Source organism: Lepisma saccharinum, chromosome 23 (genome assembly GCF_977018435.1).
Source record: "Lepisma saccharinum chromosome 23, izLepSacc3.1, whole genome shotgun sequence".
NCBI lineage: Eukaryota > Metazoa > Arthropoda > Insecta > Zygentoma > Lepismatidae > Lepisma > Lepisma saccharinum.
In genome coordinates, this window is record NC_139251.1 from 54,312,951 (window position 1) to 54,457,129 (window position 144,179).

Here is a 144,179-nt window from a genome sequence, read left to right on the forward strand (position 1 = left end):
TCTGACTCTAACTCGAGAACGACAAGTCCGTGAACCTCCAAATTTGGTCCCCGATTTGATCGTAGATCACTCACCACCACTGTCCCGAAAGGATTTTCTGTTATCGCAGTCAAACTTGAAACCAAAATTAATACACCATTCCAGGTGGTTTCCAGCTCGATATGCAAGTCACAAACTTCAGGAGAACCTCTCACAGCCAGGTATAATTCATGCCAGGGCCTGGCAGTTGAAAAACACTGCTCTACAACAATTACAATAACATGAAATTACCCCTAAATCTAATTGAAAGGATATTCAATACAAAAGTGGAAAAACTGATTAGTCAGATGATCATGGACTTGGTAAATTAAAAGGGAGAACAAACTATGTCAATTACAGTGGTCGGAAGTAGCATGCTACTGTAGCTAGCTACAAAATTTGTAGCTGTAGCGGTGCTACATTTTGAGAATTGTAGCTGTAGCAGTAGCGAAAATTTCACTACAGCTACATTTCTTCTCAGCATTCTGAGGTAAATTTTGAATGTAACAAGAGCGTAAAAAAATCTACAATAACACTGATTATAGCCATCCATGTACCTGAATAATTCTAATATCCAGATAACTAACTAGCATATTATATGAATATATTCCGGCTAACAGCTATGTTTTTTTGAGCTGCATTGCTATTTTGAGGAAAAATGTGCCTTGTTTGCACCACCCCCGAAGCAAATCCTATGGATATCAATGGTGCAAGAGGCTGCAAAATGTTATTAATTACTGTGTAAAACCACTTGCAGTACAAAAACGAACAATCCTTTTCCACTACAATGGCAAAGCAGTAGTGCCAGCAATGGTTCAGTAAGTTGACAGCATTGATCATTGTCAGTATCTCGTATGTAGGATCTCACCAGCAAGATATTATTGTTATAAGAACGATAGACATACACTTTCTGGAATTACAATTATTTTCGTCATACTATTTGTTCAGAAATTTTAAAATTACAATATGTTTAGAACACTCGGGTTTACATATCAGTTTCGTCAATACATTTTATGATATTGTAAAAAAGTATGTTTGAGTTATTGACATTTCTGCAGAAACGACAATTTTCTTTTAGTTAATATACAGTTTATGTATTTTTCCTACTTTTATGTCACTCTCCTGTAAGTTTCACTCATCATGACAATGAAGATGAATGGTTCATTTTTTAATTCTCTCTATCTATAGTCACTTTCTGCCATGTTTGGCTTGTGAGAATGAGGATGAATGAAGATGAGCAGTTTGGGGAATTGAAGAGCAGGAGGATTCTATCCTCCCAACTACGCATCTTGCCTAGTTTTTGTTTTGAGTCTACTTTATTCACATATAAGTTAATCAAGACTGGATCCGAACCAGTATGTGCCTCCGTTGGGTATCGAACCTGGTCCCTTTCATTACAAGGTGACAAAAGTTTCCACTGTGTCTTCAGGGAAGCATTCCCAACATGAAGCATTGCTTCACCTGTTTTGCACCACATAAAGCATTGCTTCACCTGTTTTGCATTTATACCATAGAAGAATACCCCAGCTATTGCCAAGGTTCAAGCAAACATCTTCCCCCAAACAATTCATTTTGTTTAAAGGATAAGAAGATAAAACTGATAAATATCAATTTTTTTATTTTTTCCTCATTTTGCACAACACATTATAGTTAATTTCAATACATATGATAAGTTCCAATTAATTTTTAAAAAGTAATCAATGAAAAATATTTTTGTTAAGCTTCTTGAGTGGCCGCGGTGGCTCAGTCGGTAACATGTCTGACTACCATGCTCAAGGTCCGATCCCCGGCCGGTTCAAATCCGGGAACTTTTGTAACGATGGAAGCGGTCCCGGCGCCCACCCAGCATCGAATAACATGGGTACCTGGGGGGTAAAGGCGGTCAGGGGCGTGATGCTGATCACATCACCCCCATTCACGACCGGATCAAGAAAGTGTGGGGCGTTACCCCCACACCCCCTATACGCCTTCATGTCGTGGTGCTATGCACAGGGGAGCACTTTACCTTTACCTTTTTCTTGAGAACATGCACATGTGTAAGACCTCGTTTCATTAATCTTCTATGTGGACAGCAGGAATATTTAATAAGAGAAATGATCGATCATTACAGAGCATAGTTTACCCTCCAATTATTGTTCCTTAATATTCTCAAGAAAAATATGTTGATATGTAAACATAAATAATCCTACCAAAATTTATTTGTGTATAGCTGTAATCATTAATTTCGGTAACACTGTAATTGCAATGCTCATATATCAAAATTGAAATTATATACCACTTACATAGGTGTGATATTCTCAAACATTATAGTAAAAATAAGTAGCTGAAGTAACACTGCTATGAAAGTTATCGAATGATGGTAATCATGATGATAAATAACAATCTATTTTCCAGTAAGTACAACTATCATACTATGGGCTTCTCTTGAATATTCATATGGTAGTTTAATTTTTTTATGCAGGAGTAGCGCAAAAGTAGCGAGCTACTTTTGGGTAAATGTAGGTGTAGCAAAACTACATTTTGGAAGAGTAGCTGTAGTGAAGCTACTTTTAAAATGTAGCATTCTGATTACTGCTTAAAACTACCTTTCACATGTTTGTGTCTCAATTTAAATGTTGATGTCGTGAAATATGAAACAAATGTTAATATCAAAATATTTGATGTTTCGGAACTGTTTAACTGTTCACAACACATATGCAGGAGTATACGTATTGTGTAAATGTGTGTATATATCTTGTTTAACAGAGCTTTGAGATGGAAGCGACTCGTGGCTCCTGCAAACCAACCTTTAGAAGTAAATGCAGCATTTTGAACCGAAGGATCATTCCATGTCAAATCATCCACAATTTTGTAAAAATGTCACCCACCATCCCCGATTTTGATGAAATTAGGTATATTTATAGCATTTTTAATGCTAATTACACAAATGACAACTATTTTTTAGATTGGTCAAGGGGTTCAGAAGTTACGTGCTCTTTAAAATCTCTGTGTACACCACTTGCGGCTCCACCTTGAATGACACACAATAGGTTATAAATGATGGTATTTTCCCTCAGGTTTTTTTATCACCCTGTCTCTGAACCGCCCATGCCAATTCTTCCATCAGGCATTAGTACACACTCCGAGCTACCCACATATAAAATTGGTGGGAAATTGAAAGGGGGGGGGGGGGTATTGCACGAAATTCGCTATTGAGTAAGTAATTTAGGTAAATGTTTACTATCCTTCGGACACCTGTGGGGCTATGCGAGAATGGTGTGTGGGGCTACGAATATTTTTTCGAAACCAATTTTTAACTATTGTAACCTATACGTGACCCTACCTAACCTAACCTTACCGGAAATAGTTTGTGGGGCTATGTACGAAATCTGTCCGAAGGATAGTAAACAAGTACCGTAATTTATTCTTCTAAAAATTACATGAAACTATACATAAAAATACATGGTTATTAATACATTCATCTGAAACCTTATTTAAATGAAAGCTTACACCATTTTTAACAAAAGAAAAGAAACTTGAAGTTTCTACGGCAAACCTGAGGAAAGGTACTATCATTTATAACCTAATGCGTGTCATTCAAAGTGGAGCCGCAAGTGGCGTACACGGAGATTTTAGAAAGTGCGTTAACTTCTGAACCCCTTGACCAATCTAAAAAATATTGTCGTTTTTGTAATCAGCATAAAAATTGTATAAGTATACTGAATTTAGTCAAAATCGGGGATGGTGGGTGACATAACCTGGATGAATTGACATCGAATGACCCGGAAGCAAGTGTCACTTGTTACTTGGCCTGTACTATTTTCTCAGGGAACTTTCAGACCGAAGCAACAAGTGACATGTGTCACTTGAAAGCAGACTCTCAGTAAACCATTCAACCTTTTGAAACAAAGTGCGACAACGAGCTAAACATGTCACTTGCATGTTGCTCAGACTACACTGTTTTCTCAATGGCATGCATCATCCCGCTTTGGTCTGTTGTTCTTACATGCACGGTGAATGTTTTGCTTTATACTGAAGGAGACTGTGTCGCTCGTCATCTGTGACTTCAGTCTGAAAGCTCCTTCAATGGCACACATCATTTCACCTCGGTCTTGCTTGTGCATACATGGTGGATGCTTGCATATAGACTGAAGGGGCCCATGTCAGTTGTCATGGCCCCCCACTGTCATGTGTTGCTTTGGTCTGAATATTCTCTAAACTTAACAAGATTGTTAGCTACTTCATCAGACATTAAGATTTAATTTAGCCTGTAAATCACAGAGAACAAATTGCTAGTACTATTGTTGTAAAAAGGCCGGCTTTTTGATAGAAGTTTCCTTTTATAATCACGAATGGGCCTCTGGAGTGGAATAAATTATTAATGTTGCCTTGTAACAAGAAGGTTGAACCTCAGTGGTCAGAGTGCTTCGGATCTCATTTCAATCTGTAGGTCCAGTCCAGAGTTCTAAAATAGGATTTTTTTGCTTGACATTTGCGACCAGTCTTATTTGCTTCTGCTTCAGTTTTAGTGCCAGTGTTTTTCAACTGCTGGGCTGCAAAAATCCATTGCACCCAGGGATTGACGACAAATTTAAATTAATTTTATATTCGACAGCAAGTCTATACATAATTGAACCATGATTATGCCAGAGTTGATATATAAATATTAATTAAGGGTGCATATTAATTTCCATATAAACTTTAAAGATCAGAAATGTATTTATCAGTGAAATTGTTGGGATCAGGGCATCGACTTGTAAGAAATAAATTTACTGGGCTGAGGTCTCACAAATGTTGAGAATTTTGCAACAAGCCGCGAAAATACACCACTAGTTGCTGTGTGACCAGGGTTAGCAGCCATTTATCCAAATTATACATGATGTACTGGAAAGCCAGAATACAAATATACATATTTTACTGAACACAAAATTTAATGTAAAGAGATTTGATACTAGACTTTCTAAAGGTAGAGCAGTATTTTCTTTTTTGCTTCATGTACGTGTTCGTATAACAAATTCAAACATTGTAAATAGTATCTTACTGATCATACTATTAGGTTATATTAAAAAAACATACAAAACTACTCTAATTATGTGAATATGTTTATACTACATAGATTTATTTAATAAGCCAACCAAAATATGAAGATAACACTCGGTAGAAACCGTTTCAACAATGTTTATGTCTAGCTACGAATTTCATATTTAAATTGTATTTTATATTTTGAAATGAGTGTCCACTTTACAGTAGGAAGCTAAACGAAAACAATGAAACAGGAAAAATACTGCCAACTCCTGTATTTTCATTGATTTGACACACTTTTTGTGAAAAAAGCCGCAGAAAAAACATCAGGTTTCTTTTTTCAAGAAAGTCATTTTTTCCCGACCATTTCCAATTCTAATTCTGCATCGATTTTTCTCTGTGCACGTGAAAATAGCAACTTTTGTGAATCAAAATTCCATTGAATTTATACATGTCTATAAATTCACTGAGGCACGTTTTTCACAGTTCAGCTTTATTTTTATCAAAGAAGGAAAAGAAAGCTGCGTGGAAAATACGTAGAACAGAATTCTCTCAATCCGTTTACTTTGTTAGTATCCTTTGCAGAACAATCTATCTGACAGATGGAAGATTATTGCAAGAGAAAATATCTCGAAGTTGATGTTAAACTGAGTTTGAAATTTTTATACAATTAACAATTTTTCATAGATTAGTATACGCCATAACATTTGTGATTTATGTTTGTAGATGCATTTCGAGTCTTAGTATGTTAAATGGCAAATGTAAACTCTGCACCCTAAATTAAATATTTTTTAAGTATGTACACCATTTAATTGAATTAGAATTTTTGGATACATTGGAATGACTAAGTTGCCACCCTGCAAGATCACTTAAACAAAAAAACAAATGTATTTTTGTTATTTAGTATCACTTTTCTGTCACTTTTGTCTATTCATGATGAAGAGAATGAGTGATGATATGGTGACGAGACAGTCATAAAGAACACCCATGTCCAGCCTGGGATTCGAAACCTGGGACACCCACCATCGTAGCACACTGTGGTCACCCGCTGCCACAGAGGTCAACTAAACAAATAATGAATACTATTTAGGAACAACACAGCAATAGAATTATGCAAAGGCACCCAGAAAATTCAATAGTGGTTCTTTGCAAACAATTTTTGTCTGGGAACAAGGAAAAGCATGTTATGGTGAATGATGCAATGGCTAAATGTAATGAAGACAACAGTATTGAGCCATGGGAGATAACACAGGTCAATACAAAAGAAGTAAAATAGAGGTTTGTGATAAGGGATGGAGTTCAATCCAAACTTAACAATTGTAATGTGGTACAAAGGTGTCCGCAGGATTTTTTCTCAGGGAGACTCAAAGTAAGATTTCATATCTTGACCCTCAGTTACAGAAGTTGTTACCTTTTCTTGTTATTATTATTTTACAAATTATAAAATTGAAATTGAGTGAAAATACCTTGGCGCTGTTGACAAATTCTGACTTGAGTCCACTATTTAAATAGAATTTGGATTCGCCTTGTTTCCTTTACATAAATATCTATCACTTTGATGATGAACAATTCTTTATCATTTTGAAATTTTTCATGATGCATTGATATCAAGCAGAGAGCACTTAATCTGCTCTCCATCGTGGCACCAATGATCAATGTGTTTATGCATCAAAGGTTACTGTATAAAAGAAAAGTAATTCAAAATGACAGCATGAGAATTGCCAACTTGGGGAAATGATTTTCGACTTTTCGAGATCCCGAGAAATCAAGAAATTCCAAAGGATTGTGTTGGGAAATGGTCATTTCTTGGTATTTTTTCTGCTAAAAGTGTCTAAATTTTTTGAAATTAATGTTTTTTTATTCCAGAAGTGCAAAAACAATCACTTAAGACTGAGGGGGATAATGTGTAGAATTCAAGATTTTCACCGTGAGATCTCTTCGTCAAGATGGGGGAGGATTTTATCTTTATCGTTAATCAAATAGACATGTGTGCCAATTGTTGCGAAAATAGTCGCATACTCACAGCCAATGACTCCAGCTCCTACAGTTCACAAATGTTGTAAGTTTCCCAAAACATGATTGGGGAGGGAAATCCTATCATACAGAACTGATAAAATTTGCCATTTATGGACCAGTTTCGGGATGGGAAACTTGCAAAATTTGTGAACATGGTGAAAATCTTGAATTTTACACATGTTCTCATCACAAATTTTTATCCTTGAACACTCCTAGTTATGGCTGTCAAATGTTCTTTCCTTACTTTGTTTGACATGGCAGTATTTGCTATAACATACAGTTTGCAAGTCACAAAAAAAATATTACTCCCTCTGTCCCATAATTATTGTCAGGTACAACTTTGTTTGTTGTCTCATAATAATTGCCCGATATTCAAACTGTGACATTGATGTAGGCAGAACATGAAACAAGAGAATGAGTCATACAACTTTACTACTCAAGGATCAGCACAAATTGTGCTTTCCATCTGCCTCTTCGGCTGTCATTCCTGTACTACCATTTTGGCATACCGGACTATAATTATGGGACAGAGAATAGTATTTATCATAAAATGTCACCACTTGAATTACATGGCATTTTCTCACATCTTAGCTTTTAACAAGTCAGAATATTTTAATATTTTAGTAAAACAACATTGCAATTATGCTATTTTAGTTATGGTAAGGGCTGGACCCCGTATAACGTGACAGGTGCAAAATAGCCTAGGTGCTGACGCACCCAAAATTTTAAGTTCAAATTCAAATAAATGTATCTCCAGAGTTTTTTACTCCTTAAACCACTCTATTCTTGTGAAAAAATTGTTGCAATTGCTGTACAGAAATCTGAACAATTTGATTGAGTTGGTGTTTTAAGTCCACTTTATGCATATTAAGGCTAATTGGGACTGGACCTGCAGTTTAAAGTGGGATCCGAACCACTGTGTGCCTCCACCGGGTATCGAACCTGGGACCCCTTGATTACAAGGTGACAATGCCATCGGGGAGGTCAGAAATCTGAACAAGAATTCATAAAAACAGTAGGACGGAGCCATGTTAGTATCGATAAGTATCTTTTGAATTTTCTCCACTGTTGCCAATGATTTTGAGTGACTAGACGAGCAGCCAAGAGAAACAACTCTTTAGTCAAGATATGTCATTTTCAAAGGTTCATTCACCTTTTTGACTTGGGGGTCCAACACAGGAAGTTCCACATAGATTTTCGAGAAATGCTGTACCCTTCTGGAAAGCAGATGACAAGTACCAAGGCAGAACTGATGTGCTGCACCCAAATGTGACATCGAAGGCATGTAACTGCCTAGTGGTCAATGCTATGTGGAAAAATGAAACAAATCATCCATTGCCAATTCTTGCTTGCAAACTCTTGGGTAAGAACTAGGGATGGCCAAACGGATCCGGATCCGAAAAATCCGGATCCGTTCGGATCCGGATCCAAAAGTTACGGATCTGGATCCGGATCCGGATCTGAAAGTTTCGGATCTGGATCCGGATCCGAAAGTTCCGGATCTGGATCCGGGTCTGAAAGTTTTGGATCTGGATCCGGGTCTGAAAGTTTCGGATCTGGATCCGGATCCGAAAGTTTCTGATCTGCATCCGGATCCGAGAGTTCCGGATCCGAAAATTTTGGATCCGGATCCGGGTCCGAAAGATTCGGATCTAGATCCGGATTCGAAAATCCGGATACGGATCCGAGAGTTTCGTATCTCAATCCCATTATAATATTACCACACCTTAAAGGGTATTATGATCTTCGATTACAAAGAAATTTTTCGTTAGTTCTACAAGAATTTTTTTCAAGTGTTGTTCCTACAATACTTTGCTACGCATCGGCTAACACACTCGTGCACACATGTCAGAGGTGATTTTGTAAATGCCATTGAAACGAATATGTATTCATTCGAATGTATTGGAAATGAAAACACACATAAATGTGAGACATTCCATTCCAGGATGAAACCTTTAACACATATAACAAGATAGAAATGTTATACAAAAATTATCCAATTGTTCTACAGTTACAGTTCTACAAATTAAAATAAAACATTATAATATATGCAGTGTTAAATAATTACAAAGTGTAAGACTAACAAGGGAGGTTATCTAAGTGTCCCCCTCCGATTTCCATGAAACTTGGCAGTATAGTGGTGCCCAAAGGAAGAATTACGTGTTTTTTTTGTTTCAGCTAAAAAACGGTTTTAGGGGGCAAAACCCCCTCAAATGTCAAGATGAAGACAAATTGAAGTGAGGATCTGACCCCTGTGTCCCCCTCCGATTTCCATGATACTTGGCAGGTGTTTAGTGGGGCCCAATGGAAGAAATACGTGTTTTTTTTGTTTCAGCTAAAAATCAGTTTTAGGGGGCAAAACCCCCTCAAATGTCAAGATGAGGACAAATTTAAGTGAGGATCTGACCCCTGTGTCCCCCTCCGATTTCCATGATACTTGGCAGGTGTGTGCATAAACGGGCCCAATGAAGAAATACGTGTTTTTATGTTTCACCTAAAAAACGGTTTTAGGGGGCAAAACCCACTCAAATATCAAGATGAGGACAAATTGAAGTGAGGATCGGACCCCTGTGTCCCCCTCCGATTTCCATAAAACTTGGCAGGTGTGTGTATAAACGGGCCCAAATGAAGAAATGCGTGTTTTTTTTGTTTCGGCTAAAAACTGTTTTAGGCGGCAACCCTCCCCCTCAAATGTCAATATGAGGACAAATTTAAGTGGGCATTTGACTTATGTGTCCCCCTCCGATTTCCATGAAACTTGGCAGGTGTATAGTGGGGCCCAAAGGAAGAAATACGTGTTTTTTTTTTGTTTCAGCTAAAAAACTGTTTTACAGGGCGAAACCCACTCAATTGTCAAGATGAGGACAAATTGAAGTGGGGATCTGACCCCTGTGTCCCCCTCCGATTTCCATGAAACTTGGAAGGTGTGTGTATAAACGGGCCCAAATGAAGAAATACGTGTTTTTTTGTTTCGGCAAAAAGTTGTTCTAGGGGGCAACCTCCTCTCAAATGTCAAGATGAGGACAAATTGAAGTGGGGATCTGACCCCTGTGTTCCCCTCCGATTTCCATGAAACGTGGCAGGTGTATAGTAGGGATGGCCAGATCCGGATCCTAGCGGATCCGAAATCCAGATCCAGAACTTTTTTATTTTAATTTGTAGAACTGTAACTGTAGAGCAATTGTATAATTTTTGTATAACATTTCTATCTTGTTATATGTGTTAAAGGTTTCATCCTGGAATGGAATGTCTCACATTTATGTGTTTTCATTCCTCCCCCCCCCCTCAAATGTCAAGATGAGGAGAAATTGAAGTGGGGATCTGACCCCGAAACCACGTAAATATGGTATAGGAAGAAACAAGGGGCATACGGCCTCTCTATACACCTATCAAATTTCATGAGAATCGGAGGGGGACACAGGGGTCAGATGATCCTCACGTCAATTTGTCCTCATCGTGACATTTGAGGCGGGTTTTGCCCCCTAAAACAGTTTTTTAGCCGAAACAAAAAAAAACACGTATTTCTTCCTTTGGGCCCCTCTATACACCTGCCAAGTTTCATGAAAATCGGAGGGGGACACAGGGGTCAGATCCTTACTTCAATTTATCCTCATCTTGACATTTAAGGGGATTTTGCCCCCTAAAACAGTTTTTAGCTGAAACAAAAAAACACGTAATTCTTCCTTTGGGCCCTTCTATACACATTTGAGAGGAGGTTGCCCTCTAGAACAAATTTTTTGCCGAAACAAGAAAATATGTATTTCTTCATTTGGGCCCTGCAAGTTTCATGGAAATCGGAGGGGAACACAGGGGTCAGATCCCCACTTCAATTTGTCCTCATCTTGACATTTGAGAGGAGGTTGCCCCCTAGAACAATTTTTTTGCCGAAACAAGAAAACACGTATTTCTTCATTTGGGCCCTGCAAGTTTCATGGAAATCGGAGGGGAACACAGGGGTCAGATCCCCACTTCAATTTGTCCTCATCTTGACATTTGAGAGGTGGTTGCCCCCTAGAACAATTTTTTTGCCGAAACAAGAAAACACGTATTTCTTCATTTGGGCCCTGCAAGTTTCATGGAAATCGGAGGGGAACACAGGGGTCAGATCCCCACTTCAATTTGTCCTCATCTTGACATTTGAGAGGTGGTTGCCCCCTAGAACAAATTTTTTGCCGAAACAAGAAAACACGTATTTCTTCATTTGGGCCCTGCAAGTTTCATGGAAATCGGAGGGGGAGACTTAGACCTCCCTTGTAAGTGTATTAATTAATTACAAATCGCGCACGCGCGCACACACACTATATATATATATGTGTATGTATATTATATATATATGTATATTAGCAGGAAACAATATGTTATAAGGACATTCTTACTTTCCAAAGAAGCGCATGTGGGATGGCAAAACGGATCCGGATCCGAAAATTCCGGATTAGGATCCAAAAGTACCGGATCCGGATCCGAAAGTTTTGGATCCGGATCCAGATTTGAAAATTCCGGATCCGCGGATCCGGATCTGAAAATTCCGGATCCGCGGATCCGGATCTGAAAATACCGGATCCACGGATCCGAAAAATTTTAGGATCCGGATCCTTAGGATCCGGAACCAACCGGATCCGGATTTCGGATCCGCCAGGATCCGGATTTCGGATCCGCCAGGATCCGGATCTGGCCATCCCTAGTAAGAACGTGGACATTTTCAAAACCACCATTATCATCATGTGGGCCGATTCCAGAGTTCTTGATAAAGGAATGAATGTCACTGTGTGGAGGGAGGGTTGTGGATTCCTACCCTTCTGTGTAAGTCTTTTGTGGGACTGCTGACTGATACCTACACTGCAGCGGCTTGTTCTTGTTGCACATGACAGAAAAGAATGGGCAGCAGGGGCATAAACAGAGCTGGTCAAATTAGCATTATTATTTTTCCGTATTTGTATATATTTCTATGCCATTTTCCTCTCTCTCCAGGTTAACCCAAACAACAAGAATCTTGATTACATCAAATTGAATAATAATCCACCAATTTTTCGGTGTAACTGCAACACTTTAAAAAGGCTTGCAAACTTTCAAAAACTTCTTCTTCTTTTGCATCCTGTGGGTCTAGAAAGAAGTTCACATAAAATGTCACAAGACATTTTAAAGTGCTATAATGCTACATGAGAACAATTTAGGAGTTATTTAATGTGATGTGATGAGTTGTCATAACTCAGTAACTAGACTTTCTTATTTTAAACTGCTGAAATTATATAATCACACAGCCCTCCATTTTGGGGGAAAAATTTGGATGATTTCAAATCAGTATGCGATTCTGAAAGTATAATAGTATTTTGAGTGCAGATCACAGAAATGGCATCCATTTTTTCCACATCATGACAGGATTTTTCAAAATTTCACAATTAAAATTCTCATTCACCATTCCATTACACTTATTACAGAATGCAATAAACTAAATTTAAACATGGGAAATTTCGGTTGTTTACAAACCAAAAGGAGATTCTGGAAGTATTTTGAATGCTGATGGAGGATATGACAAATTTCTTCCCATCATGTCAGATTTTTCTCCATGTCATTAGGTTCAATTAAGCGCCACCGTATTATAACATTCTGTTTTCAACACCTTCCCAAACACTCAATGTGTAATGAGAAGAAAGTAAAACATGCCAATAATGTTTTCTCTTTGGAACAGTTCTTCATGTTATGAATTTGGTATAATATCACATCTTTTTTATTTGGAGTTCTTCATCTTGTTTCATTTATACATACGTGTATACATATATATATCTCTCTCTCTCTCTCGCACACACACAGAGAGAGAGAGAGAGAGAGAGAGAGAGATATGAAGGAATTGGGAGCATAAAAATGTAAATCTCCATTTGTTAAAGCATAGCTCTGAAGCTCATTGGTTGAATGCTCATTCACCCCAATTTCTACCGGATGCAGAGCCTAGTAATAAGAAATTTCCACTCGGCTCTGCACAGTCAGCAAGACAACGACCCTTACCAGCAGTGATTGCACCTCCACTATAACTTTCCACCAGCATCAAGGGATACCCCTGGTGAATATCTTGAGGTGCAAAGTCCACCACATCTCAAAGGAATTCTGAAGTATAAAAATAAACCTGGAGATGGTAAATAGACACCATCGATGCTGATTGACAAGATCACATCATCACGAGGTCGCAACAAGCGTGCGGTACGATTGCAGCAGTCTGGACTACAGAGAGCCAGAAGCCAAGAAGCCAGCCCAAGTCCGGAGAAGTAGTAGCGGTCCAGCGATAAGTCACCAAAACTCCTGCCGCCTCCTATCGTTGTCAACATCTAGGCCAGCAGTCTCCAGCATCTCCAGTGCACCCATCTCTGCCCAACTGTCGCCGATGCCAATAGCCGAGGGCCAAATCATCACGCAAGTGGTGAGTATCATTAAACCGACTAAGGCTCCCAACGTCCTTAGTCCACACCATTCAGGGTAGAGGTGGTCAAGCGTGACCCAAATTGAAATCTTATGTTTATTTAATTGAGCTACGTCCCGGCGTGACTCGATCCCATAATTAACCAGATGCCACACTACAATATACATACATATGTGTGTGTGTGTGACACACTTACACTCTTCAGATTGACCCTGCAAAAAAATAGTCCAATCTCATTAAAGAACATTACAGGAGGCAAAATATTTGTTGCTATTTTAATGTTTCAAAGGCATTATACTAAAATTCTGTGCAAAGAAGCTGTTTAACAACACCTGGTACGAGTATTTTTTTGGTATACTCAATCTAAAATTTTGTGTCAAGACATTCTTCTGAGGACGACAACTACCATCTTTCTTTAGATGACTCATGCACTGTAAGTAGACATCTGTCACAATATCTTCTCAACTTTCTAAACCCAATCCTTAGACTTATTTATGCACAACCATAATTCCTATTTTCCATATAAGGAAGGGGGAACACTAAACTTTTGTTGAAATTCAGTTGAAATAGCCATGCTTACGAAGGGTTTGTGGTTGCTGTGCATGAACAACATGAGTATGATGATAAAATACAGTTATGTGCCCAGTTTCTTCATTTACTGTGGCTTCAATTCTTGCTGGACAGTTTACACGTTCGATTGCTAGTTGACGAACATACCACTGTTTTATGCATCCATCCTGAAATGTTTTTTGTCTTGATCTGTTGAAATAGTTGGTTCTATTCAGTTCCTGTTTCCACTTCAAAAATTCTACAAGAATTGTACATGCTTGCAGTTGTAAGAAATGTAATCAGTGCATTAAAATCTCATGGTAATAGAAGAACCATCACATCAGATAATAAATACTTGCAGTAGTGGAGTGTCAATAGAGATGGGAGACAGTGTCTATCTCAAACTTTTCATTAGTAAAAGCAAATAAAATATATATACTGATTTCTTTAAATGCTGTATCTGGCAAAAGGATGAGTGTAGTGCAGTTCATAATCTGACAGTAAAAACAGAACACTAATCCAAAACAAACTGAACCATACCTCGCCGGAGGCTGCAGCAGGAATGGGATGAGTACTGATGGATGATGTCTGGTTTCTATTTGCTATGCAGAAGTAAACTAGCTGATTGGAAGAATTTATTTAATTACTAGTATCGACACCATCATTCTTGACCGATCCTCTATTGCTTGACCAGAAGTTTTGTGGAATGAACAAATGATGTGATTGATTATTCAGTTTGTGTCCTTGATTTCTTTGTTTTGAGCTTCCTCCATTGTTTGTGAATCCACTAGGTTTGGAAAACAATGTGTATCTTTTCTTGTTAGGCACAGTGCCAATCATTATTAACTTCAGTAGTAAACATGGTATCCCCCAGCTAGCAAAATGTTCCCAAAGCATCCTTCAACAGTCCCATTGTCACCATGTCAAACCATAAGAGCATCTCCCACAGGGTGTTTACCACAATAACATCCAAAATTCTTGACTTTTTCATGACTTTACATTTTCTTGACCCCCCTTTTTTTCTTAACATTTATTGAATTGTCCTCTAATTAGGTGTAGTAAAGAAAATATATATTTTTATTCAATGAAAAACCCCTACCGCAAGGCCAGTTAAGATGAAAATTGAAGCTCTACTTTAAAAAGAGATTTAGACTTGCTTTAATTATTAATACATGTAAAACTTAATGCTTCAGACTTCATCCTGGATGGGGAATGGCCACATTACTTTAATAGTTTTACAAAACTTCACGCATACAAGAATGTAATTCTTGAGAAACAGAGTGAACAAATCTTTACCACAACTCAATACAATTTATCAAATCTCAGTACAATGTACATTCACTATACTGTAAAAAAAATAGCAACAATTCTTGACCACAAGCATAATTTTGTGACTTTTTCTTGGCCTACCTGTTAATTGCTTGACTTCCTTGACATTCCTAACTGATAGACACCCTGCCCCAGATAAAATTTTCAACTTCAGGTGCTAGTTTAATGCAAATATTACATCAAACTGCAAGTTACGCCTGCAGGCTTCATTGCCAACAATTTTTTCTGGCCTTCACTACATGCATATTTATCATATTGGCAGGGCCTCCCTGATGGTGTAGTGGTAACCATCTTGTAATCAAGGTGACCCACGTTTGAAACCCAGTGGAGGTACATACTGGTTCAAATTTCAAATTAAACAGTAGATTCAGTCGTGATTATCCTTACTGTGAATAAAGTGGGCTTAAACTCAAACTCTTAGTGGGTATTGTCGATGTTAGATACAAGCCTTTTGATCATATAAGCAAATATCAGGAAGTAGTTTGGCCCCAAGCAATATCATTAGCTCAGGAGCTTGACAGTCAACATGTTAAAGGATCCCACATTCAATTTGCAATGGAGATACATTACCCAGTGGTTCAGATCCAAAGAGGCCTGAAAACAAAAATTTGGAGACCTTGTATTATTCTGTAATACTGTTTATCATCAAATCGAACATGGCTTCATCACGAATATTTGTTTTAATTGTTTTTACTAATATGCATTTTAACTTAGTGGGTCCATACACATGGTTTAAATTCATGTAGCAATAAAACTAATACATTGTGCGAGAGATTTGCATCCTTCAAGACTCTTATTCGTTTCTCAGACAGTGTATCCACATAAAGTTATTGTGTTCAAATGTAAACATAGGTTCCCTTGAGTTTGTTCTGAAGAATAATCCACATTTTTGAGAGATCTTAGGGAGAATTCACACCATTTCGTCATTTCGAAGTGACACCAAACTGACAAGTGATGGGAGACACTTGTAACTTGATGATTTCACCAATCAAATGTGGCCTCCAATGGTGCTATGGCTTGGAAATCTCCCTCAGTCTCATCTTAATGGACTTAATCACAGTACACCCAATCTGATTCATTTATCCTTGAACAACTATTCCCCAAAGTACCAGACAGTGTTTGCTTCATCTCTACTTGTGGATATTTGCCTTCTGTTATTGAAGGCTTTGTAATTTTTCAAGTATACGCGAATGTCTATAATCATATACAGGGGCATATCTAGAAATAGAATCTTAGGGGGGGGGGTCCAGCCAGGGGTGCCCATTCCCAATGGCATGCCCCCCCCCACATCAAGTATTTAATGACGACAGCGTATCTATTATTAATAATAATAAAATTTACTACATACGAAGTGAATCATGTTTTGCTTAAAATCATGTTTCACACACTAACAAATAGTGTTTAATAGAACGAAGAAGAAAAAACAGTTTTGCGGATAAAGTGAGTATTAGTTTCTCTGTATTTAAATAGTGTTTCTTACTGCCTGGTAGTAATGCAATATATTGTTTTTAGGAATTCACCACTGCATGTATTATTCTGACAGAAAAAAAACAACTTTACTTACTGTACCAAAACAGTTTCTCACGGTGGAGTTCGACATGGCTGAAGATAGGGCTACATTTACAGTATGACTGGCACAGTGTGCACACATTCCTTTTGGGTATTGTTGATTTATTCACAATTGAACACATCTGCCACTCACATCATAACCTTGACCTGTGATTTTTTTCATGTCAAGACCAAGTTTGTGACATTGTTCAAAAAGAACTGATGTCAGATTTTCAGCTGACATATCACCACCCAGTGTGAAACTTGTAAACTTTTAGTGGATATTATTCTCAGAATCCACAAACCATGCACACAGAAAGAATTCTTCTATACCTGCTACATCGTGTCTCATCGGGAAGTATTATGAATCAACCATAGTATTTTCCAAATTGTTTCATGTATGCATGAAACAATATTAACTAATAATAAGCATGGTCATTTGAAATGTTGTGTGTTCATTTATAAGAAAGTGATTAGGGTGGAGGCACCGGGGCATGAGTTTACAATACCGGACCACTCTCCAATTTCTATAAAATTTCGTCTACTTACTAATTTCGGTGTCCTGATGACGTAACTGTAGTTCATATTTGGCAGTCACTTGTTAATATTGTACATTTACGTCTAGAAATTGTAAAATAACCTTGCGATTTACCATGGTGATTGTCCCTACACAGCAATTCGGAACTATCTTTCTTTCGCATTTCATTAATGGTGTTCCTTTATGCACAACAATCTTGCTGACGTAAGACGAGGAATACCTAAGAGGTTAGGTTAGGCCTGTTGAGTTAGGTTCCATTAGCATAAATACAAAGAAAAATTATTTTAACTACGAGAACTATACCTTGTCTTGCCTGTTGATTTCTTCATGTTGGGAAAATGGCATCTTCCGTGGAGCTATTGTTGTTATGGTAGGGTTACGTTACGTTAGGAAAACATAGTTTATTTAGTTTTTTCCTCGATTTCCATACTTGACCACCAATTATTACATGCAGATTCGTGTTTAGGAGTTCACAATTAGTGAGTACGCGACATTTCATAGAAATTGGAGAGTGGTCCGGTATTGTAAACTCGTTGCGGCAACGATTATGGTCACCTTAAGACATTTTTGTACTGTAGATGTAATTTTGTATCATAAAAAAATTGATATTGATTTTGGAAGATTTGAAATGTATAGTTTGAAGTTTTGTGAATCTTGTGATATGGTCAAATTTATTCTATACATAATTCCCAAAAGATGAAAACATTTTAAATTTTTGATGACATGTTTTCCCACTTTTGGCCACTCTGTATCTAGTTATGGGCATCACTTTCTCCATCTCTAGATTTTAGAAATTTCTTTCATAGGGGAGCTACTTTATCTGTGCCTTCACTGCCCCTGTTGCAGCCTCCCGTTTAGACAGAAATCTGTGAATTTGACCTTGATGTCATAATCCACATTCCTTCCACATCTGCGTCAAAGGTCAACAGCTCACAGGTTTTGGGAAGGAAGGGCTGGAATACATGGTAGGCACTATGATTGAATATTGTGCATTCATTTTGTATGATGTATATATCTGTATCATCAAAATTATTTTAGTAGTCGAGTGTGTAGTAGAGGATGATGTCAGTAGCAGTCAATTAACACCTCAAGAAATGTTTTAGAAGATACATAGAAAAACTAGTTTTACAACACACACATTTAATACTGTTAAATTTTGTTAATTTTAAATACATTTAAATTTTGACTGATTTTCATCTTTTTTATACATTTTTTCCTTGCTGTAGAGGATATTGCAACGATGAGATGAAATAGAACGGTCTCACTGCAGTACATGGGCTGCTTTTTTCCTCTAAATAGACCAACAAAATTTATATCCCCTGAAAGTACGTACCTTCTACATCCATTTTCCGGTGGTACTTTTCCGATTACTATTATATTATTGCGCATAAAAAAAGTTTTTCCTGCTACTAAAAGCAATGCATTTCTCCATTTGTTCGCGTCCATATTGTTTACACACAGTTGCTGTCATTTGTTTCGGGGTCTTCCTCTCCGCACAAGAGTTTTGCTACCTTGTGTTCCAATGTCAGATGAGCAATGCCTGCAAGGTTAGGTGAGGCCTGTTAGGTTAGGTTCCATTAGCATAAATACAATGAAAAATTATTCTTTGGGCTAAGAGAACTAACCCTAACTACCTAACAACGTAGGCACTTTTTGCTTTCACTAGATTTGTGCAGAAATGTGTGCCACTTTTTCCTTCCAAGAGCGCCCAACCTGGATACGAATTTCTAGTTTCTTTCAAAGAAAATTTTTAATCCGCACCTTCAAACTTACTTTTCCCGATTACTAACTACAAAACATTACCAAAAAATTATGAACTACGTTCCTCCTAAGCAGCCCATATTCTGCAGTCTTACCGATCTTCCACTCGTTTCTCATATCCTGTGATATTTTCAGTTTTGGAACGGTCTCACTGCAGAACATGGGCTGCTTTTTTCATCTAAATAGACGAACAAAATTTATATCCCCTGAAACATCCATTTCCCGGTGGTACTTTTCCGATTACTATTATATTATTACGCATAAAAAAAGTTTTCCCTGCTACTAAAAGCAATGCATTTCTCCATTTGTTCGCGTTCACATTGTTTACACACAGTTGCTGTCATTTGTTTCGGGGTCTTCCTCTCCGCACAAGAGTTTTGCTACCTTGTGTTCCAACGTCAGACGAGGAATGCCTGCAAGGTTAGGTTAGGTTCCATTAGCATAAATACAATGAAAAATTATTCTTTGGGCTAAGAGAACTAATCCTACCTAACAACGTAGGCACTTTTTGCTTTCACTAGATTTGTGCAGAAATGTGTGCCACCATGTCACTTTTTCCTTCCAAGAACACCCAACTTGGATACGAATTTCTCATTTCTTTCATAGAAAATTTGGTAAATGTCTGTTATATCGGAGACACATTTCTTCATTTTTACGGAAGAAACTACTTACGGAAATGAGTTTCTGTACCATTTGGAAAGTTCGTGGAGGTATTTTCTCACCGTAGAATGCTGCACAACAAGAAACAAGCACTTTTGATATAATAAACTTATGTGCAAAGCAACAACATTATGCTGTTGTTTGCATTATGTACCTGCAAAGGCGCGAGCATCGAAAGTCACGCAGTCTCGCCAGTGTTTCCAAAGGTGCCTTTTTTTGAGATTTTTTTTAACTATGCTTACCTAACCTAACCTTGCCGGAAATGGTCTGTGGGGCTATCGTGAATGGTTTTTGGGGCTATCCGTCAATGGTTCGTGGGGCTATCATGAATGATTTTTGGGGCTATCCGCCAATGGTTTGTGGGGCTATCCGTCAATGGTTTGGATGACATAATGAACACGAAAGTAGGCATTTTTCGGTTAAGAAGGTTGAAACACTGCATACCCACTCCAAATCGACAAAACACAAGCACGACGCGCGATGATCCACAGCTGTGCGTGGCATATTGTATGTTCCGCAACGGAAGAAAGGAACCAAAAGATTTACTCGTAATCTGAAAAATCGATGTTATTTTTGTGTAAAAAGCATAATGGCACCTTCAACTATGTTCCGCAATACATAGTTGGTACGTATGAACCATCCGAAACACAAAATATCCGATTTTAATGTGTGTCCGATATAACAGACATTTACCGAAAATTTTTATTCCTCACCTTCAAACTTACTTTACCCGATTACTAACTACAAAACATTCCCAAAAAATTATGAACCGCGTTCCTCCTAAGCAGTCCATATTCTGCAGTCTTACCCTAACAACACACACATTTAATACTGTTAAATTTTGGAAAAAATGAACTTTGAGATCAATTCTAGCTACAGGCTTGGTATAGACTTTGAGATTTTGGTACTATTATAGTATAATGGAAACACCTAGAAATCATATATTTCGCACTTTTTTACATTGCTAAAGTACTATTCTGCATTGCGGAACATTTCCTAAGGTGAAATAATGAATTTCTAACGAAAATAATGTCTATTTCTTACATTAACGAGTACTTACTGTTGTTCCTTATTTCCCACAAACCATCGACGGGTAGGCCCCAAAACCATTGATGTTAGCCCAAAAATTCACGATAGCCTCACGAATCATCACGGGGACGAGGTATGCCTACTAGGTTAGGTAAGGCCGGTAACAGTTTCATACATCGGAGACACATTTCTTCATTTTTACAGAAGAAACTACTTACGGAAATGAGTTTCTCTAAGCATAGAACGGTAAAACTGCCCTTGCCTTGGCTAGGGTTCGAAGCCCAGACTTTCGGCAACAAGATCGTGAGTTTCATGAAATAACTTCCCTTCCAAAGAATCGAATTCACCAAATCTTTCTTACGTGAATAACTTCCTCCAAATTTCCAAGCACTTTATACTGGTGTCATTTCAAGCTGCAGCAATCCACTGACATGTAATATTACCTTAATTTGTTGTACATTTATGAGCTCATTTAACATGTGCATTCAATGGCCCTTTATATTTATTTGTAGGTTTTTGCACAAATGTCGCAGAGAAAAATTTCCAGAAGCAAATGCGACATCTTTGCCATGAAGTTTGTATTTGCGCTTGATTGTGTCCCTAATCCGTCCTAATCTGTGCTGGTGCCTTTCAGTCGCAATGTTGCTAACTAACAACTCTCATTTTTGTTTAAAGAAAACGGCATATTCGCATACGTTCGTAGCTTCTTTCTAAAGCAATTTATTTTTCTGGGTTGGCTACTCTGATTTTGTGAGGCCCCGGAATCTGGATTTCATTATCACTTCCGGTGCGGGTCCTGGGATATGTGGAAAAAGAAATTTCGCTGCCCGGTCCCCCCGGAACTTCCGGTTTAGGCGAGTCCCCGTTGTTTACAGTGCAGATTCACCGGCATACGAAGTAAGAAATGGGCGATTGTTTTCATCAGTTGTGCGACGATAGTCAAGAAAGGTATTTCTTAAAGTTCTATTATAAAGGAGTGGGTGTCTAAAATCCGTCGGATGATCAACTGCAGAGCAGATTATTAAAATATGACGTGTCTTTGTGGCCGCCAGTTGTATAGCATACTACATATAAGTATCTCATGTACACGCATGACGAACTCAAAACGTAAGAAAGTTTAGATATATTTTGTAAATGGAAAAGTGAGGGAAAGATAATTCTATAAAACTAGTGTTATTATTATATTATAAAGTATGCTTAAGTGAATCTTTGCCAACAAATCTGCAGAAGTAATGAAATGACACATACCAAATGCTAGTAAATATATGTGCATTCAACGTCGCCTTTCCACCTGAGGGATTTAGAGAAACCCTATGATATGGCATGCCACTTTCACTTGCACGAATTTACTTCAAACAACAGGGGAGTCTTCAGACTGAAGCGGCAAGCGATGTCGGGATTTCGCACAGAAGCATTCGATCTAAAACAAACCATTCACCAGTCACGCTTGCGCAAATAACAGGCCGGCCCAACACAATCCACGGTATTGATAAAACGGTCCATTCCAAGCGACAAGCGACACCTAAAATTTGTCGTGTCGCTTTAATTCGGAAGGTGTTGTTTATTTTTGAATGTTGGTTTCCAAGAAAAAACATATCGCTGCAGTCTGAAAGATTCCTTTCGAACCAATTCATGACGAGAAAATGCACGTGTCGCTTGGACTGGACTGTTGTTTTCTCAGTACCATGCATTATGTCGTCTCGGTCTGTTGTACTCGTATGCAAGGTGAATTGTTTCCTTTAGAGTAAACGGGCTGTTGCTTGTCGCTTCGGTATGTAATCTTCGTGCCACTTAAAAGTGAATCATCAGTGATCAATTAAATTTTTCGTACCGAAGCGACACGACAAGCTGCACGTGTCGCTCAGATTTCCAATGGCGTGAATTGTGCCGCCTGAGACTTGATTTCCCATGAGCGGTAAATGCTTATTTATAGACTAAATGGGCCTATGTCGCTTGTCACTTCGATGCGAACCACTGCTGTCGCATGTCGCTTTGGTTTGAAACCTCACTAAGAGGTGTGTTTGCTTTTCACCACAACACAATACGCAGATAAACGATCAACATGTTTGTAACAAAATGCAAGTTGTACAAATCCTTTCCGGGTACCAATCCTTTCTTCCTTCTGCTTGTATCAACAGGTTTCGTCTCTCTACGTCCTTCGGAAACCTACGAAGTGATACTTGACTCAATAAATTTGTTCCCGATCGAACTGTACAACCATAGAATAGTGGTACAACCACGTGCTACACAGCTGACACCCTATTTCCTTGTAAAAGAATCTCCACTTTGCCCTTTCATATTAACGTCCATAGCACCGTAAGCGTAACCGGATGTTCGAGGGGGACCAGACGAGTGCGCATGCTCCGCAGTAGCTCCGCCTTTAACACCGTCTATATGGTATTTGTCCAATTTACATACTGTCCGCATGACGCATACGACAGAAACACGCGGGAAAAAATACTCATATCTGATTGGATAATTCCCTAGATATGGCAAAAAGGAAAATTGGGCTCTGAGGTTGTTGCAACACTGACAAACTGTGTAGTCATTTGTTCCCAACGGATCTCCCTTATTTCACAACACTTTTGCAACCTTATGTTCTGACGAGAAATGCCTACGAGGTTAGGTTCAGTCTGCTAGGATTGGTTCTATTAGCATAAATACACTGAGAAATATTATTTATGTTAATAGAACTAACCTAGTTAGCCTAACCTAACAACTTAGGCATATAGCCTAAAATTAAAAAAAATTGCTTCCGTGACGTCAGAACACAAGGTTGCTCAAGTATTGTGCGATAAATGAGACCTGTTCACAACTACAGGGCTAAAGTCAATGATTATGAGCACCTATTTATTTTTCTTTTTGTTTGTATATTCACATATCCGATAATTTATTGAAACTATGCCACCAATCATGATACCACAGCATGTATGAAGTGACCATACACTTAATGAACTGTGCAAGAATCTTCTTGAATGTACATTTGTTGTCGCTTAAACACGAAGGGATAACGTTTAGGCAAAATATATATGTACACAAATGTACAGAAGACTGGTTTGTGTAGGACACGTGTGCCTAGATCTCATAAATATTTGCGAAGCGTATCCAGAAGAAGACAGCACCGCAGGGACTAACACAATCAATAACAGGTGAAAACGCACTTCACTCTTAGGGTAAGAACATGGTAAAGCACAAGGGACGTTGCACATAAGCCGGAGACAGGTCAGGCCATAAAAATGTTCGGGATACATAGAGCAGACGGAGGTTTACATAAGGCATCTCAATCCCCCCCCCCCCCCCACAAGGCTCTCCATAGACATACTATAACTTGACAAGTTTAAAAACAAGATGCTGCAAATAGCTGTAGCGCAGCTCACACCACATTAACCCACTCCATTCTTCCCAGCGACGTTGGTTCGCAGTGTTGCAACCTGGAGGGAGCGGAATGGTCAGGATTTTCAACGAAATTTGTATTCGTTTTTTCCTGGGCTGTTTCATACCTGTCTTGAGTACAGAACTTCAGCTCACCTTTCACCAATGACTCTTTTTATTCTTTTAAAACATGAACTCCCCGATGGCGCAGTGGCATCATCTTCGCCTTGTAATCAAGGGATCCCGGGTTCGATTCCCGGTGGAGGCACATAGTGGTTCATATTCCACTTTAAACTGTACGTCCAGTCCCGATTAGCCTTAGTGTGCATGAAGTGGACTTAAAACAATCCAATCCAATTCTTTTAAAACTTGAGAAACCGTCCATTTAGATACTCCCGTGGCGGTGCTTGTGGACTCTACAACATTATACTTAAGTTTATGTAACTCGTTCTGAAAGTTTATGTAACTCCTTCTGATTTTGCAAATATGCTGCAACATTGTAAACAATTTCTCTGGCCTGTCCTCTAAGGGGCTTTCCAGAGCAGATTGTGGATTTCGTTGGACCCGGCATGATTTGATTTTTGCATTTCAAAAATATGCAGCCAAGAGTAAAGAGCAAGAACATTTCAGTGCTTTAAAAAAGAACACAGGCAAGCATGTTATCAGATTGCCTTCTCGTAGCGATTGTTGTACGATAAACAAAAGAACCACCACCCCACTAGCTTTAAAAAAAAACAGGCCACTGCTCGATGTCGCTCGCATTCAGAAAATGAAGTCATTCGCCCTGTAGTTTCTCTTCGTTATAAACGTTAACGCGCATGCGTAATACTACAGTTTACGATCCGCGCACCGCACGCATTTGCAAAGACCGGATTAAATCAAATGAACCACTGATAAACTGATATGAGCCGGCACCGACAATCTACGCAGTAAAAATAGTTTGTCATATTTGTTTTAGCTTAATTTTGCTGAGTTGGCACCACTCGTAGTCTCAAGGCCAGACCAGTACGTAGAAGAGTGCTGGGAAGGATGACGTAATAGGACGTGCTCCGCAGCGAGCACCAGTGTTGTTGCCAGTGCAGATTCACCGGCATACGAAATAAGAAATGAGCGCTTGTTTTCATCACTTGTGCGACGATAATCAAGAAAGATATTTGTTAAAGTTCTACTATGAAGAAGTGGACGTCTAGAATCCGTTGGATGATCAACTGCGGAACAGATTATTAAAATATGACTTGTCTTTGTGGCCACCAGTTGTATAGCATACTACATACAAGTATCTCATGTACACGAACTACCAACTCAAAATGGCTGCGTCGCAGTCTTAAATTGTGGATTGTAGTCAGCTTGCCCAACTAGGAAAAATCTTTTTAGAATACATGTACATATCACCAATACTCTGGCTTAACAATACTTATTAAGAGGTACTATTAAAGAGTATTATGAATTTAGTTCACACTGAGAACAAAAATAGAATGAAATATCTAAAAAATTAAATTAACCCAAATGGCCCTTCACCATTTATGATGAAATGGAACGGGAAGGTCCCAAATATGCACAAACCACAACCCTACTCCGGCCCATTTCAAGCCTTGGTATCAGGGTGGATGAAAATCTATTTTTTTTAAATTTAAATCAATTTTCTTGATTTTTTTTTAAAAAAAAACATGCTTAAAATTGCTTGTATGGCTTTTGGCACCATGCATATAGATGTATATATTTTTTAGAGAAAGATTTTTTCTAGTAAATGGCCCTGTAAAATATTTGAGTAGTTGATTAAAGCAAATACAAAAAATATTTGTAAATATACATTTCTCTGTTTCTGATACAAAAATAATTAACCTACTATGGAAATAATTGTTGAGTGTTAATGAAACTATAAAAAATTCAGTAAATTTTCTTACAGTGAAATATAATATTCTGGATGTACCTAGTAATATCATAAATTCTGTTACAAAGTTAATAATGAACTACAGGCACAGTGATCAAGCTAATGTATTAATATTTGGATGTTACAAAGGTACAAGTCTGGCCAACACAGAACACCAATCACTGTTCAAAATGGCCACCTCTGGCCTTCACACATTCACACAGGCCCGAACTCTCCGAGGCCAGTCATAGATCGCAGCATGCACGGTCTGGAGGGGAAAGTCTGCCACTGCCTTCACAATAGAACGCTTGAGGCTCATAATGTTTGGATTCGTCTTCCTACAGACAATGCCCTCCAAAACGGACAACAACCTGTAGTCCAATGAGCTGAGGTCAGGATGCTGACGGGCCAATTATCCGGAGCAATGAAATCGGGCACATTCCTCTGAAGCCACTCCTGTGTGCTCTTTGCCTTGTGGGCCGGTGCTGAGTCCTGCTGGAAGCTCCACGGCTTATTGTTGAAATGCTGCGGGTCATCAATTTCACAAGTGGCTCAAACACTATCGCTTAATACACTTTTGCAGATGTTTTCACACCATGTTCACAGAAGTGGAGATCAGTTGTGCCATCGTACAAAACTCCCACCAAACCATCACTGAGGCGGGATGATGGCCTCTGAGGATCCGTGGCATATTTTCATGAGCTTCCTGGGATGTCTAGGCATACACACAGTCGTTTTGACGATTGTAAGACTTTTCAATTGTGAACATTTTTTTGGCCGTGAAAAGGATCCTCGTGTGCCCACCATTTGTGTAACGCTGAAGGAGTCTTTTTGTTTTCTGCTCCCTCTGGACCTGAAGCTGTGGCGTGAGGAAGTGACCAGTACTTTGCCAATAAGCGTGGAGTCGTAGGTCACTTCGGAGCACACTCGACATTGACATTTTCGAAATGTTGATCTCTCGATCCATCACTGCTTGTTTCCTGACAGGATTTCGTCGAATCCGCACCGCCACTGCTTTCACGAGCTTCTGGCTCTTCACACTGCGAGGTTAACCTTTCCTGGGGCGGTCCTTAATTGTCCCTGTGTCACAGTATCTGTTGATGGTCCGATGCACGAACATCCTGTGAATATTCAGCTTTTTCAGGGTGTTGAAAATTTTTGTGCAGTGCGATTACTGCCACATGGTTCTCGTACACACCACATTCCATTCGACTCGCAGTGAAATTCACCTTTCTGCTACCACAGCCAAACACACAATGATACTGGTTGTTGTTTGATCCAACATTGCGGGGTTACCTTGCCAACCAGTGTTGCCATCCCTGTCTGTAACAGAATTTATGATATGACTATATAATTGTAACTTGAAATATACTTTATAGCTTTTGCAGCTGAATTTCGGCAATTTTGATAGTGCAAATGATAGTTTGCAAAATATCTGCTGCCATGTTTATTTACAGTTTAGTGATAATGACACTGTTTACGGTTTAACATGATTAGTATTTTGTTTATTTTTCTAAACAAAATGTTTGCTATTTTTTGCCTATAAATATTTTTGAATTTTAAATCAAGATGAATTTAAGTATGTTTACAGCTTACATACTACATTTTCTTTTACTTCACCCCATCAGAACATATTTTGTTTCCTTTTTTCCCCTTTCTTTGAGCCTAATAAACATCATTAAATGATTACGAGAGTAATGTACTAAATTCTACAAATTAAAAAGTGATTTAAATCTGTGATTTTTTAAAATCACCCAATTTAAATCAATCCTCCTTGCATGTGTGCGTGTGTATGCTTATATGGTTTGAACAGTGTTCTGTAATCTTGTATTTGTTTTTCAGGCAGAGTGTATATTATCTTCGGTTAGTTGCTGTTTACACAGTTTCAGCATTTGCCTAGACCATGGCAGCAAACATCAATACGTTGTCGAATGAAGTGCTTCTGCACATATTTCAGTATATATCAACATCAGACTTAGTTTCAAATGTGAGCAATGTATGTTCCCGGTGGAAAGATATAGTGAATGATAAAAACGTGTGGAAGAACCGGAAATTTGTTTGTAATGCAGAGTCTAATGTAGATGAAATAGTAAGAATCATCTCTGAAAATCCCAACCTTCAAGAAGTCTGTGTGGAAAACAGAAATGGTCAGGATTCAGTGAAAATCTTGAATACTTTGTTTGAATGTTGTACAGCTCTACAGGTACTAAATTTAAGTATTAGTGACTGCGAACTATTTCCTCCCTCTCGTCTGCATACATTCAGGACAGATTCTGTTATTCATCTAAAGGAACTTAATATTCATATTTCTTATGAACGTTGTTCCATGACAGGTCATCTGTTCATAGAAGGAATTAGAAATATGATCAGGAAGTTTACAAATTTAAGAAAATTGAGCATACCATTGTTTTGTTGTATGAAAGGTTCTGACCTTAGAGGTATTGCTGACAGTTGTAAATACCTTCAACAATTTAAGTTGGAATACTGTTCAGACTTATGTGACAAGGACTTAATTTACTTTTTGGAAAAAACTAAGAACACATTACTTGTGTTCAGTTTATGTAGCTACTCCGCAGTTGGGTTGTTTCTGAATGCAATGTCCAGTTGTACCAAATTGCAGTCTCTTCTGGTGGACGACTGCAGTACGATAAGCGATGAAAATTTTTGCAAGATTAAAGAATTGAATTTAAAGTTCTTGTCGCTGGGAATGGTAGGAGCATCACCTTCAGTCATGTGTGAAGTTTTCAGAAATAGAAATTTGGCTGGTTTATTAGCAATTACAATTCTTCATTCTGATAGTGTCAATGACTGTGTTGTACAGTCAATATCCATGAACTGTGTGTTACTGCAGAGTGTCACCCTTCGTTTCTGTCAAAATGTAACTAGCAGTGGTATACGGGAAATTCTGAGTCGCTGCAAATCTTTAAAAGGTATGAACCTTATGGAAATGAAATCGGTAAGGGGTGATTTCTTGTGTGTTTCACCAATATTAGAACTAAAGCTTTATTTGACACATGTCAATGATGAATTTGCCCAAAACCTCCCCATCAACTGCCCCGCATTGCAGAGCCTTACAATTGTGAAATGTAATGGTATTACTGATAGCGGTGTGGTGGATATACTGGTACGTTGTCAGCATTTGAGGAAGATATATCTCGGTCGGTTAAGATCTGTGACTGGATACTTCTTGAAATCCATTTCTGAATGTTCAAAATCTTTGGAATACTTGCAAGTAGACAAAGTCCACAGATGCAGGGCAACTTCTGAAATATTAAATTCCCAGAAACCGAAAATAAATTTTTGTTCAATTAATGAGGAATTTCTATTTTTGCCCACAAAACTATGATAGATTTTTAGTTTCTCCCCCCCACTGGGGAAAATTTTTGAAGATGTAAGAAATGTAAACAGATTGAGGTTTTTTCTAAAATGTTATTGTATTATTTGAGATTGTGTTTTTGAGATTGTATATAATTAAATGCCAGTAATTCTTCAGTTGTGACACCATTAACTGTATTGCCACTTCAATATTTCTAAAGAAGGAAGAAAGCTTGAATCATGATATTCTAGTGTAGTTTACTTTGTAAATTAATTCATATCAGTTTCAGTTGTGCTTCTTGTGGTATCGAGTTTCTATTGATTATATGGAAAAATCTGAAACTATTATTGTATGCACATCTCGTTGACAATAAATCAAATTTATTTAGAAGGGATTTGTGATTGAATAAAAATTAACATTTTTCAGATCAATATTTGTCCATCCATATTTACCACTTTTGTTTTTTTTTCCCTCAGAATATAGTATACTTTTTTAATATTTTAATTTTATCCCATAATGCATTTCTGTTGACTATTTTATAATAGTACTTCTAAAGACAAAAGTATAACTAATCTCGCTCTCTTTAAAAAATTTGCACTCCACTGTACTGTATATATTTTCAAGACTCAGTAAGCTTATATGTATATATATATACAAATCATGAAGGAAATGATGAAGAGACAGTAAAGTGAGTGTTTACTGTCTCCTTCATCATTTGTATTTATCCGCCCTTCTGGCACCTTTTCTGATCCTATTCCAATATATATATATATATATATCAACTGGGGATTCGTCATGCCAACCACACAATAAGTGGGTAGGCTCTTGCCCTCACGGGCTGTTGCGCCAGTTTTTTTTCTTCCAGAGACAGTTACATATTTTGAAAAAAATGTTCTGGTCAGAGCAGAGTAATCCAAATTACATTTGGAACTCCTAAAAATTAATTTAACCAGCTCACTGCTCGCTGCCATATTTTCAACTTCATCCATACATTCCTGTGATATTGTGTGCTGCATTTTGGTTCACAAGCACTTACCACACTAAAGACGCATGCCCACCTTCCAAACAAAAATTCAAGTACCATATTACATCTGGGTCTCGCTTATTGCACCAAACTCAAGCACCGTATTTCTTCTTCTGAAGTTAGGCTAAATGCTAACTATATTGTGACGATGAATAGGACATAATAAATAGTACCACCAAAAAAATCTTATTGCTACACTATAATACATCTACACAAACTAAAAACAAAGAAATAGTTCATATGCAAAATAATCTCAATAAATCACACAAGAATGTTTTCATGTATGGTGGGTTAAGGACACCAGACATTTCACCAAATTTTCATTCATAAATGGACATATTTTTCACGTAAAAATGGCGCCCTTTGCTCAGTTTTCTCTGCACCTTTCCTTTCCACATCAAGGCCAGTTTTGTGATAAAGGCCTGTAATGGGTTAGTAAATAAAAGTTTTATTAAAACATTCCTCAATCAGTAAACTATTAATACAGTTTGTTTCTAATGTATAAGCAGGATAATCTTATGGATATTGTGTTCACTTATTTGCAGCTGCTTCTCACCTCTTAACCACTTTAGCACCAACCCACCAGCATAGAAGTCAGGGTTCCCACACACATGGAGAACATGGAAATCTTAGGGAATTTGAAAAATAATAAGATCTCTGGGAAAATCATGTAATTGATCAATATGTCTCAGTGGAGCACATCGTAAGGACTAGAATATGTTTCTGCTTGCTGATAATAATAATTACAACTAAGTAAGGTACTTGAACCCAATATGGCCTACCTAAGGTTTGTGAATGTTTCTACTGGGGCACAAAGTCACAAAGGTAAAACTAATCGCAAAATTCAAAAGAGTGAACATTTCTGGATGTTTACTGAAAATTGAAGTCTATTCCAAATAACATGGGTGCAAGGAAGATTTTGTTTAAAAAGTAACATTTAGGCCATATTGGGTACATATGTACTCAATATGGTCTAGTAATATATTTTGTTCTTTCACATCAAAAAATGCAATACGAATTTTAAAGAAGTACCAGAATGTTGTTTTGTAGCTGGCAGGGGGCTGGGGGAAGAGGCAACGTCAACGTCTACTGTGCTTCAAGGCAACAAACAGATCCCATTGCAGTAACACTGGCAGAGACGATTCCACACAGGTAAAACAGCGGAAGCGAAAAATCAGGTGAACCCAGGCTGGCTCAGTAGCTCAGTGGTAGAGAAATGGCACGGAATGCCAGAAACCCGGGTTCGAGTCCATGTCGAGCCTGTATTTTTCGTTAACAGTTATACGTAATACAAATACTAGTTTTTTCAATATATATATAAATTTTATATTTTACAGTAACTTAATAACCCCGACACACATAATTTACCTTCATTTAATACTGTTAAACTTTAGAAAAATGAACTTTGTTTATAACCCCCCCGAAGACAAATTCAAACTTTGAATATTATCATTTTTATAGTCAAATTTATTGGAAGTATCAGCACCATAACCTATTTCTAATCTGCGTTAGCACCTTTCTACCAAAAACAAAAACAAAGGAACACTATTGCAAGTATTAATAAACACACCAGTTTGAACCATTTATGCTAAAAGGTGCAGAGAAAGGTGGCATATGAACTTACCTGAGAGGAAATGTTCAATGAACACACTGTAATGTTTGCTTTGTTCATTAATGTTGACACAATTTACTTTCACCAACCAGATGACACGGTATCTTCTGATCAACACTTATCAATTCCCGTGCCGTGAAGTGCACTTTCTGTTTGGAAAATTCGAGGATGAACGTGAATTTCTGTTAAACAACTGAATACTGCACAGTAGGGTGAACTGAAAATGGCCATTTTTTTTATATATATATTCAAGTGGGGCTAATATGGAAAAGTTGTGTCTATGGCTGCTTATACTTGGGTGAAAAAATAGTTGAAAAAAAAACAAATAATTAGCTGGGCCCCTGGGGGATAGAATTTTTTGAAAAAAATATTTTTTTAAATTGTCGCAGTCTAGTCATTAGATAATCATTTGTTGGCTTATAATGTGTATGTACTTTCGAAATTTAGAATTTTGTGCAACTCTTCGCTTGAATCAATATTAAAAAAAAAAAAAAAAAAAACTTATAGGAAATCATTGACTTATTCAAATGCATTGAATATTGAATCAACCCTGAACTCACCACGGGGAGGTGGCTGCACCTTGAGTTCCACCCTCCCACCCTCCAAGTCAAATTTCACTTACTAATGCCTTGCAGTGAAGTATTGCTTTTTATTTTCAAATTTTGGTAAGTTTTTTCTTGCTTCCAACTTGGCGCGTATATAAACAACCCTAGATTTTTCACCGCACACTTTTGATGATGCATCTGTTATTAGCTTAACACACCTTTCAACTGCTTGAGTGTGGCAAGGAAAGTGGTCAAATGATATTGGACCTTTTGTTACTATGTCCAACAGTTGTTCTTCAGATAAACGTTTTGTTACGGGGATTTTGTCACTGTACAATTAAACCAGTCTATGAGTTCGAGATAATCTTCAGCGTCAAAACTAATTTTGGGTATTTTGAAAAGTCTATTATTTACATTTTTTTTTTTCTGGCATTAAGGATCCTTTTGACAGTTAACTCCCTAATGTGTTGACGTGAATCTGTTAACATTGCTGTAAGAAGATTTTCCGAATGTCTAAAATAACCATTGTCTTGTAATACTTTATCAATAATAACCTTCACAGAATTAGGAAGTTCCCTTGAAATTTTAATTGTATTCCATAAATGTCTTGCCCCATTTTCTAGTCCTGTCTGAGCCTTTATTTCAAACCACATACACGAGTAAACTTTCACTACAAATTCTGTGAGTATTTGTAGATTCTTTGAGGTATTTTCTGTTGCCACATATAATCTCAGCATACAGTTTGCTGTCGTCAACCACCTTGAGTGTGAAAGTTTTCTAGGCTTTCGGGACAAGTTACCTTTCTGATCGCCTGACACATCTTGAACAAATATTGTTGGTCAGTGTGAGAGCTATATGTCCTAAAAACAAACTTCCTGGTTCTTCAATTAACGCTACGTGTTCTTCAGTTTTAATACTCCGGCTACCATTTTCCAGGAACATGGTTTGATGTTTTCTCCGTCAAAGTAGAGGCCTTTAATAGAAGCTATCCCATCCTTTCTAACCTCTTGAAATTGACATCTATTTTTATTCACTTCTAACTAACTAACTCTCTAGCCTTCTTAAACCTGAAGGTTCATGGCTGCAGCAACACAGGCCTTCCATCTGTCCCTATCTTGAGCAAGATCTATATACTCTTTTCCATCCCTACCGATTTCATTTAGGTCCATCTTCGTCTTGGCCTTCCTACAGGTCTCTTACCATCAGGTTTCCCAACAAGAATCCTGTAAACTCCTCTTTCCTCTCCCATTCGTGCCACATGGCCTACCCACCTAAGTCTTCTTGATTTAATTATTCTAATAATATCTGGGCATGAATACGAATTATGTAGTTCTAATTATGTAACCTTCTCCACTCACCTGTCTCCTCATCCCTTTTAGGTCCAAAAATTTTCCTAAGGATCTTATTTTTAAATACTCTCAATTTATGTTCCTCTTTGAATGTAAGGGACCAAGTTTCACACCCATATAATACTACAGGCAAAATTACTGTTTTGTATATTTTAACTTTTAGTTTCTTAGATATTAAACGAGAAGACAAAAGTTTATGAAGAGAGAAGTAACATGCATTTCCTGAATTAAGCCTACTTTTTATTTCCTCATATAATTTTCATTTGTTAATATTACTCCTAAGTATTTGAATTTGGAAACTGGTTCAAATGAGTTGTTATCAATAATTAGATTTTGATTATTACCTAACACTTGGTTTCAGCTTGTAAGCATATATTTAGTTTTCTCTTTGTTAACTTCCAAACCTATCTCTTTAGCAGTTTTGAAAAATATTTTAGCATTATTTTTAATTTTATTTATATCATCCCCTAATAAGTCTACATCATCTGCATATGCTAACAACTGAGTCACACCATTTAATTTTAGTCCTTCGTTAATTTCTTTTACCTTCCTAACAACATATTCTAAGGCAAAATTAAAGAGCAATTTCAATTCACTTCTCTTCGATTTTTTTTTATCCACGACTAAGGCTGCATCATCTTTTGAAATAAGATTTACATCTTCCAAGATGGCATTTGCTATTTTAGCTGCAGCGCAACTAGACACACCTGTCGAATCGATGGCTTTTGCCGTATGGGCCAGAGAAAGTCTTTTTTGAGAATTATTATCTGTCAGTTTTGGTCGCTTTTCAAGGGAATAAGACCATATGAAATCTTTATCATTTGAAAGTGTACTCAAAGAACTATCACTGTCATTGTCACTAGATACCAAAGTTATATTAGAGACTTTATCATCACAGAATCCACTGGGACCTGCTACAGGTTCATTAATCACATTCTCAAATTTTGGCTGACACACTTTAAACTTTCTGTCAGTTTTCTTTTTCAGCTTAGCCGTTACCTGTCTGTCTATGTTACCAATTGTCATCTTTCTTTCACTTCTCTGATCTTCTATGAATCTCCATTCTAATTCAGGTATCTTCTTTGTCTTATTGCAGTTGCAGGTTAAGCTGTTCAAACAATTACAAGAACAAATATCAAATAATTGTTTGGCGTCATCTATGAATATTTTTAATTTTTTATTTAAAAATGTCGTCTTTCTACTTTTGGGTGGCTTAATAACTGTTTGATATTTATTATTGTACTGTACAATCATATCCACTATTCTTTTATGGGAAACAATTGGAAGAGATGCTCTATTCCAAATATCTTCAAGTTTTGTGGCAACAATGTCAGCAACCGATCTTGTTTCTGGTTGCTTGCTTCCTTCGCCTTTTAGCTCCAAACAAACACTTTGAAAACATCGTATTATGTCTTCAAAAGTTTGCAACACATTAGTTTTTTCCGGTAAAATGTCTTTTTCGGTTCCAAATAAGTACATACTAACATTTGCACATGTTTTCTTTGACATTGTTAATTAGTTCAAAGTAATGACATTTCCATTAAACACACAAACTTACTTATTATGCAGTATGAACGAACGCACACTAGTTAGAACACAACTTAATACACAACATATCCGAACAGCAGTGCTGACAAACATCAACTGATTTGTGAATATTTAAAAGTAACGCATTCATAGACGTAAACATGTCTTAACTTGACTGTGTGCCCTGTTGCCAGGTTGTATGTAAATTCTGTTAGTATTACAGGCAATATAGTAAAATTATATTTTGTTAACAGGGTTAGGTTGAATGTTTTAGAATAGTGAAAAAATATTTTTAAGTATTACCGGGCTAGTTTACTAGCCTTTCCTTACTATCCCGGTGAACGTTTGAAAAAATTGAAATTCCTTCCAGGGGCCTGACTAATTTTTGTTTAAAAATCTTCTTATTTGGTGAGGAATGTAAGTGATACTAGTCACAACTTTTTCAATATAGCCATAGTTGAATTTTAAAAATAATAATAATAATAAAAAAAAAATCAGCCTACCCTACTGCACAGTACCATCGTAAACAAGGTTGAAATCTCCTGTATGGCCCGCTTGAATTCCGTATGTTTACAAGATCCGGCCGCAATCATGGTTGCTCAATCCCACACTACAACAGTTTGTAATGTAGGTGAAACACACCTATATTTTATTTACATAATGACATGATATTTGCACAAAGATATAACATTGTTTACGAACCAATGAAAAAGGAGTGACATACCACAATTTGTTACCAGAAGACCTTGGATTACACATCACTAGGGCTAGTTATTTTGATGACCTTAAAATTGCCAGAAAATGACCTTTAAAAAATGCATTTATGACCTAATACATGCAAGAAAATGTCCTATAAACTTAGAAAAATGACCTAAAAATGCTGAAAGATTTGTAAAGCAAATTTATAAACTACCAAAAGAAATTCAAATTACAAATTAACATTACAGTATCTATCACATGTTCATTGCATATGGTAGTACAAGTAAGAAAGTTCACTTTTTGTCATCTTTTACACTTTAAGTACTGAGTTGCAGTACACAACGAAAATCATATGCAAATTTTCAAAAGTGAATGGTTGCTCAGAAAAGAGAGCCTTGTACACGGAAAAATTTATCTCTACTTCCACCGACACAAGAGGACCGTACTTAAAATGAACAATGTCACTTGCTGTTAAGTCACTTTCAATTCCATAGAGTTCAAATTGCTTCCCTGACAAAATGTCCAATACAGAGCTCAAAACTTTGTACCCCTTGTTTTTTTTACCAGGTGTACCAGTTAATAATTCTTAATTTCATCGCTGGATGGCGCTGGAAGCAAGGGTTGGTGCACAGTCTCAACTGATACGTCAGTGTGTTGCCAGGACAGTACCTGTCAAAATGCCGTGGATGTGCAACTGAGTGCGAGTGATCGTGATATTGTGTTTGTGTGGGAAACATGTTGACCTTTAAACCCAGTGTCAAGCTGTCATTTCATAAAGTGATGTTTCTTTTAGTTTGCTATTTATATTCCTTCTGTTTCTATTAAAATAATAAATGATTCATGTTGCTTTATACTAGGGGAATTATTTAAGTTTCCGGCCTAGCGATGAAAACATGGTGGCAGGGACACAGTGATGTGTGAGATAGCATTTTATTGAATGTAGTTCCCTTTCAAGTTGACACACTTGGTACAGTGATCCTGCAACAATTCTATCCCATGATAAAAAAAAAAAAAAAAAAAAAGAAGTTTGTCTTGTGCTGCAAACCATGCCAAACTATGACATCTTTTGTGTCATTAAATTCAGTACCTTTCAGGTGCATCTTAAGTTTTGGGAAAATATAATAGTCTGAGGGGGCCAGATCTGGGGAATAAGGGGGATTCGAACACACATACACAGTGCGTCTACTAAGTTTTAAGACAGTTGGTGTTGTATAACTGTCTGGCGAGCCATCTACTGGCCAAGTACGGAAGCAGTTAGCAATAGATGTCTAGTTATTGCAGGCAGTGTTTGGTGTACACGAGTGTGGTAGTGTCTGTGCCATGTGTGATTGAGCAGAGTTGTGTCAAATTTGCCCGTCATGAATGCAAGTGATGAGCAACGAATAGCGATTAAGTTCTGTTTCAAAGCCAGTAAAACGGCGACAGAAACCCTTCAGATGATAAATGCAGCTTACGGGGATCAAGTATTATGTCGGTCTAATGTGTTTAGATGGTATGGACGCTTTCGTGATGGACAGGACGATATTGCAGACTATCCCAGACGATCTCGTCATTTTCTTTGACTGGAAGGGCGTTATCCGCAAGGAATTGGTCCCGGAAGGTCAAACTGTGAATGAACAGTACTACAAAGGTATAACGAAAAGACTTCTTCAAAGGATTCAGCGTGTCCCACAATCCATGGCTGCCTCCAATGACTGGTTCCTGCCGCACGACAAAGCCCCCGTGCAAAACGCCATTACTGTTAGGCAGTTTTTGGCCAAAACAAATGTGACCGTGTTGCACCACACCCCTTATTCGCCGGACTTAGCACCTGCGGACTATTTTCTGTTCCTGAAATTATAATCCCCATTGAATGGTCTTGTTTTCGACTCTGTTTGTGACATTCAGAAGGGTGTGACGCGTGTTTTACACTCGAGTCCCGAAGGTGACTTCTACCACGGCATCCAGACTGTACGACCGTGCAAACACGTGTGTCCACTTAGGAGGGATATATACTGAAGAATATACAATAAAAGTTTTGATTGCTTTCCTTTAAGTATGTTTTTCATTGCAGTCCTAAAACTTAGTAGACACACTGTGTATGTTGAACCCTCATTGGAAGAAAAAAAGAACTTCTCTAACCAGGCTCGAACATGCACCCTTCAGAACGTGAAGCCATAACACTACCCACCCACCTACTGCTTCTAGTTCTAGGTGATTTCCTAGGTATTTACTTACCATGAAAGTTTTTTAAGTGTTTCACCACTGGCGACGCATATTTCTTCTCACTTATTTTCGTTCAGATGTAGTTGTTTTCCAGACCTCTACAATTTTTTACCTTTAGCCATCCATAGAAATTCTTCTGGAATACATTATTGGGACGCAACTAACAGAAAACTTGAGATGGAAATGGTGTGTTCAGTCTCACATTTGATCTTAAAATTTTTCATATTTCAAGTTTTGCTTGCAACGCCACCATCAACCGAGTATTTACTATCTAGACATATAGTACTAGCTATCAAGTGCTCTGGAAAAAATTGTGATTGTGGAAAACTCAGGAAAAATACATTTACAGTTAATGTGGGAACCCTGCAAGTGCTCCTTGTTATACCATTGTTTCATGGATTGTAGCAGCAAGTGTTTGGTTCAACTTCAGATTGTTAGATAGTAATCTCGTTACTATTGTCCCGCACTGTGCTGGTTTGAGTCTCCTGGGAGGGAAATGTAGCAGCTTTTCTCCTGAGATTGCAGCCAATGTACGGGATCAGTGGCCAACCACCATCGTGCACAAATTGGGGAGCTACTTCTTGGGGGGGGGAATAGTAACCATGTATAAAGTGGCAGTGTTGCCAGCTTACAGAAAGAATTTCCATAATTTTGCTTTTAGTGTTGGTCCTATTGATTTGGTAATATTATTAAGCCATGTTTCCATATTAAAAACACTAAGTTGCTGACAAAGCAGTTTATTAAGATTTAAAAAGACTTTACATGTAACTTTTCGACCCTGTATTAGGGTCTCCTCAGAGGAAGAACTGAACTAAAATGATGAAATACACAAACAGAAAGCATATGTACACACAGCAGTGTGTGACTAGCCACACAAAAACACATCATGTTGACAGTTCTTATCTTGGACGATTTCTCTAAAGGAATTAAATGCATATCGCCTCTTGACAGTTGATTAATGGGTCTCTAAAGTGTTTTTAAATCTTAATAAACTTCAACTTAGTGTTTCCAAATTTGGATGGAAGCACAACAAAAGACCACTCTTTGAGGACGGTAATGCCTATCCCCTAATTATAAAATAAAATAAAAAAGAAAACTGAAATTACACATTTTCAAAAGTCAAAATTTTCAAAATTGTCCATCCCCCCCTACTTGTTGCATGCTGTTGGTGTTCTTTTGTTCTCTTTACATGTAAAATGAAATATATAGGCAAAAAGTGGTGGTTGAAGAGTTATAAACTCATTTTTTAAAGTCTATTCCATAATACTCAGAGGGGAACAAAGTATGTTTTCAAACTCTGCTTGTTAATAATAGTAACAATCGATATGTTGTTTTGTCATTCCAGTATGTCATACCTTCATATGTATGCAAATGAAGGAAAAAGACAGAACTGAAATGTGTAATTTTCAAGAAATAACTCTTTAATTCCTGCCACGTGGAGCCATCTGGAAGGCAACACATGCCACAGAATATAAATATGCCAACTGTCGGCTAAAGGTTAAAAGTGAAGAAAGGAAAAATTAAATCCAGTTCCACTGTACAATGTGTTTTAAAAGTCCTGCAGGATTATAAAAACATAACTTTTAAAGTAATAAGTCTATTACAATGAAATATTGTTTGTTACACAGAGGAAACTTTAAAATTAATGTTTGATGTGGTTTGGTTCATCGCCAGATCTCCAGCTGGGGAACATTCATGTCCAAACACTCTTGCAATCTTTGTTTGAATCCGAGAATGGTATCCTGATGGTTCTCATCTGGAATGTTGTGAATCACGTCACATATCTTGAACTTCAGGTCACCAAGATCTTTCGGTTTCTGTGTCTTGACATGTCCCTACAGCCAGTAATCGCAAGGCGTAAGGTCTGGTGACCTTGCGGGCTAAGGTGTGGGTCCTCTGGCCAATCCATCTCCCCCCAAATTTAGCATCAAGAAACTCACGAACTTCTAAATGTGGGAGAGCACCATCTTGCATCTTGCCTAACCTCTGAAGTTCCGGATAAGAAATGTCTGTTGCCATCCACTGTGTCATCCTCGAGCAGAATGAACCACAATGAGGTGCCCCATGGAAACTACGCACCATGCACTTGGGGATATCCTTCAACGTGGCTTCATCAGAGAAAAGAAGTAGAAACTGAAAGCCATCACCACCACCACCATTTAATCAGGGTAACATTAATTCACAAAATTCATTCCTTATGCCACAATCCTCTTTTATCAGATTGTGTACAAATCTCAACTTATAGGGCCTGGTTTTCACTTTCTTGCACAAGATACTGTGTGAGGTAGACCTCGACCCTACCAGTTCCAAGGATCTTTGTTTAAATGATTGCATTGGATTCCATGGCATGCTTCCCTGCACTGCATCCATCATATAGACACTCGTTCTTGGCGTCCCAATATGTGACAAATCTACTACACTTCCTGCAGCCTTAAACTTTTCGTACCATCTGTGGATACTTGTCTCCCTTGGAGGTGTTTTTCCAAATGTTTGGAACCTCCCCACCAAAACAAATATGTGATCACCTGCACACACGTTATTCAAAATGTGGGCAGAACAAAATTAAAAAAAATTCTCTAAAAAAACAACATTTTCATTGTAATAAACCTATTACTGTAAAGTTACAGCTTTTTAGAATCCTGAAGGCCTTTTAAAATACACTGTATTCTGCAACAGGGGTATTCCAGCATTAGTTGTGTGACATTTCACGCACAAAATATAAGGTTCTCGGCATGAGATTGGATTAAAATAATCATAATGAACTGATTTCATAGAATTATGGAGTACTTTGTGGTGTCTACTAAGAAATGAAAGAAAACTTGAGAATGATGACATAGCCTGAATTCATGAAAAAGAGAATGTGTTACATGCGTGATGCTTTAAAAATGTAGCAAAGTTTGACTTCATTTGCCTGTGAATCATATACGCTACAAATGCTAGTAAGTTTCATTTGTGAAATATGCAAATTATGTGCATTCACATTGTTTTAATGCAATTAAAACTAATAATAATTTTTAGATTAATTCATTTTGTTATTGACATTGAGTAGGACCAAACATCAAGCAGCTTTTAGATGTGACAATTATTGTCTTGTCCTTGCAATTGGGAGATGATAGTTCACTAGTTGAGCATTGGCATGGAATGCAGGTTTGATATGCTTGTTCAGTCTTTTTTCACTAACTATTCAGTAAGTTAATATTAATCCTGTGTGTGTGTGTGTATCAGTAAGCCACTCTAATAGCTAATTAAGTTTGAAATAATATAAGTCAAGTACAATACAGTCTCTCCCAAAATAGTGTTAACACTCTTTGAACATTAATAACAGAAACACTACTAACAGCAAGTGTAAACTTTTGTGTGTGTGTGTGTGTGTGTGTGTGTGTGTGTGTGTGTGAGAGAGAGAGAGAGTGAGAGTGAGAGTGAGTGAGTGAGTGAGTGAGAGAGAATGTTCAAAATGACCACCATTGGCAGCAATACATCACCTGCAATGCTGAAACGATAGACGAAAAGCACATATGGTTTTCACAGGAAGTGAAGCATAGCCTCCATCGCATTGTCAACCTGGGTCTGCAGCTTTGTGGCATACACATCGTTCTTGACAGTTCCCTACAGGTAGAATTCTAATGGGGTCACTCACCTCTGCTATTTTGTGTACACTAATGCCAGGGCTGTTGATGTACTGTACCCCCTAGAGAATTATGTTGATTTTTTTAATTGACAGATTTCGATGTTTTACAGAATATAAAATTGAATCCAGTGTGCAGAAAACATAAATAACTAATATATTTGATCCCAAAGTATGGCCTGCATAAAACCGTGCCATTTCACCACTTTTTATTAGTAAAAACTATGGCTGAGCTGATAACACTTTATAACTAACTAACTCTCTAGCCTTCTTGTACCTGAAGGTTCATGGCTGCAGCAACACAGGCCTTCCATCTGTCCCTATCTTGAGCAAGATCTAAATACTCTTTTCCATCCCTACCGATTTCCTTTAGGTCCATCTCAACCTTGTCCCTCCATCTTCGTCTTGGTCTTCTTACTGGTCTCTTACCATCAGGTTTCCCAACAAGAATCCTGTAAACTCTTCTTTCGTCTCCCATTCGTGCTACATGGCCTGCCCATCTAAGTCTTTTGGATTTAATCATTCTAATAATATCTGGACATGAATACAAATTATGTAGTTCTAAATTATGTAACCTTCTCCACTCACCTGTCTCCTCATATATTTTCCTAAGAATCTTATTTTCAAATACTCTCAATTTATGTTCTTCTCTCAACATAAGGGACCAAGTTTCTCATCCATATAATATTACAGGCAAAATTACTGTTTTGTATATTTTAACTTTTAGTTTCTTAGATATTAAAGGAGAAGAGAAAAGTAACATGCATTTCCTGAATTAAGCCTGCTTTTTATTTCCTCTTTATACCACTTTACAACCAGTTTAATTATTTTGGGTTATTTGATCTGCCTAGTCATTCTGACGAAGTGTTAGCTTTAACATAAGTAAAAAGTTGGCACATCTATGTTTCTTTCGATCAGGAAAAAACACTTCTGTCAAACGAAACCAAACCAAACAATGTGGTGTTGCTGTTTTTGACAACTCCATCAATCCAACTTCTGAAAGCACACTGTACACACCGAGTGACATGTGTAATCAGAAGACTTGCATCAGAAAGACAAGAAGATGTCTTTTACAGTATGATAAATAGAGAACAGTTATGTGGTTTATACACACAAACCAAGATGCAAGGTCATCTATAATGATGAACCACTGAATCGGCAGCAGTTTGCAAAGAAACTCCACACTGAACTTATGAAGCTATGGTTGATGCACCATCTTAAAATGTGCAACTTTCCACTCCTGCTACTTTGTCCATGGTGGAAATGTTACATATATATAGGGATGAAACAGAGGCCCAGGGAACAACAAAACACAAGATCTGTGCCTTATCAATAAAAGGAGGATAAAAGAAAAGCAGAGTTTTTGCATCCATTGTTCCAAAGCAATATGTGGAGAATACCATACAAATTGTTGTTTTAAATGCATCTATTGATGTTAAATTTTGTCAAACTTTACTTGGTTGTTATGAATACTATAAAAAACAAATGTATGTTATTAGCCAATTATAATTTCCACTAAAACACATAAAACAAAATGACAACGACATCAAAATTACTACGCTTTAGCTTCAACGTTTTGAATCTTCCACGTTAGGGGCCTCCCTGATGGCGCAGTGGTTCGATACCCGGTGGAAGTACATAGTGATTCGGATCCCACTTTAAACTGTAGGTCCAGTCGCAATTAGCCTTACTGTGCATAAAGTGGACTTAAAAAACCAAATCAACCAACCAACTAAATCTTCCATGTTAGCTCTCTAGGGTTAAATAAATATTTTGGAAAAAACTTCAACTATGATGAACTGAAATGTTGCATTTATTTCTATCCTCCCCCCCCCCCTTTTTTGTCTGTCTATGCCTTAGACAGCCTATAATCTTTGTATGGTCAAAGATCTTCAAATTGGCTTTTTTACATGAAATATTAATCAGACTCTTCCCTTCACCAGAGACAGTTAAGCATTCATATAAATTGCTGGATGTTTGTTTACTAAATGTGTTGCATGTTTTTGCATGCTGTCCTGGAATAGGCAGAACATTTTATTGTTGTCATATTGCAGCGATTCATTGGGGTTTTGTTCATTGTAGGTCTGGGTAGGTTAAAATTGCACACAATGACTGAAAGTAAAAGAACTTTATGTGTTGGCCTGGTGTGTTTGGACATAATAAATGTGTGCAAGGCATTTCCTGTTGAAGACTCGGACCAAAGGTACGTGTGTCCCATTGAACTTTCCTGTCTCATTCATTTTCTCTAGTATTATGGTTTCTGTTATCTTAATTTTTGCTTCACATTGCCAACCAGGCATCAGTCAGATAATTTATGGTCCAGCAAGCTATTATATTGTAGGTAACGACTTCAATTTTTCATTGTTATTTTTTGTTTTAATTTTCGATGTTATTTTTCCCAAAATTTGCATTTTTATTTTAGCGCACTCTTTCGGCCAAATATACCTAAAATTATACCTTTATTATGCTTACATTATAGGTCATAATTAGAGAAAGTACTTTGATTACCATTAACTCAACGGACTCACTAGAGAAATATTTTTTTCATAAAGTCTGTAAAAAGTTTGGTACTGGTCTTTATAATTTCAAAGAGTTTGACTGTTCAGTCTCTCATATATATTTTGACTAAACCTGAAATTTTGAGAAATATTGGCTCCTCTGAGAAGTACTAGTTAAATCATGTAGTAAGAGGTTCATTTTTTAGTATGATTACAAGTTTGGAAGTTTTGCATTTAAGAAATCATTTTTTTAAAACTAAAAAGTCTCATTTTTATATTACTTTCTAACGTGTTCTATAGAAATATGTATTATTCATTGCGAAGGTTTTGTGTCCTACATGTTGACTTAAAAGTCCTCCATTTTGTTACAGCATGTCCTACTGTTCTCTTATAGTGATGTGGTAACCCTAGGAATAAACAACACAAAAAGTGGAAAACTATATTACGTTCTGTTACTTGAACTTCCTCTGTAATGATGCCATATGTCAAGTCGTTAACGACAAACACTTCTTCATTAGCCACCATCTTAAGAGATCAAAACACAAAACTATACAGGGTGTCTCAAAAGTAATAGCGCAAACTGACACAGGTGAAAGTACACAATAATAGAAGCAAAAAAGTCTCAGTAAACATGGGTCTGCATACGAGCCGTTTTTGAGATAATCGCAAATGTGTGATTACAAGCCACCACTGACTTCATTGTTTGTAAATGTCATCCTAAATGGTAAAATGCTAATAATGTGTGCGAATGTGTGGGTACAAGCCGTCACTGACTTCAGTGTTTGTAAACGTCCTAGTTGGTAAAATACCAATAATACAGTATGAAAAATCAGGGATCCCATTGCTTTTATTGAACATTCAAGGAGTAAAGCACTCGGTGTTTACAAAATGCAAAATCCAATACTTATTAAAATATTTGGCAGAATCAGAGGCCTGTGTGCGAAGTACGAAAAATAAATAGTATATTTAATAGTTTATTGAGGAAACACGACGACTAGAAATTTTAGTTATATATTATACAGGGTGTCATTTTAATGGCGCCCACGGACCGCAGATACATGTAGAGGACATCAAAACAAACAATTTTTCTCAGTAACATTTTTCTTGTTGGTGCGTCAATTCGACGCTACAGCCGTTCAAAAAAGACCGTTTTGCCGCCTGGATGCTGGCAACCAAACACAACATTTGATCGTATCTGTGACGTCATTTCCTGCGGCATAACAGCGTACGGCAGTGTTTCAAGGAACACACAAATTTTGTGAAAAATGACAAACTACCAACCACATTATTAGTTGTAAATCGAAGCGAGAAACGCGTCCAGTAGACTGAACACCATAGCCTACCAGCCAGAAGATCAGCAGTCATCTCAGGGGAAGGGGGAAGTGAACCAACGATATGAGAAATGGTAAAAAAAAGTATTCAAAATGAAGTGTCATTATCTGATTTTGTCTCAGCCTACATGTCAGCCTACATGTCAATATCAACAACAATAAATTTTATTGTACTTACAACTTACATGTGGCTGTTTACGCCCAGCTACATGTCAATTATATTTGCAAATCTCGTTGCAAGGTTGATATCTACAGGTTTGTGTCCAGATGCCTTGTGGTGCTTTTGTGCTGATAACGGAAGTATCTGAGATTCACGTTGTTAAGTTACATTACGGCTAAAACGTGTACAACGACAGTAACAATCTAATGATGAATCAGTAGCGAATATACTGCCCTGTTCAGAGTTGCAAACTATTACATGTGTATCCGGTGCGCAGATAAACACAGTCGTCGGAGAATTTGTTTTATTACTACTTATATCCCTGTATTTTCAACCATTTTTGTCACTTGCCTCATAATGCCCTGAATATGCATTATATTATGTGTTGCTAACCTTTGGAATTTTCAGTTCTTTCATTTCTATTTTGTCATCTGTTCAGTGTGTCACAGACAACTAGTATCAGAAGAACGAAGTGGATAGACTAAATTGTAGATACCAACTCGGTAACTAGATTTGCAAATATTTGATATGTAAGCTAAGACAAAATTCGATATGACTACTTCCACTTGAAATCTATTTTCTTTCTACCATATTTCGTATCGTTTGTTTACTTCCTGTTAGGTTACAGAACGTGTTTTCTCGTTTTGTTTTACAGTACATATTGTGGCTGATTATAGCTATGTCATTTTTCACAGAATATGTGTGTTCCTGGCAACCCTGGAACGCATCGCTTCACGACGGGATATCACGTCACAAATGCAATCAAATGTTGTGTGTGGTTTCCAGCATTCAGGCGGCAAAACGAGCTTTTTTGAACGACTGTAGCGCCGAGACGATGCGCGAACGAGAAAAATGTTACTGAGAGAAGTTGTTTGTTTTGATATCCTCTATATGTTTCCATGGTCCGTGAGCGCCATTAAAATGACACCCTGTATATTAGTAACTTCAACAATTGGAAATTTTCCAACAACACATCTAGCGTAACATATCATATACAAATCTGATTGACATTAATCATTCAACTTATGATTGACATTAATCATTCAACTTACAAATATAACCACACTTCATTTTGGCCAAAACAAATGTACCAGAATCAGATTGTGTTTCCAATTATGTATTAGGGTTGGTTCAATGTTCTATATTATTCTTAAGTGGAAAATATCTTATCCATCAGCAATTTGGAATAGGTAAATTCTAGATCTAATTGAATACAAATGGACATGATTAGTGGATATCGGTTAACTTTGAAACAACCATCTGCATAATGGTAGCATTAAACATAACATAAAAAAATAATGCTCAAATGAAACTAATTAACTAACTCAAGTAATATGAATATTAGATTATACTTACATACCAGTACACAGATGATGACTTCAGAAGACCGATTCCACCAGTTCAAGGTAGAATTGCAAGATGTGAACCCAACTGCTGTCAGATTAAATTGGGCCATCCATTTACAAAGAAAACGAGAGGGAAATGCTCCCTTGCCGTTGCCGAGATGCTGCAATTGCCAAAAGCTGGAGTCAAATAGTTGCACACTTGCAGCTGGAAAATCAAGGTCACTCATTTCTTGTTGCATTTTCTTGGCTTCGCCCATCCATTGCATTCGGTCAATTTCTCGCGGCAAGACCTGACTTCTATCCTTTCAAAACACAAGAGTCGCTTGTTTCAATGTTAATTTAGACAGCGCCCTTTAAAAAAAGAAAAGGAAGTATAGATTCTGGTATTTTTCAATGAGAATTGTACATACAGCCATACGAATTTGCTGAATGAGTTTAAAACTGAACATCAAAGAAAATTACAGAAACTGTTCACACAACGAAGAAAGCTTACAATCATGTATCTAGAAATATATTTTGAGGGGAGGAGTCCAAACCAAGTGTGTCAAAATAGTAACAATAATATAATATATGGCAGTGGCGGAGCGTGACCTTTCCAACAGTGTAAGCCTATCATGATGAAGGTTATTTCCCGTTGTGCTTATTTTTGGGCTGACATGGTTAGTGATTTATCCACACACATCGACCCCCGCCCCCCCCCCAATTTTTTCAGAACACTTCCCTGGAATTTTTCACCAAATTAAAAATTCTGGATATCTGATAATTAAGTCAGTGTTATTCCTATCACAATGAGTAACGTAAAATATGCAAAGTTAGATAAAATGAGTAATAATAATAATAAACAAACGAAAACAGAAGGAAACAGAAAAGTGCTGAATACTTTTTACAACCGCATAACCAAGTATCAGCTCCGTATCATGAATCGCAAAATCTGCGCACTTTATTTTTCGTTTCTGTTACTATGTCTGCTAGAGAAGGAAGGGGTGGGCCTACCTATATCCACAAGTTTCTTCTTGGCAGCAAAATCCTTGCTGGACAACGGCGTCTTCAACAAGTTCTCCACCCCACCGCACAATCACACTCATTTTATTCCATAATGCACTTCACTACTGTATTACACCACAGCACAGGGACGACAGTCCGCTTTTCAATAGATGGAATTCGCAAAAGCAATACCTCGAGACTTTAACAAACACACAGCAAGAAGGGGGAAACAAAAAGAAACCAGATCCAAAATCGGTCACTGCTCAAAGCAGTGATCTTTCGGACTGTGAGGGGAATATCCCTTTCGGATATAAATAAATTCCCTCTCTTGCCTTAAAATTCCCTATATTTAGTAAAAAAAAAAATACAATATAAAATATAAAAGAAATGCTCACAAATTGTAGGGATATATCCAGAAATTTCTATCAAAGGACATGTAAGTGTTTTCTTAGGATAGTGTAAAAGCAAATCTAGCACCTAAAAGATCAAAACAGGCTTTTGGTACGTTGTTCGAAGAGTGTTTGAATCACGGACTATGTAATTAATAATATTTGGTTCACATTTGACATGAAATTTGTAAAATTGGTTCAATCTTCAGTTTTCATTAACATTTATTTATTTATTTACTTATTTATTTCACTTTTTAGCTCAATTATTACCAGCTGAGTTCATACATAAACGGAAAACAGAGTCTTAATATGTCTAATGTTTATGCTCTCCTACAAGCGAAAAACAGAAACAACAAGAATTTAGCACATCAATGTGTATCTAGTTTTCCCGTACCCGCTCATTTCTAGGTTTCTCCTTTTCCCCTTCCTGTTAGTTTTTTGCTTCAGAATTCCCTGTTCCTGGAAAAGAAAAACCTCCTTGAAGCACCACCGGCTCAAATTTCCTTTACAGTCAACCATTCATACCCGCCAACGCTGAAGCCCCTCCTCTTACAGGACCTGTGTATCGCTGACGCGTATTCAGTGAAGCCAACCCAAGCATAATGGTGCTAAATCTCGCACAAGTTTAAAAAGTCGTTTGTAAGTTTATTTATTTTATTTATTTATTTATTTATTTCGTCTTCTTTTACATGGCGAAGTTAAGGCTGTGGAGCCTTTTCTTCCACTTGACCATGTTTACAAAAAAAAATGAATATGAAAATAATTAACATATTGAAAAAAAAAGGAAGAAAAAAAAATATAAAAAATTACAGAGAAATAAAAAAATACAAAGAGAAATTACATATAAGAAAGGTAATCTAACCTATAGATACGGACACACACACTCACACTCACACATACATATTTTTGCCCTTACACACGTACAAGCAAATACATAACATAAAATATATAAGATATAAATAAAACAACAGGGCCGCTTTTCGTTGTGGTTGAATTTTCTCAAACTTTTCACATAACGTGGAACCCATGTCGTTGGTTGAACCATTCAAATTTATATTTGTTTTTGTTATAAATTAATATTTATAATATGAAAATCCCAGAAGAATTTAGTAGTATGTAGAATAATTTCGGAGTTTAAACGACACCATGGATGTCCAGAAGGGGCAAGGGGAGGAGGCACTTCCTGAAAAATGAATGTCAACCATTTTCACACATATAATTTCATTTCAGTCACATCAAATTGTTAATTATTGTAAGGGCGTTGCAGAAAAATGTTAACTTCAAATTGAATTAGTATATTTTGAGAAGGGAAATATACCTAGTTTACCCTAACCCCTGAAAAAATACTTTGCTTAATCCTCCCTGGTGGAAAGAAATACTGCGGACGTCCATGAACAACACTTTTTCTAAACATGAGGTTTGCAACGCTGCTGTAAGCCTCTGCCCGTAGGTTTACACACCTAGGGTTTCGACGCGCTCTTCTCCCTATATTCCTCGTTCTTCTCCTTCCAGATACGGTGGGCGACGGTAGGGACTGCTCCTTCGCGGTCAGAAATTTGTAAGGCAACATTCAGACTGCTTACAACTTTCCCCAAGCAAAAGGCGGGAGTTCTCATGTGCCATCTGGTGTGAAGTGTTGCAATCTAACAAACAGGATCTCGAAGACTGGTATCAGGCCGAGATGAACTTTGAAGTTTTTACGAATTTTGCCATATAATTACATACATGTTACTAGAATTAATAAAGTGTAAGCCCGGCTTACACGGCTTACATGGACGCTCCGCGCCTGATATATGGTAATAATATAATATGATAGTAATATATTAATAATTATTTAATGAATCGTTCACCATTGCACCTCAAACAATTGGACGAATAATCTCGGTGAAAATGCCATGCAATTTATTGTATGAGAACAGAGTATTTGAAAGTGTGTTCATTACTTTCGCATTCACGTATTTTTCTAGACCTGTTATAGTCATATTACAAATAGGCACTTTTCACAAGCAAACTAGTGTCTTCCGATATTACTAAAACTGGCTTCAAATCCCATGTGAGATATGGATATTTGCGTGCTGTAGCAAAGTATGACGAGCTTTATGACACCATACATCAATTTTTGCAATCGGAAATTCTGGGTTCATATATCGCTCATACAGGAATTGCACTTGGGAGTGACATTTTTCCCACGGAAGTCCATTCTAACCAATATTTACATAGCTTTAACATAAACAATATGTAAGAACTACCCCATAGTCGACAGGGATTAACGCGCACAGCTGTAAACAAGGGTACTGGGTCCGAATCTGGGATAAGTAAAGGATGCTAATTAATTTTCTCAATTATTATTATTATATATTTCCATTGCCATGATAAACCTAATTAGTAATTATAGAATCATGTCGCCCCTGTTGATGTAAAAATGTATAAATATGCATAATGCATTAGGGTCGTTATTTACTTATTTTTATAATTTCCATTTAGAATTTATATTCTTAGCACACATCCTCAATACAACCTTGGAAACAAATAATAATTATTAATAATAATAATAACTGAAAATCTGTATTACAATATTTATAAAATATTCATAATAACCATCTATATTGATTACACCAATTATATAAAGGAGAGCTTACTGTATAATACTGATATATAAATTAAATATAATGTATGGAAAAACAAAAACCTAGTCAAAGCTTTTGATTTGGAAGGGGCGATTGTCCCCATCACCCTCCCCGTGGATCTGCACCTGATTTAACAAAGTTTGCATAAATACCAATACAGAAAATCCCCCCAAACCCGCAAACCACCTCCATCAAACACCAGAACAACGATGAAGCAAGCTTTGCGCACCTGCGAATTGGCCAGACTGGTGCAAAACTTCCAAAAGTTTGGAATGCCTGAATTTTGTGGAAAACTGAAGGGATCTTGGAACTTGATCACACCCACAACCCCCCCTCCCCTCCACTTTCACATCTGGTTGGGATAGCAATAAACCGTTCTCGTGCCTGGTGCAAGGCTAAATGACCTTGAGCGGGAGAAAAGCATGCAAGCTTCCTTGCAAATGGATGGCCCGCTTAAGAGAGAGAGAGAGCGAGCTCCGCACGCCACGCGAGAGCCGTACCTTTCCATGGTCACATGACCTGGTGACGTATTATTTCCCAAGAAAAAGAAACAAACGAATGACTAATAGCACACAATCTGATTCATATTTATTTGCAAGCGAGGAATAGTTACAACTGTGATGTTTGTATTGGGTTATTAGTCATACTGAATTATAATAGCTGAGCATACAGAAAATATACTCACAAAAACTGAAGAAAAAGTTCTTTTATGCGGTATTCCTTTGTATGGTGAGATTCGTGAATTAGTGTGTGCAGTCAAATGTATTTCGAGGAAAATAATGGCCCTTGGATTCTATTTTGAAAAGTGATGGACAGAACAGCAGCAGCACTGCTAATAAGCAAATGGTCAATAATGTCCACTGGGAAGAAAGAGCCCCATTTAATGGAGAGCAGATGCGGCAGCTACAATGTCCACTCCAGGAAAAAAATTACTACGTGACAAGCCTGTCGCAAATCTCTGTTATTCAAAAGGATGCAATTTAGCCATGTTTTTATCGATATGCCAAGAGATAGCAATCTACCCTTAGGAAACGAATGAAATCATTAAAACATGAAAATTTGTTGAGTGGTGGTGAATCTTTGTTACGAGTGGTGCTGGATAGCTCAGGGTTTTGCTGGGTGATGTTCACGGGACAAACGGTTTTAATGAAGATGGAAGGTATCTTTGAGTCCTGGAGTCATTTCTTAAGGGCAATCTGGAAGATAAATTTCAAGAATATTGTGTGGGTGGATGAAACCTGAGTTAATGTTCGTCCTACAGTGAAATAAAGGTGGACTGATGATAACACAAAAGTGTTTTTTTCCAAACTGCACGTTGCTGTTTAAATCAAAGAAATTTTCCAATTATCATGAGGACGTGGACCATGCTCGGTGATTCAAGTTGACTTCCTCGTCCCTAACTTGGTGGGGGATTGACACCCTGGTTTGTATCAACAAGAACCAGGGCACACATTGCACCATTGTAGTGCAGGTGGTGGGGAGGCACATTAATATATATATATAATATCTTATGAAAAATACTGTGCATTAGCATACAGTATTAATCGGACATTATCATTTGTCTAATTCGTTAAACTATACTTATTGAAACACTACGTTTTGACATTTTGAGAGGTCATATCTTCTCTCGTCTTCAAGCGAACAACTTTCTTTTACTGGTGGTGGGGATCGAACCCACGACAGATCTGTGATTTTACTACAAATCCGATGCTGTAACCAATTGCTCCACAATGATGACTTAAATCGGAAGTGTTAGGTTCTGTAGTGTGTCATCTTTCTGAAGTTTGTCTTACCACTATTAGTGCCTTATTTGTGGGGACATTTGTGAAGAGACTTTCTGCATCAAAGCTGACTAGTGTGTCTGTCCTTTTCATCTATTTCCATTTGTCGAGTCAGTGATGCTAAGTGTTCAGAGTTTTTGATGTACGTGCGGGAGCAGTGGTGCTAGTGTCGCTAGTTAAAGTTTTGGGGAAGCCTGTAGTTTCCATATTTTCCAAGGTTTCAGAAAGCTTGGTGGATCTATATCAGAGAATTTCTTGTCGAGTCTGCCATATTTTTTCTCAACTTGTTGATGGTGCTGGCTACTTTTGTTTCATTACTGGGTGTGGGACCCTTGTTTAGTCTATGGTAGTTAACTGTGTCTACAAGGGTCATTGAATGGTAAACCCAACCCAACCAACTTCCCTGTTGAAGTGGTTATCACATCATGCTACAATGCCAGTGGTCCTGGGTTCATATCCCAACCTGGAAATGGGTGTTCTTTGTGATTAGCCAAGAGTGACATTATCTTTGCAATCGACCATATTAGTGGTGATGACACAGCAGACAACTGAGCATGATTTGAGTCCAAACAAGATTGGCTGGCACGTAGTTTTGTCATATACTCTGGCATTGGAATTTCAATCACAAGGGGTAGCTTTAAGTATTGTGCTAGCAGTTATGAAACAAAAGTGTGATGTGTTTCGTACATCTATGTAAAGATGAGATTTTGGAGAGTACGTTGATACGAGGGTCACTATTTATATTTTGAGCCTAACAATGAAAAAACAGGAATTTGGCATTGAACACTGCTTTATTGTTTTTCGAAGTATTCTCCTTTATGGTCAATACACTTTTGCATTCGTTCGAACCATTTGTCAAAGCAGTTTGTCCAATCTTCTTGAGACACCTCCATAATATGGTTTTTGAACGCGTCATCGGCATCTTCCGCCGACGAAAATCGTTGTCCACGCAATTTATTCTTGACATTCGGGAACAAGAAGAAGTCATTGGGTGCCAAATCAGGACTGTACGGCGGATGACCCATCAATTCGATTTTTTGACTGTTCATAAAGTCGGTTGTTAGACGAGATGTGTGACAGCTGGCATTGTCTTGATGAAGAATGATCCGACGGCGTTTGTTTGTTTTCCGTATTTGACCGAAGACCTCTGGCAAACAAATTGTTGTGTACCATTCAGAGTTGACCGTTCTATGTTCCTCTAAAGGTACAGTTGCCACATGACCAGTTTTCCCGAAAAAAACAGGCAACCATTTGTTTTGATGTGCTTCGAGCGCAAACAACTTTTGTTGGATTGGGTTCATCTTGAAACACCCATACAGTCGACTGCTGCTTACGTTCCGGCTCATATGCATATATCCATGATTCGTCACCTGTTACAATCTTATATACGTCTTTTGAAGCACCACGATTGTATTTATTGAGCATTTGTTTGCACCAATTGACGCGAGCATCTTTTTGAGTTTTTGTCAAATTGTGTGGGATCCAACGAGAACATACCTTTCTCACAGCTAAATGATCATGTAATATTTTATATATGCCTATGGTTGCCTCAATCTCACAGTATGTCACATGACGATCTTGCAGTATTAGGTTTTGCACAGCATCAATGTTTTCTTGAACAACAACTGATTTTGGACGACCTTCGCGAATCTCGTCGGTGAGCGAACGGTGGCCACAATTAAATTCGTTATACCAGCGTTTCACAGTGGCAAAGGATGGGGCTTCATCGCCAAATGTGGAAGTAAGTTGATCGATGCACTCTTGTCTTGATAATCCACGTCGAAAATCGTAAAAAATCATCACACGAAAATGTTCACGAGTTAATTCCATTTTATTGTTGTCGCGCAATCTCCAAGGCAACATAAACAACACAAATGAAGCTATTGACAAAATATTTGAAGTACGTTATGGTCAATAATGCCAGACGATTCCGTGCAAACGTCAAATCGCGCCTAACTTCAATCAGTGTTGCCAAGGCTCAAAATATAAATAGTGGCCCTCGTATATTATGCATACCTTACATAGCATAAGGTAAAGAATAACTGGAGTAAAGGAAATCATGCATTTTTAAAGAAAATCGAGCTATTCCATTTCGGAACACAGCCGAAGCTCAATTGAGCCAGACCAAACCCAACTTCAGTGACGCTGTCGATATGAATTCTGCACATGCGGATGCTGCACTGCCACCTATTGGCTGCGGTTTTCAGAACGGAAGCTGGTAGGAGTATTTACTTTACTCATTTTCCTACTTCATTTATTCTTTGCATTCTCCTCTGTAAGGTATATGTAATATATCGACGTATACTCCAAAATCTCATCTTTATATTGATGTACGATACACATCACAATTTTGTTTCATAACTGCTGTCAGAATTCTTTAGTTATCTCTTGCAATGCTATCTCATAGGGTAAAACTATGTGAGGAATTCGTGTGGATTGAATCTTGCAGTGTGATGTTACACTAATAATCAAAAGTATCAGAAAAGTGAACTAGAATAAACTAAATCAATCAATGAAACCCTATCAATTATTAATTTTATTACAGATGCTTGGAGCAGAGATGGCAAAGGGGAGGGAATGCTTCCAACAATTGTACTGTACTTTCTCAAATGGGGATGAAGTGCGAGTTTCTTGGAACAATGGCTAAAGGGCACGAATTAGGGTAAGTACATTCACATAATTTCTCTTCTCATATGTATTGTAGTAGGTTACAGCTGGAGTACATGTGTAAGTGCAATTTTTACAATACAAGATATAAAAAAGGAAAGTTAAAAATTGTACTTACGTATGTGAGTATATGTTCCTACCGTAGAACGACGTTTCAGAGATAAGACTATCTCCTTCCTCAGGTTCATAAAAAAAAACTAGGTACTTGGCATAGTACTGAGTCAAAAATGTAATATGAGGATAGTGGTTAAGGGTTGGTTAAGATACATTTAAAAATATTATGTTTATGCTATTAAAAGTACGTAAAAAGCGTGTCGTTCCCTGAAAAGACTTGTACTATAGACCTATTCACAGGTATAAAAGTTAAAAAAGTTAAAAATCTAAAAAACCTGCATAAATCACTATGCTACTTGCAGGTTTAGCCATTCCTACCCAACAATCAACTATCCTCATATTACATTTTTGACTCAGTACTATGCCAAGTACCTAGTTTTTTATATGAACCTGAGGAAGGAGATAGTCTTATCTCTGAAACGTCGTTCTACGGTAGGAACATATACTCACATACGTAAGTACAATTTTTAACTTTCCTTTTTTATATTTTGCATTTGTGAGTAACACGCAACTAATCTACAAAATGCTTACAATACAAGGGAGACATATTTGTCTGGATAGGCAGTCTCAACTTTTCCACTTTCCTTATTCTGACAGTTCACCACTGAACCTATTGCTTCACTCCACAGGGTGGCTATTCACTGGAAATTCTTTGAATTCTGGGAATTATGCATGAATTCTACGTGTATCTCTTTTATTTTAATTAATCGCATCTAATTCCAGCTTTTATTCATTTCTACTCATCCTTCTTTGCCACAATCTTGCATTTATTCCAAGAAGTTCGGCACAAAAATCATACAAAGAGAAGATTGAATTTGCAATGTGGGCGCTTCAAACTTGAACTGCACAGGGCGACACTGGAAGGGAGGAAGCAGCGAGAACGGTGCCGTGTGCTGTGGCTTCTGCAACTGTGCATGCTCATATGCCTGATACAAAGGGTTGGCAGTATCCTCTTCCATGTATTTTGTCCTGTTCCCTCCTCGAGCTTCTGCTCCCGCACAAAGCTTTCACAATGGCACAAGCTGTCCTGTGGGGGTCCAACTGAGAGTCTGCACCAAGGTGGCTGATTCGCGGTTTCATCTTCTCAGCAAAAGTGTTTGCCATGTTACAGACACAAATACATGACTTATTGTGTAAAATGTCCTTCTTAGTGAAATGTGAAAAGGTAAAAACATTGTTTTATTGTTCATTCTCGAGGTGATTAGCATCTATCTATTACTGGGAATTCACCGCTCCTGTGCACTATAGGGCCAACTGTGTCTGCTTGTGAATAACAGACATCGACTATAATCTTGAGTGTTGAGAAATCTCTCTCGCCAATAAAACCAAGCAGACAGAAATATATTGTTCATATTTTCCACACATCTTAAATTCGAACTGTAAATCTGTGTACATTCACCACAATTTCGCTCACATCTGAATGTAAAGTTATTCCATGCCAAAAACTCCCTCGAACCACTGCAAAGAGATGTAGAAAGATCCACTTCCATGCCACACACATATTCTGTTTTGATCTCAAGTGTAGTGGGAGGGGAATATATCATAACATGTAGACATTACTGATGTTCACTCTGTCATCTGCAGCTGTGGTACAAAGGGTAAAGAGTAATGCTTCCTACCCCATAATTACTTACAATTGGTTATGTAAGGGAATAAGAATGGGGGGTAGTTGTCTACTTTTAAGTTAGAAACTTTGATTCTTTTTTTTTTAGGTTTATAATGAAAGATTTCAAAGACCATGGGATAATTGTTGACAACTGTGTATTTCACGATGACTGTGACTTCCCCACATCCAGTGTTATAATAAGTGCTGCAAACGGTTCCCGCACCATTATACATTCCAACAGGAATTTGCCTGAATTGACTGCGGATGATTTCAAGAAATTGGATCTTTCTCAGTATCGCTGGGTACATTTTGAGGTAAGAATGTTTCTTTATGATATTTTATGTACAGGCACATATCTAGAAATATGTTTTGGGGGTCCGAACGAAATGTTGCAGAATTGCAGAAATAGAAACAAAATTGTTTAAATTAATACATATTCATAATATGTGTTCATAACTTATGGTTGTGCAAATTACTCACAATTACAGAATAATAAGTATTCTTAAATAAATTTAAAAATACTAAAATTTCTTGTACTTACAATTAGTGAGTATTTGTTTCTGAACGACATTTTGGGAAACCACTGTTCCCTTCTTCAGGTTCAATCTTGACTATGAAGAACACCCCATAGCCACGTCACTTTAAGTCCAAAGCAAGGAAAAGGGACTCAGGTTTGATTTTGGTAAGAAAGGAAATTTAGAAAACCTGCCTAAAACCGTTAAAACTTCCATCTCTAGTTTCATACTGTTAAAAACAGAAAATTTAATCATCTAAAAGAAAATTTTGACTAAAAGGTGAAAACAACACCCGCCATTTCACTCCAGCTCGTGGAAACTTCAGAATGCCTTCTCACCGAATACTGGAAGTTGTCAGTTTTCCACTTCTTCCCTTTACACATTTCCCCTACACTTCCCCTTCTTGCTCACGTTACGTCGTATTCAAAGTTGCATGTTTCCCGAGCTTTGCGAATTACGTCTGGGGTAACATGAAAACCTTTTTTTTTTTTTTTTTTTTTTTTGTGCTCGTGCTTTTCCCATCTTTTGAACATTACGCATCGATGATAAGTAACAACAGTAATAATAATAACAATAACCCATGGTGCAACAGCCCGTGAGGGCCAGGACCCACCTGCCGAACTACAACCCTCACTCCCACCTGCTGGAAGGTGGAAGATCATCCAACCAGTTAAGGGGCGGCATGTGGTCAGCACAACGATCCTGCAGTTCATGACAGGGTTTTGCTACTCATTTGTAGCTCCCCACTTTCCTCAATGGTCCATGACCACAGGTCCCATACACAGGCCGAGATCTTAGGAGAAAAGTTGTTACACCTCCTCCAGGAGACTCGAACCTGCACGTGTCCCGTAGCCAGAGCCCAAAGTATGATGCCTTTGACCACATGTCCATGGTGCGGGAAATGTATAATATGTAAATTAATTAAATAAGAAGTTGATATTTCGTGGCTTGACCAGATGTTCACAGAAGAAGAAAGCAGATTGCATTGATGCAGCCATTTAGCCAGAAAGAAGTGATAGGTGACAGGTATCAGCAATAAAAGTACTTTAGCCAATGTTTACTACATGGTTGGTGGTAGCTGAAGATCTGGAAGGAGAAAAGGGGGGAGTATGATTATTATGTGGATAGGTTTAGTGCAGGGGGCTATAGTGGCCACATGTAGAACCTTTCCCATCACCTGCAGGAGGAGGTGTCTGTGGATTGGAGTAATAAGTGGATGATGGCCATACGTAGGGATGCACCGAAGATGATTACAGATGTATGAAAATCGGAAGAAATTGACATATCGGCATCGGTATCGGAATCAGCAAAACTCCGATATTTAAACCGGTACAGATTATACTAGAGTTTTAACAAGTTTTATATTCTAGTTTTGTAAGATTTATTGAAAATTTGGTTATGATTCGTCATTATTGTAGAGTTTTTGTAATAAAATTATTGCAAACTCTCATTCAGAGGATCATCCTAACTATAAATCGGAAATTGCTGAATCAGGATCTGCTGTTGTATTGGAAATTCAAAAATGAGTATTCAAACCTAAAGCAAGTGCTGAGAAAATACTTGGGCATATCTGCTGCATCAGTATTCAGTGATTGAGTGTTCAGTGTTGCTGAACAGATTTGCGGTAAGAGAAGAAAGAAGTAGGTTACTTCCTGAAGTGCTTCCAAATCTCGTGTTTCTGAAGGTGAATCTGGCAGAACAGGAATTCATTTTGCATTTCAAAGAACTGCTTTTGTATTAATGTTAAATCTCTAGGTTCACATAACCTTTTGTAGATGCAAATGTACATTCGTGAGAATATACAGGGTGTAATTTTTATGGTGCCCACGGACCACAGATTCATATAGAGGACATCAAAACAAACAACTTTTTTCAGTAACATTTTTCTCGGTGCGTCAATTCGACACTACAGCCATTCAAAAAAGACTGTTTTGTCGCCTGGATGCTGGCAACCCAACACAACAAACATTTCATCGTATATGTGACGTCATTTCCTGCAACAAAACAGCACATGGCAGGGTTGCAAGGGAAACACAAATTTTGTGAAAAACGACAAACTACCAACCACATTATTAGCTGTAAAACGAAGGGAGAAACGCGTCCAATAGACCGAACATCATAGCCTACCAGCCAGATCAGCAGTCATCTCATGGGAAGAGGGAAGTAAACCAACGATAAGAAAAATGGTAAAAAACGTATTCAAAATGAAGTGTCAATATCGGATTTTGTCTCAGCCTACATGTCAAATATCAACAATAATAAATTTTATTGGACTTACAGCTTACATGTGGCTGTTTACGCCCAGCTACATGTCAAATATTTGCAAATCTCGTTGCAAGGTTGATATCTATAGGTTTGTGTCCAGATACCTTGTGGGACTTTTGTGCTGATAACGGAAGTATCTGAGGTTCACGTTGTTACATTACGGCTAAAACACGTCCAACCACAGTAACAATCTAATTATGAATCAGTAGTGAATATACTGCCCTGTTCAGAGTTGCAAACTATTACATGTGTATCCGGTGCATAGATAAATACAGTCGTTGGAGAGCTTGTATTACTACTACTTATATCCCTGTTTTTTTCAACCACTTTTGTCACTTGCCTCATAATGCCCTGAATATACATTATATTATGTGTTGCTTACCTTTGGAATTTTGAGTTCTTTCATTTCTATTTTGTCATCTGTTCAGTGTGTCACAGACAACTAGTATCAGAAGGACGAAGTGGATATACTAAATTGTAGATGCTAACTTGGTAACTAGATTTGCAAATATTTGACATGTAAGCCAAGAAAAAATTTGATATGACTTCCACTTGAATTCTATTTTCTTTCTACCATTTTTCGTATCGTTTGTTTACTCTCTGTTAGGTTACAAAACATGTTTTCTAGTTTTATTTTACGGTACATAATGTGGCTGATTGTGCTATGTCATTTTTCACAGAATATATGTGTTCCTGGCAACCCTGGAGCACATCGCTTCACCACGGGATATGACTTCACAAATGCAATCAAATGTTGTATGTGGTTGCCAGCATTCAGGTGGCAAAACTGACTTTTCTGAACGGCTATAGCGCCGAAATGATGCACCAACGAGAAAAAATTTACTGAGAAAAGTTGTTTCTTTTCATGTTCTCTATACGTTTCCGTGGTCACCATTAAAATGACACCCTGTATATGTATATACATATGATATGCAATCAAATGTACGTAGCAAATGTATTTTTGTCATGTAGGAAATAACATCCCATTTCTGTTTAATAATCTTATGTATTGGAATCTGTTAAATATCGGCATCAGTATCGGTCCCAAAAATTATCGGTGAGTACATCGGCATCGGTAAATTTTCAGCTTCGTCACATCCCTAGCCATATGGAAACAGTCGTTTGAGGTAGTGTTGTGGTGGTGAGATTGAGGTCAGAGTTTTGGGTTGAGGAATGGTGGATATTGATTCTGAGGTTCAAGGGGGGTAGAGCAGTGGTTCTCAACCTTTTCCAGTCTGGGATCCACCTTGAAGGATATTGCACTTCATTGAACCCATAAACATGGGCACTGCCAGAATTAGTTGTAGGGGTGTGTATTCAGTTTATAAATATATCTTAGCTAACTTCGAATACTTTAAGAAGCCCTTTTTTACACTTGCTTAAACGAATTACACATACTTCTTTCTACAGGGTGGCTACTCCTTGTATTCTGGGAATTCTGCATGAATTATTGGCTCCAGGAATTATGTGTGAATTCTGCTTGAATTTTTCTCCATAGACGTGAAAAATTGCAACTTTTATTAATCCAAATCGTATTGAATTTATACATATTGATAAATACAGTGAGGTGAGATTTTCACAGTTGAGTTTTTATTTTTATCGAGGAAGCAAAATAATGTTGTGTGAAAAATGAAATAGAATTCTCACGATCTGCTTACTTTGTTACTGTCCTTCGTAGAGCAATCCGATAGACAGAAGATTATTGCAAGATAAGATTTCTTAAAGATGGTTAGGTACATTTGAGTTTGAAATTCTTACACAATTAACAATTTTTTGCAGGTTAGAATACACTGTTCAACAATGAAATTTTTACAGAAAGGAAAATGCCCAATCTTTATAGATTTTGGTACGCTGAATTCGAAAATGACAATAGTTTTTGTTTTTTAGCTCCCGTTTTTGAGATAAAGTAAAAAACAATCTTAGATTTTGGTACGCTTTCGTACGTTTTCGTGCTATATGAAGTTTGTCACGTCCTTATCCTTCCACATCTAACGATCCCACCTTTACACCAACATCATATAGCGAAATGCACAAAATCACGCAAAGTGAACTCAATGATCTTGTTAGAGACTTGGACATTCCAAAACATAAAGCCGAAGTATTAGCTTCTCGTTTAATGGAGTGGAATCTCCTGGAAGATAAAGCTCGAGTATGTACTTTTCGCCAACGTCAAAAGCCACTCGAAAGTTTTTTCAACACAACAAACGAAATGACATACTGTACGGATGTTGAAGGTTTGATGCAAGAACTCAATATCTTATACAAACAGGACGATTGGAGACTTTTCATAAATGGTTCGAAAACTAGTTTGAAAGCCGTGCTATTACATAACGGCAATGTGCTTCCTTCCATCCCAGTGGCATATGCAGCCCTAGCAAAGGAAAGTTACATCATGATGAGAGGTATTTTAAACAGCATCGACTATGATAAGCATCAATGGCTCATATGTGCTGATTTAAAGTCATCGGTATGCTTATGGGCCTACAAGGTGGGTACACTAAGTACTGCTGCTACATTTGTGAGTGGGACAGTCGTGCTAAGGATTTACATTACAAACAGAAGGACTGGCCACGACGACAAGCTTTATTGCCTGGCAAGAAAAATGTCTCATGGGAGCCACTTTAAATCCCAGTAAAGTCCTGTTACCACCACTACATGGAAAGCTAGGATTGATGAAGTCATTTGTAAAAGCAGTGAATAAGAGCAACGAACGAGCATTTGAATACTTGCGTGTAAAATTCCCTGGACTGAGTGCTGAGAAGATCAAGCAGGGAGTATTCATTGGTCCACAAATACGTAAGGTCCTTGGAGACCAGCAATTCGAGTGTATTCTCAGTCCTGATGAGCTAAACGCGTGGCAATTCTTTCGGAAAGTTACGTCATTGTTCTTGGGCAATAGGAGAGCAGAAAATTATATTGAACTTGTGAATGACCTTATATGTTCCTATGAGAAACTGAAATGCAACATGCCACTCAAAATGCACTTCATTCACTCACATATCGACGTTTTCCCTGAAGATTGTGGGGCGTTTAGTTATGAACATGGTGAGAGGTTTCACCAAGAAATCTCTGTAATGGAACATCGATACCAAGGAAGATTCAGTGCTTCAATGTTGGTAGATTTCTGCTGAACTTTGCAGAAAGACTCTCATCTTCCCCATAAGAGGCAGGCGAAGAGAAAACGCGTGTTGTAAACAAGGTAGCTGTTAATAGTGTATCTTTAATTTAACTAAATTGACTAGCATTTCATGTACTTAGTCTAAAGCACTTTGATTTATTTTTTCACATGATTTGTGAATAGGTTACATTTTACTAGTTTGCATTGTTAGTTTGAATTGTAAAAACTAGTCTGACATAAATGATGTGATATATGGAATCAGCAAGCTTGTCATTCAAAAATTTTGAATAGAATATGAAAAATATATGTATCAGTATTTCAGTAGCAATATAAACTTCAACACCCTGTATCTTAAAAACTAGAGCCATTCGAGAAAAACGAACTCCATATTTGTGATCAGTGCATCGAATTAACCCCAAAACCACTGTAAATTGTTTGGTAAGTAAATGTGTGTTAGGCAGTGCTACGCTTGTTAGACTATGGCCCATTATAATATGTGAAGAACATAAGTTTCAATAACTTCCAAACCTGAGCTAATCTAGATTTTTAATTGGCATTTTCAACTTCAGCACACTCAAATCCATATAAATCAGCTATTTTGGCCTCTGTAAAAAACAAAAAGTTAAAATTTGTTGTCTAGTGATATATACCATAACATTTGTGTGACTTGTGTTTGTAGATGTATTTCGAGTCTAAGTATGTGGAATGGCAAATGCAAACTACGGACCTCAAATGTTTTAAATACACCATTGAATTAAATTAAATTAGAATTTTTGGATACATTGGAATCACACAGGCACTTCATATTGTTTCTATATTTGTGTGTGCATATCAGTGGCGCAACCACACTGGGGCATTGTGCCCCCCCCCCCAAACCTTGAATTGAAATCAATTCGATGGAGAGCAAGGGGGCAAACATTGATGGCCAAGGGCACCTGCAGAGGGCACAGAGGTCACTTATCCCCCTCAATTTCAAATGTTATGCAAATAAAATACATTCATAAAATTTTCTTGCTCGTTTCGCTCGCAATGCCTTCTTTTCTTAATCTCTTCAAGTTCAGATCTGTAGCTAGGGAACGGCAGGAGTCGGACCTGGTCGCTGAACAATCTAAATGATTAAAGTTGTAAAAGAGAGAATGCCATGGCACCTCGTGAAATTATTTGTACCCTATTAAATCAATATTGTTTTCAGTTTGCAAGAAAATGGATTAAAAATGTTCTTGTCTGCTTTACTCACAATATGATTGTTTTCTGTAATGCACTGTAAATTACCAGAGAGAGAAATAAGACTTCCCTGAATGGATTTTGTCTTAAATGCATGAACAATTGTTGGGAGGAAAAGGAGCGTGCACATTTGAGAGACAATTTATATAATTTTTGCTGTTTGTTTATTATAAGGTGGATGAATTGATTATGTAATGAATATAAAAAATAGACCTATATGTTGTGTATAGATATACTATGTCTTAAAGAAACTTTGAATACGTACACAATTTAGTGTTGAAAATATAGTGTAATGCTAACAAAAGACCTGTTAAAATTTGAATTGAAAGACATATACCTATTTTCTTATTTTACATCACACCTTTTTGAATATGTGTAAAACATATGTTGTACATGAAAGTTATACATGTTATCTGTACAAAAAGAATAATATTCGGAATGCATTTACCATGCATTTTCTGCCATTGAAAAATACAGTTTGTGTACTTGTTTTCCATTATTAATGAATGTGAATTTAACGTGTTTTTTTAAAAAAAATGTTTAAAATCGTTTTGTCCAACACAAATGCTTTAACACCGCTTCTACCCCCATTTTGTGTAATTTACGAGGATTGTAACGTCTTTGACACTACTACTACCACTACTACTACTAATAATAATAGTCATAATAATGTCATTATATTATTATTAGTACATTTATCCTGGTACTTGCCCCCAGACAAAAGTTCGTGGTTGCTCCTCTGGTGCATGTGTGTGGGTGTTGAGAGGCAGTAATACGCAAGGTTGAAATTGAGAAAACATCTGCTCGAATTTTTTGAAAATTTGCCTTGAAAACTGGGAATTATACTTGAATTTTATCATGGTCCTACAGTAACCACCCTGTTCTAGAAAAGTAAATATGTAATTTAAAATACTAATTTGCTCTAGTCTAACATCTAACTAAACATACATGCTGAAATTGAAAACAGATTTTTATTTTACTCACCAAATTTATGTGACTAATGTTCAGTGGTAGAGCACTAACAGAAATGTAGAGTTTACACTATGTACAAGGGTTGGATAAAAAGTAATGGCAACACTGGTATAATTGGTACTTGACTGTATTGGCAGAGGAGCACATGTTACATTCATTCAAAGTAATCGCCCCTCATCTCTACGACCTTCTGTCACATGTATGGAAGGCACGTATACCGTCAGCGCGTCCATCTCTGTCGATGTCCCGCAGTGACCACCCTATAGCATGTATGATGGCTTTGCGCGTGTCGTAGTGCTTCCCGCCCAGTGGTTCCTTCATTTTGACAAAACGGTCGTAATCACACGGTCTCATACCGGTGAATACGGCGGATGTTCCAGTACCTCCCACTACCAGTTATGCAGGAGCGCCGTCACATTGTTCGCAGTGTGACATCTTGCATTGTCAAGCAGGATGATGGGACACCGTGCCGTCGCTTCCTTCTTAATGCGAGATGAAACTGGTGTTGCAAGAAGGTGCAGAAGTAGGCTGCGTTGACCGTCTGCCTGAGAGACGTTGTTCTTCTTGCCTAAACATATTGTTAGGGTGCTTGCACTCTCGTCCTCTGCTTCAGAGCACTGCTGTTTTTGACTGAATAACATACAATCGCTCCCACTCACTATACTTCCTCGTCTGACATTCCTTTATCAGCCACGAAACGCTTGTGACGCTGTGACTCACCCCTTTCACGGGACAGCAGTGTTGCCATTACTTTTTATCCAACCCTTGTACAACACATATTTTATTTGAATTTTAAAAACAATACATCTTAGTGATTTAAATGTAATAGGTTTTTAAGACACTAAATAAATTCTCTAGCCCAACTTCGCGACCCACCAAACGATCCCTCGGGACCCACCAGTGGCTCGCGCTCCATAAGTTGAGATACAATGGGGTAGAAGTCCCCACAGATTTGGCAGATAAAGACGTATCTAAAGTTGGAGGATATGTAGGTGCCCTTTGGGCAAAGGGTGAACTTGCCAGCAGCAGGGGAGATCTGGATAGTGGGGGAGGTTATGAACATGGGGCAGGTCTTGCATCTGGGTTTATTGCACCTGTGGGTTGAAGGGTGTTGGTGTATATTGAACCAAGATGTTCTTGAGATGGGGGATGATGGAACACTACCTTGGGTTTGTCTCGAAATATACATTTCTGGTGTCGGGATCACTGTGAAGGATTGAAAGGAGAGAGTGAAGGGTGTGTTTGATCTTCATGAATTTGAATTTGAATTTAAAATTTTGGGTGTGTCAGCACTAATGCTATTTTGCACCTGTCACATTATACGGGGTCCAGCTTCTTATCGTTACACATAACAACTCTAACGTTGCATAACTAAAATCATAAAATATTCTGACATTCATTAAAAGCTGAGGCTGTAAAGGAGCACTCAGCACAAATAAGGACAAAACACAGGACAACACAAACAAAATTATACTGGCCATAGTGCCAGTCACCAGAGTCTCATTAGTCTTCAGTCCAGGGTGTACTACGTGGAAGTGAGGTTGACTATTGGATGCACTACGTGGAAGGAACACCCCTTACACCCTTGATCTTCATGAGATGAGGGTGGTATTAGGTGATCAATCGATACACTACTGCACCAACTCCCATCTGTTTTCTTCTGTGAACATGTGGCCAGGCCATGAAATATCTACTTCTTCTTTTTGTGTTTGGTAAGTGTTTACTGTCTCCTACTTCCATAAAAAATGTACTCTCAACACTGATAAATTGTCCCCGTTTTTGGTTTGCAGGGACGCAACATAGACGCAGTGTTGTCAATGATAAAACACATAAAGGAATGGAATGAAGACCATCCAGAACAAAAGTTACCTGTTTCCGTTGAAATTGAAAAGTGTCGCTTGGAACTGAAAAAGCTAATTCCATTAGCCGATGTTCTATTCATTGGGAAAGATTTTGCCAGATTTCAAGGTTATAAGAACATGCAAGAAACTTTGAAACATATTGCACAAGAGGCTCATCCACAGTAAGTTTTATTTTTTTACTAACTAAAACACTTATTAAGTGCACGTTGACACGGTCGTGCCAGGTTCAACAATAGGATATTAGTAGCAATAATAATACTATCAATATCAATACATATTGTGAATGAACAATATGAGACTCTATAATGGTATACAAATGACACCTTTCAGAGCATGGGAAAACATTAACATTTGCAGGCAAAAGAAAGCCCAGAACTTATATTTGACACATAGATTCAGGAATCTATTTATTTTGATTTTAAAAAACTGTACATAAGTGTACAAGGGCAAAATGATGTCAACAAAATATATCAACTCAAACAGGCATTGTCAGTGAAAATAAGCACACAACGGCACTGACGAATAAAAATTACACAAATATATCACCCCAAGACGACAGTCTCCACAAGGGTTGAGGGTTCGAAACCTGACAACAATAAATCAAACAAGTGCCAGGGCGAAAACGAGTTGTGTAGAAACGAGAGGGCTGTAGGGTGTATTGCACCCCACACTAACCTCACCCCAATGAGCACCAAGGAACCTCAGGACAAGACACATGATAAAAATCAACATTGCAATAATCACACAAAACGGCAAATAAGCAAAACTTCTAATTCCTCAACAAGTGCCAGGGTGCAACGAGTTGTGTATGGCAAGAGGACCGTAAGGTGTATTGCACCCTACACGAGTCCTTCACATGAACCACACCTCAACGAGCACAAAGGAGAATCTAAACAAAGCACCACTGCTACATATTACATTTTTCATTTACTTTGGTCTATTGTGGTGGCCACAGGGGTGTGCCGAATACATGTATATATTTTTTTAAATTTTGATTATCTTCTTCTTTCTTTAACTTTCATTATTGAGAGGCACAATGTATACATTTCACCTTCACTAAAAGCTGTCATTAAATTTAAAAAAGTCTCTCTACAACAATTAGTTCTCGAGCCTCCCCCCTTTTTTTAACATTGTGGCAAGTTTGATTTGCACACTTCAAAAGTTCCCCCACAGAGGCTACACATGTGCTTGAGACTCCTGCTAAAGGTTAGGTTGAAAAGAGTTTGAAGCGAGTGAGAAGTCTGTTAGAAGTAAGCTTAAAACAAACCTTTTCTACAACTCTTTCATGTGGAAGGCCATCAATATGTTTCCATTTCTCCCGACAGAGCAACGATTATTTGCCCATGGGGTGAGGAAGGAGCCATGGCCATGGGTGCCGATCGTCTTGTTGTTGACTCCCCTGCCTTCCCTCCTTCGCAAGTGGTGGACACACTGGGTGCTGGCGACACTTTCAATGCAGCCGTGATATATGGCTTGACCACAAAGATGTCGCTACAGGAGAGCATTATTCTTGGTTGCAGGCTAGCGGGAGGTATGGTTGGATGCAAAGGTTTCCAGGGATTGAATTCTTTATTTCAGAAACTGGTTTAGGAGGGAAATGCTTCCTAAAACACTGTATTTTATATGATGTTATTGATATGGATGAACTACATTGTAACTGTTATGTAAACATACAAATTTTATTTTTGTAAGAATAAATTGGGTGAACACATTACTTGCCTTGTTTCCTTTCTACAGGGTGAGTAGGAAAGGTGGTGAAATGTTTGTTCACACGGTGTACTGACGCGATTGGTTGATTTAATGTGAGGGGCATTGGGGCATGTGCTCCCCCCCAAAAAAATAGCATTATAAATGAAGAAAAGAAATGTTGGAGGAATCCTTTTTCAGATAGTAAAAGAGAAAAAGCAAGTCTCGCAGAAATGCACTAATCGGGACTTATTAATTGCAAGGCAATAACGTTAACTGATTAAATGAGACGAAGAGGAGAGTATTCTAGATCAAATCTTGCCTAAGTTTGCGACAGTTTCTCCTGAGAAAATGAAATTAAAGCACACATTTTTTTTTTCACCAAATCATTGTTGATATAAATAACACAGAACTATTTTTATTTTGTGTAAATCAACTAATGCTATCGTATTAGGATCATAGGGTCGTGGGTTCGTTTCCTGGTGGAGGTACATTAGTGGTTCTGCTACTTCGAAGATGCAGTCCAGGTTAGGTTATGCAGCCTCAAACTGGGCTTAACTCGAACCTTCGTAATTATTTTCATGTGGATATATAGGTATAGCATTTTTTTAATATCCAGAAAAAAAATCACGCATTTCCATTGTAAACCTTACAAGCTTGCAGCATATTCTGTGCCCCTCCCTAGAAAAAATTCTAGATCCCTCTATGACTGACGCTATTTTATTTACTGTGAACACCATGTCATATGAAAGATCACATTTCCTAACATATCATATGCCAGGATTATGTCGGCAATGCCTGCGTCACATCCAAGATGAAGCTCAGCATGACGGGTAAGGCATTGTGTTTATCCCACCATCCATGTCATTATGCATCCTCATCATTTAACCTAAGAAGTAGAGAAGTGTGCAAGTTAATGGATGAGTAAACTTTCGGCAGAATTACTAATAAAGAATTATGCTGTTATGTAATCAAAGGCATAGTCGTAGTAGAGTTTCTTTTTCATCACCTATTACTTTGTTTAAAGTACTACTACTTTCTGAGCAGGTAACAGTGGTAACACAAGTATTTTCTGTTAGGACTGTCATTCTCCTCTCCAACAATACCTAAATCAAAATATTCCACATAGGCCATATATAACTGGCCCAACAGTTCCGCAACTCTGGAGATGCACAGTGGATGCGCATGCGACTCAACACATTCAACTCAATTTCCCTATGCTGCTTTTCTACAACTCTGTTGTTTCAATTTGGCGACAGTACAGAAGGGAAAATACCTTTTAGATGGATTAATATATGAACTTCATGCGGAAGACTAAATTCATTGCCATGTCCGAGAAGGTATGTGTAATATATGTCATTTTACTTTATTTACGAGTGTAGGCGAGAAAATTGTTTTGCATGTAGTTAATTTTGCCAGGCAGGAGTTGGTTGTCTTTGTTTGGCAAACGTGTTATGCACCTGACAAAATATTTTGTAGATGTTTGGAAATAAATATCTATGATTTATGAAAAACAAGGGCGAATTTCTTGCCAGTTGAAAGTTTGATTGTTGTTCCACAGCACCTTTTTTTTTTCTCCTTTAACTAAGTTTCGCATTAATAACAAGAAAAGTTTATTTTAACTGACATTCTGTTACAAACTAATCTGTTTACTGGCACAGAAATGGCTGTTTTTAATTTATTATGCTTTGACGAAAGAATACTTTACTTTCTAGTCGATTCAAAACAAAATTTACCTCCAAAGCCAGTGCAAGAATAAAAAAGAAAATACATCTCTCTGTTATTTTCGTGGCTTTGACATACTTCTTTTTAGGAATATTGGGCTCTAAAGGGGAGTTGACTCTGATCAACCCCCCTTGGGCAAGCCATCGATTCCTCCCCCCCCCCCCCTCAAGTGTCGACCTCACCACACATCACTGATTCTGATAACAGGATATACGAATTGTACACATCTGAATGATACGGATTATGTGAAATGATGGGATATCCAAAATTATGCATTTTCTTGACAGCTTGATCATTTATCCGTTTTACAGGCTATCTACTAGGGATGGGACCGATTAATCGGTACTCTATCGGTATCGGCCGATATAGGCATATCGGTGTATCGGTTTATCGGTAAAATTACCGATTATTTTACCGATCCGATATATCGATAAATATCTTATAATTTAGTGCAAAATTCTGCCATGTTGTTGTAATTTTTATGGATAATCTCCATGTCCTACTTTCTGAAAAAGTAAATGTCTAAATATTCAACTTCTTTTGCATTGCAATCAGCTCGAAACACACATTTATTATGGAGATCAATGAAAATTTCAGGGTCTTCAAGGACCATTTCTAATTTTATATCGGATCGGTAGAATATCGGTTATCGGTATCGGTAAATTTTATATCGGTACTGTATCGGTATCGGCCAAAATTTCATATCGTCCCATCCCTACTATCTACATATTTTTTTATTCATGTTCGTATTTCACTACAACTTTTCTATAAATCTTTCATCAAGTCTGTACCATCCAGGCATTTGTATTAACTAGATATCTAAATTATCTGTTTCAAATTAAATGGATATCGGATAATTGTAAATGCAGATATACGTTATCTGGATTTAGTGGCCATACCTAGTCCATATCTGAAAGTTTACGGGTTTTACAATGGCATCTTCAAGAAGAAATAAGGAACAAGGCAAACACAGATGTACAAAGATTCGGCTGTGTACTATTGAAACACTAGACAGAGCATTTCATGATGTTTTTGTGGTCAGGATAATTAATTTAACCTTTACTCTGCCGAGAGAATCGTCATAAAGATACCCCGAGTTCGCCGAGGCCTTTGGCGTGAATTTTAAATTCGTACACTTATGTGACAAAAAATATTATAACTTGTAGACTATTTGACCAATCTACTTTGGGTAACTTTTGTTTTGCAGCTACAACATCAGGGCATGCAACTGTGCAGAAATCAAAATGCCAAAGCCAATAAGAGGGGTTGGGTGAGCCACGGCCCCCAACTTTCAATAAAAAAATCATAAAAATGGGGAGTTTGTTTCACATATTCGATAATGTAATGGACCCAGGAATATAAAATGACTTTCATTCAGTTGAGAAAAGACCATTCTTTGAAAATAAGGCTAAAGTTTGCGTCCCCTCCTCAAAATAGCAGGGTAAGAGGGGGCAAACTCCCCATTTTTATGATTTTTTTCATTGAAAGTTGGGGCTGCAGCCCACCCAACCCCTCTGATTGGCTTTGGCATTTTGATTTCTGCATGGTTGTATGCCCTGATATTTTAGCTGCAAAACAAAAGTTACCCGAAGTAGATTGGTCAAATAGTCTACGAGTTATAACATTTTTTTGTCAAATAAGTGTACGAATTTAAAATTCGTGCCATCTTCCATACGTAAATTTGTAGTCGGGGAGAGGGGGGGGGGGGTGCATCCACGTGATGTGCCAAAGCTCCGTTTAAACCACTGTAAGTGTTTCCGACCTAACAGAACAGTATCAAGATAATAAATAAACAGGAATTTTGTAATCAGCTGCATGGTCGAAAAATCAACCAAAATACGAGTAGAGGTTAAGAAGAGTATTGCACTTACCGCAAGAAAACAAGCACTAGCTGAAACAGGAACTCAAACATTTCATTTTCACTCCAACAAATATTCAATATGCATCCCGGGTGACATGGCAGATGTTGACATGATATTCCAGTTCATGCCACACCCTTCCCAACCTGGGCCTGTTGATAGTTTTTACTTCTGCAGTAATGGACGCTTTTAACTTCTCAATATCCTGGTGAAACGGTGACATGAAGTCTCAAGGTGTGAGGTTTGGTGATCATGGGGGCCATAGTGTGAGGTGTTGCATCATACTTTTTCCAGCTCTGCGTTCGGGTAATGAAGGAAAGTGGGAGCACTGCTGTCCTGTTAATAAATGAAGTGCAGGGCATCGCACAATTGAGGCATAAGCTAGGTAGTTTCGAGTCCAGATTGTGGTTGTGCTCATGTCAATGTTTCTTGCTTCTCTTAATTCATGTATTCCCCCATACATTCAATATACAAAAAATTCAAAAACACTTCTAGAAGCGTACAATATCTTTATTACCATTTTACATTGATGGCTTTTTCTTAAAATATTTTGTAGAAAGAGTTTATACAAGTTAAATGTACACTTCATTCCGTTTATTGCTAAATAACACATTAACATTTTGCAAATTAACCAATGTTACCATATCAGTCTTATATGAAATCTCACAACTGGAAGTGAATTATTTTTCAGTTTTAACTTTGTATTGCATTTGACTAGTTTATCGTCATTGTCCTGCATGATAATTAGCATACGTGGGTTGGAGATTTATTAGTGAAACAGAACCGGTGCTTCTCTCTTACACCACATGTTAGTTTGATACCTAAACTACCTCCCAGTAAATGGACTCTTCCTTCGAACACTAGGTGCATGCACAATGACGAGAGGCATAGAGTATCGTTGGAGTTACAAACCCAAACCCACTTGAACTGCTATGTGTGAAGGAGAGGATTTCCTACGAGTTAACATTATGCTGAATGAGACGTGGACCAGATCGTACAAGCCAAAACTGGAACGCCAGTCGAACAAGGCATCATAACGGGTCACTACGAAAATCAAATGTCGTCAGAACGCCATCAATGTGACAGTTATGGTGATTCTCGAGAACGACTGAGGTGGCGTTATCTTAACGCATACCCTACCTCAACTTTCTGCTGAATCCTCCCATAATTTTGCAGGACAATACCCGGGTACATGTAGTGCAACCTGTGGCTGATTTGTTAGCTCGATGGGGCTGGCAGATGCGCTACCAACCCCCGTGACTTTGATTTTATCCCTGAGATGAAGGAACCACTTTGTGGCACTCGCTCCATTTGAAACATCAACAGAACAGGAGCTGCTATAGGTATACTACGACTTCCACATCACTGGCAACAGGTTGTACACAATGCTGGTGACTACATCGAAGGGCTGTAAAAGTTTCACAGAATTATCTCTTTGTATCATTTGTAAATAAATAGTTGCCACTAAATCTCCAACACATGTATATTACTTACGTGACATTTAGAAATTTCGTCCACGTTGCACAATTTAATGGCTAAATCCTATTAATTTTGACGCCGTACCTTAGTGAATGAAGACAAAGGATCTTCAAAATTAATAGGATTTAACCATTAAATTGTCCAATGTGGAAATACAAAATTTCTAAATTTCATGTAAGTAATTTTAAACTGCGTTTACCGCATCCATTATGAACATGTATATTAATTATGCAATTTCTAGAAAACAATCACAATTTGGGTCCTTATATATTGAATTGTTATTAGTTGTTAACTGACCAATTAACCAAGACACATGGTGTCATCCATACACATTCTCGAAATTTTATGTTAAATTTACAAGTTAAAATTTTGTTACAAGACCTTGTAGTTGTTTCTAGATTTTTTAACTTTGTGCCCTTAATGTATCTACAAACAAAAAAACACAAGCACCTACTAAGGTGTACAGATGTGTGAACGATCTGGGTAGTTTCGTCCTATATTTTTACTAGGAGGATTTGGAGTAGTACTGTATGTAGATCAGATCCCTTGAAATGAGTTATGTTAGCTCTCTATATTTGCACAAATAACATGATCTGAGGGAACATCTTATTTCTCTTATCAATAATAAAGCATTTTCTTCAGAGAAAAAGTCTGGCATGAAAATAGAACATGAATAGGTAAAACTTTTTTGCAAGTTCCCATGATCAACGCTACATGAATGAAAACCATTTGAAATTTTGAATATGGTTATGTTTTCAAAACTGTTAGTGATCTTGGGTCATTAAAAAAGATAGATAGATAGATAGATAGAGAGATAGATAGATAGATAGATAGAGAGAGATAGAGAGAGATAGAGATAGAGATAGAGAGAGAGAGAGAGAGAGAGAGAGCATCATATCCAGCACAATAAGGCTTTCCTGAGAAACATTCCAACTCAGTGAATCAAAGCAAAAGCTAAAACTGTTCTTAATATTTTAAATTACTTACTTCTAGTACCTGTTTATCATGTGAAGAAAAGAAGAAAAAATGAATACAAATGGCTTAAGAAGATATTAGCATGGCACCAAATGAACACAACATATTCATATGACAGGGTGTAAAAAAAAAAGTACCAGACACACAAGGTTTTCAAATTCGCCCATTTGCACAAAGTAACTTGGAAAATTGCATATACACAAAACACATTCTTAATTATGCTACCGTATTTACTCATGTATAATGTGCACTTTTTTCCAAAATTTTGGACACCAAAAACTGTGATGTGTATTATGTGTTTGTACAGGGAATAATTCAGACAGCCAGAGGCGTCTCCTGAATGCATGCGTCAATTGTGGGAAAAAGGACAGCTTGCTCTGCGACGACATTAATGACCATTTCTACGTTCTAATTTCTTCATATAGGAGAAGTATTTATTTTACACGAGAGCGCTCAACTAAGCTTATATTACATTTCTTGGATTTGAAGTGAAAGAAAGTAATAATTCTTTTCCCACAATTGATGCATGCGTCACTTCAGATTCAAGAAATGTAATATAAGCTTAGTTGAGCGCTCTCGTGTAAAATAAATACTTCTCCTATATGAAGAAATTAGAACGTAGAAATGGTCATTAATGTCGTCGCAGAGCAAGCTGTCCTTTTTCCCACAATTGACGCCGCATGCGTTCAGGAGATGCCTCTGCAGACAGCCAACATGAAATCACACATGTTTTCACTATGTTCAAAGAATATAGACACATCACTATCAGCTCAACCCTAGATAGTACTTTAACCTTTAGTGCCCACAGTCCTGGATTGGATTAGTGCTCTAAGCACCATAATTCATATTAAATGAGCATTGTGTGAACAACTGGGTAACTACTCAAAAAAGAAGCAGCAATGTAATAAGCCAGAAAACAAAAGCAAAGGGACTAGATGCACCCAATGAAAAACCACTTGCCAGGCCTTAACCCTTAAAAGGAATGTTCCAGCATTGAATTTTAGAATCATGTAAAAACTGGTCACACTTCACATGTAAATATTTCACCATTTATGCATAGATTCATTAACAACAGATACATTAACAATAACGATCAGACATTTGGTACAACAGCTGACAATCTGCAACTTGTTTTGTCTTGGCACAATTTGTCATTGACGTTATACATTTAGCTATACAATACTATTGGTTCACCAGTTGGGACAAAGCCATGGATGGTTAATGCAGTGAAAATTTGATTTTACGGTTTTTGGGAACATAAAATTCACTATATTAGCTTATGCTCTACCTACATAAACCTACCATGGAACTTGTGGTAACAGTCAACAACAAATATTGCATATTCTACAGTAATATGTCTGCAGTTATATTTTCTTCACATGAAATTATTCATAGATAATTCACAATAACACTTGAAAAATCAATTACATTCAACTGCCAACCATACAGTTTTATAGTTTTATTTACAAAGTCAGACTTTACTTGAGCATATTGGAGAGATAATAAACATATCAAACAATAACAAATATGTAGAAAATCTGCAGTCTATTATTTGTTCAGAAACATCTTTAAAAACATATTATTTATGTAAAACTAGAATACGTACAATATGAATAAAAACTATATGAAACATTTCAAAAATGGTTATAAAAAATAGAAATATATAAATGCTCCGTTAATTATTATCTACTATGACTACTATAAAAGGCCAAAGCTGGTGCTACTTGCAACAAACGGTGACACAGAAGTAACTCAGCGTATTTGTTTTTATGGAAAATATCAACCAAAGTCGATTCCTGTGTCTAGAAACTCTCTCAGAAGTAGAGAAGCCTTCCTTGGCAAAATCCTAGAAGTATGTACAAAAAGTAGAATTAGAAAGGTACCTAGAGAAACAGAAATTGTAGATGTCCAACTCCTGTACAACTTTTACTAGATATTAAGGATGGACTGATGTGAATATACTGATGAGATGAATGGACCAATATGATCCAGTGGGCAGCCTTTTAACCAGCCTCAGTTCAACTGTTTGTCGGTTAAACTGGTCGCTCAGCCGAGGAAGTGACTCGTGTGGCACCTGCCGTGAAGTGTTTGTCTCTATGCTCTGTCCCAGGAGTCTCTGGAGCAAGAGAACAAAAACTAGTCCCTGAAAAAGTAGTGACTCGAAAGGTTTGACCAATTAACACGAGAGGGAACGGGATTGCATGGAAGGGAGAGGTACTGCTGTTAAAAGTGTGTTCCATTTTGCTCTTCCCACTTGTCTGCCGTTATGCACAAATTTGCTCCAGAGTACAGCTTCCAGTTTTTTGTTAAATTCTATATTCAGTTTAGCAGTGGACATATTGTTGTGCGGACGTTGTTATTGTTTGTTTCGTGCGAGCAGTGAACTGTACCACATGTGGTTATATTTACTCAGTTACTCTACAGTATTATTTTCCTGTAGTTTACGGTTATTACAAGCATAAGAAAACAGTTTTTCGTTGTGACATTTCAGGAGAACACACGCTCCCTTCATCAGACATTTATTTTCATTTTGACTAAAGATACAGTTATAACAATGGTTAGCAATTTTTAACATTCACAACATCCATTATATAAAGGATTCTTTTTGTTTAAAAAATTGCTAACCATTGTTATAACTGTATCTTTAGTCAAAATGAAAATAAATGTCTGATGAAGAGAGCGTGTGTTCTCCTGAAATGTCACAACGAAAAACTGTTTTCTTATGCTTGTAATAACCGTAAACAACAGGAAAATAATTCTACAATGCAAGCAATGCGTACATACAAGAAAAACTATTACTCTACAGTAATTTTCGTTGTCAAAATTAGTGAAAAACAAAAACATATGAAGTGACGATGGAACAAAAATTAAACGCTCTAGATCATTTATACAAAGGTGAACCAATATGATGAACATGAGCTCCGTGATAATGATGTCAAGTGATGTAGTAATACTTACTGCATTCCATGTTAACCTCTAGGTGCCCAATGCTATTTTTGGCTGGAATTGCTATTTTCTTCTTTCATATTATTAACAACACATATATTAAACAATAAAGACTCTTGCACGTCTTGGTGTTGAACAAAATAAGGTGGGAAAATGGCGGCTTTTTTTGTGCAGCGTCCTCTCAAATAAAAAATAATTCTGACAAACAAAGGCGGGATTTGTTGTTCTAAAGCAATGCATTTCTTCTACCACTGGAAAACTCGATGGGTGAAAAGTTTGCTTGTTGGTACTCGAGGTCACAAGGAACTTTCCCCGTGTCAGCACAAGGGCAGTGGGGGGGAGAGGGGGGGGTTTGAGGAAAACTGAGTTGTAACAAAGCAAAGATTTAAACATGCACGAAAACAGGGCACAAGTGCTTCTCAAGTGCCTGCAACGTGACGTGCATAGACTGGTGATGCACATGCAAGAAAGTCACGCTTTAGTCACTCCCGTCTAGTTTATCAGAGCTGTCACATCCATCAGCGAGGTTTGCGATTTGCGATGTGTGCACGTGCCTGAATTTCTAAACAAGTCAGTGGCGTGCAGACCACTTGTTTTGGGGGTACAAGTCCTGTTCTATTGTTCATATGATAATAGTGCAATTATTTTCTTGTTCCTAACACTCCAGCGATTATTTCCATGAATATTTTGACAATGTCCTGTACTTTTTGGTCAGGTTGGAGGGGGGTGCGAAACCCCCATTTTTTTTTAAAAAATATATTAAATTTACCAGTCCCCCCCCCACCATATATACGCCGAATGTGTATAAATCTAGTCCGAATCTATGGTTCATTCCGTGTATAACAATATATTATTCGTCTGTCTACGACAATTAGGCTCCGATCTAGTCATTTTAATAAAACTCTGCATTTTGCTCAACATTGGCACCTGGGGCTTACCTGGTGAAAAGGGATTGGGCTTCAAAAAGGTTAACACGGTGTCTACTGTATACAATGGCAAACATTTCTTGAATGCTTCATTTGTCTTCTTAATTAATACGTGCTAGCAGGAGACTGCAATGCCTTAAAGCCTGTATTAAAATTTCATGACAATGCAGGGAATTGTCGGTGTTTTAAGTCCACTTTATGCACGGTATAGCTAATTGGGACTGGACCTACAGTTTAAAGTGGGATCTGAACCACTATGTGCCTCCACTGGGTATCGAACCCTGGACCCCTTGATTACAAGTTGAAGATGCTACCACTGCACCATCGGGGAGGCCCGATTTTTTGTCATGAAAATAAAAAAAGAGTACTTGCATGCAAGCATTACGAGCTAAGGTTCTGTCCCAGGGATGGTCCCTGGAGACACAATTGGGGGTGTGAAAACCTTAGCTGTACGGGATTTGACCCTCTGTATTTGACGGTAGGACCAATTAACCAACGGGCGACGAGTCAGAGGTAGAGTAGGTAATTAACGTAACAGAAATTGAATGAATAGCTAATTGACTGAGTTGTATTTAGTAAGTTTTCCAATAGAATAATAAAAGGTAGAAGTTAGGGGCGAAAGGATTAGCACCATAAAGGTGCAGGTACTTATCTTGGGATCGCCTGGATGCTGGAACGGTCGGCTGGGTGCTGGTCCAGCTGGTTTGCCTGAGGTGTCTCGCCTCTGGACAGGCCCTGGCTTGGGTAGCTCTGTAGTTGATTCTCCACGTCCTCTGTCGTGCTCTCGCGGCCTGATGCTGATCTCTTGGCAGCCTCTTGGTGTTCTGGTTCGCTTCTCCTCCTGGGGCAGGTTGATAACCCCGTTTATAGTGCTCTCGGGAGTTGGGTAATGGCTGGGATAGGTTTCCGGGTATGGCCGGCAATGAATACAACAAAACACTTCCAACTGCATAATACAAAGCAGCATAACCTTATCCTTTTATTTACTATAACTCTGCTGTCAATATTGAAATAACAATAACAAAAATTTCACAATATTTAACTTACCTGAGCAAATTATTTATGTACAAGAGATATCCTGGAATGCTGATCTCTGCATAGTTTCTCCTAACACCGATAATGATCTGCCTAGCCACTTCCTTTGGATCAATTATTCCAAAATAACTTGGGATTCTGTTGGAAAATTTCATGAACGTAAGTTGGAGAAATGGAAATTTCTTGCATTAATTCTATTCACAACAATTGTTAGTTATGTAATTATTTGAGCTGAGCAAATAATGACACCAGAATCAGCCAATACCAGTGAATTTGTATCAGAAAGTGTTCATTGGAATTCATCCACCAATACTTTTTGAGAGTTTGACTATTTTGCAGGGTTTGTAAACAAAAAGATCAATTAAGTTCAATTATCCTGAAAAACCTTCAAAATTGAAAGTTTTCATTAATTTTGCACCAATCTTGTGAGAAAAAAATGATTCTGTGATTAGACAAGCATTTTCATATTCTGAAGAAATTCTTGAGTATTTTAAAGCAAAGCCATGTTGTGATGCATATAATTGTAGTGGAATACTTACATATATTTGGAATGAACCGATATGAGATTTTAGTCAATACCTAAAAGAACCAGGTTCTCCCAGTGGGGGGAGAACAGGGATTTTTTCCACCTGTTCAAGCGGCTACACCCAGCATCGTATAAAGTGGGTACCTGGAGGAAACTCTGGGGAGTAAAGGCAGCCAAGGGCATGGTGCTGATAACATCACCCCCACCAGCCATGATCAAGAAAGTGTGGGGCCCTAACTCCACAGCCCCTGTATGCCTTCATGGCATGGTGCAAAGCACAGGTTAGCATTTTACTTTTTCTTTTTTTACCTATAAAATTTACTGATACTGATAACCTATATTCTACTGATCAGATATAAAAAATATCCAAATGTTTCTCCAAAAATCTGAATGGTTCATTGACCTCCTTAATAAATGAAGGTAACCACATGAACCAAGCTTTTGCAATGCAAAAAAAAACAAAAAAAACTGCATATTTACTTTTTTAAAAAAAGTACAGAATTGAAATTAATTAAATGTAACAAAATTGCACTAAATTGTAAGATATTTATAGATATATCACATCAGTAAAATTATCAGCAATATGCCTACATTGGCCGATACCAATAAAGTAATCTGCCCCATTCCTAATAAATATCAATCAATATTTTGAACAACTTTTACATGTTACAATTTACCAGTGACAAAAAAGACTGACCCGTGAAATCAGGAAAATCAGGATGCCCGGTCATCCTAGCTTAAAAGCAACAGCAGCGGTTTCTGAAGACCTAGTAAAAAACTTACCTTATTCTCAAATCTTTTGCTAAATCTCTTTCCACAATGAAAGGATATACACATGTAAATGTGATATTAATATTTCTGGAGTCCTCTCTAAACTCTTCTGATAAAGCTTCCATCAAACCTAAGGGGGAAACAAAATAATAAAGATTAAAGATATAGTTTGCTAATGTTTTCCCCTTTGCATTCCCATTGCAAACAAAATTGTGGATGAACAATAGTTTTGAAATATTACAATTTGCAAAAGTCTTATGTTGTGAAGTTGATGTGGTGGGATGACTGAATTATAAACATTGTGTTGCAGTTAAAAAACTGCACGAAGTGGAACATCTTAATGTGTGCAATGCCTGCGCACTTCTCATGTTGCAACTTATCAATACATCTGTTCTTATTTATGGACTAGTCACCTGCCAGCAATTGTATTGTGCTTGCATCCTGTTTTTATCACAAGTGTGACCTACCAGCAAATGTTTCATCTGTTAAACTTGAAGGATTGATTGATTTAGTTTATTTTACTTCGCATTTTGTGCCTCTTGGCTAATTTGCGAAGATGGGGATGAGTGATGAAATTGATGAATGGACATTCACAAATAACCAAGCCCAAGCGGGGTTCGAACCTGGGACCCTTAGCGTCGCAGCGCAATGTGCTAACCACTCGGCCACAGGATCGGGCTAAACTTGAAGGAAAAAAAGTAAAAAGACACATGTTATTACATGTTTTAACAAGTGATTTTTATTAAAGCATAACACACAATATATTTCAAATAATATTTTATGAGAGTCATAAAATATATACTGTATTTTTATGTATAATGTGCACTTTCTCCCAAAAACTGTTGTGTGTATTCTGCACGGAATAATTTGGACAGGCAACGTGAAACGGTGAATGTTTTCACTATGTCAATAGTAAACAGGCAGAAATACAAAAATACCAGGATGGATTTCTTTAGTAATAATCATTTTAAAAAAACACAATGGCCATTTCCCATGATTTTTCACTTTGTATCGGAGCATTTTGAGGCATCGTGAAAGCAGCACTATTCTTGTAGAATTCAAGCATGAACCTCAAGCCACATGGGATGCATATCAGTGGTATTTGTCTGGCAAAAGCAACAGAAAATAACTTCCCCAGTGCTGCAAATCCGTAACATAATTTTGATCTCGCTTTCCTCTACTACAGAATAAACAAGGTGGTTACAGAAGTGAAATCTGTGGGATGCTAAACACAGTGACGGGGGGGGGGGGGGGGGGGGGGGGGAGGTGGCATGGGTTGATGACTCATTGAATAGGTATGATGTCATTCATTCTTCATCAGCATATCAGCTTTACAACCTACAACTGAGAGAGCTTTTTGTTGGACTTGAATTGTATGGCACATTATATAGAATATATAATTGCTTGTTGCTTTTTCCCATAAAAAAAACAGGGGTGCATTATACATGCGTAAATATGGTAATTAAATGATATGTAGAAAGAAGGAAGAGGAAAGAAAAATCCTTTTCTTCTTTCCCTCTATCTTTCTTTTTTGAGAGATAGAGAGGGGGGAGGGGAAAAGTGAAAAAGAGAAAGAAAGAAAGAACACTTGAAAGTTCATGGTATTACAATACATACAATCCTTCTTTTTGGGCTTCATAAATTTAGAATGCCATTTATTGGTACAATTTATTCCTTACTTCAATTCTATCAAATATCAGATGGATTCTCAAGTTTGGATAATTCAATGTTATTTCATTCGAAAGTAATATTTTTTTGTTACCTTCAATTTAAAATTAACAAGGCCGGTGTGTTTTACATAATCATAAAAGGAAATTACCTCTCACAGCAAATTTTGACACACAATAAGGGACTAGGTTTTTGACACCTGTCAATCCTGCAACGGATGACAAAGCTATCACGTGTCCATGGTTAAGTTGAACCATTCGTTGCAGAAAAGCTTCCAGCAGCTAAAAGAAAAGAAATACATATCATTACCTAAAATTTTAATTTGCAGAGTGTTGTTAAGTACCAGATGCTACAAAATTGTGCATTTTATCGAACTGTATTATAGATATGAAAAAATTAACATACATAATGTTCAAATTTAAACTTAAGTACATGAGGAACAAACTAAAATGAAGTACTCACTTCTTTCTGTGTACATTTGAGATTATTATTTCATACTTATACACAATTGTTAAAACAAAATGTTACTTGCAATATAGTGTATAGTGCAGAGAATAATAACTGTATACTACAACACAATAAGCTGCAGTATGTCAGTCGTTGATCCCCGGAGGGGGAGAACCGGGATTTTTTCTATCTGTTCAAGCAGCTCTGGCACCCACCCAGACTCATACAAAGTGGGTACCAGGAGGAAACTCTGGGGAGTAAAGGCAGCCAGGGGCATGGAGCTGATCTCATCATCCCCACCTTCGGCCGTGATCAATAAAGTGTGGGGCTCTAACTCCACATCCCCTATATGCCTTTATGGCATGGTGCAAAGCACAGGGGAGTACTTTACTTTATTTTACTGTCCTACAAGGATGGTGGTAGTGACCACCAAAATTACTGGGGAAAAATGGTGGAAAGGAAGTACATCCTTTTAGCATGCATTAATTTGCTACCACATCTTGCATTCCTTGAATGTATTATTTTTTAAAAGAATGATTTTAATATTCTGAAATGTGTTTGCCTTAAGAATAACACTCACTCAATTGTAAATTCACAAGACTTACTCACTCCTATGCATTATTTTGGCAAATATTTAAACACCAGCTAGATGAATGTAGGAATATGTTTTAGGCTTGTTATTCTTTGTAATGCCCAGATAAAATACCTTCACATGAATGAACAATACAGTTATTATTCACACCTCGACTAATTACCATCATCATCTGCCATTAATAATGATAAATACGTATATATGAAAATAACAGGCAAAGTCGCAACATATATATTTTTTTTTAAATGGTAGTCCAAAATTCCAAATCAACCTTGATCCTGTAGAAAACACTGTTTATGAAACTGAATACACTTTTGCAAATGTTTTAACCTTTTTACCATGTACTGTATTTCATTTCCCATCCATGAAGAAGGATCAAAGTTGATCTGAAAATTAGGATTGCCCACAAAACAAATGTACTTCTTGTGATGTGTTAATTTTTATTATGATGCTGATGAAATGTGTCACATCTTTTTAAAGATTACATTTGAGATACAGTTCGTTTGAATTGTTTTTTTTAAGTCCACTATATGCAGAGAAAGGCTAATCAGGACTGGACCTACAGTTTAAAGTGGGATCTGAAGCACTGTGCCATGTGCCCACCAGGTATCCCTTGATTACAACATTGAGATACAGTAAAGATACAAAGGCCAATATGCAATATATAATTATTTTACAAACCTTCAACTGCAAAAGAATTACCTGTACATACTTTATTTTTCAACATAGTTTCCACCATTAAGTCTGGGAACCAGATTCTGCATCCTGGAGTTACAGAAGTGTCCTACCTGTCTGTTCAACTACTACATGACTTCTTCCATCTTGTCATTCCCGTCTAACCATTTCCCACCAGGATGTTTCTTTTTAGGTAAAGAAAGGAGTAAAAGCTGCTGGGTGCAAGGTCTGGACTATATGGTGGATGGTTTTTCCACTGGACACTCAACTTTTGCATTCAGTACATTTGTAATTTCATTGCATTTCAGTGATGAAAACATCACTACTGTTTGTTTTTTCATCAAAGTTTTGTTTCAAAATGAAGTGAGTCAGGAAGTGTTAGTATGGTTTTCTGCACCACAGCAAGTATTTGCCAGAGCCTCTGCTAGGTGACTCGAGCTGCAGGTCATGTAAGAAGCAAGGAAAAGCATGCAAGTTAACTCCTTACACAGGCAATTGTCACTCTCTGGAAGCAATTTTACAGCGTTTATATTTTTCCATTGTTTTTCTGTCGCCTTTTGAAGGTATGGTTAACTTTGGTAAGAAAAATGGATTGAAAATATCAAAACTGAAGAAATTGATGACAGATTGTGTGTTTCTCTATTTAGTTATTAAAGGGCACTTAAAACGTGCATAAATTTTATATCGTCTGAATCTGTGATTCATTCCGCTTACAACGGTATATCATTCATCTCTCTAGGGCAATTAGCCTCTGAGCTAGAGTCATTTCAAGGTACCGTTGCATTTTGAAGCTTGAATCAGTGGCGTGCTGACCATTCCTTTTGGGGGTAGAACTCGCGTTACATTGGCCATACGATAATAATGCAAATATTTTTGTGTTCCTTACATGTCAGCGATAATTTCCATGTGCATTCGACACTGTCATGTACTTATTTCTTGGGGGGGGGGGGGATCCCCATATTTTCAGAAATTATGAGTGTTCTCCCCCTCCCCCCCTTATATGCCAAATTTGCATAAATTTTATATAGTCTGAATCTCTGGTTGATTCTGCGTACAACGGTATATCATCCATCTCTCTAGGGCAATTAGCCTCCAATCTACACTCGTTTAATTGAAACTCTGCATTTTGCTCAAAATCGGCTTGGGCATCAAGGAGGTTACATGTAAAAATGACCTTGGGCTCCAAAAGGTTAAGACAGATCTCCCTTTTCAAATTCACTTATTTGTTCTATTTAGCAACAGTTATGAAAAACATATCTTAGGCTGTTAACAGTCATTACATTGGTGAGTTATGTAACATATACCCTATCAAATAAATGGGTTATAATCCAAGCTGTTCTCAAGTTGTTATAACATTAAACGAGGCCATGAAGGCCATGAACAAAATAAAATTACAATTTTCAAAACTCACCCAGAAGTGTGACATCACGTTGATTTCCAGTGTTTCTTGTATTTCTTTGTACTCATGATTGAACAAAAAATGAGGAGTCAAAACTCCAGAGCAATTCACTAAAATAGTTACATCTCCAACATCGATCTTCACTTTTTCTGCCACCTGCAGCACCTCTGCCCTGTTGGAAACGTCACACTTGTAAGCAAAAACTGTGCCACCAAGGGCATTGATTTCTGCTGCTATGCTGTGAGCTCTCTCTTCGGTTGTATCCCAAGACACAATTATTGCTTTCAGGGTTGCAAACTGTAAGGCTAGTTCCTTGCCAACACCATGGCCTGCTCCAGCAATCTATATTAAAGATTCAATTAAACAGATAATGGCAGAAACTTTGCTACTGTAATGGACAATGCAAGTCGATAAGGACAGATACAACTATATTGATTGATTGATTTAGTTTATTTTATTTCGCGTTTTGTGCCTCTTGGCTAATTTGCGAAGATGGGGATGAGTGATGAAATTGATGAATGGACATTCACAAACAACCAAGCCCGAGCGGGATTCGAACCCGGGACCCTTGGCGTCGCAGCGCGATGTACTAACCACTCGGCCACAGGGTCCGGCAGGCACAACTATAATGGTAACACAAACTCATAAGGAAGAAATATTATTAATACGTTGGACAATATATTCATTGCTTTGCTTTATTTTACTTTGCTTTTCTGCCACTTGTGGCTAACCACGAAGATGAGGATGAGTGATTATGAAATTGATGACGTTCACAAAGAACACACATGCACAGACTGAGATTTGAACCCAGGATCCCTGGCATCATACAATGTGTCAACCACTCAGTTATGCATTTACTTTTGCATTTATACATACCACTACTCTTTCAGGGTGGCACACAAAATGCACACCATATGATTTAAGTAACTCACATATTTTTGACAAGGTTGTTACAAAATACTGAGTGAGTGAATAGATTTATTTTACTTCATGTTTCTGCCACTTTTGGCTAATTGCAAAGATACAAAAAAATGGCATGTAGTTAATCACTATATCTAAATCATTGCAATAACCCTTCGTTAATTAGTGTAATTTTTATTTTTTTTAATGGTTGAACATCTTTAATATACTCAAAGTTCCAAGCAAGAGCCAACAATGAAATAATGTTATATTGTTGACTTTTGAAAGAGATGTGTGTGCTCGAAACTTTGAGCATATTACAGATTTTCATCCACTGAAGAAGCAAAAGTTTTAATTTACATAAATCACTGTAGTCTGGAAAATTATTTGTAGTGGATGGCTCTTGGAATCTAGTCACAAATCTTCAATGTTTTCAGGTGAATGGGCACTAGCCACGTGTGGTGGCTTTTATCTTCACGATGGCACCTTGAGAGCTCGAAGGTATAGAGACGAGAGTGGGCCTACATTCAGATCCCCCTCCGACCTTATGTCGTGCCTTATGCTGGTGCCATTGGTGATTCTTTCAGTTTCATGGATGAAAATGCTCGTCCACACCGAGCAGGGGTGGTGGACGACATGCTGGACCAGGAGGGTAGCTGCCATGGCCAGCTTGCTCTCCAGACTTAAATCCAATTGAGCACATCTCGGATGCACTAGGCTGACAAGTTGCAGCTCAATCAACACCTCCCACAACTTGAGCAGAGCTGGAAATTGCCCTCCTGGTAGAGTGGTGACGTATCCCCGAACAGTTCATTGATTCCATGCCACGCAGGTGTGCAACAGTATTGGCCGTTAGGAGAGACCATACATCGTATTAGAGGAGAGTTGCTGTAGTGTTTGTGTCTGTTTTGTCCTGTCCTACTGATGCTCTAATTGTCATATCGCGTCACATGTTATTAATGTCATTAACATCAGGTATCATGACAGCATATATTGCTGTAACTAATCTCAGAATGAAATAAAGCATCTGGAATTAGTATGGTCTGATCCCCTACTTATTTTTGCCTGCTCCCCTAATTATTTTGAGCAGTGTATTAACTCTTATACTCCAAGATAGTGGGTCCAGGGTTCGGATACCACTTTAAACTGTAGGTCCGGTCCCGATTAGCCTTCCTGTGCATAAAGTGGACTTAAAAAACCAAATCAATCAATCAATCCAAGATAGTGGTCATACAGTGTAAACATTCAGATAAAGGTTACAGTCTTATTGAACTATGTAGTGAAATACAAAATGAAATTACCCTTGTCTTTAAAAACAATTTTTGAACCTTTTCATTGTAACCAATGGAGGTACTACAAAATACATAGTACCTTCCGTTCGCTACTTCAGGACAAAACGCGAAGTGCACAGCAACTTCATCTTCATTACAATCCCTTCTGCCACACTATCCCCAACAACAAACTGTAAAATTTCTTCATGAACATTGGGCATCTTCTTAACAGTTTCTTTTAAAAAAAAAAAACAACTGAAATGTTATGTTTACTAGAGATGTTACGTGGAACAAATACATAGAATGTGTTAACAAGAAAACTACCCTTCACCTTACAACTTGCATTAACTACAATTTCCCGATACCTTACCTTTGAAAGCAGCTGAAACTTTTGCTTCAGTGCGAGGAAGAACAAGCAGGAGGAAAATAAACAACTCACATTAAGCTATAGGCAATTATCAAAAACAAAACAGACCACTTGAAGAAACAAAGAAATATTCATAACAACAATGTGACGAAATTAAAAACGGCCGCTGCTCTTTATAGAGGCTGCCACCAGTACAGGAAAGTATGTGTATCGGCATATCTTTCAGTGCTTGCCTGTTGCAATAATAACGGTCTTACTTCAGTACTTAACATTCGGCGCTCAATATGATGACATGACATAATACGTATGACACTCTAAAGGTTAGTGTTTTTAGTTGAACGTAGGGGGTGCTGAAGGGGTGCTGCACCCCCTTGTGCCACCCCTGATCAATAGATCATCAGACTTGAAACAATGATCTGCCACTATTGTTTCCCCCACGTAAGGAAGTGACTGATAACCAAAATGCTACCACATTTCAAAATTATAAGCTTTGTTCAACTATACTGTACCAATGAATGCAAACATTTTATCTAAAAATTTGATAGTTTCTCTATTTTGTTTCTTCAATATATATTATTTTATTTCTGTTAAAAGTCCATTTCTAGCATGATTTAAGGAAAATAGCGTGAATAAACTCACTGTGACTTGTACTACATTCATTATTTCTAGTATTATAAGCTCTGCTAAGCCTTTTCTTTACAAGTGTTTTAAAAAATGTTGTCAATCGTAGAACCTCACAAGTATTTACAGCAATAATTTACTGTAAAAAAATTGAGTGCCTTTTTTGGAGGGTTTTTCTGAAGAAAAAAAAAACCTGTGTGAGGAAACCTGGGCTGGGACCACCCGAGCCAACCCTGCTGATAGTTTAGTAATGTAGTTCTAATGAGATACTTGAACAGTATGATAGTTTGGGCACCATTCTGTGCATCTGCATATCTACATATTCATCCATACTGTGTCAAGTGTCCAAACATATATAAAATTCATACATACCAACACCACTTCTCCTGAAACTGATTTCTCTCCTGGTGGAATGATAAATCGAAATATGGATTCCACAACTGCTATCAAGCAATTAATTAGCAGCATTGTAATGTCCCACCATAATACAGCCAACGAATACAATTTCATCAGCATCTTCTATGTATATCTGAAACAATATTGTATATATATATAGTTTAAATTACTCCAATTGTGTGCATGTACATAAATTGTATACAGAATGCCATACTTATGTAAACAAATGCACTGCACAAATAAATAAAGTGTAGGACACTGTTCATTATGCTCACTGCGTCGTTGCCTTGTAATCAAGGGGTCCCGGGTTCGGTACCCAGTGGAGACACATATTGGTTCATATCCCACTTTAAACTGTAGGTCCAGTCCCAATTAGCCTTTCTGTGCATAAAGTGGACTTAAAACACAAAAACTCTTAAAACACGTAAACTCAAAATCAATTATGTTCAATGAATATCTTTTGAAGAAAAGGTTTTGCTTACTTTCATCTAATTAACCATTTCTGGACGAGCAACAACTGTCCAATAAGATGGGCAACAGGCATATAAAGTCATTCACTATAAAAATTCTATTGTGAATGAACGACAGGCTATAATTGAATGCCGTCTCTTGCAGTGGCGTATGCTGGTTTGAACTAGTGGGTAATCTCAGACACTTGATTCATCCACCCACTCCTGAAGTCTCCCTGCAAATTTACCTCAACATTCATACAGGATTTACGAATGTATGTGTGAAAAATGTTACCTTATTGTTGCGACCACTGTCGAATAATTGTTGTGATTGCACTTGCAGTTAATCTACGTTTAGAATTTCAAACAATAAAACAAGATAATATAATAACTCTATAAGAAAAAACCTGTAACAAAGAATATGAAAGGAATTCGGTAGTGAAATAGAAACCCTCAATATTAATTGAAGTGTAAAATTCAAGTTACCCCAGTACCCAGTTACTCGTGCATTCCTGATTTTTGTTTTTATACACGGAAGTTTGAGTTCAAGACCTGTGGTACAAGAGATTCTACTGACCTACCTACATTAACTATTTGCAATTTCTCCGGAAAAGATCCCGTTCCAAATATTTTCACACGAAAATATTATATTATATTCATTGCCTTTAACTTTAAACACAGCACTAGCACGAATACTAAACCACTAACAGCTAAACAAATATTAAATTCTCGAATCGCTACAACACGCATTCAATTCCCTGCGCCAATCTTCTATTGTGGTTCCTTCCTGTTTGACTCAGAATTAAATTCCCTATGGATGATGAAAAATTCCCTTTCCCAGCTTTATATTTCCTGCGATGCGCGAGGTTCTGTAAGTTGGAATCATTGCGTTTTTTGTTTATATATTTCACATTCAAACATCATTTATCACTATTAATCTAGAGAGGGCGGGAGAAGCAACTTAAATTACCTAATATATGTGTACGTATATATATAATTTATTTCTGATAGCTTTCCCTTTTAAAAATTATTCATTTCTGTGAAAGAAATACTCTCACTGGTTTTGAAGGCTACAAAGAAAGTAATCACGCATTTTAAAATACAAAAATGAATAAAAGTAAGCATATAAATAGTTTAATTACTTCATTAATCGATTTATTAAATTGTTATTTGACGTCGCTTTTCTGCCACTTTTGGCTAATCACTACGAGTGATGATATGAAATTGATGAAGGGACATTTACAAAGAGCACCCATGCCCAGCCCGGTATTCGAACCCTGGAGCTCTGACGTCGTAGGGAGCTGTGGCAACCACTCCGCCACAGAGGTCGGTGTAATTTCTTGAATTTCTAGTTCAAATTTTAATTTATTTAATTACCGCTTTTTCTTTCCTATGACAATATCTGTTGAAATAGCAGAGGAAGACAGAAGCAAATGTAAAATGAGAATTAACATAGAATTGGTTCGCAAATGTTCACATTTCCCTGTTTCTCGCGCACTTTCAGATGTATTTTCTCTACTTTCCGTTTCAGTACGTAATTTGCGAACCCAGAATTCTGTTTCCTGAGAAATTTCCCTGTCGTAAACAACACAGCTCCTACGATACAAAGGCCACCGTGGAAGAATGGCAGAAGAGGGTGCCAGCCGAGGGAACGGCAAAGGCTCTGGGGTGGAGAGTGCGACCGATGGACTCTCTCCAGAAGAAGCTTACCCTTGCCACGGAATAACCGCGCCTGAGAAGCAGTGTTTCCTTCCCCTACCGTCAAGGGATTTAGAGGGAGCCGGTGGAATCTCACCCTGACGTCACCAGATTCCACCAGCTGGAGAAAGTGGCTGAAAGCCTCTCGGACATTCAGCGGCAAACGTTTGAAAAACATTCGCGCGCTGGAAGTAAAGAAATATGCGAATCAAAGATTGGTTCGGAAGAATATTGCGAAGAATAAAAAACAACTTTCTTTCAAAATTATAGTCGGGTCATCTCCGATTACCTAGGTGACCCAGAGTATACGCCGCTGGTCTCTTGTGCGCATGTGTTGTAACTACTGCTTTCAAATTTCAACTGCTACATAATGCATTTTCTTCATTGCTGAATTTTATTTGTACTCAAGTCAAATTACACTATGCTTGTTTATACTCTTGAGAATACAACTGATTAATTTGTACGCACATTGATGAAATTTTTAAAGAGAATTTCACTTCGGATTTCACAGTTAGTGACAATTACAATCCAAAGAAGATTTTTTTTTGTTATTTTTCATTACATATATTTTAATTTAGGTATTGGAAATATGTTTTCAGTAACTTTTATTACAATGCTTAATTTCTTTACATTCAAAAAATTGTTACAGAAAGATCATAAATGTAAAATATATCTAAAATGTACCATATCATATATCTGTGGAAAGCAGGTGTGTTGTAGATTTCATACAATTTGTTAAATAAAAACACAAGCAACATATTTTCCATTACTTACTGAAAAACAGCAAGAAACCTCCATGTCCTGGGAAATACTTTGTATTTTCAGGCCCAGCCAGAATAAGTTAATTGTATCTAAATTAATTAATTCAAATTGCACAAATGTACCCTTATGGCCGCAGTGGCTCAGTCGGTAACGTGTCTGACTACCATGCTAAAGGTCCCGGGTTCGATCGCCGGCTGGTTCAAATCCGGGAACTTTTCTAACGATGGAAGCAGCCCCGGTACCCACCCAGCGTCGAATAACATGGGTACCTGGGGGGTAAAGACGGTCAGGGGTGTGATGCTGATCACATCACCCCCATTCACGACCGGATCAAGAAAGTGTGGGGCGTTACCAGCACACCCCCTATACGCCTTCATGGCATGGTGCTATGTACAGGGGAGCGCTTCACCTTTTTTAAAAATCTTTTTTACCTTTACAAATGTACCCTTAAATATAGTCATAAGAAATGCTGTGATTGATGATGTACATGAGAATCATGGGTATGATCAGAATGCTAAAAACATGTCATCTATAGCTTAAAGCAGCTTTACGCTTTAATAATTTTTAACTTTCTGTTTTTAATGGTTTTGGAAGGTTTTGATTCTTGGCACCTCAAATATAATACACAGCAGCCTTGATTGAAGTGGCGAAGCGTGGTCTTAAGAAGAAGGCAAGCAATGCAGTACTCCAAATAAAAGGGGGGAGTGGATAAATATACAGCCCATTGTCCCAGTTTTCCCCCAACTCCTCTCTCAATGGCCATGCTTTTTATTTCAAATTCTTGGTCACGTTATAATACAGGTACTTGCTATTACTTACAGCTTCCCCTACACAATTTGAAATATCCATGTTTGTTTTGGAAAATTTTCAACACGCCAAACAAAAGAGAACACTGACTTCAACCATACATTCTTCCCACACAAATGGAAGATATTTCAAAAGCCCGAAAGTAACGGAAAAGTGATACCAACCTTGTTGTAAAAATATTCTGCACGGGAGAGTAAAAGAACTGATTAGAAGCTTAAAATTAAATTAAGCTTTGGAATAATAGGTCATTACAACAGGAAGAAAATTTGCCAGTTGATTTTTTTAATAATGTGTGGTGTTAATTAAAATAGTCGAGTTTCGTAGCATTTAGGACTTAACGTTTTTGCTATTTGCAGGTCTCAGAAGAGAGTTTCATTGATTTCTTTACATCCACGTTTTACCGAAAAACCATCAGTTATAGAATTTCATTGTGAGGAAACTCATGATAAATATCATGTAAATTATTTGGTAGTTGTCAACACTGGCTTTGTTATTTGAGATGAGTGAGACAGACAACAGCCAGCTATTCTACAAATTCAAATGCTCCTCAGTGCGGGAACACTATGTTTGTCTTAACGCCTGAACGTCAATATTATTTATTGAGAAAATTCCAGATACAGCACAGGAGGCCATTTTACACTGAAATTGTCAACAATGAAAAATCAAAATAATAATAGTAATAATAATAATAATTAAAAGTAACAAAATAACACAAAAAAGAATAGCAAATTAACAAAAAAAAAAGTAAAAGATGGCACTATTTGATATTATTTACAAACATTTCTTCTAATAGAAGACCGAAAGTCAAGCTCAGAGGAAAATATCTCCATACTTGAGGAGAGATCATTGAATTGTGTGGCAAGTCTGTAAAAGAGAGATCTATTTTGAATTTGTAGTCTGGGTTTTTTGTGTAAAATAAGTTTGAGTTGTGTGCATGGGTACACGAAAGTCGAATTCCTCAAGGAGCATGTTGCAGCGAATATTGCCATTGACAATTTTGTATATGATAGGTTCGGAGTGAAGGACATGGTAATGTAGATTAATATAATTTGCACAAGATAAAAACCAGACGGTGAACAATTAACATATTTAATATAAACTGGACGTTATGTCCGAAACATTCAAATACATTGAACCCATGATATATCAAGAATATACACAGAATACATCTGCTTATGATTTATCTTCTTCTGGCCGTGAAGTCCATGTCTTGTAGCCATACGCTTAATACCTGGACCGTATCATCCCTCCAGGTGTCCCATAAAAAAAAAAATCAGGTATGCTGATGACCGTTTCGATCTGGTGGGCGGCGAATCCTGGTAGACCTTCTCGGAGACGAGTGAGGTGTGCTAGGACCTGGTCCTGGGTATCCGGCTCTGCCTGGGGTAGGTTCTGGTACTGTTCCACCGGGGTTTGTTGAATTTCCATTTGGTATTGTAACGTTGAAGTCGTCGTCATCTGTAGTGTTGCGTGAAACACGTCTCTTCAACCACCTGGGATGTACCACTCGTTTGATTCCATCTTCCAACATTATCTCGTAGAGGATGCTATCCCCAATTCGACGAATGACAACTCCTGGGATGTAATTTGGAGTACCGTGCTTAGGTGATTGAACCCAAACTGCTGAGTTGATGGCGAAGGTACCATATTTCGACGAAGAGTCGTTCCGAAACTTTGCTGACTTCCTCGGCTTGAACGGAGATTCACTCGACAGAGGCACATTGTTTGGTTCCCACCAAAATCTGGGTTGGTGTTTCAAGACCGAAAGTGCTGGTAGGCTTCCTTTTCCACCCAGTCGCGTGTTCCGAAGGATGAAAAGAAGGTTGGCAATCCCCATATCAAGTTCAAGCGTGCTCAGATTGGGTTTGTCAGTTATAAGCTTGACAAGAGCGGTTTTGACAGTACGAACGTATCGTTCGGCTAAGCCGTTGCTAGGGCTGTGATAAGGCGGTGAAGTAACATGTTTGATGCCATTCTTAAGACAGAAGTTACGAAATTCGAGAGAAGTGAACGTTGGGCCGTTGTCGGATACGATAGTATTTGGTATCCCTAGCGTGGCGCAAGATTGCATAAGCCAGCGGATCGTTTCCTTTGTGTCCAATGTGTGTACAGGCCACACTTCTGTCCACTTGCTGAAGGCGTCTACTATCAGTAGGAACTTACGCCCTGCAAAGAAAAAGTGGTCTATATGCCATCTCTCGTTCACGTACGAAGCGAGAGGCCATGAAGAATCGGGTCCGTTGCGGACCTTAGGAGCATTAGCTCGGCATGTATTGCAGCTCGCTACAAAATCCGTAATCTCTGCTGACATGCCTGGCCACCAAAATCTGGATAGACACAACTCTTTCATACGAGTTGAACCTATGTGTCCATCGTGTAAAGCTCTAAGAACTTCATTCCGTTTAACTGTAGGAATGATAAGTCTACCCGACCACATGAGCGTTCCCTGCTCGTACGTAAGGTGAGCTCTTCTTTCGAAGAAAGGTGCGAGCTTCTTCCGTTCGGTAGACGTGTCGTGTTGATCTGGCCAACCATTTACTACACAGGAGACAACTAATGAGAGCAGTGGGTCTTCTGAAGTGGCGTTCTGTATTGCGTCTCGAGAAAGAGGAGTTACAGCGTCTTCAATGGACCCGAAATATGCATGAAGTTCTTCTTCTCCAGCTGGTATTGTGTCACGTGCTTGCGTAGGCAACCTGCTTAGCATGTCAGCTACTTCTACCTTGCTGGAATGAATTATATTATATTGGTATGAAGTTAAAAGTTGAGCCCATCTCATCAATCTATTGGATGAATGTTTTGAAATGGCTCGATCCGGAGAAAATATAAACTTTACAGCACGTGCGTCTGTAACAATCTCGAACTTGGATCCGAGTAAAAATTTGTGAAATCACTTGATACCGTGAACTATGGCTAGAGCTTCTCTCTCTACCTGGGAGTATCTCCGCTCCGTCTCACTGAAGGTGGTAGAAGAGCAGGCGATGGTCTGTAGACCGCTATCAACTCGATGACACAATTGCGCGCCACAGCCGAAAGGAGAGCCATCGGTGATAAGTACAACTGGCTTTGTTGGGTCGAAAGGCACAATAGGATTTACCTCTCGAAGTTCCGCCATGATGCTGTCGAACTCGTGTTGACAGTTATCGTCCCAGTTCCAAGAGACGTTTTTCTTGAGTAAAGAAAGCAAAAAGTGAAGTTTCGAAGCTAAGTTGGGTACAAACTTTCGATGAAAGTTGATCATCCCGATGAAGGAACGTAATTGTGATTTGTCTTGAGGTGGTGGAGAATTTAGGACGGCCTCCAAGTTCTTGTCTGACGGCCGTATACCAGTGACGTCAATCTTGTATCCTAGGTATTCGATAGATGAGGTTAGGAATTGGCTTTTGCTGGCGCTCGCTTTGACATTGTGTTTGGCCAGACGATTCAGGACATCACACGTACGTGTGAAGCATTCTTGCAATGTTTCACCTCCGACGATGACGTCATCAAAGTAGAAGGAAACTCCGGGAATGTCATCTAGGATCTTCGCTAGGACCATTTGAAACAGATCTCCACTTATGTTTATGCCAAAAGGTAGTCTGTGAGGTTTATATAATCCCCAAGGTGTGTTGACGACAGTCATGCGTTTTGCAGCTTCAGAAAGTTCCAACTGTCCGTAAGCCATTTGAAGGTCAATTACCGTAAAGTATTTACACCTGGTCAACTTAGAGAAAATATCCTCGACTCTAGCAATGGGAAACTTGACGTTTTCAGTCATTTTATTCACCGTTCCTGAGAAGTCGGTGCAGAGACGAAGTGAGCCATCTTTCTTGGTAACAACGACAAGTGGTGAGGCCCAATCAGAATATTCGACAGGTTCCCATAACCCTACTTTCACTAGATTTTGAATAGAATCCGGAACACGGTCTCGAATACCGTAAGGAACTTCGTAATGTCTACGAAATATCGGTGCAGAGTTGGATCTCAGTGGTATATCGACCAAATAAGGTGTAACGGGCTTGGATAAATCACCATCAAAGATTTTCTCGTATCTAGAAGAAATTTCTCGCCTTAGGTCGTCGGCACCAGCGCTAGTAATAGTACCTTGTACTGTGTTAGTTGAAAGAACACTGGCTGTAACTAATAATCGCCTCCAAGATGGTTGAATAATGTCCAACCATGTACGACCGATCAATGGATATAAAAGTTTCTCCTGACAGAGAAAGACAGGTAAAGTATAATCTCTATTGTCTAAGTATAGTTTGACGGATGTTTGTGCTGTAACACGTACATATCCTTCGTTTACACCTCGTAATCGTAGGCTAGAATTACATTTAACATAGTGTGGAAACAACTGATCAAAATACTTCTCGTTGAAAAGAGTAACAGCAGACCCAGTATCTACTTCACATTTAACAATACACTTATTGATTTGGAGATTTATTATGAAGCTATCCGAACTGATTTGGTGCTCCAAAATGTGTTGAGTAGAAGTAACCAGTGTGGAACGATGACTGAGCGCATCAGCGTTGAGATGGTTGAAGCTGAACGTAGACAACTCATCGGGTGTTGTGCTCTGTGAGGTTGAACTGGACGTTCTATTCACGGCTCTAGCTTTCTGCTTCTTTCTGCATCGTATATTCCAATGGCCTTGTCGTTTGCAGGAGCTACAGATTGCGTTTCTTGCCGGACATACACCTTGTGGGTGATTCTTTGTGCAGTTGCCGCACTGGGAGTGAGGATTTTGCTTGGTAGCAGTTGAATTGTGATGTTCATTGTAGCTGTTCTGCCTCGTTTCGCCCAAGCGTGAACTCGTTGAAGGGCCTGTTTGACGATCTGGATTCATCCGCGTCAAATTTCTTGAGCTGGTGGCAAAAGTCACAGAATCTGCATTGTACTTATTTGAGAATAATTTAACTTCTCGTTCTAATAACTCACAATGCAAAGCAATTTCTTGACATTTAGCAAAGGAAAGATCACTTTCAGATAATAATCTTTTCCGAGCAGAATCTGAATGTATACCAACGATGAATTGTTCAACAAGTGCCTCATCTAAATACTGCTCATACACACACTTGGCTGCTTGTTGTTTGATTCTCACTACGAATTGAGAAACTGATTCTCCTTGAGACTGAAAACATTTTCGAAACTTGAACCTTTCTGTAAACTTGTTGGTTTTGGGGGTGAAGTGCTGAACCATTTTGTCGTGAATGACAGCATATGTTAGATTATATGGCTTATCAGGAGCCGTAGTATTGCGAAGTACTTGGAAAGCCTTAGGACCAATGACTGCTAATAGAACTGCTGCTTTTCTTTCATTTGCCACATTCTGGGCAAGACAGAGTTGATCAAAACGCATGAAATAACTCTCGATATCTTCATTTTCTTCAGCAAATTCGCTGAATGTAATGTTGAGAGCCATGTTGTTGAAACGTCAAATTACCTTAACTGATGGAAATAACTGGAAAATATAAAAGTTACGATGTGTAACTGAAACTTGCTTTTGCTTAAGCGTGAACAAATTAGCAAACTGAATGTTACCTGTAAAACACCGTCTTGTTGATTTGCTACATGAAATCGTACTTGTCACTATCCCGTGCCGATATGATTAGAATCCTTCAAATCTTCTGTTCACTGTCAATCCTCTGTCCACAGCGCCAAATTGATAGGTTCGGAGTGAAGGACATGGTAATGTAGATTAATATAATTTGCACAAGATAAAAACCAGACGGTGAACAATTAACATATTTAATATAAACTGGACGTTATGTCCGAAACATTCAAATACATTGAACCCATGATATATCAAGAATATACACAGAATACATCTGCTTATGATTTATCTTCTTCTGGCCGTGAAGTCCATGTCTTGTAGCCATACGCTTAATACCTGGACCGTATCAGTATAAATAACTGAAATCATTCTGCAAACGGCACTGATATGCAGTCGGTAAGTTTAGAAAATACAAGACATGTGGAGATGAAATATTGCATAAAGAGGGAACCCTATAACGAACTATAGCCAGGAAGAAGTGAAAGACTGAACGATTCTAGAGAGCTGAGTGGGACAAGCATAGACCAGACGGAAGAGCAGTATTCTATTATTGGGGAAATGAATGATTTGAAGTACAAGGTGAGGGCTGAGATGTCAGTAATTTCAGTGAAACGATACAGTAAATCTAAAAGACACATGGCCTTTTTTGTTGTGCCTGTTATATGTTCTTCAAATGTGAGTTTTTGGTCGAAAACAATGCCTAGGTCTTTGTGAGAGGATACTGCTTGAATGTTATTGCCAGACACGGAATAAGATGACTTTAACAGGTTCTTCTTGAGAGAGATAGTGAGAGTAGTACACTTGTCAGGATGTAATGTAAGATCCCATGTCAGGCACCAGGAAGTAAATGTTGTTATGTCATTCTGAAGAAGATGAGTATCGTCGGAGGTGGAGATTTATCTGAAAATTTTACAATCATCTGTGATTGGAGCTGTGAGATGGTCGTAGACGAATAATATGAACAAGAGAGGTCCTAGAACACTACCCTGTGGAACTCCAGAGAGCACAGGAAGAAAGTTAGATACGGTTCCTGGAAGAATGATTCCTTGTTGGCGATCGCTAAGGAACGATACCTTGTTGGTGATCGCTAAGGTAATCTGTGAGATGGGTTACAAATTTGCCACGAATGTTGAATCTATTGCATAATTTGTGAATCAGAAAACGATGACTAACAGTATCAAAGGCGGCTTTGGCCAGATCAAAATATATATATATATTACATCTAATTGTGAATTATTTGACATACATTTCAGAGCATATGAGAGAAAAACAGACAGGTTTGTAAGACAGGAGCGATCAGGAAGAAAACCATGTTGGTTTGAGCTTAAGTAAGGAGAAACAAATTTATCGAGTCTATCTTTGATTATTTTTTTCACAAATGATGGACAGAGGAGAGAGTAAGGATATTGGTCTGTAGACACGTTTTACAAATTGTGAAACTTAAAGTGATGCTTTAAATTTGTCTACATGGAATTTGGAACAATTATAATAATGTATTTCAATAATTTTGGGAAATATTCATCTTTGAGATCGTGCTAACACTTTTATGCTTTCAACTTGGCTCGGCTATTTTCGAGAAGATTTTATTTATTTATTTATTTATTTCGTCTTCTTTTACATGGCGAAGTTAAGGCTGTGGAGCCTTTTCTTCCACTTGACCATGTTTACAAAAAAATTGAATATGAAATAATTAAAATATTGAAAAAAAGGAAGAAAAAAAAGATAAAAAATTACAGAGAAATAAAAAATACAAAGAGAAATTACATATAAGAAAGGTAATCTAACCTATAGATACGGGCACACACACTCACACACACACATACATATTTTTGCCCTTACACACGTGCAAGCATATACATAACACTACACTTTCTTAAGCACAGTCCAATATTACACATACTTAAAACACAGTCCAAAACGATATACTTTGACGATAATTCATCTTAACTATTACGCTAAATAATTTTTGTGCCTTACGTCCTTCTATCATTCTCTGCACCCGCCATATTAATAGGGAAATCAAACATTTAATTTTCATTGTATAATATGTGTAACTTTAACAATTTTTTGAACGTCACAATTGAGGAAGATACATGAATTTCAGGTGGCAACTTGTTCCAAAGGCCTGCTGAGGTAACAGTAAAAGAATTTGCATAAAAGTTGGATTTGTGGAGTGGAATGGAGAGCAAAGACCTTTCGCGCGATCTGGTGTTGCGGCTGTGAAAGTCGGAAAGATGTTGAAATCGGTTATAGAGATATTGCGGGTCTTTTATTTGGAGGATTTTGTACAGTAAAATTAACTTATGAAAATTACGTTTATCGCTTAATTTAAGCCACTCGACCTTCGCAAAGTACGATGTCAAATGGTCTGAATATTTTAGGTCGAAAACGAAACGAATGCAGGCATTTTGAATTCGCTGCAGTCGTTTAGCTTGCTCGTGATTGACATCCAAGAAAGCAATGTCGCAATAGTCAACAATGGGAAATACAAGAGACTGGACCAGTTTAATTTTTATGCGTTCAGGGAGGAAGTTTTTGAGCCGATAGAGTGAATGCAATGCACCGAAAGCTCTTCTAGATACAGAGTTAACTTGCTCTGCCCAGGTGAGATGTTGGTTGAGTATCACACCCAGATTCTTAACAGTAGTGGAGAAGGGCAGATGAATATCATTTATGTTGAGTCTAGGGAGGCTAGATTTATCTATTTTGCTCAAAATTCTAGGGGAACCTACAAGAATACACTGGGTTTTAATCGGGTTTAGATGTAAGCCATGGTGTGCAGACCAAGTACTTATTTGTTTAAGGTCATTGTTCACAATTTCTATCGCATGCAGTATTTCTTGCGGGGGGAAAGAGAAATATAACTGAAAATCGTCGGCATAGATATGGTATTTACAGCCGTTAAGCACCGTCGGGAGGTCGTTTATATACAGAGCAAATAAGAGGGGGCCGAGTACGGTGCCTTGAGGGACACCACATGGAATGTTTTTCCACGACGATTTTCCATATAGGTCAACGACACATTGTCGACGTTCTTGTAGATAGGAGCAGAACCAATTAACCGCGGAGTCGGAAAAATTGAAAATCGATGATAATTTAGCGAGTAGAATTTCATGATCAATTGTCTGAAAAGCTTTTGTAAAGTCTAGAAGTACCAGAATCGTAAGTTGTTTATTGTCCATGGCTAGCCTCATGTCATCGGTTACATTGACAAGAGCCGTGCAAGTGCTGTGGTTACTTCGAAAGCCAGACTGAAGAGGATTTATTAAATTATTTCGCGTTAGAAAGTCCCGGGTTTGATCGCTAACGAGATGCTCTAGGGCTTTAGACAAGGCTGGGAGGATGCTGATTGGTCGGTAATCGTTGACGTTTATTATGTTGTTTGTTTTAGGTATAGGGCGTACCAGGGCGAGTTTCCAAGACGAGGGAAATGCGCCGGTAATTAAAGAAAAATTAAAAATATGAGTGATAGGAGCAAGTACGTGGTAGAGAATTTTTTTAATCATGAGGATAGAAATTTCATCTACTCCTACGGCCGATGACTTTATCTTCTGTAACGATTTTCTGACCTGTTCCGGCGAAAAATAAGAAAAACAAAATTTTGGAGCAGTTGTGGGGCGTGTTTCAATGTTACGAATCGTTTCGTGTTTCACATTATCATCGACGATCGGAAGATCACAAAAGTGATCGTTCAATACTTCCGGTGGAAATTTATTCACGGATTCATGGTTTCTCCGTTTCCCAACTCCCAGTATTTTCAATTTTTTCCAGAGGACGTCAGGTTTGCTTTCGTGTGTTAGTAGTTCAGACGCGAATCGACGCTTTGATTTTCGTACTTCCTGGGTGCAACGGTTCCTCAGAATTCTGTAATTTTCAAAGATGGATGTGTTATAATCACCGACCTTGATCGCCTTCCTATATTTGGTGTACGCTTTGTCACGCATCGCCATAAGCCGGTGCAACTCGTCCGTCAGCCAGGGAGCAGGGGGACGCGAAACACGCTTCTTCCTGACTGGAGCATGTTTATTGTACAATTGGAGGATAAAGGTATTTAACAATAAGACTTGCTCATCCACTGTAGGTAGATGAAAAGGTATGAAAAGCAGAGCTTTTATCCGTGGGTTGGAGACTGTACCTTTGCCAGCATTTCACCCTTTGCCATATGAGTCTTCGGGAGCGTTGGTTTCCTGTATAGCATAGCCACAAGCAGAGGGTCTGGTGATTGCCAACGAACCGCTGAGTGATGTTGCGGCCATATAATTTTGTGAAATTGAGTGCGATAAAAACTAAATAAGTGTACAGAAACAAATTTCTTCGTGCGTTGAAATTTTGTGACTTTTCCTAAAATTTGCAGTACATTATTACTGCTATGCGTTATTTACAAAAAATATAATACTAACGGAAATATTTGTGTTTCTACCTAGAAGCGCCGTTGTCGGTCATTTTGACCGCTAATGTATTTCAATGGAAAACCACTTCTCGGTTGGAATGTTGCACATACAGTTTCGAACCCTATTCTTCCTTCCTCTTTTGGACTCGCCCATATATGTTGGCGTATTGTCGAAGCTGATAAGAAGGATAAAGTGAAGACTCAGTTTCGATTGAACACTGCAGTTTGTAAGCGTGTTTTCTAGACAATGTGTCCTCAGTCCAGAGGAATATGTAAAAGTATTACAAGAGATTAGTGAAAATGAATCTGATATGGAGGACCCAGATCTTACTGTAGACGATTCCATGCTTCGACACATACAGAAGTGTACGGAAGAAGAAGCAGCTCGAAAGCAGCAACCCAACTGGCGTTTGTCATTACAAGAACTTGACGCTTTTCTGGCTATTTTATATGCTAGAGGAGTGTATGGGTGCAGTTCTATAGACTATGACTTTTTTATGGAAAATTACTTTGGGGGCCACCTTTCTTTCAACAAACAAATGAAATATCTTAGATTCGATTCAAAATCATCCAGATCTGAACGATTACAAACTGATAAATTTGCACTGTGCTCTGAAATTTGGGAGAAATTTATAGCTAATTGTAGGAGTTGATACACCCCAGGGGAAAATCTAACAGTTGACGTACAATTGTTTCCTTCGAAAGGGAGGTGTAGATTTACACAGTACATGCCAAACAAACCAGACAAATTTGGTATAAAATTTTGGATGCTAGTGGACGTACATTCCAAATACATGTGCAATGCCTTTCCATACCTTGGGAAAGATGAACCAAGGAATGATAATGTTACTGTACCTGAAAATGTTGTATTGAGAATTACTTCACCTTATCTAAATGCGGGTAGAAATGTAACTACTGACAATTATTTCACATCGCTAAAACTCGCTGAGAAGCTAAAGTAGAAGAAGAGGAGCCTAATTGGCACTATGAAGAGAAATAGAAAGGAGATTCCTAATGAAATTGTAAACATTAGAACACAAGTGTATGAAACATGTTTGCTAAAAAAGGGGGACATTACATTGTGTGAATACCAAGCTAAACCAAACAAAAATGTTCTACTCCTAAGCTCCGTGCATTCAGATGTAGAAATAGATTTGCAAAGCCAAAGAAACTACTAGAAACAATCAAGAATTACAACAAAACTAAATGCGGTGTTGATGTTGTTGATCAAATGGCACGCAAATATTCAGTACGTGCTTCATCACATAGATGGCCGGTACATGTGTTTTACAATATCTTAGATCTGGCAGCAATAAATGCATGGGTAGTTTACAAGGCAGTCACGGGGAGGAACGTTACGAGACATAACTTTTTGATAGAATTAGCTGAGGAACTGAGAGAAGGACATTTGAATGCAAAGCCCAATAAAATATTGTCAACATCAATATCACATGCACGGAATGTAAGTGGCTCTGTTTCCAGAAAGAGCCGCGTCAATGCCAGGTGGCATTGTGCAATGAAAACAAAACAAGTCACATTTGTTCAATGTGCAACAAATATGTTTGTGGAAAATGTGTAGAAAAGGTACTGAAATGCAAAAAATGTAATATGTGAAACTTCATGACGGAAACTTATTTCCTTGAAGAAAATGAATATTTATTGTAATTAGTGCATGGAAAATAAAAATCGCTGAGTTTCATGATATTTTTGTATTCTTTTACAAAATATTTTGTTTTATTAGTAATAAGATGATTATTGGCAATATCCAATTTGAGAAATGGTCAAATTTTAAATACCGGTCATTTTGACCGGAGGTGGCACTTCTAGGTAGTAAAAAATCCTGGCGCTTCTAGTGTTAAGTATATGAAATAACATTTTAATAGTGCATGCAGTGCTTGCACTATATCTTCACCACTGCTTGATTGAATATAAAATTATGTAATGAAGTGTTCGCAATTTAGTAACAGTTGTGAATGTTAAATGGGCTCGGCAAAGTTTTATATAAGAGTAAGGAAGTCTTGCAGAATAGTGGAAATGATTGTGAAAATAAATCTGAACCTTTAAGACAGTAATTAGTAGAGATTCATACGGTATTATTTGTTTATTTGCGAGCAAAAAGAGAGGGAAGAAAATATGGGTATGAATGAAGAATATAGAGAATATCTCTAATTACGTTAATATTTGGTATACTAACTAAATTTGGCCTTCTAATCACGAATCTGTTGTCAAAATGCCGCGGACGCGTGTAAAAATTCACGGGTAGCCCCACAAACCATTGCCAGATAGCCCTAAAAACCATTCACGGATAGTCCCACAAACCATTTCCAGCAAGGTTAGGTTAGGTTATGTTAGGCAAGCATAGTTAAAATTTTATTCATAAAATAATGCAAATAATGCAAAAGAGCTTTTTTTTAAAAAAAAAAAATTCAACTTACATCAGCTTTTTTCACGATTTCCAGATGTGTCCGCGGCATTTTAACAACAGATTCGTGATTAGAAGGCCAAATTTAGTTAGTATACCAAATATTAACGAAATTAGATATATTCTCTATATTCTACATTTGCTCCAAAATATGTAAAAGCAAAAAGTACACTTCCTATCCATGTAGCAGCCATTCTTTTGTTTACTTACTGTCCTCTTGGATACAGACTATCGTTGTGTTTTCATGCCTTCATGCTGGTGAATGATTATGTAAGGATTGAAGGTTTGTCATGATTGAGACTATATACAAATGCATTTAGAGACATTATTTTAATCTTGTGAGTACTAAACCAGACCCTTCTAACCAATTGCGAAGCATTTAGAGATGTTATTTCCAATTCTAAGAGCCCTAGACTGATCCCCTAACCTAACAATGAAAACGTTTCTCATCGTGGGGTAAAATGTGCGAAGCATAAAACACCCTATAAGCCAGAAGCAGTCCGTAACCAAGACCACATTAAAGGAATGACTGCTCGCAAAGAATCAGGTAGCAGTATACAGAAGGGGGAAAAATATTCTCCACGAAACACACAGTAAGTAATCACTAAGCTTCTGAAGTATGTGTTAACAGGCATTAAAAGAAATCGAATAATGTTAGAAATGCGTGCGTACTATGATTAGTTCGGAATTCAGCAATCGAAAGTCTGGCCATTATTTTCGTGATTAAAATTTCGGTAACCACCAAACGTCTCTAATTCCCTTATTTTCGTATTTTTCACATTGATACTTACATATTCTGCATTCGTAAGGATTCTTCCATTTCGAGTTTCGTTTTTTGCACGCAAATAATCTCAATTTTTGAAATATCGAGTATTTTTATTTTGTTCGCTTTCGCTTGCGTTACACGCGATATGGCAGAGAAATCTTGACTAGTGTAGTCCATGATCAGTGGTTATGCAGTGTTGCAACCTTCTCCATAGAAAAATACCTACTTTCGTGTTACTGATTTTGTATTTTATTCCAGGTTCGAAAACTCCACGAACCATGCACGGATAGACCCACGAACCATTCATAAATATTAGCCCCACGAACCATGCACGGCAAGGTTAGGTTAGGTTCTGTTAGGTTAGGAAACAGTTAAATTTGTTTTTCAAATTTTTATTTTTTTTTCGGGTTTGAAAACCCCACAAACCATTCATAAATAGCCCCACGAACCATTCACGGATAGCCCCACGAACCATTCACGGATAGCCCCACAAACCATTCATAAATAGCCCCATGAACCATTCACGGATAGCCCCACGAACTATTCATGGATAGCCCCATGAACCATTCATAAATAGCCCCACGAACCATTCATAAATAGCCCCACGAACCATGCACAGCAAGGTTAGGTTAGATTCTGTTAGGTTAGAAAAGATAGTTAAATTTGTTTTCAAAATTAGAAATTTTTTACGAACCATTCACGGATAGCCCCACGAACCATTCATATATAGCCCCACGAACCATTCATAAATAGCCCACAAACCATTCATAAATAGCCCCACGAACCATTGACGGATAGCCCCACGAACCATTCATAAATAGCCCCACGAACCATTGATGGATAGCCCCACGAACCATTCATAAATAGCCCCACGAACCATTCATAAATAGCCTTAGAGATACTGGACGAAAGGGGGGGGGGGTTATAAACCCCATCAACTTCACATTGAGCACGCCCCTGATCCTGTGCATGTCATGTTGTCGCAAGTTCGTAATCAGAAATGATGAACAGTAACTCACGTTTATTAACGTTCTAGAACTGTTACACAGTTACAAAACCGCGCATTTGGAAACACTGACTGAAACGCTCGCAAATATTTGGTTCACGTAGTAGACGGACATCAAGGGAACAGCTTTCGTGCATCGGAGTGACATTAATGTCGAAAATTACATGATTTATCCGGAAAAAAATTTCAACGAGCTGAAAACAAACTTCCAAGACCTTCCTAAAGTATAAATAAACCCATTTCGGTAAGTACTTTCTCCTGTAAAATTGAAGAAATACGTTTTGGGGATACGAAAATTTTACCTTTTCGTGTTATAAACATACAGAAATCTATCATTTGCGACAAGCACCAGACAAGATTTATAAAACCTTTTTGAGTACGCCTCATCTCCAGGAAAGTATCAACTCAGGGCAAGTCCCGGCACCTACCGACCTGTTGGGTGAGATGAGTCAGTCAAGGAAAAGACCCCCTCTAATGCAATATAATAAAATAGCTAGTATAATAATCACAGCCCAATTTGTGCATACATATATGCAACACGAAATGACCATTCGCACACATATTAAGCAAAAGTGCGTATTACTTTTTGTATGTTATTTTTAACAATATATAATTATAATTACCATTTGTCTCCTTCGGCGAGAAAAGACAATATTTACATTGGATTAGTGGATTTGTCCATAATTTAAAAAGTATGAATAAATCCTGATGACTATTTACTATTACTTTCTATAATATCCCATGCACTTTATTCTTAAGATATAAAGTGTATTTGGTTCATAAATTTGATATAAACGTACAATGTCAAAAATAAAGCATTTTTATTGGAGTTCTTCATGCGATGGATAAGTCGTGTAATCCAAGTTTGAATTAATACATTATCGCACAACACGGGAGCAACCTTGAGTTCTGACGTCACCCTAGAAAGGTATTATTATTATTATTATTATTATTATTATTATTACTCTAAATGCCCAAGTTGTTGGGTTAGGTTTAGTTCTCTTATCATAAATGATATATTTGTTGTATATTCATGATAATTGAACCATACCTAACCTAACAACGTAAGCACTCCAGGCATAACGTCAGAACACGAAGTTGTTTTCTCGTTGTGCATGAGGTAAATAATGAAGACACTAACGAGCAATTAAACACCATAATGACGATACTTACGACCAATTTCACACCAGAATTTCTTCCTGAATCAGTTGGAGTTGTTATCATGAAAAAACTAATTTTTTGGGTCGGGACGGAATTCTACAAGTGATTTTCACCTTAAGTGATTGTTTTTGCATTTATAGTACAAAAACTATCAATCTCTGATAAGTTCTAGATATTTACAATGCAGAAGACGTTGAGATTTAACGACTTTTTAAAATGACCATTCGGTATTTCCCGACTGCTCGGGATCCCGAAAAGTTGGGAAGTCATTTCCCGAAGTCGGGATCGGGACGGAATTTTTTTTTCCCCCATCCCGGTCCCGACTTTTCGGGATCCTGCACTCCTCTAGAAAGAACACATCAGAATTTGGAATATTTTTTTACAATTATACACTGAAACATAAGCATGCCGGGAAGGTATGTGAGCACAAGCATGATGTCTCTTGGATGGAAGCCAACCTTCAGAAATAACCGAAAAATCCAAACCAAAGAAATACAAGTTACACGTTTCGCTCTGACTGAGCCATTTTCTCAATACCGTGCATCGTGTCACCTCGGTTTGTTGTTTGCACATGCACTGTGATCAGTGATGTGCCGTAGACTATAAGTTTACGTCTACATGCGTTGTCTACACGTAATCTACGCGTAGATTACATTGGGGTGTAGTTTACATAGACTACGTAGACACTCTAAAGTGCATTAAAATTAATTTTCAAGGCTTTCATGAAATGAAAGTGACATTTTCAACTGTATTGGTTCTTCACGAAATGAGAAGAATCCTATTTACAACAAAATTTCTCTTATCTTCTATCATCAACTATGGAAGAAGATAAATAGTATGGAAGAAACAACAACAGATGGCAGTCGTGGAGCAAGAGTGGTCTTTTCCCCATAAAACACTAGAATATTTCCGATATTAGGTTTCTTCCTAGGTGAGAAATTGTTCGAATTTGAAAGAAAGAGTATGAAAAGTTCTCTTCACACATCAGTAACTGATACGCAATATAATTTTCTTTTAATTCCACAGTGCTCTTTGTTAAGTTATCACCTTTCGCCATGTTGTTTACATAGATTACGTAATCTACGTGTATAAAATTGTCTACGTGTAGAATGTAGACTATTGTTGTTTACGCGTAGACGCACATCACTGACTGTGATTCAAGGTTATTAGAAGTGACTCAATTAAAACTAAAGAGGCCCGTTTCGCATGCCACTCCAGCACTTACTTTGGTCTGAAACTTCCATTACTGTTTGAAATAAATTTATGAAGGAAAGAGTGGTATGTCTTATCATAGATTTTACCCAAACCTCTCAGATACAAACATGAAGTTTATAGCACACATATTTCACAAGAAATTGCTTTTGTCTGCAATTACTTCTGCAGATTTATTGTCCAGGCTTCATTTCCGAATACATCACCAGTTTTGTAGCAATCAGAGGCGCAACCACAATTTATTGTCTGGAGGGGGCAAGTACCAGGATAAACAAACCAACAATAATAGTAATAATAATTTAACCCTTAAAGGAGCAAGATATGTTTTCGAATTTCAGACTACTTGAAACTCAAATATGACAGAAAGTTATATAAAATTAGTAAATTCCTGTTGCAACGTTGCCAATTTTGTTGTATCCTGAGAGATACAAAGTTCCTGTGGAAAATTTTGACATCATAGAGCAATGTATCCTTTAGGATACAAAAACAGAACATATATTTGTTATTATTTATTCACAAAATTAAACTTAGGAAATTGTTGTATTATTATAAGCTATTGTAATATAAATATAGCTGCGGTAGCTCAGTCGGTAGGCTGTCTGACTACCATGCAAGAGGCCTGGGTTCAATCCCTGGCGAGCGAGAACTGGGGATTTTTCCACCTGTTCAAGCGACTCCGGTGCCCACCCAGGATGTTTGCCCTTTGGGGAAGTTTCTACATCTACACTTAGTGCCCTTTTTTGTCCTTTGGGGCAGTTTCTGTATGTATTCTTCTTGGCCCATTCCCCCCCCCCCAATGATCTAGATATCATCCTATCGGATATGAGCCAGTGGTCTCAGAACGAATGTGATTGTGGTTCATATTCTAGTTGGGCATGATGGGACATCTTCAAGAGCTGGGTGGACACGTTTCTTCCTGTGTTCAATTTACGTCAAAATATCTTTAGCGGTTCATGGCAACCAACTTCCAAAAATGAAACAAGGGGACAACTAATATAGGAATATAGGATCACAGTCGTTTGCAGCATCTTCACCTTCACTTGAAGAAGTACCCAAGTCAGAAATTGTATGTCAGGTGAAATGATACTCATAAAATATGCAAAATTGAATTTTCTAAAAATATATAAAAGTTGAATTCTCTAAAAATATATAATGAATAATTCGAATATGAAAAGTATTTTTGTATGCCTGTATGGGAATATAAAATCTGCCATTTCTCTAAACAAGTCCATTGAAAGGTCAACTTGTTATCTTGCCATCAAAAGTTCTGGATTCGAATCCCAGTGAGACACAGATGATCCTTTGAGTGTCCTTTTATAAATTTTATCTAATCATGAACCACATTCAGCACCGTCATTAGCCAACATTGTTTCATTTTCCTTACCTTTTCCAACAAATAAAAGAAGGGTGAATTATGAAATAATAACATCATTTTCTAATGTTTATAGTAATACAAAAAAGCTTATAAATCTTATAATATAATTTAAATTATGTATAGAATATACCCCAGGACCATAAAATAGAATTTTGAAGTAACTATTATTGAATGATAGTGAAAAAAAAAAAAAAATATATGTGAACAATGTCACACATATGCATTATAATATGGTCTCATTATGCTGAAGTGGGCAATGTATCTTCTCAGATACGATCAATTTTCATTCCCTAAATTTAGCCAAATATAATAGATGCGGTTATATTTTTTATCTCTTATGTTTTACAGCACGTTTCCGCTAAATATTCAACAAAAAGTACATGAAAATAGTATACGGAAATTACAAATGAAATAAACCTACATGCATGCTGCAGCATGCATTATTGTTGTATGCCAACTTATAGCAAATGTTATTCCACACTTCATTGTATGTTCTACAAAAACTCAAAAGATGGCACCAGTCACCAGTATGAAACTTTACAAGTATCTTGTAAGACCCATTGCCACTACTGCGAGAAATCTCAATATGTTGGCTGTATAGAGGCTCCTATATTATATGTATCTTGAGAGAATAGAGATACATATTCCCTTTAAGGGTTAGTAATAATAATGTTATTATTATAACTATTATTATTATTGATTTGCTTTATTTTAATTCGCTTCTTGTGCCACTTTTGGGTAATTTGCTAAGATGGGGATGACAGATGATATGATGAAATTGATGAATGGACACTCACAAACATCCATGCCCAAGCCAGGATTCGAACCCGGGACCAACATTATTATTATTATTTTAGTAGTAGTATCCAAGATGTTATTTATTACTCTCGTAAATTATGCAAAAAAGGGAGGTAGAAGTTGGTGCTAAAGCATTTGTGTTCGAACAAACGATTTCAATTATTTTTGCAACACGTTCAATTTCACATTAATAATGGAAAACAAGCACACAAACTATTTTTGAAAGACAGAAAATTCTTGATAGATTAACATGTATAACTTTCATGCACGATATAAGTTTCACATAAATGCAACATGGAGCGACATGGACACTAAATTGTGTACATATTCAACGTTTCTTTAATACATATTATATACAACATATATTATTTAAATACATTACACATCCAATACATCCATCTCACAATAAACCAACAGCAAAAGTTACATAAATTGTCTCTCAAATGTGCATGTTCCCTTTCCCCAAAACAATTGTTATGCATTTAAAACAAAATCAATTAAGACAAGTCTTATTTCTCTGTCTTGAAATTTAAAATGCATTACAGAAAAGAATGATGCATTGCGAGCGAAGCGAGCAAGAACATTTTTGAATCCAATTTTTTTTGCAGGCTGTATCAATATGATTTAATAGGGTGCAAATAATTTCAGGGGACGCCAATGCATTCTCTCTTTTACAACTTGTGTGCCTCCCTGATGGTTTGTTTTAAGTCCACTTTATGCACAGTAAGGATAATCGGGACTGGGCCTACAGTTTAAAGTGGGATCCGAACCACTATGTGCCTCCACCTGATATCGAACCTCGGACTCCTTGATTACAAGGCAACGATGCTACCACTGCACCATCGAGGAAGCCCCCTCCCTGATGGTGTAGTGGTAACATCGTCACCTTGTGATCAAGGTCCAGGCAGCCACCAGAGCAATCAAACAAATCACCTGCATGGATGGCAGTTTGGCACCATACATACTGCCCCACCATAACTTCTGATATAGTTAGTAACTTTGAAATGTCGCTTAACCCTTTCGAGGAGGATGACGAAATATTCGTCATGCATGGAAATTCGCCAAGGACGGGGCTAATTTTTAACAAAAAGTAACATGTTGGAAAATGTTTTTTTTTTTTAAAAAAAAAAAAAGTTGTAATAATACGATAAATGCCAATGAGGGCTCGTTTTATTCAGAATTTCCATGGTTTTCGATCGGTAAGGTAAACATGTCGATGTGTACCCATTTTTGGAAGCAACAGACAGAGGAATTTCAAATTATTATTATTATTATTATTATTATTTTAAAGTTTGGCTAGCTCCCATTCGGTAGCACTCATCGATCTGGGCAAACCACCACTTGTCGCTGATTGCCCCAAGTTATGTAATGGCAGATACATAGTATCAAAACTATAATATAAATAGTACATTTTTAAAAAGAAGAAGAAAACTCAAGGTCAAGGAGAATGTTTATCACAACTGACCGGAAACTCCATCAGAAATTTGCCCATCGTTCTGGACAAATCGCCACTAGTCGCTGATTGCACCCAAGTTATATAATAAAGGTGATCCGGACTCTGTGGCAAATAGCGCTGCACTCAAGTAGTCCCAGGTTCGAATCCGGCTACAGCATGGTTGTTTGTGAATGCCCATTCATCAATTTTATCATTTCATCACTTATCCCCATCTTCGCAAATTAGCCAAGAGGCACAAAACATGATGTAAAATAATATCATTCAATCAATTATATAATGACCAGAGCTAGGAATTTTAGGTGCAAAAATTTGCCAATAAAGGTGCAAAAAAGGTGCTAAAATAGGTGCTAATTTTCAGATGTAAAATTTACTGTGAGCAGTGCATACATATATGATTCAACTTGTCTGGATAAACACAGAGTATTCTCTGGTTTTAAATCGTTTAATATAACTAAGCAAAGAAAATTATCTGATACATTAGAAAGCTACATAAAGGAAAACATGCTTCTTCTTACTTGATTAGAATTAGTCATCTAAAAAACTGTTAAAATAGATAAGATTCAAAATTTCTATGTTCTGAGTGAGGCTACATCTGCGGTCACTAAGCAGATACTTTGTAAGTTGAAAAAGAACGTTCAACGTCAAGAGACACAAGTGGTGCTATTTTGGTTTTAACCGGTAATCCACATCCTTGTTGGTTGCGACTTCTTGAACATCAGGGCTTTTGGCTAAACTTTGTTCTAACTTCTCTTTCTCGACCCCTTGCAGCTCTCGTGCACATCCATCAAAACAGCACACTGTGCTTTTTTCAGGACACTGCTCCTCCAGTTTTGTGATTGCAGTAGTAAGGAAAGAGAAGCCATGTACAATATAGAGTTCATCTTGCAATTCCTGTTTAAGTGCAAGTTTTTTCGCTTTTTCTACAGCTGAGGAATTACTAGGCAAACCATCTAAAAATTTCGATATTGTATGGGAATGATTCCAGATAAACACTGCAGATTTTAACCATGTACCCGATCTAGCGAGTATGGGAGAGGGTGCTAATGGAAGTTTCGTAATTTCTACGTACTTCTGTATTCTAGAAGGAGCCTTTTTCAGTATTTTCTTAATGCTAGAAACAAATTCGTTGAGATATGTATATTAATCTTCAAGAGCTTCACAAACTCTATGCAAAGCATGAACAATGCAGGTCACATGTTTTAAGTTAGGATACATATTCTTCAGATTAGAAAATGCAGCTAACATGTAAGATGCTTGGTCTGTAAGAACTAATGGTAAGACTCTAGTTTACGTCCTTTTCCTAAGGAATACGTGTCATATATCGTTGGAAAGGTTATTTAATAAGGAATTCAACAAAGTAAATCCCAAGGCGAGCAAAAATTTCCTGGAGGAGAAAATCGAGAAACACCAATGTTTTCCGGATATGCGTGATTGAACATACTGAATACATTTTTCGATGATGAAGCACATATTTAGGGGTGAAATGAGTGCTAATGGAACCTAACTTAACAGGCCTAACCTAACCTCGTAGGCATACCTCGTTCCCGTGAATGGTTAGTGACAGAAAGTGTAAAAACAAAAACTTACTTACCTTACAGAAGCCGGAGCGCCGGCTGTCTGCTAGCACGGTTTTGTAAACGGGCAACACGCAGTGTGGAAGAAAGACGTAAACGGGTAAGAAGGAGTGGGCAAGAAGGACGTAAACTAGAGTCTAGCCGAACTAACCACACTCGTATCATATTTTACGCCCTCCGGCCACAATACAAAACATGCATCATTGAAACTTTTCATTACACTTGCATTATCTGTTTTGCCGAAAAATAAGTTTTTAAAAGCATGGGTTTCACTTGATGTCCATTGAGAGGTGCTACTAAAATGTTCAAAACATACCTTATTTTGCCTAACTGTGGTTTCATCTAGTATGAAATAGACTGGATGGTCAGCTACTACTTGCCTGATCTGCGAGATTTTACCTTCATAAAGAGGTTGAAGGTAAGATTTCCTTAAGGTGGTCTCATCTGGAACTGACTTCCCAGTATATTATTTCAAATATGATTTCTTGACAGGATTGTTAAGTTTCGAAAGAGGTATTCCACACGCTATAAATGTCCTTGCTGTCTCCCTGAAAAATTCATTTTTATTTCTGGAACTCGAAGATGCAAGCGCCTCACCAATGAATTGCTGTAGCTTCCCATTTTTACCATCTCGTAGTTCTTTATTCCTGACGTGCTTCCCACTTTGTAGATGCTACACAACCAGAGTGCGTTGGTGTTTGTCATCAACAGCAATAGAAATATCACACAAATCACACCTCAGAACAGATCCATCACTCTGAATGCCGTCACCGCTAAACTGTTTAACAATGTCCTGCAGTTTCCCAACATTTATTTTATGTTTTGGCATGGTGAACAAGCAAATCCGATGCATCGATCAGTCGATCACAGACTGCAGTTACCTTGCTCGCTGATACGCGAGAAGGAAACTAAAACAAAACAGCTTTCCTACAACAATTCGTAAACAATACAGCATAGGACAAAAAGAGCACAACTTCTAGCAATTGTAACGCGTCATTGTTGGCACTGTTTAAAGTCCGCACGCTTACTACATTAACGTTCCAAGAACTGAAGAAAGCCGATTCATTGTTGTGCGGTAAACAAGAAGTCGTGCCTCGAATGTGGGTTGGGTTAAACAGCGTGCAAGTTGTATTTAAAAAATTGATAAAGATGCAAAAAGGGCGAAAAGGTGCAAAAGGTTCTGAGATTGTGAAAAAGGTGGAAAAGGTTCCGAGATCGTGAAAAAGGTGCAAAAAGGTGCAACCGAAACACCATGAGTAAAGTTCAATACATGCTTATTTTTGGGATGAGTCGCTTTTTTACCCATTTTCACACAAAAAAATTTAAGGTGCAGCACCTAAAATTCCTAGCTCTGATAATGATGCATACGTAGTATCAAAACAATAGTACAAATAGTAAATATATATATAAAAAAGAACTCAAATTCAAGATTATTTATTTACCTTCATCTGGTACATCTCTTCTCTTCCTTACTGGAAACAACACCTTGATCTTGATTATTGTTTCCTGTAGTACAGTTTCATGCATGGGTATGCACACAATGGCACTTTACATGCCCACACATAAATTTGGTATCCTGTCTCTTCTTTTGCGAGTAGCAGACTTCACACCGTTCGCCACTTACCACTAACTAAGGGCCAGTGGTTCGCTTAGGATGGTGAATATCTGTCCACATTTGGCTGGAAATGACGCAGCAGGATAAGTGTGTTTACTATTGAGGAATCAAGTAAATGAAAGAACATCTTGTTCGTCCATTTTCTACTTTTCCTCCGGATGCTGTAGCTGTTTGCCATATGATCAGCTTTATCAACATACCCCATATACTTATTGTAGTCCTCAATGATCAGAGGCTTGGAGCACTTACCATTTTCATCAATGAAATTTCCAGCTCCAGGATGTGGATGGATGTTATGTCAAAAACACGCTTGATTTTCCACATTCGATCGTAATTTGGAGCTGTCTTGTCTGGAGGTTTCGAGTTGTCCTCAAAATATAGGAAATGGAAAATGTGGACAAACTGGTCCCTTGGCATCACCTGTCCATACCATGGAGTGTAGTTGCTTCCTTCCTTCAAAATATCCTTTCAGCAATGCCCCATTGTCAGAATAATTGCAACAAACTCATATAGTTCACTAACAGAAACTGGTTCCTCTCACTTTTTTTCCGGATGTTTCTGCTGATATTGTTCGTATTATCTGTTTGTTTCAGCCACGAGAATATCAAATATTTTGCGGGTTAAATACCGAACTGAAAGCTTGAAAAGGAGTAGGATTGTTCGCAAGGGCATGAACTCTTACACCTGGCTGTCCAGAGAAAGGAAAAACATTTGCCCCTACCCCCCTGATGTCTACCCCCCGTCTTCATCCACTGCACTGCACTCGCATCACCACTATCTTCATTCTCCTCTATTTTTTCTTCGTCTTCCCCCCTTCCTCTTCTGGTTCTTCTCTATCATCTTCTGGCACACCCTGTATATCTTCAACTTCTGTTTCATCCCCCTGTCAACCCCCTCCTCCAACAAGTCACGAATTTCTCTGGCCGAAGAGATGCCATCACAAAAGACTCTTTCTTCTCGCGGCAAGTTTTCAAAAGCACTCACGTTCATAGCCCGATAACAAGAGAATGATTGGTGCAGCCAAACTCCTTGCCTGCAAGTGCGTATTACATTTCACCCATGCCTCTCCCCTCCCCCGAAGGCCGTAGCCACCTGTGCAGCACAGATTATGCGAAAAGCACTCTCGAATAACGCTATACAGAAAGGCTTCCTCCCACTTCCCTGCCTGTTGCTAAGTGGAAAACACAGGACAAACAAAGCTCTAATGCCTTTCTTCCTTCCAGAGCCAAATTTACTGCGTTGAAATGACGCTTGTTTAGAACTTGAAAGACGGAGCCCTTTAACTTATAAAGCCTTGAAAAACACGTGGGCTTTTGTTGTGTCTTTTAACAATCTGCCTGGCGACACGACAATGACGTCGGAATCTACCCGGCGATGATGGCAGATGTCAGGTGGATGCTTGGAGATTAAAGCCAAAAAGATTCCATGTTTTTTTTATTCGGTTTCCTGCTTATTGAACATTTATTACCAAAATATTTGTCAACCGTCCTTCAGTTACTTTCGTCATGTGGAGGCTCTGCCTCGAAAGGGTTAAGAATGTCGGGTAATGTTATATTTCTTGCAAGGCATGCTTATCTATTTTAATTCTGAGCATACTGTAATTGTTCTGTACTTTTTCAGGGATTTGCACTTTCAAATGTTGACAATGTCCTTGCAACTAATTTCATATATGGTATTATGACAGTTTATATGTAATGAGACGGAAAAAGAAAATACCACACACTGGAAATGTTTAAATGAATAATCTTCAGATATAGGCAAAAGAAGGATGTGCAATATGTGAACAGAAAATTTAAGAAAATAAATATGTTAATCGCAAATTCTTGAACTTACAAGAGGGATTAAATGAAGGTAATAAATTACATGAAAAAATAAGCTTTTATTACTAGTACTGTATACACATTACACCCCTCAAATTGGTGCTCACTACAGAAAGGAAGAAGAGAGTTACCTGAACTTAATGATCAAAAAATTAAACATTTGTTGATGTGGTGGTGTTATGAAATTCTATAGCAACAAATTTTAAAATTTAGTATTGCATACTCCAATCAAATAAAAGATTGGTAATATAATTATATATATATAATATAATTATGCATGAACATTTTGTAATTGTGATAATTGAAACAGAAATTGAGAGAGATGCATCGGCAGTTGAAACCACAGTGCCACTGTTGTATAACACTGATACAGTTTAATCCATCCACACACCTACACTCTGTCCCCTCTATCTCTAGAGCAAGCGAACAGAAACAAGTGTCTGCACAAGTAGTGATGCGAGAAGGCTCCACCAATGAACACGTGAGAGGGAACGGGATTGGATTGAAGGGGGGGGGGGGTGACTGCAGTTACCAGCCTTTGCTGCAGTGCAATGCTTTGCTCTGCCCACTGGATTTGCTCTCCATTCTCTGCTGTTCTGTGCCACCTTGCTCCACAAATAGCTGGGACAGAGTATAGTCATCAAATTGATGGTCTGACTGAAAGTTTGCTTGCCACACCAAGTCGTCATTTAGATTGGGTTTCGAATTCAGCCTTGAAACTCATCTTTTGGCCAATAGATGGCAGAGGTTATATGATGTGTTGAATGTGCAACCCGTATGTACATGCTAAGTTTTTCATATCAATGTAAGCTGTACCTTATTATGCACGAAGAGATTGTCCCTCTAGTGATACACGTTTTCCTCAGCAAATCACAATTCCTACAAAGCAGGGTGAAAAGTACAAAATATCACAACAATTGCAGGAATGCTTCAAGCAGTATCACACAAAGTTGACCTATTAGGTGAGCAGGGAACACAAGTTGAGCAAAGAAGAAGACAAAAATGTATGTGAATTCTCTGTATTTTTATAATTGAAATTTCTGCGATACAAGTCCCAAAAATGTATTATGTAAATATACACTTGAATATGTTAAAAGTAATTTCCAAACTCAATTTTCTGGAAATTAAAATTTCGACTATTAATAACCACTTGAACTTACCAACACATTTAGAATAATACAATAACAGCATAGTGACAAAAACTTGAATAGGGTATAAGTCACACAATTGAAACTGCTGATGAGATACCAAGGCTGTTAACATTTTTATTACATTATCATACAAAATATTTACAATCTTACCTTGCGTAGTCTTTGCAAAACAGTCAGTTTAACATTTCATCATCCTTGATTATACAATGTTAATGAATCCATACCATTTAAAATAATCAAATACACTAACATCTATAAGAGGCAATTTCTTCCTACTCCATACTGCTAACAATGGTTTCGTCTTCATTTTCCTGGAAAAAGAAGGGTAGATGTAATGTGTGCATCACAGGGAACGGAATTGGGATTTAGACACCAGCAAGGATATAACAAAAAAAAAAATTGGGAAATCCTGTGACTGTAGGTTGACTTGTGTGGCTGTCACGTGACTTGAAATGTCATAGCTAGATCATGTATGATCCCACCACCGCAGGACCATGATAAAATTCAAGTGTAATTCCCGGTTTTCAAGGTGAACTTTCCAAAAAAAAAAAATCAAAGGTCCAAGCAAACGTGTTCTCTATTTCTCTATTACATATCACCGTCTCTTACCACCCAACCACAGAAATATATTAACAATGTAAAGTGTATGTGTGATTCCATTGTACCCAAAATTCTAATTCAATTGAAGGTATGGATGGAGTTTACACTTGCATTTGATATATGCAGACTTGTAATTGTATAAGGATTTCAAACTCTAATTTACCTAATCAACTTCATCATATCATATCTTGCAATAATCTTCTGCATGTCAGATAGATTGCTCTGCAAAAGACACTAACAAAATAAACGGATTGAGAAAATTCTGCCTTATTTTCCACACAACTTTCTTTTCTTTTTCTTTCCTAGATAAAAATAAAAGCTAAACTGTGGAAAACCTGGCTCGGGGCATTTGTAAATTTATGAATTAATTTGGATTAATAGAAGTTGAAATTTTTCATGTCTATGGAGAAAAATTCACGTAGAATTCACTCATAATTCCCGGCGAGTAGCCACCCTGTAGATGTAGAGGCACATATTTTTGGTAAATATAAAAGCACAATTTCGGTACAAAAACAGACTTCATTTCGGGTTCAAAAGTGGTAAATAAAATACAATTTCGCTGTTATAATGGTGAAAAAGCAGCACAGTGTGTCCGGAATGGGACTGACAGTTTTTAACAGTTATAACTTTTTTTGCAAACCAAGCTTGTTTTTAACAATAGACTGCAAAGGAAGTATACATTTGCAAGTTTTGTTTCACAATTGTTCAACGTATCAGCGCTGGTATCACTGAAACCAAAAATGGCATCGGTACACGAAAGAGCACAATACATGTGGTGGTATGCAGAGACAAACAGTATTGTGCAAGTGCAACGAAACTTTCGCCGTGGTTTCCAGAAGGATCCTCTATCACGTAACACCATCAAGGCGTGGAAGGGACAATTTTTATGTACAAGAGTGTGATGAAACCTCACAGTGGTGGTAAACCACAAGTGTCAGACGAACATGTGGAGTCGATAAGAGATTGTTCACACGTAGTCCACGTAAGTCAATACGGACAGCGAGCAAGCAGGTGGGAATTCCCAGGTCAACTGTGCACGATGTGGTACATAAATGATTACGTTTGCGTGCATATAAGTTGCAGTTGTTGCAAGAACTTACGCCAAATGACAAGCCACAAAGACAAATATTGGAAGTGACATTCTGCTCAAGATTGATAATGACCAGACTTTTCTATCGACCACTGTTTTCTCAGATGAAGCAACTTTTCACTTGTCTGGTTGTGTTCACACACACAATGTTAAAATATGGGGTTCTGAGAATCCTCATGCGTATGTGGAACATGTCCGAGACAGTCCCAAATTGAATGTTTGGTGTGCTTTAACACATAATGAAGTCATAGGCCCATTCTTTTTCGTGGAGCAAACAATAACAGGAAATATGTTCCTATGTATGCTCGAAAACTTTGCAGTTCCCCAATTACATGCAGTGATACTCCAACTAGATGGTGCCCTGCCACATTGGAGCCTACAAGTGAGGGAGTATCTTGATAGAGAAATTCCTGATTGTTAGATACGCCGTGATGGGGCAATTTCCTGGTCACCACGCTCGAATGACGTTACCCCTCTGGACTTTTTTCTCTGGGGTTAGAAAGACATTGTGTATTCTGGCCCAAAGGTTTGAAACCTACAAGAACTGCAGGACTGAATTAGGAATGCAATTGCTTGTCATGCCTCTGATGATACAGAATACGTGTGAGAGAAATTGAATTCAGGTTGGACATCCTCCGTATCACAAAAGGAGCTCATGTGGAGCTATACTGAGCTGTGCTGAGTTGTAACTGCTACCAGTAAAACTTGGTGAGTTTATCTTCAAAATGATTGCTTTTCTTTTTATCTACTTTTATCCATATTAAAACCACAAACTTTTAAAAACTGTCAGTCCCATTCTGGACACCCTGTACATAAAATGACATTTTGGTTTTAAAATTGTGAATATAATCCCAAATTTGATTTAAAAACTGCACTTACTACACAAAATAAAAATATCCCTTCTAATAACACATTAATGTAATTACCAGAATATTAAGTTTATTCCTGTATAAAGGGGTCCATTTTTTATTATCAAGTATTTACAGCAGAATTAATCATTTTTTCCATGAATTGCTCAAGTCACAGGATAATTCTGACTTCAGAAAGTGTCGCATTGGTAAATAAACTCTAAATCTAGTGTTTAAGAGACCATTTCACATTTTGCAGTTCATTTCGCATTATTTTGTGGCAAAACAGGGTAAGAAAATGCACCTCACACCTTTCAGAAACATGAAAATTTAAGATTACAATGTGTTATTTCACATTTCGTGATTTCGTCAAAAACGAAATATGCATGCCTCTAGCTAGATGTTTTGGTGCCCTAAGCAGCATTGTGGTGTCCTCCAGATTCCCCTTAATCCATCACATTCACATTCATCAGCATCTGTCATGTTTAAAATGTTGGATTGTTATGATTGAAGTGCTGAAATAACTAGACTGATGACATCAAAGATATTATGAATGTGCAGAAGGTGCAAAGAGTTGTATAACACCATTAAGCCTTGTTTCCATGATATGAAAAACTCAATATGCTGACCAAGGCAGAAATTTATTTTATTATAAAACAAACTAAATGTAACATTTCAACCTTCTAGCAAGGTCTTCTTCAGACTATGTACCAAGTACAAATGTAACAAGGTACAAGAAAAGGACGATATATATACACAAAAATACTCCCTTCCAGACTATTAGAAAGTTGTTCTGGAACATTCTAGAAGGTGGCTTTCCCTTGTCAACTTTACTTTCACCTGAAAGTGAATGTGGTTGGACTCTTTATCTCACGCTCTATTTACTTCATTCTTCTTTCTTCTTCTCTCTTGTCCTTTCCACTCTTTCTAACATCTTCTTCCATTTTTTGTTTATCATCAGTCCCCCATTCCAGTTCATTGTGTCTTCTTCACCTTTCTTCTCTATTTCCTTGGCTTCCTTCCATTTTCTCACTAGCATTCTCTTCTCCCTTCCTATCTGCTTAGCCTCATCCCAATCTATGTCATGTCCTGTTTCTCTCATATGTTTAAATATTGCATTTCTCTCTCTCTCTTAAGTCGTACATCATCCCTATGTTGTTTCTGTCAGAAAGAGTGGAAAGGACAAGAGAGAAGAAGGAAGAAGAATGAAGGAAATAGAGCATGAGATAAAGAGCCCAACCACATTCACTTTCAGGTGAAAGTAAAATTGACAAGAGAAAGCCACCTGCAAGAATGTTCCAGAACAACTTTCTAATAGTCTGGAGGGGAGTATTTTTGTGTGTGCCTTGTTACATTTGTACTTGGTACATAGTCTGAAGAAGACCTTGCTAGAAGGTTGAAACGTTACGTTTAGTTTATGTTTTATAATAAAATAAATTTCTGCCTTGGTCAGCATATTGAGTTTTTTAAAGAGTTGTAGTACAATAGAGCAACATAAACAAGGTTGCCATTCAGGGGAAGAAAAAACTTAAAATTATTCAAGCGCCAGCCCTTTTTTCTTTCTTTCTTTGCAAATACGATCTAAGAAAGCCATGAATCCAACAAACTTAAAATACACATTTCGAAATACTGTATCTTAAAACATTTAATTTATTAATAAATACCAGATTATGTTAAAAGTAATTAATTTTTGCACTGGAGTGGTCTCCTAAAAAAGGCTCTACTGGTAACAGCATGAATAACTATGCAATTTATTCTGATATATGTTCCCTTATTGCAACAGATTTTAAAATTCGGCTAGCAACACTGAAAAAAATTTATACTGGCATGTTTATTCTTCTGATTTAATGATACACATAATACAGAAAATACACAAACATTAAAATAACACATACTGACTCATTATTTTTTTAAAAAAAAGTTAACGAAAATTTGCATGAGAGAACTTGAAATATTACAAAATACATAATTTATTTATTTTAGAACTGAAATTGAAAATTCAGGCAGCAGGTGAAAATTTTCAGGTTTCACCACTCATTTTGCCAAAACAAATGCCTTGACTTATACAAATTTTTTTTAAAAAACTACACCAATTTTTTACATTATATTTTTACAATTTACTTAGTGAATATGTAAATGTGATGGCTCCATTTGCAAGAAACAACATATTTTTAGAACATATTTTCACCCAAGAAAACCTGTTGTGTTGTATTGTATGGAAGTCAAAAGTTTAAGTTTTACATTTACTTTATGCACATATACAATAATTAAGATTGGAGATATAATTTGAAGTGGGATTCAAACCGTTTGCAATGTGCCTCCAACAGGGATCAAACCCCTGATTACGAGGTGACAGCATTACAGTAGAATAGGTAATACAAGAAAAGCCTCGCAGCCTCACGCCCAAGCCATACGTAGGGGAAGGACGCACAGAAGCAGGGTTGGCAGTGCATACGGGTCAAATGTCTACGCAGAATGAGAACACAAGAAAACTAAGCAAGAAGATCTGGGTGGTATGGCGGTAAACATACAACGGAATGACCGTGTTCTGTTAAGATGGAATCAATATTGAACATCTTGAAACGGGGTTTGTTAATTTTCAAAAATGAATACAATTCTGGTTTGAACATGTGTGCGTCAAAGGGAGTGTTGTTTTGAACGAGCCACTGAATCATAATGTCTTTTCGGGAGGAGGAAGAAGGCGCAGTATTTATTTGTAAGTTATGGCATGAGGCGTTGTCAACAACAACCACACTGTTTCGTGTCAAATTTGGAATCAACTTCTCCCCGGACCCTGTGGCTGAGCGGTTAGCACATCGCGCTGCGACGCCAAGGGTCCCGGGTTCGAATCCCGCTCGGTCATGGTTGTTTGTAAATGTCCATTCATCAATTTCATCATTTCATCACTCATCCCCATCTTCGCAAATTAGCCAACAGGCACAAAACGCGAAGTAAAATAAAATATATACAAAAAAAAAATCAAAATTTTGGGCATTCATATCATGGTGGTAATCGCCAAAAGATTTTCCAGATTTGAACATTAACCGTCAGCATATACAATAATTACACGTTGCCCTTTAGACACCGTTGCTTTGACGGCAGCTGCGGTTCCATCCACCCAAGCTTCTTTCTTTGTTGTCGAGCTGTGAAAATAAGTCCGTTAACGTAAACAATGGGTCGTCCTTGTCGATGAAAGATTTTTATGGCTTTGAGGTACGATGAACGTGAACTTCTTATTTCGTCCTTTTCTATAAGCAATTGTCTATTATTTTCTGCTTTTTCCCACTTAAACTCTATGTCACGTATTATCTTGCGCACATACCAGACACTGCCTTGGAACTATATTCTTTGTTTCAAAACCCTTCGGATACCTTCCCCGTCCGTAAGGTGAAATTCGTGCACAACACGCCTAACAACACACTTATCGAACTCGTCTATATCACTTTTGATTTTTCGGCGAGGTCGTGTTTTATGGGGCGTATGAAAGTGTTTCTTCAACGTAGTGCATGCTTTACTTTCTATTAGTACAATTCTTCTCACACTGCTGAATGAAACACCACATGCAAGAGCCACCCTCCTTTGGAACTGGTTTTCGGACATACGAACTCCCACCTCGTCTTTCATAAATGCATTGACATTATATACAATTTCTCGCCCTTGGCTCTGGATTACTTTCCGTCCACCGAGTTTACTTGCTTTCTCTGAACTGCAAGCTTTCATGCTAGCAAGTACACTGCACACAAAACAAACACACACTTTAAATGAAGACAGGCAAGTCGATCGCGTTGTTTCTCGGTGCTCACACAACATTTATGACGTTCGGCAACCCTGCCTGTGTGCACGATAAGGGAAGTTTGTGCATGCGCTTGCCGCGTTTCCGACCCAGCACATCGGTGGGAGAGTTTCTTGTCTCACCTCTTTTACTGTACCACCACACTATTGAGGCGGCCTGAAAATTCATATTCGCTGTACAACATCTCATAACTGTTCCAGGTTGTATGGGATTTTCACTTTGGTAGAACCACAATACGTCATGGCTTTGTAATCAAGGGGTCCTGGGTTCATTGGCGAGGAGGGGCATATAGTGATTCGGATCCCACTTTAAACTGTAGGTCCAGTCCTATGTGCATAAAGTGGACTTAAAACACAAACATAATTATTTAATTAAGAACAATACGTCAGGTCTTTAATACACAAATAATTGTGAAAAGGACGAACCTGCCTTTTGAAGATTAATGTACTTAATCGCTATCAATCTCATCCACCCTCTTCTTGTGGCGCTTAATAGCTTCTTGATGTCTCTTAATTTGCTCCTCATGGAAAGCTATTTCATCGTGCAAATCACCTTTCAGTTTGTTTAGTTGTTCCTTTTGCTGTGGGATAAAAAAATAATTAATAACCAATGAAGGAAATTCCCATTTCATTTTAATCTACAAGGTCTAATTAATGGATCAGTATACGGAGACTATAGCAGCAAGCAATATACAGTAAAACTTCTCAATAACTGACAGGCCTGGGGGAGAAATAAATGTCCGTTATTAAGAAGTGTCCGCTATTCAGAAAAAAGTGTAGGATGTTAAGAATAGAATAAGCATATTACAGTAGGTACTTTACGAACATAATTTATTTTCCCCCTACATTCAAGGCACAAAATACTGTACTACATACGGTGAATTTAAATTTACTAAAGTATCCCTACATACATTACAAATTTCAAAAAAGAAAATACAGTACACGTAGTGTAACCCTTTGTTTGTTAAATTACTGCATTCAAAATGCTCTTTCATTTACAATAGGCTCCAACTATTTCTGGCCAGACTCAGATTGTCCACAATAATCATCTATATTTTTTTGAATCTTAAAGTTCTTCACAATTGTCTTTTCAATATGTGTTTCAAGTTCAGATGCAAAGAAATACGTTCGGTGTAACATGAAACAATGCACGCTAGTTCAAAATACTGGCCATTGTTGTGTCGAATTCCAGGAATTGCGAGTTTTCTTTCAGGCTGTCCTCTATTAAGAAGTTTTATTTGCGTTGGGGATCTAGTTTTCAGTGTCCGATATTAAGAATGTCCATTATTGAGACGTTATATTGCCATTAAACCCTATGTATTTCTATTTTCCTGTAGTTTACGGTTATTACAAGCATAAGAAAACAGTTTTTCGTTGCGACGTTTCAGGAGAACACACGCTCCCTTCATCAGACATTTATTTTCATTTTGACTAAAGATACAGTTATAACAATGGTTAGCAATTTTTTAAACAAAAAGAATCCGTTATATAATGGATGTTGTCAATGTTACATTGGTGTAATATAGCAACTTACCTGTGAAAAGAAGCAGTCGGTTTTATTTTTATTTCAGATAAAATTTATTTGATGACATTATTTTCTTATTTAAAATTATGAATCCCAAATATCATCAGGTAATTTAAAGTCATCATTGTTTTCACAAAGTCTCTTGATGTTTTCTGTTACATTAAATTTTAAAAATGGTGGCTTACTCCATTTGTGAAAAAGAAAACTCCATACTGGTGATGTAATAATGTGATCAATTTTTTTTTTATCTGAAATAAAAATAAAACAGACTGCTTCTTTTCATAGTTAAGTTGCTATATTATAAATTTGTAACATTGACAACATCCATTATATAAAGGATTCTTTTTGTTTAAAAGATTGCTAACCATTGTTATAACTGTATCTTTAGTCAAAATGAAAATAAATGTCTGATGAAGGGAGCGTGTGTTCTCCTGAAACGTCACAACGAAAAACTGTTTTCTTATGCTTGTAATAACCGTAAACTACAGGAAAATAATTCTACAATGCAAGCAATGCGTACATACAAGAAAAACCTATGTACTTCTGCCAGGGAATTTAAAAATGTCCGTAATTTAGAGGTGTCTGGCAGAAGTTTTACTGTAGTTTGATAACCTTGAGCCGTAACCTGAACAGTGAAATTTTCTCCCTTACATAAGAACTTGAAACCACAACTGAAGTGGCCAAATGTGTAAAGGCATCTAAGGGGCTATGCACCGGAAGGAAGTGCCTTCGCGAGGACACCATACATGTAGCACAACAACTTCCGGCTCATAGGCTCACAACATGCCCCTAAAGGGAGCTGAGATTGTGTCATGTATGAAAGGAACGAATGGGTGTGTACAAGGAGTATGTAAACTACAATCAGGGCTAAATATTTTTTCACGGATATCTCTTCATCCATTTCCTCAAGATCTAGGTGCGAAATTATTGCATTCAAGCTGTCAGGCGTGAAAATTGGAAGCCTATTAGCAGGAGTAGACTCCACAGTAATGACAACGGATGTGCAGGGACCCAAAAAGTTGGGTCCTGAAAAAAAAAAAAAAATCCCGTTCCTATAGGGTGACCAGACACATACATGTAAAAAAGAGGACAGAGCATGGTGAAAAAGGAGGACAAAGTCATAAAAAAGAGGACACCGCAAAAAATGGCAACTCATTTGCCATTACTCATAATTAGGGACGTGAAGTTTTCGTTTTATTTTCAACTGAATTTCGATGTTATTTTTTTACTGCAATTCGGTATTATTTTTCGCGGTTTAGGGCAAAATTTGGTATTATTAATTTAAAATCGGTTATTTATACATGCATATTTACTGTTCCTTCTATGATGAAGATTTTCACATTGCTTTAGTTCTGCAAAATTGAGGAAAATTTTAGTTTTAATGAAAAAAAATTTAAAGCTTACCTTTGTTAGGAATTACCAAATTTCTTCCATTTGGAAAACTATTTCGTCTCATCAGCCAGTAAATATGAAATGTTTATTGAATGATATCACCCAAATCTTTGAAAATAGTCATACATATAACTTTCTCCAACAATGCCAGGAAAATCTCTCTGCGACCTCAAATTAGCCTACTGTCAGTCATATCTGCGTCAAACTGCAATAATGGAGCGTGATAATTTCGATTTAATCGAACTTTCACCATTTAGACTAGAAACGACAGATCAAATAGCACTTCATGAACAAAAGAAATGTTATCCCTATTTTATATTGCATATTTCGCGACGTTTTTCGTGTTAAAGTGCAAAATTGGGTGTTATTCTGAAAAATGGCATAATTCAAGTTATTTCGCGATTCCAAAACATCGAAAACTTGCCTCCTTAATTTACCCAAATCCATTTTTTAGACACTTTATTGTGCTTTCTTTAAGTATTCGGTGCTATCGTTAAAACAAAAACTTCACGTCCCTACTCATAATTTAATCAATATAAATCTGATGATTTTTTTATACTTTCCTATTACCTTTAAGCAACGAAAGCAATCTCCTAATCGTATTATTTAACACATGACAATCATAACTAAGAATATATATAGTTTGAAGCACAGAATTTTACTCTTTTTACAATTCTTGGATATTAGAATGCAATATCACCATAAGTGAATGCAAATGTGACAAGTAAGCTTCGCTTTAATTTATTTCCAAAAACAGAACTTAAATTTTAGGTGGTTTAGATTGTGTCAGGAAATATGATTTTAATGCCACGAACATTTTTGCACTCTTTCAACAGGAGGGGAAAGTGACATCCACCTTACACTTTACCTCATCTTCGTTTCTTCCATCCTCTAAAAGCTGGATATTTTTTTGCAAGATCATTGATGAATTTACACTTTCGCTTCGTTATTTCATAAAAGTAAATATGACTTAATAATCAAAATTCTCACTACGCGTTTCTGTATCGCGTATGTATGACTCAAAAATGAACTGGCCGACCTCTGTGGCGGAGTGGTTAGCACACCGCGCCACAACTCCAGAGGTTCCGGGTTCGAATTCCAACCTGGGCATGAGTGTTCTTTGTGAGTGCCCCTTCATGAAAATCATCATATCATCGCTCATCCTCATCTTTGCGATTAGGAACTGCTCAAATTACATGTGTTTCACACGTCTGATTGCGAAGCAACAAGTTACAATAATACATACTAATGACTAGGGGTGTGCTGGACAGAACATTTTTTGGTCGGGACAGGAAATTTTTTTAAATCCCGATGTTTGGGATGGGTAAAATCCACAATTTCCCGAGAAATTTTCAGGAACGGGTAATGATAAAAATTTCCCGACGCTGTGGAAATCGCGAATTTGACGTCATTTCCCTTTCTTTCGATTTCTGAAATAAAAGCTAACAATTTCAGAGAAGTGTCAAGACACTTATAATGCAGATAACATCAATAATTAACTACTTTTTAAAACGACCATTTGGAAGTTCCGAACTGCTCGGGATCTCGAAATGTCTGGAAATCATTTCCTAAAGTCGGGATCGGGACGGGAATTTTCTTAACCGACTTTTCTGGATCCCGCACACCCCTACTAATGACTCAGTCGGGAAAGTGATCATGTTCAGCTCCCAGATGTTAGGTGAGCATTGCTCTCATGTTTAACGTGCCCCAAGTGATATGAATATCAATATGTGTGGAAGCATTTTCTATGCAGAACATTTGGTCGATGCTATACTCTTTCAAAAAAAGGAGGACATTTACCGATTTCTAAAAAATCCGCCCGGATGCCGGACAGACACCTAAAAAGGAGGACATGTCCGGATAAAAGAGGACGTCTGGTCACCCTACGTTCCTATCCAGACTTCGGATAAAATGATAAGAGTTTAAAAGTAGTTTGTTCCCTACATACTATTTTTTGTACTAAATGTCCAAAATTTATTGAAATTAGCAGTTTTTATTCCAGAAATGCAAATGAAATTGTGTGTATAATTAACATTTTTTTTTAGTATCGGGTAATGTTGAATATTTTCCACTCCTATAATCTCCCAATTTAGTCGGGAAATAACATTATTTTCCAGTTTTGAACGTCAGGACTTTAAAAATACCCCATCATGTTTCCTTTCCAACCAAAAATTTTGCATCCTGCACCCCTTGCACTTCATTAAAGGTAGAAGAGAAATCATTCAAATCTCGATTTTCTCTGTTTTAGTGATATGAGCAAAAATATTACTAATTCCTTTCAAAAGATGCTCGGTCATAGTCAGATAGGTTACATGTTACGTTCTTGAAGTACACACGAACTGTATTAAATTTTTGTGTAACCAGAGGAAATATTTTTTGTATAAGTGCGGGTAGGTACTATTATTAATTTTCATCTTTTGCAATGGAAATCTTTTCAACATTGATAGAGAAGAGGTCCTAGGTTTGAACACCATGGTCAGGCAAGTGTGCATTACCGCATCCCTCTGACTCACCCTGACTGAAGAAAGAAGAAAAAAGCTCCTTTTCCCGTTTTTTATATGTCCCTACATCTCACACTTTTTCACTTAAAACATAAATGTATGCATCCAAAGATTTACATGCTTTAAGCGCTCTCGCTCTGTAGGAAAAATTACTTTCCATTAAATATGTAGGCTACAAATATCGCCAAATGCAACGACGATCAGCGAATGGATCTCATCCTGGAATAATGCCGTATTACTTCCTAGTTTCTCATCCAATTGATATGCAAAGGCCTCTACTTTGCCCTGATATATCTTATTCTCCTCGTCATCAAGTGCTTTTATATGATCCATTTCATCCGGTATACAAAACGAGAAGAAAGGCCACAATTACGTGCTTGAATTACCCGGATGCCGTGAACCGTAAGTAGTTGTGTTACAGTTCCACAATCGATTGTGCTGTTCGATATGATTTTGTTTACTGGTGGAAATGTATACCAGAGCCACCCACATACATATGGTGAATAAAACATCAAAATTTCGGTACAAAAACGGCACATTTCAGGATGAAAAAAAACAGTAGAAAAATTGAACAGGTGAGACCAAGAAGGGAAAGATTCCACTTTTTGAACAAAATGGGCTGAATACTTTGAACACACATCAGAGCTAAAATAAAGGTTTTAAAAACAAACCACTTATGGAATATTGTCACTATGGTTATGATGAATAAGTCTGTAATTGTAAGTTTCATCATCCGGCTTTTAGTTTTGGTTGCTATGAGGCTTTTTTTTTTTTTTAATTTCCTGAAAGTAAGGTCGAGTGGAATCATTCCCTTCTGGTCTCACCGATTCAATTGCATTTTGATGTTATAATGGTGAACAAAACTCTAAACTTGATTTAAAAACTACACTTATTACACAAAAGAAACATTTCCCTCATAATATCGCATTTATGTAGTTATCAGAGTAATAAGTTTATCCCTGTGTAAAGGAGTCCATCTTTGCTTCTCACACATATTTACAGCAGAATCAATCCATTTTCAGTGATTTGCATAATTCACAAGATAATTCAGACTTCAGAAAGTGTTGCATCGGTACATATACTCTAAATTTCATGTTTAAGAGTAAATTTTGCATTTTGCAGTTCAATTTGTGACAAACATGGTCAGAAAATGCACCTCATTCCTTTCAAAAACATTAAAAATGAACATTACAGTGCACTATTTTACATTTTGTTTTTTTTGTGTCAAAAAACAAAATATGCATGCCTACTTATACACTACTGCCCAGTATTGCATTATACATACTGGATTTCTGTATATCAATATCCTAAAATACCAGGAACATTGAAGATACTAGATTTTTCTGTTATTAATAACAGCGTTACCCAAGGCTGTGCAGGATAAGCAGAGTAAGATTTCATATCATGCCCTTCCGTCATAGAAATATGTTTTTTAAACATTTTCTCCTTATTTAATTGGACATGGCAGTACTTACAGCCTGTAATTCACAGAAAACAATATTCTTTGTAATAAAATATCTATACAATCTCACTATTCGAATTACATGAACTTTTTTCAGACACCTCAGGGGGAGGCATCAGATATTGATATTTTCATTAGCACTTGCATTCTAATGATATTTCACAGACACCCATTACTTCCACAATTATAATCTAATTAGTAATTATATCTAATTACTTTTATCCTTGTATATTTATATTTTTATTAATTATTTTATTATTATTTATATTGACTTTCAAAAGAATAAACTTTTTTTTGTTTTATTTGGTTTTTGAGGGGTCATTAGTTCCTACTTTGTTCTTGATTGATTGATTTTAATATGATATGATGAGCACATCAGCACACAGGCTATTTTTGCCCATTGCACGATATGGGGAAAAGCCCCTTAACTATACCCTGCACATAGCATCAGAGAAGGGGAGGAAATTGAATGGGCAGAGCGAAGCAGTACACGCTGCTGGGAAGGCTGGTAATGCAGTCGCTCCCCTCCCCCCTCCATGAAATAGAGATCCCTCTTGCGTGTTCATAGGTGGAGCCTTCTCGCATCACTACTTGCGCAGACTTGTTTTCATTCGCCTGCTCCAGAGATAGTTGGGACAGGGTATAAAACAAAATTGAGAGCAGGTCTGTAACAAATCGTCCATTGAGAATGTAAATGTTGTATCTCCAAATTGTAAACAAATCGAGATATTTTGGCTGTGGCCTATTTAAGATGCAATTATTTCATCTCTGCTATCGTCTGATGCCTACATGTAACCAATATTGATATACTGACGTCTTTTTGGTCCATGTTCAGAATTTGGAAGCAGCAAACTCCAGCAGCCAATGAAGCCTTACGACAATTTCCACAACCATCAAAGTATGAGATGAAATACTTGTGTTCTAACCTCAGTCACCTGTGGGAGCTGCTTAGCAATAGTTGTGGTATTCAGATCTTACTTTTGTTGTTAACAGATAAACATTTTGAATAATAGAGGAATCAAAGCAGTTTATTGACTTCACAAAATACGAATTATTTATTTTACTTTGCTACCAAAGTTTGCTCGTTTCCAGAATGCAGTGTTCTATCTGGTAGATAAAACACTGGCACTCCAAATCAAAGCCAGTCTTGCGTGCAATTGTTCTATCTGAAATTTCAATCACTAATTACAGCAAAAATACCTAACCAAACAACTACAGAGCATTTCCTGACATTCACTATGAGACTCGGCGACAAGCAGCCCGGCATCAGTACTTGTCTTTCCTGGTGAACGAGGTCTGTGACAGTCGCTCGAGTCGCCTATTAAAATTACAGTTTTCATATTGTGTACTAACCTTGACTACAGAAGGTGTTGAAAATGATGTCCCTCTGCTGCAACACAATCCTGGCATCTCCTAAGGAAATTGGCATTTACACGTGCAAGTTCGTCTACTGTAATTCTCCCGATTTCTCGTACAATACTCTCTTTTAACTCACGGATGGTGTGCGGATTGTCTTTGTATACTTTATTTTTTAGATTTCCCCATTTTTCTTTCCACTTATATTTAGAACTGACCCTGTTACTCTAAACTTTTTTACGAGGTTTAATATAGTGGTCCTAAGTGGAAAGTAAATGCCAGGAAATTTTGTTGGAAAACGTCGTCACACTTCTCCACAATTCCTCTTTCCGAAGTACCACTCGACAAGACAAATCCTTTGTTGTAATGTAAACTTTTGTGGTGTCATATTAAGCCACAATCTTCAACACAAAGACATGACACAACACAACTTCTGAGGGAGAATTATACTGTCGTCAGTCTGCAACGTCAACAGAGAAAGAGAGCGAAAAAAACAGACTATAACTTGCGACTGTCGCGGACCCGTTCACCGGGAAAGACAAGCACTGACGCCAGGCTGCTTGCCGCAGAGTCTCGTAGCGAATGCTCTGTACTTCTTTTCAGATAGGCTTCAGTATATCAGCCTTTGCAGTGATACAAACTTTCAGTCCAATGGTGACACAGATCCAAGAAATATATTATGTCAAACTTTGAAGGTAAAGTAAAGTATAGCACCACGCCATGAAGGTTTATATGGGGGTTGTGGGGGTAACGCCTCACACTTTCTTGATCCGGTCGTGAGTGGGGGTGATGTGATCAGCATCATGCCCCTGACCACCTTTACCCCCCAGGTACACATGTTATTCAATGCTGGGTGGGCGCCGGGGCCACTTCCAAAGTTAGAAAAGTTCCCGGATTTGAACCGGCCGGGGATCAAACCCAGAACAGCATAGTAGTCAGATGCGTTACCGACTGAGCCACCGTCCTGAAAAATTGGACATAGAACATTTACATTCTATGTGTACGAAATGTCTGTTAAAACTTCCTAGCTCAATATTTAAAACCAATACCTTCTTTCATTACTTAACAAGAATTAAAACTACTGCCTCTGAGGATAGAATCTCCATACCCTAGTTAAAAGCTGAAGCTGTAGAGGGGCACTCAGCACACACAAGAACGTACACAGGACAACATGACCCCACATAGGATAACCCTGTCTGTGGGTCAAGGTGCCAGAGCCTCATTGCAGTTAAGGGGTATACTTCCACACATTAATTTGATATTTAAACATTATGAAAACACTAATTTGCACAAATTATTTAAATAGGTACCATATTTGCACAAATTAGAATTGGGAGAGAATGAGACAGAAGTTTTATTTACCAATTTATGAAAATATTGCTCTTCCTGCGCTGCTTGTCTCTTGCCGAAGGCTCCCCCAGCTTCTCGGACAGCGCCGCCACCGCCACCTCCCTTACCGGCTCCACTGCCAAGGTCTCCTAGCTGTCCTGAGCCACCAAAGCGTATCTGGCTGCAAGAGACAGAATTCATTAACCAAAGTATATCATTAATAACTAAAGATTACACTTTCAATGTTGCATCATGGTGCAAGAAAGAAAAAAGCTGGAAGGATTGGAATGTAAAAACAGGAAAGAAATCAGGAAATGATTGTTTCCATCAACCTGTATGACTCCCCCTGAGATTTTGTGCATCAAATAAAAAATTGGATTACAAGCATTTAATTTTGTGTAATTATTATTATCATGAATAATAAACATTGTACCAATGTTATATTTTTCAATTCTTGCATTAATTTTAAGGGGTGTACAATTATTTAATGAATTTTTAAACAATGTGCATAACACAATAAAACTAAAATTAGATTACAAGCATTCTATTTAAACTATTAACATTTAAATGGGTACCTAGGGGTAAAGTTGGCCAGTGCGTGATGGTGATCACATCACCTACAATTGGCTGAGGTCAAAGAATGGGTGTGGGGCCTTACCCACACATTCCCCTATGCTTAATAGCACTGTACAAAGTGCACGGGAACTTTACCTGTTATTATTATTATTATTAAAAAATGGTAGAAACTGTTATATTTTTTGATTCTCCCATTAACTTTAACGGGTACACAATTATTTAATAAAATTGTGTACAATGTGTATTACAGAATGATATAAAAAAAAGAAAAAAGAAATGTCGGTCAATGCTCCTTCAGAAAGTCTATAGGGTGTGGTATTTCTCAAAGCAGAGGTGTACACACAGAGCTCTTTCACTGGCAGAACAAGTTTTGATAAAAAAAAGAATAGCATATGTTGAAAGCAAAATGGAGTACGAATTACCAATGAGTGGCTGACAGATGTCTGAACACTTAAAATAAAGTCCAAGCTGAACATCTCATTACGTCAGTGCTGTTTTGGTGCAAAGTTTAATGTGTACATGTACGTCCATACTACAGCAGGCCAGGCTATTAGGCAATGTAAATTTACATCTGTCCTGCTAAATGGGTTAAATCTTCATTTCGAAGCATCGAGTCCCTAAAAACTGGCATTTTCCATCATGCATATATGCAGACTGCATCAATGATTCATTATTGCTATTGTCATTTATTCTTTTGTTGGAAAGCATACCAAAGGATTAGAATGTAGAAACAGAAAAGAAATCATAAAATGAGTCCTTCCTATACAGGGCGTTGCTATATGAACCACGAACACGACATGGAGTAAAAACCATCTACAGACCACCACTCTTCTCCGCTCAGTCAAGGTTGACCTGGAGCTCCAGATTCCAGGAGTGTATCATATACCATGCGAGTGTGGGACACCATATATAGGCCAAACAGGATGCACCATTGAACATCAGCGCAATATAAGATGATTCCAACCAGAAAATTCAGAACACAGCATCACAGAGGGACACAGGTTTTTATTTTTATTTTCTGACATCAAAATAATAGCCAAATGTGCCGGTTACTGGCACCGACGAGTAAAAAAAGCCATAGCCATTTCACAGGAAAGCACCAATCTCAACAAGGGCGTGGGACTCAGCTCAGTCATGCCTGGAACTCGCTACTCCGTAAAAACAAAGCTCCAGCCAATAAGAACACCAGTATCCAGAGCAACCCAGTAAGAAGACAGAGTCCAAACTCTGTCCCACAATAGTCATATATTTAACCCTACACTGGGCTCCATTTCTATATTCCCTGATGATGCGAGCAATGTATGTGCACGAAACGTTGGAAGCCAAGATTGACTTAATCTGGCTGGTAACGTGAGAACACTTGTTCGAATACCAAAGCAGGTGCACGAGCATGGTGAACTGGTTTAATCCTCCTATCTCTTTAAATCATGCATGCATCCAGGGGTAGAAAAATACAGGGTGTTCAGTCACCATGGTGCCTGAAAATTTTAACCAGGCAACCAACACACTTGATGTGAAGTGTAGATGAAGTGTTTGTTGCTCATATGCCAGGGCAGTTCGATAGACCTATTGAGTATTCATGATTGATTTGGTTTATTTTACTTCACATTTCTGCCACTTTTGGCTACAAAGATGAGGAAGAGTGATGATATGATGAAATTGATGAAGGTACACTTACAAAGAACACCCATGCCCAGGTTGGGATTCGAACCTGGGACCTCTGGTGTCACAGTGCGCTGTACCACTTGTTATGGAGGCCGGCTATTGAGTATTAATGTGAAGACAAATGATGTAGCACCTACTCAGATTTCGATGTTTTTATGTAATATAAAATTAGTTACAGCACATGGAAAAACAAATAAGGGAGATATTTATTCGCAAAGTATGGCCAGAATAAGTAAAAATGTGCCATATTGGAGTACTTTAGACACTTTTCATTAGTAAAAACTTGTTGAATGCACACTCAAATAGCTAAAGAACATATGCAAAAGATCAAACTATAAAACTTAGCACTCCTAACTGAACAAAAACGTCAAAAATTATCAGCACCAAACCTAACAATCCTAACCTAATGATGTTAAATAACACCAATAACGATAATCTCAATTCTATTTTGGTTTCATGTCGGGAAATGGATTTCTTCAAATGAGAAAGTACTTACGGAATTGAGTTTCTGTGTAATTTTGGAAGGTTGTAGAAATGTTTTCTCGCATTTTTCAATGTATTTGGCTGCTAAATCATATATTTTTCTATAATAATGTCCATCTGATGCACGAAAGCTGTTGCTTGCATTTCCATCCATGTACTTGAACCGGATGTTGCGAGCATCTGATGACGTAATCCCCGGTAAGTGTTTAGTCACTATATTGCCCAACCTGGTAAATTTCTCATATTGGACAAACGGATTTCTTCAAATTTACAGGAGAAATTACTTACCGAATGCAGTTTCTTTATACTTGTGGAAGTTCGAGGAAGTGTTTTCTCACATCGATCATTGAATTTTGCTGGTAAATCATCAATTTTTTGATATAAATGTGTGACCGATGTAAGGAAGCTCTTGCATCCATTTCCTTCCAGCCGGATGTTGCCTGTGTGTGATGACATAATCACGGTTAATGCCGGTCAGGGTTTCCAAACACTGTTTTTTTTTAACTGAAGAAGGTATGTTTCCGCAAATGGTTTGTGGGGCTATGTGTCAATGGTTCATGGGGCTATGCGAGAATGGTGTGTCGGGATACGCATTTTTTTTTCTAAACCAATTTTTAACTATTGTAACTTAAACGTGACCCTACCTAACCTAACCTTACCGGAAATGGTTTGTGGGGCTATGTATCAATGGTTCATGGGGCTATGCATCAATGGTTTGTGAGGCTACGTAGGTATTCTTGGGTGCAGTGGGGTGGAAACCCTGCATGCCGAGTACGGTAGTGAAACTGTGACCGCCATTTTGCATGTTACCGACGGCAAAAAGAAACAAAGAAAACTTACTCGATATGTCGCAAACAGAGCTTATTTCCGTGAAATAAGCGAAATGCCACCTTCAACAATGTTTCTCAATGTAGAATACGTAAGTACGAATACTGAAATTAAAAGAACTAGCAAATTTCAGTCGTATGTCCGATACGAGAAATTTACCCCGAATGGTTTTTTGGGCTAACGAAATATGTTTCATCAAAATGTACAATTTCCAGACGTGACCCCAGGTTTTTTACAACAGATTCGTGATTAGGAGGCCAAAATTAGTTGGTATACCGTAAATTAACAAAGTTAGAGACTTTCTCTATATTGTCGATTCTTACCTCCCTTGTTAAACAATCTTTCGCAATGCAGAATAGGTAAGTACGAATGTCAACAATTACAGAAGAAACGAGTTACAGACATTTCCCGGCTTTGATAGTTTTACCTATTTTACAATGTATTTATAAACAGCACACAACATCCTGTCTGCTGTTATTGTGGAATGCATATAATAATAGTTCTTGAAAATACTTAAAGGGTAACGATTCAGATTGTTTTATGATTTTTTTCATATTCTCCTAGCAAGAATACTAATTTTCGTAGAATTTTGGCAATCATTGTCACGAAATTTGAACCTTCCTTAAAGTAAAAAAGTTATATATGTTGAAAAACACAACTTAAAAATTACTTTACGCAAGCATGCGTGCTTCCCATGGACAATGTATTTTCAGTTTACAAGCGACTGTTAAGTATCGGACTAGTGAGAATTAATGTAGATGTAGAATAAATCGGAACCTTAGTAGAATGCACTTAGGAAATTTATTTTAATACTAACAAAACCAAGCCTGGTATCCTAACCTAACTACGAAAGCATATATTGTACAAAATATCAAGTAAACGCTAAAACTTCGCAGTATATTTTAATAGACGTAGATTGAAATCGAACCATGTAAAAATTGCATTCTTAGCATGATGAAATCGCAATAAAACAAAAGGAATTTGCGCCGGACTTTCTCGTGAAATGATGGCACATTACTCCAAAAACATTACAAAGATTATTTTTGCCAGCCATTTCTATTTATAAAATCTCATGTGGATGAAATGAAATGCAACAAGATTTCTTACCTCATTCTAACGGCACTAGGGTATAAGCGAGAAATGATTTTATTACAATTCATTCCAAAATTTTCCCTTTTCTCTCCAGTAATACAATTCAGTAGAAAAACAAATTGCGCCTATCTTGAAACCGGACTTCGAGTTCGTAAAATATGATCCCAAACCTGGCGATCTTCTAGGAGAACTTTAAAAACATAAATGTTGTAGAAGTTTGTATTCATTTCAAAACATTCTAATATAAAAATGTAAAGCTTAAATAGGTTTTTTGGAAGCGTTTAAGATCATTACCATTTTATAATAGCACTATTTAAGTGATACTAAAGTAAATTACTATTTCTTAAAGAGAGAGCTAACATGTTCATAAATTATCTTCTTCCCTAAAGTGATGGGTCGTTCGTGAACGAGTCGTTCCTTTTGAACGACTCCCTCTTGGGAGCTGTGAACTTCCGCTCCTTCGGGGTGAACGAGCAGTTCAGTTCCTCTTGCTCTGTGGTCATGGTTCCTTGGAGTCGTGAGCTTTGCATGTGTTGCCAGCAGTGTTGCCACATGAAGGGAAATTTCCCCTTTTGCAGGGAAATTCGGACCAAAATTTTAACGAAAAGGGAAAAGGGAATTTAAATGAAAAATACCACAATTGCAGGGAAATTTTAAGGTCATCTAACTACATTATAACAGTTTATGTTAATTTCGAATTTCATATCTACGATTTTATGTTATTTTACTTTGCTATTCTTACTTGGTTCTGCTCCTTTAAGTTCATTGTACATTGCTTTTATGTATCTGGAATAGTAACGATGAGGATTAACAAATAAATGGATTCCTGACCAGGATTCAAACCTAGGACATATGGTCCCAGGTTTGAATCCTGGTCAGGAAATGATGAAACTGAACTGTGAAAATGTTATAAAATATTTTTTATTCAAACAATTCAACGGAATACTTAACTACGTACTACTACTGCTTCAACCACCACCACTAATCATGCTGTTACTACTTCTACTACTAATTACTTTTATTATATAATTTCTTAGGTGAAGGGAAAAAGTGGTCCAAAAAGGGAAATTTTGCCCCTTGAAAAGGGAAATTGTGCCTTCATATTGTGGCAACACTGGTTGCCAGTCGTACCAGCAGTTCCCGCTCCCAGTCGTCCTTCACTCCCAAGTACCTGCGAGAGAGAGCGACCGTGTTTTGTTTCTGCTTGCTGTATTGTTGTGGCGGTTTTCCACAGAGAAATGCGCGCAACTCTATTTATAGCAACACTACAGTAGACGAACAACAAGGGAGTGAGGGATGGGCTGGTTATTATTCACTTTTAACTAGGGTCTGCGGGACAGAATTTTTTTGGTCGGGACGGGAAATGTTCGAAATTTCCCGAAGCTCTGAAAATCTCGAATTCTACTCGTCATTTTCAACTTAAGTGATAGTTTTTGCATTTCTGGAATAAAAACAAACAATTTCCGATAAGTTCCAGATACTTACAATGCAGAAAACGTCGAGAATTAACAACTTTTTAAAATGACCATTCGGTATTTCCTGACTGCTCCGGATCCCGAAAAGTCGGGAAGTCATTTACCGAAGTCGGCGGGGGGGGGGGTCCCCGATCCCGGTCCCGACTTTTCAGTATCCTCCACAGCTCCACTTTTAACACTTACTGTGACATGTTTTCGCAACGTGAGAATAACTGTAAAAGGAACTTCGCAGGTGGAAACAAGCTCCGATGAAACACACAGGGTGCTCATCTTTATTGAAATCAGAGGCGTCCGGTCATCGGGAGATGCGGCGATAACAAAGCAAAATAATAAAGATATTGCTTTTTAAATATTTTAGAGAAGAAGAAAAAATCTATCAGAATATTCGCTTATTAGAGCGAAATTTGTCAAGTAACACCATTAAACAGCTAAAAATACGCAAGAGATTCGCTAAGTTTAACCCATCGAAAGGAGAGCCCTGTTCTACACCCCTCCCCCGTGCCCAACCGTCCCGCTGCGTTTCCGTTGAGTCAGGTGGGCCAGCTCATCGCAGCAGGTCTGCGAATCCAAGGTCCATCGATCGCTTTTCCCCCGCTTTTGAAGGTCTGGTCATAACAGACCTTTTTTTCCACCTCCTTGTTTACAAACACGGCAGGGTCTCTGTGACATCAAGATGAAATTTCTCAGAATGTCCAGCACCGTAAAGCATGCAACGCTCTTGTTTTTTAAGAAAAAAAATATTGAAGAGCATCGCAACGCAACTTACAAATAATACATGAAAGTAATGGTGCATAGAAAAAAATATAAGTAAGCAAAATCATAAAATTCCCCACGGTTAGTGCTAGAAAGAACTGAAAAAAAGCAGTTCTGGATCCAATCTATTTTCTTCATAATATTTCTTCTTTTAATTTTTTGGATCCTGCGGTTCAAATATCGATTTCTGGGGGGAAAATGTTATTGGTTTACAAAACACGAAGTACTTCCTTCCGTTTTGTGTTTACTATGGGTGCGTTCCGAAAGTCTTAACGAAACGAACGCATTCAACGAAAATAAATGGGCTCGTGAATCTGGTGAAACCAGTTATTTTACAGACTTATGGGTCATTCCACGTCAATTCATCCAGAATTTTGTGAAAATGTCACCCACCATCCTCGATTTTGATGAAATTCGGTATGCTTATAGAACTTTTCATGCTGATTACAAAAATGACAACTTTTTTAAAATTGGTCAAGGGGTTCAGAAGTTACGAGCTTTTTAAGATCTCCGTGTACGCCACATGCGGCTCCACTTTGAATGACACGCATTAGGTTATAAACGATCAGATCTTCCCTCGGGTTTGCCGTAGAAACTTCAAGTTTGTTTTCTTTTGTTCAGAATAGTATAAGCTTTCATTTAAATAACGTTTCAGATGAATGCATCAGTAGACATGTATTTTTATATATAGTTTTATGTATTTTTTTTAGAAAATAAATGACTAACTTCAAGAGCGAATTTCATGCAATGCCCCCCCTTCAATTTCCCCCCAATTTTATATGTAGGTAGCTCAGAGTGTGTACTAATGCCTGATGAAAAAATTGGGATGGGCGGTTCAGAGACAGGGTGATAAAAAAATAATTTGCATAAAATGACATTAAAAGTAAATCTTATTAAAAATGCTTATGTATTTAGCACAAAGTCTGAAGTACAATATGTTTCAAGTTACAATATTCAAAATTTATGTTCACTAAGCATAGGCGTAACCTGGCGGGGGCAAAGGGAAGCACTGGCCCCCTCCAAAATTTATAAGCTAAATATATTTTGTGATCCTCCTGGCACTTGAGGAACAAACAAGTAAAGAGTAATAATTGTGATTTTTCAAATGTATTTATCAAATAATCCTGGACACTATTTTTATGCGATGGATAACTTTGCGATTATCTCAACCCGAAGAAAGTTTCCAAGTGACCCATTAAGATAGTACTTAAAAATTGTACTTTATGCATTGCCAAAATTTCATGTACTATAAATTGTGCCGTTCACATTTTAGATGGATATTTTGACCATTTCAAACACACTAAAGTATTTGACTTATCACTAAGTACATATGTTCATCCATTTGTATTGTTAATGTCCACTGGACACAGCATACTTTTTGGTCAGTAGTGGGAAGTTGATGGACAAAGTGGATGCAAGAATTTAATAGCTGCATCGCCATTTTCACGTGGACTTTTGAAGCAATCCTACAATCAAGTTTGAGTCACACACACACATGCTACTACATAACTGTTCACTGTTGGAATTCGAAAGCCACTTCTTCACAGAAGTCAAACCATACAGTTATACAAAACATATCACATCAGCACTTACTATTTTGGCTCTGACTGTTAAACAACTAGTGTTTCGAAGTAATTAGTTACTTTTACAAGTAACAGTTACTTTTTATTTAGGAATTCTAACTGTAACTAG

The 144,179-nt window shown here is 37.6% G+C and overlaps 3 protein-coding genes across 5 annotated transcripts; 1 reads left to right on the top strand and 2 right to left on the bottom strand.

Annotated features, from left to right (window-relative positions):
- The first annotated feature begins 23,670 nt into the window (after positions 1–23,670).
- LOC146005322 (ketohexokinase-like) lies at positions 23,671–69,161 on the top strand. 3 transcript variants are annotated; one of them, XM_083144482.1, is made up of 6 exons: positions 23,671–24,007; positions 44,085–44,205; positions 55,664–55,780; positions 57,612–57,819; positions 67,390–67,622; positions 68,787–69,161. In XM_083144482.1, exons 2-6 carry the CDS (start codon positions 44,111–44,113, stop codon positions 69,049–69,051), a joined length of 918 nt encoding a protein of 305 aa, XP_083000608.1. In that variant the 5' UTR covers positions 23,671–24,007; positions 44,085–44,110; the 3' UTR covers positions 69,052–69,161. The 3 variants fall into 3 exon arrangements, with proteins under 3 accessions (XP_083000608.1, XP_083000607.1, XP_083000609.1); XM_083144483.1 differs by lacking the exon at positions 23,671–24,007 and adding an exon at positions 24,067–24,080; XM_083144481.1 differs by lacking the exon at positions 44,085–44,205.
- Positions 69,162–75,665: 6,504 nt separating this feature from the next.
- On the bottom strand, positions 75,666–108,229 carry LOC146005210 (17-beta-hydroxysteroid dehydrogenase 13-like). Its single transcript, XM_083144272.1, has 7 exons — positions 108,182–108,229; positions 89,702–89,858; positions 86,183–86,512; positions 83,209–83,338; positions 81,402–81,519; positions 80,105–80,230; positions 75,666–77,031 (listed from the first exon to the last, which is right to left on the bottom strand). The coding sequence occupies exons 2-7, from the start codon at positions 89,843–89,845 to the stop codon at positions 76,965–76,967; spliced, it is 915 nt and encodes a 304-aa protein (XP_083000398.1). The 5' UTR covers positions 89,846–89,858; positions 108,182–108,229; the 3' UTR covers positions 75,666–76,964.
- An 11,580-nt stretch (positions 108,230–119,809) lies between these two features.
- On the bottom strand, positions 119,810–140,452 carry LOC146005209 (ATPase inhibitor mai-2, mitochondrial-like). Its single transcript, XM_083144271.1, has 4 exons — positions 140,275–140,452; positions 135,649–135,796; positions 126,477–126,631; positions 119,810–120,031 (listed from the first exon to the last, which is right to left on the bottom strand). The coding sequence occupies exons 1-3, from the start codon at positions 140,325–140,327 to the stop codon at positions 126,500–126,502; spliced, it is 333 nt and encodes a 110-aa protein (XP_083000397.1). The 5' UTR covers positions 140,328–140,452; the 3' UTR covers positions 119,810–120,031; positions 126,477–126,499.
- Positions 140,453–144,179: the final 3,727 nt, after the last annotated feature.

Bases quoted from the DNA above. Each gene is read 5' to 3' on its own strand.
- LOC146005322 (XM_083144481.1), top strand. From the start codon at position 23,898: ATGTACAGAAGACTGGTTTGTGTAGGACACGTGTGCCTAGATCTCATA. The intron at 57,820-67,389 runs GTAAGAATGTTT...TTTGGTTTGCAG, and splicing joins ATCGCTGGGTACATTTTGAG to GGACGCAACATAGACGCAGT. The intron at 67,623-68,786 runs GTAAGTTTTATT...TTCTCCCGACAG, and splicing joins GCACAAGAGGCTCATCCACA to AGCAACGATTATTTGCCCAT.
- LOC146005210 (XM_083144272.1), bottom strand. From the start codon at position 89,845: ATGCTGATGAAATTGTATTCGTTGGCTGTATTATGGTGGGACATTACA. The intron at 86,513-89,701 runs GTATGTATGAAT...TCTTTAATATAG, and splicing joins TTTCAGGAGAAGTGGTGTTG to ATTGCTGGAGCAGGCCATGG. The intron at 80,231-81,401 runs GTAAGTTTTTTA...ATTTTCCAACAG, and splicing joins GCAAAAGATTTGAGAATAAG to AATCCCAAGTTATTTTGGAA.
- LOC146005209 (XM_083144271.1), bottom strand. From the start codon at position 140,327: ATGAATTGTAATAAAATCATTTCTCGCTTATACCCTAGTGCCGTTAGA. The intron at 135,797-140,274 runs GTAAGAAATCTT...TGTCTCTTGCAG, and splicing joins CCTAGTGCCGTTAGAATGAG to CCAGATACGCTTTGGTGGCT. The intron at 126,632-135,648 runs GTAAATAAAACT...TTTATCCCACAG, and splicing joins AGCAATATTTTCATAAATTG to CAAAAGGAACAACTAAACAA.